Source organism: Pelophylax lessonae (genome assembly GCF_965119305.1).
Source record: "Pelophylax lessonae genome assembly, chromosome: 7".
Lineage (NCBI taxonomy): Eukaryota > Metazoa > Chordata > Amphibia > Anura > Ranidae > Pelophylax > Pelophylax lessonae.
The window spans coordinates 72,336,467-72,478,205 of NC_138774.1; the positions used below are offsets into that span (position 1 = coordinate 72,336,467).

At 44.3% G+C, this 141,739-nt stretch overlaps 1 protein-coding gene across 1 annotated transcript; it reads left to right on the top strand.

Annotated features, from left to right (window-relative positions):
* The first annotated feature begins 58,074 nt into the window (after positions 1-58,074).
* Positions 58,075-97,880, top strand: LOC309559629 (olfactomedin-4-like). Its single transcript, XM_082262966.1, has 5 exons — positions 58,075-58,170; positions 72,753-72,917; positions 79,933-80,145; positions 85,158-85,317; positions 96,986-97,880. Exons 1-5 carry the CDS (start codon positions 58,114-58,116, stop codon positions 97,864-97,866), a joined length of 1,476 nt encoding a protein of 491 aa, XP_082119092.1. The 5' UTR covers positions 58,075-58,113; the 3' UTR covers positions 97,867-97,880.
* The last annotated feature ends 43,859 nt before the right edge of the window (positions 97,881-141,739 follow it).

Genomic DNA, 141,739 nt, shown 5'->3' on the forward strand with positions numbered 1-141,739 from the left:
CTGTGGACTCTGATATGTGTGTGGGGGCTGAGGACTCTGATATGTGTGTGGGGGCTGAGGACTCTGATATGTGTGTGGGGGCTCAGGACTCTGATATGTGTGTGGGGCTGAGGACTCTGATATGTGTGTGGGGCTGAGGACTCTGATATGTGTGTGGGGGCTGAGGACTCTGATATGTGTGTGGGGGCTGAGGACTCTGATATATGTGTGTGGGGGCTGAGGACTCTGATATATGTGTGTGGGGGCTGAGGACTCTGATATGTGTGTGGGGGCTCAGGACTCTGATATGTGTGTGGGGCTGAGGACTCTGATATGTGTGTGGGGGCTCAGGACTCTGATATGTGTGTGGGGCTGAGGACTCTGATATGTGTGTGGGGGCTGAGGACTCTGATATATGTGTGTGGGGCTGAGGACTCTGATATGTGTGTGGGGGCTGAGGACTCTGATATATGTGTGTGGGGGCTGTGGACTCTGATATATGTGTGTGGGGCTGAGGACTCTGATATGTGTGTGGGGGCTGAGGACTCTGATATGTGTGTGGGGGCTGAGGACTCTGATATATGTGTGTGGGGGCTGTGGACTCTGATATATGTGTGTGGGGCTGAGGACTCTGATATTTGTGTGTGGGGGCTGAGGACTCTGATATATGTGTGTGGGGCTGAGGACTCTGATATATGTGTGTGGGGCTGAGGACTCTGATATATGTGTGTGGGGCTGAGGACTCTGATATGTGTGTGGGGGCTGAGGACTCTGATATGTGTGTGGGGCTGAGGACTCTGATATGTGTGTGGGGCTGAGGACTCTGATATGTGTGTGGGGGCTCAGGACTCTGATATGTGTGTGGGGCTGAGGACTCTGATATGTGTGTGGGGCTGAGGACTCTGATATGTGTGTGGGGCTGAGGACTCTGATATATGTGTGTGGGGGCTGAAGACTCTGATATTTGTGTGTGGGGGCTGTGGACTCTGATATTTGTGTGTGGGGGCTGAGGACTCTGATATGTGTGTGTGGGGCTGAGGACTTTGATATATGTGTGTGGGGGGCTGAGGAATCTGATATTTGTGTGTGGGGGCTGAGGACTCTGATATTTGTGTGTGGGGGCTGAGGACTCTGATATGTGTGTGGGGGCTGAGGACTCTGATATGTGTGTGGGGGCTGAGGACTCTGATATGTGTGTGGGGGCTGAGGACTCTGATATGTGTGTGGGGGCTGAGGACTCTGATATGTGTGTGGGGGCTGAGGACTCTGATATGTGTGTGGGGCTGAGGACTCTGATATGTGTGTGGGGGCTGAGGACTCTGATATGTGTGTGGGGCTGAGGACTCTGATATGTGTGGGGGGCTGAGGACTCTGATATGTGTGTGTGGGGGCTCAGGACTCTGATATGTGTGTGGGGCTGAGGACTCTGATATGTGTGGGGGGCTCAGGACTCTGATATGTGTGGGGGGCTCAGGACTCTGATATGTGTGGGGGGCTGAGGAGTCTATGTGTGGGGGCTGAGGAGTCTATGTGTGGGGGCTGAGGAGTCTATGTGTGGGGGCTGAGGACTCTATGTGTGGGGGCTGAGGACTCTATGTGTGGGGGCTGAGGACTCTATGTGTGGGGGCTGAGGACTCTGATGTGGGGGGAATGGGGGTTAAGGCTGAGTACTCTAATGTCGGGGGGGGGGTGAATACTGTAATGGGGAACTGAGGACAATGTGGGGGAGCTGAGTACTGTGATGAGGGGCTGAGGATAGTAATGTAGGGGAGTGGGGTTCTGTAATGAGGGGATAAGAAGGGTGTTGATGTTAAGGCGGTATGATAACACAAAGGGGGGAGGGAACTGTGATGTGCAGTGGACAATGTGGAATAGATGTAAGGATGGGATTGTGATATGGGGCTCAGTGTCACAGGTAGGTCAGCCCATTCATTTTAATGGGCTGCACTACCCATGAGAAATGCAGGAAAACAAGTCCCTGACCCTTTTTTTAAATTGCACAGTACCAAGCTGTGCTGAAGTGTGGCGTGTTCCTCTGCGGGCCGGGAACATGTGCAGTTTCACCTGCATTCCCCAGCTGCAGAGATGGGACCGCCTAGGAGAGGGTGCTGTAATGTAAAGGATCTGAATCAAATCACAAACATGATTCGGACCTCCGCTAGAAGAAGATTTTACTAAGCGGACCTCCATGAATTTTAATTCAGTACCCCTGTTCTAGACCATGAGCATATTTTCTTATGTTTGGAATTGTATCTATTTTGTTTTAACATTTGGGTGGGACTATCCCTCACTATTTTACCCATTTGTAATTTTGAATAAAAATTGTTGAATTTTTATAAACTGTCTAATACTTTTACTTTACCTACTTCTTTGGCTGGCCTATGCCCTAAAAATCCCTGTGGGACTTTTTGTGCTTCTTGTCCCCTGTGGTTACCTTAAAGTGAATAACTCAATACCAAGTTCACTATATAGACCACTTATGCAGGGATTTTTTTCAGCTGGATCTTGGTGGAACTCACTATTATCACTTGTAAACATAGAAGTCAGACAACTGTGTTTACAAGTGACAGCTTGTTTCCAAACGGCTCCCACAGATCTGATCTCCTGGGCAGCTCCGACTTAGTATAGGATGGTTAAAAGGGAGATGCGGGTGCTCAGCGTGCAGTGCGGATGCCAAAACCCTCACTGGTTGATTTCCGTATAAGCAAGAGAGGAGGAGCCACCTACAGTGTGGGGGAAGATACTAAGAGCCGGTTGGGTGCTTCAGATTAATACAACAACAAAAGTAAAATGTGCAAGATGGCAGAGATTTTAAGAAGTGGGGAGAGAGGATAGGAGCAGGAAAGGGGGGTACATGCAAAGCTCGGAGCTGAATAGGAGTGAAAAAGACATGTGGATGGTAATAGGTAAGCAGCTCTGGAAGAAGGCTGAACTCTATATAAAACGCACCCCTGAACTCTGCACTATATTTACATAGTTAAATAGTTACATAGTAGGTGAGGTTGAATAAAGACAATAGTCCATCCAGTTCAACCTGTGTAGGTGTGTGTGGCTGTAATCATCTCACATACCCCTGAATGTTCTGTTCCTTGAGATGTACATCTAATAGTCTTTTGAAAGCCACCATACTACCCGCAGAAACCACTTCTTGTGGTAGAGAATTCCACAATCTTGTAGCCCTAACAGTAAAGAATCCCCCACGTTGCCTGAGGTTAAAACGCTTCTCCTCTAATCGCATTGTGTGCCCCCGAGTCCTCATGCAATCCCTTCGACTGAACAGCTTTTTTTCTAAGCTGAGATCCCCATTGAGATATTTAAAAATTGCTATCATGTCCCCCCTCAGGCGTCTCTTCTCCAGGGAGAATAAATCAAGCGATTGGAGACGCTCTTCATAATCAAGGTCCTCCAGTCCCCTAATTAGTTTAGTTGCCCTTCTCTGTACTCTCTCCAGCTCCAACACATCCCTTCTGAGGACTGGCGACCAGAACTGGACAGAATACTCCAGATGCGGTCGGACCAGAGTTTTATAAAGATTATAGTCTTATCTCTGGAAAACATCCCTTTCTTTATGCATGCTAATATTCTGCTAGCCTTGGTAGCCGCCGCTTGACATTGCAAGCTGTTGCCTAGTCTATCATCAACCAAGACTCCCAGATCCTCCATTTTTGATTCCCCCAAGGGTTCCCCTCTTAACGTGTATTGTTCTTTAAGGTTTCTAGTCCCCAAGTGCAAAACCTTACACTTCTCCACGTTAAACCTCATTTGCCAAGTCGTTGCCCATCCCGTTATTTTGTCCAGGTCCTTCTGTAGGATATCTGCTTCATGCTGTGCTGTTATTGCCCTGCCTAATTTTGTGTCATCAGCAAAAACTGATATCGAACTACTGATCCCGTCCTCAATGCTGTTTATGAATAAATTGAACAAGGTTGGTCCTAGGACTGAGCCTTGGGGGACCCCGCTTACTACCTCAGACCAGTCTGAGTATGCGCTGTTTATTACCACCCTTTGGATACGCCCTTTTAGCCAGTTCCGTATCCAAGAGCAAACCCTGCTGTCGATACCTGCAGACCTTATTTTATAAATTAAGCGCTTGTGGGGAACTGTATCAAACGCCTTAGCGAAATCTAGGTACACCACATCCGCTGGTCTGCCCCTATCTAGCTCACAGCTCACCTCCTCGTAGAATGTTAAGAGATTGGTTTGACAAGAACGCCCATTTGTAAACCCGTGCTGGTTACTACTGATGATGCTGTTGTCCTTAGCAAACTCCACGATATAGTCCCTTATCATCCCCCCCCAGAAGTTTACATACTACTGATGTCAGACTGACCGGCCTATAATTTCCCGGTATATGTCTCTGACCCTTTTTGAATATCGGAATCACGTTTGCTTTCCTCCACTCCCCTGGTACATCTCCTGTCCTAATACTGTCCGCAAAGATCAGGAACAGTGGTCTGGTGATTTGTTTGTGTTAAGTTTGTCCAGCCTTTCCCTGATTTCCCCCTCTGTTAGCCATAGTGGCAAGTCCTGTGTATTACTACTTACCATACCGTCATGGTCAGTGTACCCCTCTGTTTCCTGTGTAAATACTGACAAGAAAAAAGCATTCAGCACGGTTGCTTTTTCAGTGTCCTCTGTAACCATCCTCCCATCATCGTTAATTATGTGTGCAAAATGCTCTGCCCCAGTTTTTTGGCTGTTGATATACTTAAAGAATTTCTTTGGGTTTTTTTTTTACTATCCTCCGCTATTTGTCTCTCAAAGTCTATTTTAGCCATCTTGATTTCGTGTTTACACTTCTTATTTGCCTCCTTGTATTGGTCGAAAGCCGATACTGTGCCCTCTGATTTATATTTCCTGAAGGCCAATTTTTTTCCCCTAATAAGTTTTTTAACGCTACGGTTTAGCCAGCCAGGTTTGGCTTTGTCTCTTCTAAATTTATTTCCCATAGGAATGCACTGCAAGATGCCTTTGCTTAATATGTTCCTAAAGCATTCCCATTTTTCCTCTGTGGTCAGGGATCCCAGGGTCTGGTCCCAGTTTACCCTTTCCATCAATGAGTACAATTTTGGAAAGTTTGCCCTTCTGAAGTTAAGGGTTCTTATGTTCCCCACTTGCCTTGCTATATTGTTATTTACGCTAAATGTGATCATCCTGTGATCGCTAGAGCCCAGGTTGTCCTGGACTCCTACCTCCGAGATTAGGTCTGGGTCATTAGTGATCAATAGATCCAGGACTGCATTTTCTCTAGTAGGAGAATCCACCAACTGAGACATGTAGTTATCCTGTAAGGTTTCCATGAATAGACGGGCCTTCTGTGTGTGTGTGTAGTCCCCTCTTCCCAGTCAATGTCGGGATAATTGAAGTCCCCCAATATGATGACTGATCCTGGCTTTGCCACTTTACCCAAAAGTGCTAAAAATTCCAGCTCTACCTCCTCCCCTTGTTTAGGTGGCCTATAGCAAACCCCCACAATTACTTTTCCCTTTTCTCCTTCCCTATGGAGTTCTACCCATACGGATTCTAACTCCATACTCATCCCTTCCGTAATGTCACTCCTCTCAATCACCTTTACATTGTTCTTGACGTAGAGACATACCCCTCCCCCTCTTTTTCCTACCCTGTCCTTCCGGTACACCGAATACCCTTGGATATTGGCCAGCCAGTCATGTGAGGGGTCGAACCAAGTCTCCGCTATTCCCACAAGGTCTATGTCCTCCTCATGTACTAACATTTCCAACTCATCCATTTTATTAGCTAGGCTCCTGGCATTAGCATATACCCCTCTTAGTTTTACGGAAGTTAAACGTGATTGGTGGTTATGTTTATTCCTGTTTGGTCTGCGGTTCTCCCTCACAGACCTGCCAATTGACGTTGTGGACCTACTGTCGCTGCTGACCCTACAGCTGCCTTCAGTCCTTTGCTCCCTCCTGACTGATTCTACTTCTGAGCCCTCCCCCCCGTCTCCTAGTTTAAAAGCCCCTCCAACTTGGTGGCCATCTTTCTCCCCATTACCGTCCCCATTAAGGTGCAGCCCATCCTTACTAAAGAGCCGGTAGCCGACTGAGAAGTCAGCCCAGTTCTCCAGGAACCCAAACCCCTCCTTCCTACACCAGTTCCTCAGCCACTTGTTAAAGCGGAGTTCCGGGCACAGATGTCCTTTTTTAATGAACATACCCCCGGGACAGTCAGGGCTAGCACATTCCACAATGGCTAGCCTCTGATCTGTCCCGGTTCGCACTTACCTTTTAGAAGAAATACTTACTTAGAAAATTTCTTCCACAGCGTTTCCATCTCTCTTGTGGGCAGCTGAAGCCGGCGCGGTCCTCTTCTGCGTCTTCTTCCGCGTCTTCTTCTCCCAGAATGCGCCGCACCGGCCCCTCTCGCTGCGATGATTCCTGGGAGCTAAACGTCATCGCTCCCAGGAATCAATGTGCCGGCACCGGCCCCGCTCGTCACTTCCGGTGCGGCGCCGCATTCCTAAACAGCTTCTGGGCATGCCCAGAAGCTGTTTAGCAGGGGAATGCGGCGTCGCCCGGAAGTGACGAGCGGGGCCGGTGCCGGCACATTGATTCCTGGGAGCGATGACGTTTAGCTCCCAGGAATCATCGCAGCGCAGGAAGTGACGGGGTGAGCCGCGGCTCCGAGGGAGGAAGTACCCTGAGGTGAGTATTTACAATCGTTAATTACAAGGTGAGTTTAAAAAAAAAAAAAATCTAACTATCCTATTCCTTTTCAGGTTAGGCTGAACTAGCGGACGGGCACAAAAAAATATATAGTTTTTGTGCCCGGAACTCCGCTTTAAGTTCCCTAATCTCCTTCTACCTCTCCTGTGTGGCTCGAGGTACAGGCAGTATTTCAGAGAAAACCACCTTGGAGGTCCTATTCCTCAATCTATTACCAAAGTCCCTGAAATCGTTCTTTAGGATCCTCCACCTACCTTTTACTTTGTCATTAGTGCCCACATGCACCATGATCGCTGGGTCATCCCCAGCCCCGCACAATAATCTGTCTGCCAGATCTGCGATGTGCCGAACGTGGGCGCCCGGTAAACAACATACTGTTCGGTTCACGAGATCTTTTTTACAGATTGCCTTCTCTGTTCTCTTGATAATTGAATCCCCAACTACCACAACCTTTCTAACCTTTCCTGAGTTACGGCCCCCCTTCTGGCAGCTGGGGGAGGGCGCATGCTCCAGCACTGCCACCCCTGAGTTGATATCCCCCTCAACCTGCAACTCGGCAAATATGTTAGGGTGTACCAACTCAGGACTGGCCTCCCTGACTCTCCTCCCACTAACATTCCTAACAGTCACCCAGCTGCGTACCTCTGCTGCTTGCGTCTCCTCTATTCCTCCCTCCTCTATGCTGGCCCCTGCCAGCGCCTGATGAGTAATGTCCAAGCTCCTTTCCAGGTTGTAGATGCCACGCAGTCTTACCACTGTGTTCTCTAGATCCACGATGTGGGCTTCCAGAGCAACAAGACGCTCAAATCTTGCACAGCAGTATTCGTCCTCGATTGGTTCATCAAGAAACTCATACATGGCGCAAGAAGTGCACTGAGTGGCATCCCCAATCCTGTCGGACATTATTACCCACTACTCTATGGGGATAATGTTAACGACCTGCTCTTCCTTACCTACACTACCACTTACTCCCCTGGTACAAAACCTGGGGTACTCACCAGTCGCTAATATACTAACCAGTCACTAAGATACTTACCAGTCGCAAAGATACAACAGACGCAAAGATACTCACCAATCGCAAGATACTCCCAGTCGCAAGATACTCCCAGTCGCAAGATACTCCCAGTCGCAAGATACTCACCAGTCGCAAGATACTCACCAGTCGCAAGATACTCACCAGTCGCAGAGATACTCACCAGTCGCAGAGATACTCTCCAGTCGCAGATACTCTCCAGTCGCAGATACTCTCCAGTCGCAGATACTCACCAGTCGCAGATACTCACCAGATACTCACCAGTCGCAACATACTCACCAGTCGCAAGATGCTCACCAGTCGTAAAGATCCTCACCAGTCGCAAGGATACTCACCCGTCCAAAGATCTTCACCAGTCTGTCGGTCACAGAACACTGTCAGTCAGTCGCAGAGCACAGTCAGACAATCGCAGAGCAGTCAGTCACAGCGTAGTCAGTTGTCAGTTAGTCGCAGAGTGGTCAGTCGGTCGCAGAGCGTCAGTCGGTCGCAGAGCGGTCAGTCGGTCGCAGAGCGATCAGTCGGTCGCAGAGCGGTCAGTCGGTCGCAGAGCGGTCAGTCGGTCGCAGAGCAGTCAATCGGTCGCAGAGCAGTCAGTCGGTCGCAGAGCAGTCGCAGAATAGTTTTAAGCAGATAGCAGCCCCTTAGCAACCTGTATTGCTAGTAGTGTTGTGCTTTTAGTCCCCCCACCAGCCCCACCCCCCTACCAGCTGATCAGTTGTTCAGTTGTTACCTTACGTCCCCAGTCAGGTCCTGTCAGGTCCTTGTCCTTGCCGTCGCCGCTGCTATTGGTTCCCGAGCCCAGTCACAAAGCTCTCTCTTCCCTGCCTTGCTTGCAGCTGCTGCTGCTGCCTCACACACTGGGGACGGTCCCCTCCTCCTCTTCTCCTCCTCCCGGGAACACTCTCCTCAGTATCGTGCGGTGTCCGTCCGCCGCCGCCGCTACCACCGCTCTCTGCCCTCTCTGTCCCGGTCTCTGGGGTCCTCTGCACCCACGCCCGGCTTCCGGTATCCTACTCACGTCCCTGCTGCTGTCGCTCCCTCCTTCTGGCTGTCCGCCGCCGCTGCTCAGTCACAAGATACCGGTCCCCCGCTCCCGCTCTGGTCTCCCGCAGCTCCTCTTCCTCCTCGCACACCCACAGCACAGCACCCGGCTCAGCACAGCGCACGGCTCCCTCGCCGCACGCCGCTCGTCCGCACACCCACACACAGCACAGCTTCTGGCACAGCTTCCGGCTTCTCTCTCTGCACAGCTTCCGGTGGGACAAGGGAAATGCACAGCTTCCGGACATGCACAGCTTCCAGCTATGCATGTAACGCATCCCTGAACTCTGCACTCTGTGTGTAACCCCCCCAATTTCTGTTCTCTGTACATGATGCACTCCTGGTATTTAATGCTCTTTTAAGACCATCCTACTGTTTGTGAAATTTGACCACTATTTGATGTGGTTTGGAGGGTGTTTGTGTGTGGGGGGGAGAAGGGTTTTGGGGGTCGTGGTTGAGTTCCAGCACCAATTAACTGAGAAAAAAGGCCCTGCGCTAATGTATTTATACATGTTGATCATATCCCCACTTAATCTCTTCTTTTTCAAGTGAGAATACATTTTGTTCCTCTAATCTTTCCTCATAGCTTAGCTCCTCCATGCCTCTGTTCAATTTGGTTGCCCTTTCTTCAGTTCCTCGATATCCTTTTTGAGAACCGGTGCCCAAAACTGAACTGTGTAGTCCAGATGAGATCTTACCAATGATTTGTATCATCAGATTGTTTGTTGAGGGCACAATGATATCTCTCTCTCGCTCTCCTCTCTTCTCTCTCTATCTCTCTCTCATTCTCTCTCTCTCGCTTTCTCTCCATCATTCTCTCTCTCTCTGCATAACTTTACATTTTTCAGCAATAAACCTCATTTGCCAAATAGTTTCCCAATTAAACAGCGCATTGAGGTTGGCTTGTAAGTGGGAGACATCCTGTAAGCCTGGTGTCATCTGCAAACCCTGAAAGAGTACTTTTAATCCCAGACCCATAGCTAAATTTTTTCTAAAGTGTAAAAAAGCTTGATGGGCTCATTCAGACAGCAGATTTTTATTTTTTTTTTAAATCTGTTGTGCATACAAGATTTTAACATTCACCAACAGCCAATCAAATGAAAATTTGCAATGATACACAGACTACATATATTGCAGTACATTAGTACATGTCTAAATAACTTGGTACATCCAGGGGCAATTTTGAAAACAAAAAAAAACAATATTTTTCACATTCTGCTATATAACATTCCCCGAAAAAAAAATTTGTTTTCTGCTACATATGTTTGGTTAAAAAAAAAAAACACAATAAGCGTATTTTGATTGGTTTGCGAAAAAGTTATTGCGTTTACTAACTAGGGGAAAGATTTCTGTCATTTTTTTTACTAGTAATGGTGGCGATCTGCGATTTTTTTTGTGGGACTGCGACATTGCAGCAGACAGATTGGACCCTTGACTGACATTTTTGACACTTTTGGGGGGACCAGTGACATTACTGCAGTAATCAGTGCTATTCATATGCACTGTTACTGTAAAATTACACTGGCAGGGAAGGGGTTAACACTGTTGGTGATCAAGGGGTTAAATGTGACCCTAGGGGTGTGTTTCTAACTGTATGGGGGTTGAACTTGTGAAATGATCATAGAGACCTGTGATCCTATATAGAAGGATCACATGAGCTCTATGATCATTCCAGGGAGAAGAACGGTCGGCTGTGTTTACAACATCCGACCGTTCTTCTCTCTCAGTGGGGAACGATCGATGGTGTCAGGCAGCAATCGGAGCCGCCTGAAACCCCCATCGGCTTCCCCAATGACGATCGGGAGCGGGACCGCGCCACCTATCGGCATTCAGGCGAGCGACATATACTTACGTATACGTACGTAAATATACTGTAGGCACTTGGCAAGTGGTTAAGTATACAGCATGTATACAGGAGCAACGAAGGGCCAACAACTGAAGTGGGTTTCATTAAAATAGCACGGTGTACTGTGACAAGCCATGTTGCAGATATAAAAAACAGGAGGACTGCCTTACCAGAAATACTGCCATTTAGGAGGTATGTAGTATGCAGAGTCAAGTGTATATTTTCTGGGGGGTTAGTGAACAGAGGTATTCAAGCTGTATAAGTAGTTTTATTTTATGTACTGATATTATATGGTGCCCAGAATCAAGTGAGGCTGGAAGAATCCATTAGGCAGATGATCAGATCTCCACACACAGCACCCCCCCCCCTCCCCCCGATGGTAGTGCCCAGACAGACTGGTGTGTCCTCTCTCTCTCAGATCCCCTCGGTCAGTCGGGACCTGGGCTAGTGGGCTGGCCAGGAGGAAGAAGACACCCAGGGCAGTGATTTTTATCAGGGACAGTCACAGACAGGAAGAAGACTCTTGCAGACAGTTGCGGCCAGAGGAGGACATAATAATTACACTTAATTTATCACAGATTGACAGAGGACACTTACCTGCAGGCTGCAGCGAGGAGGAGATGGGTGGAGCAAGGTCACGTTCTTGGCGCGGAGGAGGAGGAATTTAAACCCTCCTCCGCTGTGAATGCTGGGCATTCCCTGTGTGCCTGACGTCACTGGTTGCTAGACGCCAAGCGGCAGTCAGAAAGCAACCAGTGGAGGAAGCAGGCAGCGTGCGTTTCATTCTGGGACACTGTTTTGTCCCGGAATGAAACTGCCTTCTCATCTGTCATGCTATAAGCAGCAGCGGCCGGCCCGGCACCAGTTTGTCTCTGACACCCCCCATTTGCCTGACCCAGACAGTGACACCCCCCCAGTGAATGGCACCCGGGGCGGACCGCACCCCCGCCCCCCCTATTGGTACGCCACTGGGTACATCCGATCATGAGGTAACATTACAGGCAAAACAGTGCAGAAGCCTCATTATAACAAATTCCATAGAGCTCAAACCCAGAGTATCAAACCAGGGGGGCCCATAGCCTTTCAAATTTACTAGGGCAACCTCTATGTTGAAACAGATATCTATCAGGGAATTTCTAAAACATTAAAAGTGTTTTGTGGGCCTGAAAAAGGACACCACTCTAGTCAGCTCCTCAGGCACACAATCACTTAGAATGCCAAGATGGCAGTTTTTTGGGTCAAGAGGAACTGTGGTTCGAAAGACTCCGTTAAGGGTGTTTAACCACTTGAAGACGACTTACGTTGCTGCTACTGAAGCACTGCGGCTCTCCTATGTCCAGCGACATAGGCCCTGCAAGCCCGATCCTGGTGTGATTTGGCTCAGAACCGATCAGTCACCAGATGTAGACCAATGATTTTTGGTCTGGATCTGGTGATCGATTCAGGCCAATAACATCATGTCAAAAACGTGTAATAATCAGCGCAAACCACATAAAATAAATTTTCCAATAAAAAAAAAAAAAAATATATATATATATATATATATATATATATATATATATATATATATATATATAGTGCCTTGCGAAAGTATTCGGCCCCCTTGAACTTTTTGACCTTTTGCCACATTTCAGGCTTCAAACATAAAGATATAAAACTGTAATTTTTTGTGAAGAATAAACAACAATTGGGACACAATCATGAATGATCCAATGTTGACCTAAATGACTAATAATGATAAATAGAATCCACCTGTGTGTAATCAAGTCTCCGTATAAATGCACCTGCACTGTGATAGTCTCAGAGGTCCGTTTAAAGCGCAGAGAGCATCATGAAGAACAAGGAACACACCAGGCAGGTCCGAGATACTGTCGTGGAGAAATTTAATGCAGAATTTGGATACAAAAAGATTTCCCAAGCTTTAAACATCCCAAGGAACACTGTGCAAGCGATAATATTGAAATGGAAGGAGTATGAGACCACTGCAAATCTACGAAGACCTGGCCGTCCCTCTAAACTTTCAGCTCATACAAGGAGAAGACTGATCAGGGATGCAGGCAAGAAGCCCATGATCTCTCTGGATGAACTGCAGAGATCTACAGCTGAGGTGGGAGACTCTGTCCATAGGACAACAATCAGTCGTATACTGCACAAATCTGGTCTTTATGGAAGGGTGGAAAGAAGAAAGCCATTTCTTAAAGATATCCATAAAAAGCGTCATTTAAAGTTTGCCACAAGCCACCTGGGAGACACACCAAACATGTGGAAGAAGGTGCTCTGGTCAGATGAAACCAAAATCAAACTTTTTGGCAACAATGCGAAAGGTTATGTTTGGCATAAAAGCAACACAGCTCATCACCCTGAACACACCATCCCCACTGTCAAACATGGTGGTGGCAGCATGGTTAAAATTGATGGGAAGATGGATGGAGCCAAATACAGGACCATTATGGAAGAAAACCTGATGGAGTCTGCAAAAGACCTGAGACTGGGACAGAGATTTGTCTTCCAACAAGACAATGATCCAAAACATAAAGCAAAATCTACAATGGAATGGTTCACAAATAAACATATCCAGGTGTTAGATTGGCCAAGTCAAAGTCCAGACCTGAATCCAATCGAGAATCTGTGGAAAGAACTGAAAACTGCTGTTCACAAACGCTCTCCATCCAACCTCACTGAGCTCAAGCTGTTTTGCAAGGAGGAATGGGCAAAAATTTCAGTCTCTCGATGTGCAAAACTGATAGAGACATACCCCAAGCGACTTACAGCTGTAATCGCAGCAAAAGGTGGCGCTACAAAGTATTAACTTAAGGGGGCTGAATAATTTTCCACACCCAATTTTTCAGTTTTTTCTTTGTTAAAAAGTTTGAAAGATCCAATAAATTTCGTTCCACTTCATGATTGTGTCCCACTTGTTGTTGATTCTTCACAAAAAATTACAGTTTTATATCTTTATGTTTGAAACCTGAAATGTGGCAAAAGGTCGAAAAGTTCAAGGGGGCCTAATACTTTCGCAAGGCACTGTGTGTATATATATATATATATATATATATATATATATATATATATATATATATATATATATATATATATATATATATATATATATATATACACACAAGGCAGCAAACAATCAGTGCTAACACAAGTCACCAGTGAATATAAATAAATCAATATTGCTGCGCTAAGTGATCAAAAAATCAATTAGGGTGAGTGACTAAATACATATGAAAAAACTGTGTATAAGCTAAATCTAAATATACTGAAAAAAACCTCCAATATAAATGTCAAGGTGCAAATACAGTGCAAATTCAAAAGTCCAAGTGCTTGTGATAAGGTGATCAGAAAGAAAGAGTCCCAAACTCAATCTTAAATAAATGAAAATAATCCAAATATCTTCATCCGTGATCCAATTATGCCCCATACACACGTGCAGATTATCTGCAGACTTTTGTCTTCAGATTTACCTTTTCTATGCAGTGCAAGGGCCTGCCGGATTGCACACAAATTGAAAGTGTTTAGGTTTGACCTCATATTATATGGTTTTGGTAAGTCTGCAGACAAAAGTCTGCAGATAATCTGCATGTGTGTATGGGGCATTAAGGCCCGTACACACGTACCGATCGTCGGCATACAAACGTCGGTGGACGAAGGATCTGCCGATTGTACGCGTGTTAGTATGGTGCCTCCGACAGATGTCTGCGCACAATCCGCGGACAAAAGTCTTTCTTGCAAACATGAAAATTTTTGTATGCCGACACCAGAACGGACGATTGTTCGCCTGTCAGTACACAATTCGGCCGACACACAGCTACAAATCCCAACACGCATGATCAAACCAAATGAGTTCCCGGAAGAATTTTCTCTAGTAAACTCATCATTTTATTCAGAAAGAACTTTCGGCTCGCGGAAGTCCAAGAAATAGGTGAAATGCGGAGCACATGCTCATCTTGATAAATGTGAGAAGAAGGAAGATGCTGCTCATAATGCCATACTTTTCTAATAAAAAGGCATGTGTTCTGTTATGATGAAGATAATGTTTGTCTATTCTATCTGTTCTATCAAATTTTAGAATTAAATAATTTGAACTCTTCACCATTATTTTTGTATTTTCACACCAAAGATCTAACTATTGATATGACCCTTTATTCTTGTATGAATTAATGTCTAAAACATATTTTTCAGGTTATGCACAATATTAAACATGTTAACAAATTCAGATAGGCCATTTTTTATTTTCATTTTCTTTATTTTTTGGATCTCAGCAAAAAAAAAACAAAGCAAACATCAATACTTTCCGTATAATAAACTAAACATAAAAAAGGTCCATTTGGACAAAATTAAACTAGAAACTGGCAAACAGGGGTAAAATAAATAATAGGGGGTTACAAAAATTAAAGTTGCTGGTAACTGTAATCAGGTTGCCATGAGGGCAGGTTTGGATCCTGCTGGCCATATTGCCACTGGCCATGTGGCATTTGGCGAGGTGGTGGGTGTTGTGGAGGTGGAGGGCACGGGTGCTCCTGGCATGCATGGCTGTGCTCAGTAAGTATGCCGTTTTCAGCCTTTTGCAGCACATCAAGAATAATTTTTCTGGCATACTGACACTGCCTGAGGTCCACCTTATCCAAAATTTTTGCCGTCATGTTGCCGAAGGACTCATTGGCCTCCGGTTTCCGACGTAGGGCTATGGTGGCCTCCTGGATAAACTCGTCGGTGATGTCATCCACGTGCTTCCTCTTTTGCCTCCGTTTGGCAGGAGTAGGTGGTGGTGGAAAGAGTTCCACAGGCTCCTCAGGCTCCGCAGGCTCCCCAGGCTCCTGGCTGCAACCTGGCTCCTCCTCAGTGACACTTCCCTGTTGATGAAATGAACAATTGATTAGAATGTTATAGTGTATATAAAAATGCATGTTTGTTATATTATTGTGAACAAATAGCAGACTTTACATACAGTGGCGTATCTAGGGTCTCCAGTGCCCTTGTTGAGGAGCTGTATTTGGCAACAACCCCCCCCCCCCCCCAAGATCAATGTAAAACTGTAACCCACCCCCCCAAAAAAAAATTTAAGGGCATTAAAAGTTTCTAATTTGCCCCTTGTTTGCCCAGTGTAGAGCTCTCTAGTGGGCAATCATTGTCTCAGGTGTGAAAAAGAAAGAGAGGGTTGAGAGATAGAGAGAGGGAGAGAAAGAGGGGGTGTGAGAGAGAGAGGAGGGGGTTGCAGAGAGAGAGGGGCCTGAACTTGCAGAGGGCTTGATGTAGGGCATTGAGGGTGAAGCAGTGCAGGGAAACAGGAATAAGGAAGCCACCTGCCTTGCTGACCCAGAGTGAGAGACCAGAGACATGGAAGCAAGGATGGATGGATCATTTGCAGGAGCTGTTAGTTTTGTATTAAAAAAGGTTGAGCCAGAGGAATGCTGAGGCTACAGCAGTGTTTGTTAGGACCAGAGGTGTGCTGGGGATGCAGCAGTGTTTGTAAGACCGGAGGGGTGCTGGGGATGCAGTGAGAGGCAGTCTCAGTCTCCTGGTCTTTTGGCTCAGCTGCTCTCAATGTTTTACACCTGCATGAAGCAGCTCTCAATGTTTTACACCTGCATTAATCCGCCTGCAAACTGGGGGTTCTGGGGTGTGCAGGCTGAGTGGATTGTTAAAATAAACAATAAAACAATGCCAATGTTTTTGTGACCCACCCCCCTTGGCCTGCGCCCCTGGCGGTTGCCTGTCATGCCAACCCCTTGCTATGCCCGTTTACATAAAGGGTCAATTATGGTTTAGCTTATAATTTTGTTACATGATTACATTTTAGCAGACAATATATTGTGAAATGCCATACCTGAGTAAAACTCTCCTCCAGGAAATCCTCATCCTGGCTTGGATCAACCGACACTGAGCCCTCTGCCAAAGTAGAAGGCAGTGTTGAAATTGACGGCCTGGATTCCATGGTGTCTGCCAGGAATCGCATGTTATCATAGTACCACAGCCGTGGTACATATACATTCCGTGCACCTGCTCCAGACTGGGTGGACTCCTCTATTTTTTTTAACTCCCGCCTGTAGGCAGTGCGAATACTGTTTATTTTTTTGCGGATATAAGTAAAATTTGCCCCAGGACAGACGGGCTTGTAGAAGGCCACCAAATGTTCCATGGCCTGTTTTCTGAGTTTTCTATTTTTATAATCTGCGGACTTGACTTGCCACAAACACGGCAGTTGCCTGAATTCATCAATGAAACTGATGAGAAAGTTGTGGGTGGTGAAATTGTCCACCATATTGCAGGACAGTATATGCCTGCAAGACACAAAACAACACAAAACATATTAAAATAGCATGTATTTTGGCACATAATAAAGATATTCCTAATAAAAGCTGTATAGGGCCCAAAACACACACTTTCTATTAAAAGAGTCGTACCTTTGTTTGTGGGGAAAAGTCGTGATTCGCCGCTCGATCGTGCTCCAACTCTCGATATGTCCGCTAGCGAATCGTCGGCCGAACGATCTGGCGTCCTTTAAATACAGCGCAGGCGTCAACTCCTCCTCCAGTGGCGGGCTTGTGCAGGGGTGTGTACGTGCCGAAGATCAGGCCTACATGCGGCACTCACACCTGAGGCAGTGGAATAATCATTGTTTAATTACGAACCATGTCTCAACAATCTGGGAGCTCAATTAGTGGGGGCCGAAGTGATTGGGCCACCCGAAAATCAAGGGCTACACCCATGTCAAAGCCAGAAATGGTGGAGATGGTCTCCATTTTAGAAAAAATGGATTACGATGGAAAGTTGGCAAATTACGATCGGCCCAATGCCAGGAAAGATGGCATCATGGACAAGGTGGTGGCCTGTTTGGTCAAAAAATTCGGTGTCGAGCGATCGAAAGATCAGATTCGGAAACGGTGGTCCGACCTCAAACACCGTGAGCAGGATCAGCTTTCCCAAATCCATCGGATTTTGAAAAAAAGTAAGTTTTATTTTTTCTTTATTTTTTTAATCATGCAATATGTTTTTTATAATTTGGTGTATGTTGTATTAACATGTCTAGATTATAATGTCTATGTAAAAAGTTAGATTACTCATTTTAGTTGTCATGTCGTGATTTGATCGATCTATTGTTGATGTTTTAGTATATGACATTAAAAGTCAGGAAGCCATAGTTAAAAATATATGTATTGTGTTGCAACGAACGTTCTTTCCTGCACGAATCTTCTCAGCAAACATTCCTATTAATCACAGATTATTATTCAAACCTTTAAATAGGAGAAAAACGTAAACTCCGTGCCAAACTATGGGAAAGGAGGAGGAGAGGTTTGGCAGCTCCATCGGCAGTTGTGGAAGAAGAGGAGGACATGGGCCCAGATGGTGGCACAGATTCCACTAAAGGTAATTGGTTCCTATGCACTGTCAAACATTAATGTACCATATTTTTCGTAGATAACCATGTACATGTCTTCATATTTGTTACTAAAAGAGCTATCAAGCAGGGCACCATGTCCTAACAAATGTACCTCTTGTGACTTTTATGATATGGCCAATGTTTTGTATTATGTAGATGAAGACATTATGCCTGAGGTGATTCTGGTAGAGCCAACAAGTGACCAGACACCAGAGCAACAAGAAGGTTGGTAGTCACAGATTTTTGTGTAGTGGGATCATAGAAATATGTGTATTTGCAATGATTGTTTAACCTTATATTCTTGTATTCCCTTACAAATTTACATTGCAGATGTTGCATCATGCCAGGATGTGGCATCCCCAGCCATGTCAGAACCCCGATCTCCTGGCAACTTGCCAAGCAGCATGGAAGCCACTTCCGAAACTGTGGAGGAACCAGGACCAAGTGTCCAAGAGCCAATTGTGTGCCCACGTAGGTTTTTTCAGAATGATTTTTATCAGTGTTATTTTTAGCCTCCAATTTACAACACTAGTTCCCTATGGGAGCCTCTTTATTTGAATGGAAGTCGCACCGTAAGTCGGATCAGGATGCTCTGACTTGCGGGGCCACTTGCGTTGTGAAGATTTTTGAGGGGGAACTACACCAAAAAATTGAAGAACCCACCGTGGGTGTCCCCCCAAGTTCACAACCAGGCCTTTTGTGTGTGGTATTGAGTTTGAGGGTATGCCCACAACAAAAAGACAGCGTGGGTTACCCCCAAAACCCCTACCAGACCCTTATACAAGCATGCAGCTTGTCAGGCCAGGAAAGAGAACGAGCAAGCGGACCAAACACCCCCTGGACCACAGCAGGACACATGCCCTCAACATGGGGGGGTTTTGTTGCTTTGGGCCAGGGGGCCTCTGCACCGCACACCCAAAAGCACCTTACTCCCATGTAGAGGAGGACAAGAGCCTCATCCCCACAACCCTGTCTGGTGGTTTTGGGGGGTCATGCGGCCAGGGGGTTCCTAGGACTTTGGAAGCAACCTTTAACAAAGGGTGGCCCCCAGATCCCAGACCCCAATCACTATGTGAATGGGTATGGGGTACATAGTACCCCTACACATTAACCACATAAATGGAAGTGTATGTGAATAACGACAGGAGACGTTTATGAAATGTTCTTAAAGATCTTCATCCGGTCTTCTCCACTCTGCTCTTTGGATCTTCTCCTCTCCAGTCTTCTGCTGTCCAATCTTCTGCTCTTATGTTGTCTGCTCTTTTGCCCTAGGCTCTTCTTCTTCCTCCTGTCCTCCTCCAATGCTGTTGCCGTGCATTCTGCCCGTCTCTGGTCTCTGCATCTTAATATATATACATTACAACCATGCCCTCACAATGACGTCATCATGCGTTCACACCCCTAATGAATATATAGTAAGCTCAGGAGACCGGCAGAATCATCAGCAACAGCATTGGAGGAGGTCAGGAGGAAGATGAAGAGCCTAGGGCAAAAGAGCATAAGAACAGGGTAGGTATTAACTCGAGAGGAATTTAAAGATTACCTGCACACCAAATGTTTCTATATTATGACCTCATGTAGGTGATTCACATTGACTCCGTTGTATTTTATTTTCCAGATCATGTATTACATACTTGCACATTGGCCAAATTGACCCGTGAGGCTCTTCAATGCTGCTCAGACCTCGAGCAAATAAAAGAGACTGCAACGGCATTGCAAGGAAAGATGCGTGATTTTGTGGACATGCTTGCCAAATTTTAAAAAAAATTATTTTAAAATTTTTTACTGTTTGTATTGGGATGTTCCCATTTTTATATAATATTTTATGCCAGTTTTATGACACTCAGATGTTAAAGAGTGTACCCAAGTTTGGGAAAAGCACTTTCCAACACCCTAACCCTAACCCTAACCCTAACCCTAACCCTAACCCTGTGAATGTTTGATACTAAAACATTTTTACATTCAACAATGTGTGTTCAATTCTTTATTAGACTTTCGTTGGGGGGTCGAGGTCTAAAGCTGTGTAAAGAAGCACTAAATGTATGATGGCTGTCCTATTCACATATTTACATGTTAATGAAAGCATTTTGGACACTGCCATATGCAAGTTGCTGGAGGTGTCAATGAAATGTTAAAGATACCCCCAGTTTTAACGCATATCACAGTGCGATCTGACATTTCACACAGGATCGGATCACACAAGTTTGAACGACTGTGCGATCCTATCCTGATGCGGCTGAATAAATGCATCATGTGCGACTTTTGTGCGAGTGCAGTGCGAATTGAGCCATACAAACTGTATAGCTGATTTTCGCATGAACATCTGATCGCATGTAATAAAGGAGCAGTGCGCTACGATATTACATGCCATCAGATGTGCAGTGTGAATTGAGACATACACTTTGTATGGCTACATTCGCACTGAACACGCATACAAGTCGCACATGACCCTTTATTTCTGATGTATCTGGATTGGATCGCACAGTGCTTAACACTTGTGGAATACAATCCTGTGGAAAAAGTAAGTGGCGGGTCACCCTTATGCAATGCTGGAAGGCTGCAAAGTCGCAGACTTCCCGCATCGCATAAGTGTGACTCAACACTCAAGGTACTAGCAGTCCTAGGATTCAATATGGCATTGATATTGCCAGTAGCAATCAGTGTAGGGAGATCAGTGTAATCTATAGTGTATTGCTTGTTCGTTGCTCTAGTTCACTTTCCATTACCTATATATATATAACACTTTGAGATGAACAATGATCAAGTTTCACATAACACTGACATATCCTAACATTGGTGGGCAGTGAGAAGGATGTCATAAATGAACACAACATAACAGGTGTAGGTACTTTGTTAATACCCTAATGTATTATCTGAAATATATAGTATGGGCAACTTCTGGACAATGAACACCAATATAAGGTGACATTAGATGAACCTTGGGTGTGACCTAGTTCTCAATGTGACAGGGTTTGTGTACATTTTGTGAGGTGCAGAAGGCCCTTGTATTTACACCACTGGCTAAAAAATAACACATGGCCATCATCACTTTGGATCAGCTGGTGAGAGACTACAGTCAAGAAACACACTGATGAATGTATTAACCCTTCCAAAGTCACACATATATAACACATGATTAACCCAAATAATTGTGTTTGGCATATGTGCCCAAATGATTATAATCCACAATACAGAATCATTGCAATTTTTGTTTAATGTGTTGAAAAATAATATATCTCTGACATTTATCTTGTGTGTCCAATCTTTAACAAGATTAATGTGTTTGTGACAGTGATTGCTGCCAGGACACAGCTCCTCTCCCCACGAAATATTCCAGATATTCCTGGCGGATCTGACGGGCCCTGTGTGATGCCAATGCTGACCGTCCAACTTCCATTGACGGCATGGACTCCACTTGGTTAGAAGGTTGGGCCTCTCCACTTGTACCTGGCATAGCAGGGTCAGTATTAAGTTGCTGCAATACATAATTTTGTGCATTCCTGCGTAGGAAGTTGTGCAAAATGCAGCAACACAAGACCACATTATCCACTTTGTACAGTGCCAGGTTTATGGACGTCAGGAATATCCGGAACCGGTTGGCCATTATCCCGAAGGCATTCTCCACAACTCTGCGAGCTCTGGACAACCGGTAGTTGTAAATCCTTTGGTCTGGGGTGAGGTTCCTCTGAGGGTAGGGCTTCATGAGATGCTCCCCAAGCGCAAAAGCCTCATCTGCGATAAACACAAAGCTCATACCCTCAACAGTTTGCTCCCTGGATGGCAGGTTCAGAGTGCCGTTCTTTAGACGACGAGCGAACTCCGTCTGATCAATAACTCCCCCATCCGAATTGCGGCCATTTTTGCCAATATCCAAAAAAATAAACTCATAGTTTGCATTAACTATGGCTAGCATGACTATACTAAAAAAACCTTTATAATTATAATAAAATGTGCCGGAATTCGGAGGGGGGACAATGCGGACGTGCTTCCCATCAATAGCACCCCCACAATTGGGAAAATTCCACTTCTCCAGAAATTGATCAGAAATCTCCAGCCATTGCTCTGCGTTTGAAGGAAACTGTGGGGAAAAAATAAAAAAAATAAAATTAGTGCTTGAGCACATCACATTATTAATTACACACACAGTTGTCTGTTAAATGCTTATGCAACTTGCTAAAAAAATATACAACAGGAAGGCAAAGGTTTGGATATGGGGATGTAACATCTACATACATTTATTTTCAACCTCCTATTGTTCTTATATTGTAAAGGGCCATACACACTAGAAGATTCTCTGAAGACTTTTTCGTGCAGATTTACCTTTTCTATGTAGTGCAAGGGCCTACCAGATTGCATAGGATTTGAAAGTGTTTGTTGGACCTCATATTATTTGGTTTTGGTAAATCGGAAGGATAAATTGTTCTGACAATCTTCTAGTGTGTATGGCCCATTATACTCACCAGCTAGAGCTGAGATTTACAAACTACGGCCCTCCAGCTGTTGCAGAACTACACATCCCATGAGGCCTTGTAATTCTCTGACATTCACAGACATGACTAGGCATGATGGAAATTGAAGTTCGTGAACAACTGGTGGGCCATAGTTTGAAGACCTCTGAACTTGAGCTTTGGTATATGCTGACTTTGAGATTTAGCATGTGGGTGGGGGATGGGTAAGTAAAACTGGGCATTTATACATCAATAAGGGCTTGTGGTCAGTGAAGGTTTTAACATCATTACATAAACATACAGAATCATAGGTGGGAATGGATGGACTGATGTATTTTAGATAAATCATTAACTAGGTACTAAAACATTGGCCAAGGAATAATTGTTTGAGGGAAAGCAATAAAATGACCCAAATTCAAAATACTGTTAACAGGCAATGCGTTTAGGGACACATAGGAGAGAATGGTGGGGTGGTTAGTGGGTAATTTTACAAATGGTTAAAGATAATCTACATCTTTACTACTATGTGCATGCGGACAGAGGGTAGTTTACAAATAATGGCCTGTGTCAATTGCTGTACATCCAAAAACATCATAATTCGGGTGAAACTAGTAATACATGTAATGTAATGTAAAAAATCAAACATACCTTGATATAGTCCTTCTGCAAGACCTTGATGATGGCAGAGCAGGTCTCAGGGATGATGATACCAAGTGCTTGGGGGGAGATGCCTGTGGTGAACTTCAGATCCTGCAGGCTTCTCCCTGTTGCAAGATACCTCAACGTCGCAATTAACCTTTGCTCAGGAGTAATTGCAAGCCGCATACAAGTATCCTGCTTCAGAATATAGGGGGACACCAGGGCAAGAAGACGGTAAAAGATGGGATCCGTCATCCTCAAATAATTCCTGAAGTCATCAGGATTATTTTCCTGGAGCTCCCTCAGCAAGGACATATGAGAAAATTGATCACGGTTAAGCAACCAATTTTTCGTCCAGGAGGTCCGCTTCTTCTTCCTATTGCTCGTACGTCGTCTCAGAGCCAAAACTCCAACACTAACGACAGCAACGGACGAATTCACGGTCGCCATAATAAATTCTCGAACGATGTCTCGGAAAATAGCGAAATGTCGTCAACCAAACAAATGCTACCGAAATCAGCGCGAGATGCCCAGAAGGGTCACGGCCAAACACTCACTTCCTCTTTTGTAGCGGCGAACGTGCGTGGAACGTAGTGACGTCATTTTCTGTCGGAAGACAAATGTCCTGGGCAAGTTTAGAGCACTTTTCAACAGACAAACAACAAACACACCAGCCGCGAACATTTGTAGGACGTTCTGTCGGCCGACGATCGGTACGTGTGTACGGGGCTTTAGAGTGCAAGCGTGCTCCACACTTCAATCAAGTGCTCCCAGTGATTAGTGCAAGATTAGCAGCTCACCTCAAGGTTAGACTCCAAGGAGTCTTAAGCCCCGTACACACACGCAGATCGTCGTCATACAAATGTTCGTCTTTTCTCCCTGGGATGTCGGTGTCTGTTGAAAAGTGCAAAGACAGCACAAGGACAGCACAAGAATTTTGTCCGCAGACTTCAGCTGACTGCAGAAGTGATGTCATGTAATGGTTAACTTTCCCTGTGTTTTTTATTTTCTGAGCATGCCCAGTCTTGCAAATCTGCGGTCTGTCGGCTGATTTCTGTACTGACAGGCGAACAATCGTCCGTTCTGGTGTCTGCAGACAAAAATTTTCATGTTTGCAAGAAAGACTCTTGTCCGCGGATTGTGTGCAGACATCTGTCGGAGGCACCATACTAACACGCATACAATCGGCAGATCTTTCGTCCGCCGACGTTTGTATGACGATGATCTGCGTGTGTGTACGGGGCTTTACAAGCATTAGGATAATAACAGTGGACAAGTAGCCTGTTCAATCCCCTCCTTCCACTTCTCCTTTTACTGATACTTCGAGTGCGATAGGAACTCAGCAAAAAATAAAGGGAAAAGGATCTAGTGCTCTCAGTCTGGATGCTTTATTCAAAGCAAAGAAAGAAATACACTTACATTTGCCGGCATTTGAGACAGTGCAGGCTACGAACAGCTGATATGCGCTCCGTGGCAGAACCTCCCTGGGTCTGATGTTCACCGAGTAGGCTCCTCCCCCGTACGCCTTACGTTAGATGACTTTGTCATTCCCCAGTTTAGCCATACAAAATGTATGGCTGAATTTGCATTGCACAGACATCCCATGTGATCTGCATAGCAATGTGGTGCAAATCACATGCAATGTTTGTGTTTGCAATAGTCTGAAACAAGGCTCATACCCCTGTCAGCTTTTTTTACAATCTGTGTCCCATTGAGAAGATTTCTCTTCACTTCCTGTCCCATAGCCAAACAGGAAGTAAGGGAATCCCTGGTTGTCACCAGAAGTAGTGTCACCATTGGATGATTTCCCCTCTATTCCTGCTCTGGGGACACCCAAAATGTAGGGTTTTCATTTACTTCCACATTTGATGATAACAGTAATCAGGACAGAGACAAACAGAGAGGGTAAATCTCCCGAACAGGGACACAGGCAGTGATGGAAACCTGACAGAGGATCTAATCCCTCTCCACTCTATCAACAAACTAGAAAAAAAAATGCATTTAGTTATACTTTAACTTCCTCCCATCCACGCTACAGCCTATATACGGCTGCAGCGCGGACTCGAATTTTCGGGAGGCCGTTTTAACACAGCCGATCGCAGATCGTGGTGAATGGCCAATCACAGCGGCCATTCACCACGTGATCAGGCCGTCCAATGAGCGATGATCTCATATGTAAACATATGAGATCATCTCTCATCGCCGGCGCTCCTTCCTCACACGGAGCCTGCAGTGTGAGGAAGGAGGGGGAGCCGTCAGCCGCCGGGGACACAGGAGAATGTAATCAGGGCACCGATCACCAGTGCCCTGATTACTGAAGGTAAAAACACACACACAGTGCCCCCCCCCATCAGTGCCCACAGTGCCCGCCATCAGTGCCCCCATCAATGCCCACAATCAGTGCCCATAGTGCTGCTAGTCAGTGCCCATCAGTGCCTGCTCATCTAGGCACTGATGAGCACTGACTGGCAGCACTATGGGCACTGAGTGTGGGCACTGATGGTGCTGCCCATCAGTGCCGCTCATCAGTGCCACCCATCAGTGTCCAGTGCCATCCGCCAGTGCCCATCAGTGCCGCCTATCAGTGCCCATCAGTGCCGCCCGTCAGTGCCGCCTCTCAGTGCCCAGCAGTGCCACCTCTCAGTGCCCAGCAGTGCCACCTCTCAGTGCCCAGCAGTGCCGCCTATCAGTGCTCATCAGTGCCGCCTATCAGTGCTCATCAGTGCGGCATATTAGTACCTTCTCATCAGTGCCCATAAGTGCCACCTCCTTAGTGCCCATCAGTGCAGCCTATCAGTGCCCATCAGTGCCGCCTCATCAGCGCCCATCAGTGAAGGAGAAAAATTTATTTTCAAAATTTACTCGCAGAAAATAAGAAAAACTTTTTTTTTTTTTCAAAATTTTCTGTCTTTATTCTTTTTTTTTGTAAAAAATAAAAAACCCAGAGGTGATTACATACCACCAAAAGAAAGCTCTATTTGTGTGAAAAAAATGATAAAAATTTCATATGGGTACAGTGTAGCATGACCGCGCAATTGTCAGTCAAAGTGTGACAGCACTGAAAGCTGAAAATTGGCCTGGATGGGAAGGGTGTTTAAGTGCACAGTAGGCAAGTGGTTAACAATGTCTTAAAATGTTCTGTAAAGTGCTCAGCTTAAGTGTAGAAATTCACTTTGCTCCTTATTTCAATTCTTTTTTTAGGTTTTGCATGTATAGAAAATAAGATGAGAGCACATTGAATACCTAAAGAGAGCAACAGAAATAAGGTGGAGTTCAAAGTGAACCATACTATTACCTGCAGGAATTGGCATTTGGGGGGTAAAAATATACAGTGAAGAGATATGATATCACCTCCTCACTGCCTGTCACTTTTCATTTTAGTGACAGTGCCTGCTGCAAGCGTGTACAAGCCTTTGGGTTCACACTAGTGTGCTGCAGTTTGGCCACATTGTTTGTGTATCCGCAGTTTTAGCTGCAATCCTATTGATTTCTATTAGGTTGCAAGTTTTTGCTGCATTTTCTGAAAGTGTGAAAGTGTACCAAAGATGCAGCATGCAGGAATTTTGTTGTGCTTTCAGAAAATATAGAAAAAACATGCAACCTAATAGAAATCAATAGGACTGCAGCTAAAATGCAGGAAAACTGTGGATACACACGCAATGGGACAAACCATAGCAAACAAGTGTGAACCAACTTAAAAGCACAAAGGACTAAGTACTACCATAGACTGATGACACAATCCTGAACACTTTGGCTGCAGTTTTAACAGCTAAAGCTGGAGGAAAAAGTTAAAAAAGAGGGGGAGGGAGAGAAGAAAGGAGCAGAAGGAAGAGTCCAGTCACTGAGATTACATATGGATGGTTCCTGGAGGCTTATCACTCACACATATCCTGTTCATGTTGTATCTGTAGGCTGCTCTGTGTATAAATTCCCACCCACAAGGCTCCTTCACTTCACTGTATGAACTTCAGAGTGTGGGCAGGCACAGAGGGAGAGGGGCGGAAGAAGGCAGAGCAAATCCAGCCTCTCTCCTCTTCCATTTGTGCAGGGGGAACTGTGCTCCGTGACCCTGTAATATTCACACTGGGCCAACGCAGGTGCCGCCAGCCACCCCTACATTTACAAACAGCTTCTCCTGTCCCATAGACGTTTATGGACAGGAGAAATCAGGCTCATGCTGCTGGCTGGGTGGGCCTATCTTCAGGTAGGGGGTCTGGTGCTGCAGCTCCAATAGCCCCTATGTTAATCCGCCCCTGAGCCCACCCCACCCAGGCAAGTGATGTAATTCACAGATTACTGTCACTTACAAAACAGCTGCGTTAGCAGAGTCAGGCCTGATCTCTGCTAGCACCAGCAGTTTTTTTTTTTTTGTAGCGACCAAATAGTCCTCGAAAACCAGGTGCTTTTTTACTTGTGAGTCACACTACTGTACCTGTAAATTTAATTGCTAAAATGTCCAAACGGTGGTACAGTAGTGAAGAGGCCTACAGTATACTGGCCTTGTCAGATGAGAGCGATGGGGGAGTCTCACTGGCAGAATCAGGGTCAGTATATGAACCTGAAGAGAGCAGTGGCTCCCTGACAGATAGCTCTGACGACGGAGGGGTCCCTGCTAAGGTCAGGCATACCCGACCCCATTCTGGAGTTGCTGAGATGCAAGAACCGGAATTTTCACGTATGCAGCAGAGTGTCAGTCCTAGTGCCGCTCACACTTCTGGTGAACTGGCAAGCACCATTGGCCTTGTACACCCTGGACCTAGACATACCAGCACTGCAGTAAGACTTGGTGACGTAGCGAGTCCCATAAGTGCAGTTCAAGCTGGTACGGTGGCTAGCACAAGTAGTAGCCCGCAGCCAACGCAAATTAGAAGACAGGCCCGTAGAGCCCATAGTGTCCTCCCTGAAGCGCTGGCATATCCTAATTGGCAGCCCACAGATTCTACAGCACCCATACTTCCCCCATTCCCTGCCCAACCTGGAATTCCAGTGGAAACAGCTGATTTTAATCCCCTTAATTTTTTTGAGCTGTTTTTCACTGAAGATCTTCACAGATCTACTGGATTCTCCTACTAGAGAAAATGCAGTGCTGGATCTATTGATCACTCACTAATGACCCAGACCTAATCTCGGAGGTTGGAGTCCAGGACAACCTGGGCTCTAGTGATCACAGGATGATCACATTTAGCGTAAATAACAATATCACTAGACAAGAGGGGAACATAAGAACCCTATACTTCAGAAGGGCAAACTTTCTCAAATTTTGCTCAATGATGGAAAGGGTAAACTGGGACCAAACCCTAGAAACACTGACCACGGAGGAAAATGGGAATGCTTTAGAAACATATTAAACAAATGCATCTCGCAGTTCATTCCTATAGGAAATACATTTAGAAGAGACAAAGCCAAACCTGGCTGGCTAAACCATAATGTTAAAAAATTTATTAGGGGTAAAAAAAATGGCCTTCAAGAAATATAAATCAAAGGGCACAGTATCCGCTTTCGAGCAATACAAGGGGGCAAATAAGAAAAGTAAATACAAAATCAAAATGGCTAAAATCAACTTTGAGAGACAAATAGCAGAGGATAGTAAAAAGAACCCAAAAAAATTATTTAAATATATCAACAGCAAACAAACTAGGGCAGAGCATATTGCACACATAAATAACGATGATGGGAGGATGGTTACAGAGGACACTGAAAAAGCAACCGTGCTGAACGCTTTTTTCTCCTCCTTGTTCCTGATCTTTGCTGACAGTATTATGACAGGAAATGTATCGGGGGATTGGAGGAAAGCTAACGTGATACAGATATTCAAAAAAGGCCAGAGGCATGTTCCGGGAAATTATAGGCCTGTCAGTCTGACATCAATATTAGGTAAACTTCTGGAGGGGATGATAAGGGACTATATCGTAGAGTTTGCTAAAGACAACAACATCATCAGCAGTAATCAGCTCGGGTTTACAAATGGGCGTTCTTGTCAAACCATTCTCTTAACATTCTACGAGGAGGTGAGCTGTGAGCTAAATAGGGGGAGACCAGTGGATGTGGTGTACCTGGATTTCGCTAAGGCGTTTGATACAGTTCCCCACAATCGCTTAATTTATAAAATAAGGTCTACAGGCATCTACCACAAGGTTTGCTCTTGGATACTGGCTAAAAGGGCGTGTCCAAAGGGTGGTAATAAATAGCACATACTCAGACTGGTCTGGGGTAGTAAGCGGGGTCCCCCAAGGCTCAGTCCTGGGACCAACTTTGTTCAATCTATTCATAAACAGCATTGAGGACGGGATCAGTAGTTCTATATCAGTTTTTGCAGATGACACAAAATTGGGCAGGGCAATATCTGCACAGCATGAAGCAGATATCCTACAGAATGACATGAACAAAATAACAGAGCGGGCAACGACATGGCATATGAGGTTTAAGGTGGAGAAGTGTAAGGTTTTGCACTTGGGGACTAAAAACATAAAAGCACAATACACTTTAAGGGGGGAACCTTTGGGGGAATCAAAAATGGAGAAAGATCTGGGAGTCTTGGTAGAGGATAGACTAGGCAATAGCATGCAATGTCAAGCGGCAGCTTCCAAAGCAGGCAGAATATTGGCACGCATAAAGAAAGGGATGTATTCCAGAGATATAATCCTACCACTTTATAAAACTCTGGTCTGACCGCATCTGGAGCAGTGTTAATTTCGTCGACTAAAACCGACTAAAACGTTTTCGTCGACTAACACAATTCAGATGACTAAAATACGACTAAAACTAAAATGGCATTTTAGTCTTAAGACTAAAATACGACTAAAACTAAAATGGTATTTAAGTCAAAAGACTATAACTAAAACTAAATCGAAATTTGCTGCCAAAAATTAACACTGGTGCATGCTCAAAGCATAAATAATAACATATTATATTTTTTAACTCCAGGACCAGCAGTAGTATATAATGAGTTTGGAAATTGTAGAGAAATGCTTAAATAATGCATTGCAAATTACAATTGAACTACACCCATTTGATTATAGATGACTAAAATGAGTTTTAGTCGACTAAAATGTAGGGCGTTTTAGTCTACTAAAATATACTGGAGTTTTAGTCGACTAAATACGACTAAAACTAAAACACTTGCAGAAGACTAAAATGGGACTAAAACTAAAATGCCATTTTAGTCCTAAGACTAAGACTAAAACTAAATTGAAATTTGCTGCCAAAATTAACACAGATCTGGAGTATTCTATCCAGTTCTGGTCGCCAGTCCTCAGGAGGGATGTGTTGGAGCTGGAGAGAGTCCAGGGAAGGGAAACTAAACTAATTAGAGGATTGGAGGACCTTTAATTATGACGTCTGCAATCGCTTGATTTATTCTCCCTGGAGAAGAGACGCCTGAGAGGGGACAAGATAGCAATTTATAAATACCTCAATGGTGATCTCAGCATAGAAAAAAAGCTATTTAGTCAGAAGGATTGCATGAGGACTCGAGGGGATACAATGCGATTAGAGTAGAAGCGTTTTAACCTCAGCCAACGCAGGGGGTTCTTTATTGTTAGGGCTACACGATTGTGGAATTCTCTGCCACAAGAGGTGGTTTCTGTGGGAAGTATGGCTACTTTCAAAAGACTCTTGGATGTACATCTCAAGGATCAGAACATTCAGGGGTATGAGAGATGGTTATGGCCACACACACCTACACAGGTTGAACTGGATGGACTATTGTCTTTATTCAACCTCAACAACTATGTAACTATGTAACATTGAAGAAAAAAAAAGTGTAACAAAAAGAAATTACAAAAAAAACATAAAATAAAAAAGCCAAAAAGAGTTGTCGTCTGAGTTATTTTTCTGTTCTTACTCTGCTCTTCTACTTATACTCTTCCTACTTTTACTGTTTTTCATTGGTACTTTTCAGGTACCAATGTAATGTTTTATGTTTATTGTTCACTTTGCCTTGCAGGTACACTCATCAGCTGCTGATTTATATATATTCTGACACAAACAGCGTTTGCGCTCAGCATATATGGAAATCTCTGATGGCAGCACTGTAGGAGGTGATTTCACAACCACAGTTAAAAAAATATTAGGTATACATGGCGTTTGGTCACGTATACCCATTAGGGATAGCCTTGCGGTTCGCCCGGCGGTCGGTTCGCAGCGAATTTTGCTCGTTCGCAGTCCGCCGATATTGCAAACATATAGCGATGTTCGCGGCGGCCATATTAGTTTACATTGGGGAGAACTTTGACCCATGACACATCCATCAGGTGGAAAGGGACAGCCAATTGAGACATTTCAGCACATGGACATACCCCCTACCTTAAAAATAAACCTGACCTGGCGGCCATTTTACATTCTGCTTTTTGTCAGTGTAGGGAGAGATTTTCTGTATGCAGCAGGGAGAGATTGTCAGTGACACAGATCGCTCTGTTATGTCCACAAAAGTCCTTTTAAGGACTGTTATTTGGTATAGGTGTACTGTCTCTTTTGTCAGTGGAGGGAGAGGTTTGCTGTGTGCAGCAGGGACAGATTGTCAGTGAAACAAATCGCTCTGTTAAAGGTCCACAAAAGTCCTTTTAAGGACTGGCATTTGGTATAGGTGTACTGTCTATATTGTCTCTTTTGTCAGTGTAGGGAGAGGTTTGCTGTGGGGAGCAGGGACAGATTGTCAGTGACACAGATCGCTCTGTTCTAGGACCACAAAAGTCCTTTCAAGGACTGGTATTTGGTATAGGTGTACTATTCTTTGGTGTACAGTGCACTATATAGGGGTGAAATACACTTATAACATACTTTCTAATATAGAAAGCATATTATAGTGGATTTGTATTGTGCACTGTGCAGCATTGTGACTGGTGTGGTGAGCGTTTCTGCAGCGATACAAAGAGTGACAAAAGCACTTTTAAAAAAGTATTATAACTGGTGTGATAAACCATTGGCCCCCCAATACCACAGATTGAAGCAGGGTGTTATCTAACAGTATACTGTTATAACAGCGTATTTGTGTCCTGCAAAAATATTGCCTCTTTTGCTGCGTTAACTCTGCTACACACAGCGCCAAACTCACTGGCCAATTTTTTGTATAACTGGTGTGATAAACCAGTGCCCCCCCCAATACCACATATTGAAGTGGGGTGTTATCTAAGAGTATACTTTCATAAGTGTATTTGTGTCCTGCAAAAATATTGCCTCTTTTGCTTTGTTAACTCTGTTACACACAGTGCCAAACTTACTGGCCAATTTTTTTTATAAGTGGTGTGATAGACCAGTGGCCCCCCAATACCACAGATTGAAGTGGGGTGTTATCTAGGAGTATACTTTTATAAGTGTATTTGTGTCCTGCAAAAATATTGCCTTATTTGCTGTGTTAACTCTGTTACACACAGTGCCAAACTTACTGGCCAATTTTTCGTATAACTGGTGTGATAGACCAGTGGCGGTCGGGGCCAACCCCTCTCATTCCACCTCGTTGTATTGGGGTGTGGTCAGGCAATGGTGCCGTAGAGTCTCATTTCCACATGGCTCAGTGATCCGAGAGGTGCTACAGCCCTGTGCAGCTAGTGATTTCCCTCCCTCCTCTATGCCTGGTGCTGCGAGAGTACAGGGGACTAAGGCAAACAGCAGCAGAGCCGATATTTCGGCATACTTTTTGAGACATAACCCTCTGACTGGTCAGTCAGCAGATGGCGCCGACCCGCCCGCCCGCAGTGGGACATGCGGCGGGTAAACGGTTTGAGAAGGGAACCGCCCCTCTGATGGAGACACAGGACGTCCATGCAAAGAGTCCACACCATTCAGCCTCCCCAATGGCACCCCATCTGAAAGGTGCGGCGGTGTCTCCGAATCAGTCCGCCCTGACATGGCGGTCTCAGACTATGGAATGGCAGGAAATCCTCGCTACCATACCCACTAAACAAGACATCACAGAGATGGCGGCATCCATCGTAAGTACTCTTACTCAAGAAATTAACTCACTTAAACAACAAATAGATTACACAGAAAACAGAGTGGAAGTGGTAGAATCAGGAAACACCATATTAGCTTCCAAAGTAACTGCTTTAGAAACTTTAAATACAGTAATACAAAGGCAGATACAAATCCTGCAATTGCAACAAGATGATGCAGAAAATCGCAGCAGTCGAAATAATGTTTGGCTACGTGGAATCCCAGAGCTAATCCAGGGCCCAGAATTGAGGTAAAAAATAACCGTAATTTTTAATGAGCTCTTGGAGCGACCCCCCCACAGAGGCAATATAACTTGACTGGGTCCACAGAGCACGTGCCCCCCGAAGTCTAGGCAAAGACCACCCACGGGATGTGCTAGTAGGAGTACATTTTTTTTCTATTAAGGAAGAGATCATGAGGAAAGCCTGGGCAAAGGGTCCTATGGAAAACGAGGGGTTTACCATACGCTTACTCCCAGACCTTTCCCGGAGCACATTAAAGAGGAGGGCCCTCCTGAAGCCTCTATTGGAGGTAATACGCTCAGTGGGAGCTACTTATCATTGGGGGCACCCCTTCCACCTGGTTGTTCAGAAGGGGGGATCCTCTTATATCTTACGTTGGTTGGACCAAGCACCGGGACTCTTCACTTTTTTGGACACCCCACCAATTCTTATCCCTGACTGGCTAGAGGAACCCCGTAACCAACCTTCTTTAACCCCCTTTTCAATAGATCTCAATATTTAAGGGACCAGCAACAACATGGAACTGATATCTCTAGAAACATACAAGAAGATCCCGGGCCTACTGTGTGAAAAGATCAAATCAATAATATTATGTGCATAATACTCTTAGAAGCCTTTTGATATCTTTGGGCCCCTTAGGGGCCAGGGGAACTTGGTAATAGAGGAGGGGGGATATGTGATATATAATAGGTGGGGGGTGGGATACAGGGGAGTAATGGACCCATAAGATGAAGCCACAGGAAGGGAGTAGATAATGTGATGTAGCTATTATTGTGCTGTGATCAAGACCACAATATCCCTCCATATTGCTTTAACTTGTTCTCCCCTGTTCCTATCTCCCCATATGTTTCAATAAGATATAGGGCAGTCGCCTGTGGGCTGGGGCTATGTGCACTCATATTTTGTATTTTTTCTTTCTTTCTCTGGTTTTTTTGTACACTCTACGGAGCTATTAGGCCTTCTACCTCCCCCATATTAGGCCGCGCTAAATTGCGCAAGGTTAAATATCAACCCTTATTTCGATTTATTACGTGTGGACCGATAGGAAGGGGGAAGAAGAATAAAAGTATAAAAAAAATCTGTTTTTCCTTTTTCTCCCCCTTTTTTTTTTACCTCCCTTTTTTTTTTTATTTTTACCTTCCTTTTTTTTTTTTCCAACCTATCTTTCTTTCTTTTTTCTTTTCTCTTTTTTCCCCCACCCATTCGGCAGAGACAGGGACACAGAGGTGAGACATGGCGGCTCCAGCAGGTGAGACGATGTCAAATCTTAAATTGACCACTTTAAACGTCCGAGGGCTGTCCACCCCGGAAAAACGCTCACAACTGTTATCTGATATGCGACAAAGCCATACTCATATAGCGTTTTTCCAGGAAACCTACTTTAAGAAAGATCTGATCCCCAGACTGTATAATAGGGATTTTCCTTGGGCATACCACGCCCCCTCGCCCATCCCTAAAGCAAAAGGCGTAAGTATAGTCATATCAAAAAATATCCCATGGGCATTTAGGGCCCTACAGGCCGACCCCCAGGGCAGGTATTTGATGATTAAAGGGACGCTGAGACAAAGAGTAATTACTCTTGTGAATGTATATTTCCCCAATGCCAATCAAATACCCTTCATGCAGTCTTTAACATCGACTATATTGGAATTCCTTGAGGGGCATCTGATAATGGGGGGAGACTTCAATTTTTCACCAGAGCCCCTCATAGACACTTCACGAGGAATATCCCTGCTATCGTACTCTCGATTAAACAGATTGAAGAGGGAAATATACCTTTTAGATCTGGTTGATCCATGGCGAATAATGCACCCTGGGGAGAGGGACTATACCTACTATTCAGCTACACACAATACCTTCTCCAGAATAGATAGATTTATGGTATCCCAGAACGACCTCCCTCTGATTGCTGCTACTCATATAGATTCATTTTCCTTTTCAGATCATGTACCTGTTCATCTGCTGTTTGAGTGGGACTCTGGACCACCGAGATTAGTGACTTGGAGATTAAATTAATCCCTCTTGCAGATTCCCACTGCCAGGGCTGAAATTGATGTAGCCCTGGCAGAGTATTTTGCGAATAACACTGACCCGTTACAAGCACCCGGGATAACATGGGAAGCACATAAGTGTGTTATTCGGGGAGTAATAATGAGGATAGGCTCCAGACACAAGCGAGATCGAGAGAGGGCGGTAACCGCGCTTTTAGAACGTATTACAACATTAAGCTCTTCCCATAAACAGTCTCTGGCGAGAGAACACCTAATCCCCTTATGAAAGCAAGGGAAGAGCTGAATAAACTCTTATTTCAGAGAACAGTTCGGAACCTTATGATAACCAGAAGAAAATATTATGAGTTTTCAGACAAACCGGGGACAATGTTGGCGAGAGCCTTGCGCGGGCCACAAAAACGCACAGTAATTTCACAAATACAAAACACAAACGGTCGGAAAATTCACTCTTCAGTTGAGATCGCAGAAGAATTTAAGGCGTATTATAAAGCTCTAGATAATTTGCCACCTATAGATGCAACTAAGAACACACAGGAGAAAATCAATGTGGCGACGGCATATATACAAGCATCCTCTGTCGCTAGAACAGACGACAGTTATGGAGGGTAAAATTACAGAAAAAGAGTTGACCCTGGACTTGTCTCAGTCTAAGCGACATAAGGCTCCAGGCCCTGATGGATATACCCTACCCTTCCGATCAACGCAAATCCCCATGATGTTACTTTCTACAGACGCCAAAAAGGCCTTTGACAGGGTGGCCTGGGAATTTCTCCAGGCCACCCTGTCATATATTGGCCTAGGACCGTGGATGTTGGGCTGCATAATGGCCCTATATACATCACCCACGGCGGCAGTACGGGTTAATGGGTGGAGATCGGATTTCTTTGAGATCAACAATTGTACGCGACAAGGCTGTCCATTATCCCCTTTGATTTTCATCCTAACCTTAGAATCATTCTTGTGTACAATACGCAGGGATGAAAATATCACAGATGTCCGGGTGGTGGGTGAACACCACAAGGTAGCGGCGTTTGCTGATGATCTGATTTTTTTGTGATGAATCCTATTAAATCTTTGCCGCATATACTGGATGCACTTCAGGTATATGGCAACATATCCCACTATAAGATAAATCTCTCTAAATCTGCGGCCTTGAATGTTTCTGTGCCCCTGGACACCTGGAGATCTATATGTACAGCCTTCCCTTTCCATTGGTCCACCAGCTCTATAAAATATCTTGGGGTGAATATTACGGTGGATCCTGGGAACCTTTATTCAGCAAATTTTTTGCCCCTTTTGGGGATTATTCGTTCGAATATCCAGAGTTGGCAAACACTCGCACTGACTTGGTTTGGCCGATGCAGTGCACTCAAAATTAACATATTGCCACGTATTCTATATGTTATGCAAACTCTTCCATTATCAGTCCCTGGGTTGTTTTTCTCTCAAATACAAGCACTGTTTCGATCTTTTGTGTGGGCCACCAAATCCCCTCGGATTGGGATGTGGATCCTCACACTCCCTAAAGATAGGGGGGGATTGGTCTACCAGACATTCTCCAATACTATAGGGCCTTACACCTTATGCGAGTATTGGATTGGCATTGCAATTCCACTACAAAACAATGGGTATCTCTAGAGAATGGGATGGCTGGCCGGCCTGTTCCTTTGGCCCCCTGGACACCAATCATGGCGAATGATATACTTTATTTGCACCCGACAATTGGGCCTACAATACGTGAATCCCGTAGAGTACAAAGTCACCCGAAGATAGCGCCATTGATATCTCCTATGACACCAATCTTAGGCAACCCTGAATTTTTACCAGGCTGCATGAACAACAGGGTGACTGCTTTGGCTCAGGTGGGGAGGGTGCGTCTCATGGATGTTTGGAAAGAGAAAGACCCGCCATCTTATTTGGAGATTAGGGCCTGGCCAGGGTTGAATCTAGATCCTTTAAGTATTCTACAAATCCAACATTTTCTTCTACATCTTCAAAGGCAGGGCTATTCCTTGCAAGCATTGTCCCCATTCGAGACATTATGCAAGGGGGGATCATCTATCCCACATGCATCTTTTTTTTTAAGCGATGTTGGGAGAAACAGTGAAGGAACAACCTCTGCTGTATATACGTCAATGGGAATATGATCTCAAAGTCTCCTTCACCCCCATACAAATCAAAAAAATCTTATGAATAGTACATAGGTCTTCCCTGGCCAGCAGATATCAGAAAACTAGTTACAAAATTCTCACTCGCTGGTACAGAGTCCCTGCACTCCTGCATAAAATGGATGGGTCGATTCCAGATTGTTGTCTGAGATGTGGTGCTGAGGGAGGCACAATGATGCCTATTTTTTGGACATGTCCCTCTCTGAGGGATTATTGGAGGGAGGTCGCTCTGGTAATTAAGGAACCTACCTCGGTGGAGGTGGGGAGGATCCAGCACTGTGCCTACTTCATCTTACGAGGGGATCAATTAGGAAATATAGGAAGTCTTTGATAGCCCACTTACTCAATGCTGCGAAAGCCTGCATTCCAACAATGTGGAGACAGACATGTCCCCCTACGCGACAAATGTGGACTGCAAGAGTAAATGAAATACATTGCATGGAACTCCTAACTGCAGCATTAAACAATTCTGAGGAGCAAGCCCGAATACGCTGGTCACCATGGTTACAATTCACAAGCTCCGATGAGTATATACAGCTAAATCTGTAATTCTAGGGATATCTCCCTTATGTGTATAAGGAGTGAGCCTCTAGATAACCCCTGACTCTGCCGGAGTCAACGGGGGTTTTTCCCTATCTTTTTCCCCCTTTTTTTTGTCTTTTTCTTTTCCCTTCTCTCTCTCTTCCTTTTCCTTTTTTCATCCCTCTTTCGATCGGTCTGTAGGTGGAGCCCCCCAGGGGGGGACAAATGGAAAATGTACGGAGAGGTAGAAGGAATGACACAAAAAATCTGTTATATATTTTTTTTTCATTTTTTATTCCTCTATGAAGTTCAATGAAACGTGTGATTGTCCTGACAACAACTTGGTTCAGATGTTTTTCTTTTTTTTTTTTTTTTTTGGAAAAAACAGGAAAAATGTTCTCCTTGGGGTTTTTTTTTTTTTTTTACTTTCTCACTTCACAAATATAATGGACCTAAAGATATACACTAAATGATTTCACAATATTAGCCACATATGACACATATCACTAAAAATATTTACACTTTTTTTTTTTATTAAAGTATATTGGGGAATCATCCCCTCTTTCCCTTTTTTTTTCCCCTTTTCCACTTCCCACTATAAGTTTGGAGTTTGTGAGATCACTTTTCAGGGATTGTTTTACACTTTACACTGTTTAATTTTATTTTTCACGTTTGGAATTGGATTATATTGAATTGCATTGAATGTGGTATTTTCCTGTTTTAAGAAACATCTGAAAAATGAAATGTACTGTATCCTTAAAGAAAAAATTATAAAAAAAGAAAAAAGAAAAAAAATTGTCGCTCTTTTTTTGTTTATAGCACAAAATCTAAAAACCGCACAGGTGATCAAATACCACCAAAAGAAAGCTCTATTTATGGGGAAAAAAGGGCATCAATTGTATTTGGGTACAGCGTTGCATGACCACACAATTTTCTGGCCTGGTCATTAAGGGGGCAATTCGCCTTCGAATCCAAATTTGACCAGGACCACATCCAGGTACGACCACTGCACACTATCAAATGCCTTGTGGATGTCTAGTCCCAACACCAGCACCTTACGGTCAAGTAGATCTGCATCCTGGATAATATTAGTGACCAAACGAATATTATCAGTAATTTGCCTGGAAGGGATAAAACCTGTTTGCTCAGGGGCTACCAAGGAGGAGATAATTGGGGTTAGGCGTGCAGCTAATAAGCAACCTAATATTTTCAAGTCATTATTTAGTACCGAAATTTGCCTATAATTCTGTGGTAGGGAATGGGCTTTATTTGGTTTGGGTATTAATGTCATAATTGGCATGGAGCACATCATCTGGAAGCTTGTTACCCTGTAGAACAAAGTTAAATAACTGGGACAGTTTAGGGGAGAGAATATCTGAAAATTTTTTGTAATAAGTAGATGTAAAGCCATCCGGGCCGGGAGCCTTCGATGATTTAAAGGATTTAATTATGGTAGCCACTTTCTGTTCAGGGCACGGTGCATTCAGGCTGCCAAGCTGCTCCTCCGTCAGTGTTGGTGTAACTATATCATGCAACCATGAATAGGACTCTTGCGTAACAAGACCGGTAGGGGGGGACAGCAGGTTCTGGTAGAATGCTGCGAAGACCTGTAACACATCCTTAGGATGAGACACCATCTGACCCCTATCATCCCGGACTTTGTACACATGCGCTGGCTGGAGGGACTGATGTAGCTTACGGGTGAACATGGCTGCTGAGTTGCTATGTAACAGGAACCTGGCCTTTGCCCATCTGAGCAACTTTTCAGTATGTCAGATAGTACAGTGTGCAGTGCAATTCTTTTTTGATTAATTTGTTGCAAGATCTCAGGAGAATGGGATTGGCTATGCAGATTGTATAATTTGTTCAGTTCAAGAGTTAGGGGGCAGATTTCTGCAGTTTTTTACGTTTTTTAATAGTGGCCAACTCAATCAACTTGCCCTTCAGCACGGCCTTATGGGCTGCCTATACCATAGGAGGCGACGCGTCCCCTGTGTCATTCAGCATTTAGTATTCCCTTAAATGACCTTGCACTGTGGTGTGTGTCTCCAAGTCTATGAAGATGGAGTCATTCATTCTCCAGGTGGCCATGGAAAAGGGGAGTCCTATGTTGGCGGTGTCAAAGGAGACTGCTTGGTGACTCGACCATGCTCATACATGGATCTTCACCACAGATGAGTTGGCCAGCAGAATCGGCGAACTAAAGATATAATCTAATCTGGCATAACTATCATGTGGGTGCGAGTAGTGGGTATACTCCCTCTCCCCCACATTCATAGCTCTCCAAGTGTCAATCAGTTGATAGTTAGTCAGGGACTTGTTTAAAGATCTAGGAAAAGCGTTAGCCATGCTCACCACTCTGCTCCTATCCAGGTTAGAATGTGCCACGAGGTTGAAGTCTCCCCCAAGCAACATATGCGTTGAAGTATACCTATCCAAGATACGGAAGAAATCCTGGAAAAAATAACTCTTTGAGACATTTGGTGCATAAACATTTGCAATTGTGATCGTCTTTCCCTGTATAGTGCCTTGTAATATTAAAAATCTACTTGCCGGGTCTTTATGCATATGTTGGATATCAAAGAGAAGAGAATTCCTCACAAAAATTGCTACTCCCCTACTCCTAGACTCCTAGGTCGTGTAATAAAATTGTTTATACAATTTATCGAAATATCTTGGGTGATTTGTGGTAGCAAAATGGGTCTCCTGAAGTAATACAATATCAGCCCCCAGACTTCTATAATATCTAAATTCTTTCCTCCTTTTCTGAGGGGAATTAAAACCCCTCACATTTTGAGAAACTATCCAAATACCCATAAGCAAACATTTGAAGAATTTCAAATGCCCTCCATAGCTGGATCAGAGAGGTGGTATGAATGAAAAAGAGGACCGGAGGGACACACAGGTTTGAAGCTCAGAAACCTACTCAGCACTCGGTGGTCTAAAAAAAAAAAGTGAAAGAACCAAAAAAGTTGAATCCAAAATAACTTTGAAATTAAGCAAAAAAATGTATCAAGGGGGCTGGGGGATAGAGACCCCCAGACCAAAGAAGTAAAAAACTGTGGACTTTTTCGTCCAATACTCTTCGCAGTCTACGGGAAAGATTTGTTTGACATCTGAAAGACAGTTCAGCACTCCCCGCTTCAAATACTATGCGAGGAGATAGTAGTGTCTAAAGAAGAGTCATAGAGTAGGGGGAAAAAACCAACGGACGCGGCGAGACTTCCCGCCAGTCTGCAGGAGATTACAATATCGTTGTAGGTGTATAGAATTATCTCCTTCGGTAGACCTGGCTGTAGGTGTCTGAGTAATTGGTAATTTAAAGCCTGTTATCTCTGGGGGGACCAGTCTATCAAGATGATCGGTCTCTGGAGCGTGGTCTGTTTCTGCGATCCCTTCTAGGTGACGGTGACGCCCAGATTGCTGATGGGCGAGGGGTGGATGGAGGCCTGTGTACGCTTTGGGGATCCAATAGGTCCAATTTCAAAAGGAGATCTTTGCATTCCGAGACATTAGTCGCCGTATAGGTCGAGCCGTTGTGCGGTACTGTAAGTTTAAAAGAAAATCCCCATCTGTATCTAATCCTGGCAGACTGTATTACTGTGGGACCTCTTTCATTTTCCTCCTTTAATCCAGAGTGGTTGGGGAAATATCCGGGTATATCTGGATGGTCACCCCCTCCAACTGTACATGAGGGGAGTTGCGGGCTGCTCTGAGGATATCCTCCTTCACTAGGTAGTCTTTCAAGCACATGACTATGTCCCTTGGTGATTTATCTGGTTTTGGTCTGAGGGCTCTATGAAGCCTGTCCCAGGCGAAAGAGGTCCACAGGTGGTCAGGGAGTAAGGAGCGGAACAATTTTCTAATGGCTGCCAGCAAGTCTGTGGTAGACTCTGGCATCCCTCTGACCCTCCGATTGTTCTGCCTGTTTCTATTGTCCAAGTCCTCCAGATGGGCCTGGAGTTGAAGGACCATGTCTGAGAAAGCTTCATGCTCCATACTAAGGTCAGAGTGGGCCAGCAACAGTTCATTGTGCTTGGTCTCCAGCATATCCGTCCTGCCTCCAAGGGCTGCTATCTCCATAGTAAGTGTGTTGGTTGATTTATGGAGTTCAGCCTGAAACTTTCGAGCTATTTTGTCATACATCATGGAAAGGCTGTCTTCCAGGTCCGCTTTAGTCAGCTGTGGCGGGTACTCTCTGTGCTCCGATGAGGCAGTCGGGGAAGCAGCTCTCTCCATGCTGTTGGATGAGGCCTGTGTCTGCCAGGCACCCTCTTGGGACATCATGGTCTGCTCCCTTACCCATAGCAAATAGTGTGTTAAAGACCGTTGAACGGGCTTCTTCTTGCAGGTTTTGGGGGTAGGCATACACGGTGTGGTTCCACAGGGGTGCTTGGCCTGTTATAAGTGAAAATTAAGAGGATTGATGCCCTGGGGAGTGTGAGCAAATCTCAGCTGCACTCGGAGCTCCTGTTACTGGCGTCCGTCCAGCTTCACGTCGCGTATGCTCCCCCTTTTTTTAGTCATTTTTTTAAACACCCGTGACAAAAAAGCTAAATATTCAATGGGCTCAACATGCCTCTCAGGTAGTTCCTTGGGATATCTACTTTCCAAAAAGGGGTAATTTGGGGGGGGGGGGGGGTTGTACTGCCCTGCCATTTTAGCACTTCAAGAAATGAGATCGGCAGTCAGAAAGTAAAAGCTGCGTAAATTCCAGTATTTACACAGTTTGTAGATGCTATAACATTTGCGCAAACCAATAAAAATATGCTTATTTAGATTTTTTTTATCAAAGACCTGTAGCTAAATACATTTTGGCCTAAATGTATGACAAAAGTTGAGTTGATTGGATATTTTTTATAAGAAAAAGTAAAACATTTTTTCTCAAAATTTTCACTCTTTTTTTGTATATATCACAAAAAATAAAAAGCGCAGAGGTGATCAAATACCACCAAAAGAAAGCTCTTTTTGTAGGGAAAAAAGAACGTAAATTTTGTTTGGGTACAGCTTTGCATGACCGTGCAATTGTCAGTTAACCTCACGCAGTGCCAAATTGCAAAAAATGGGCTAGTCATTGAGGGGGCAAATCCTTCCAGTCCAGAAGTGGTTAAATGCTAAACATTTTTACAATTATTTTATTTTACAATTTTTTTTAATTTTTATGGGACAGAGAACCTAGCAGTTCTGAGGTGGTTTCGGGGGGGGGAGTTCACAATGAAAGGGGGCCCATGGGAGGGGGGGGTTCAGAAGCAGGCAGAACATGGAGGGGATCTGTGTCGGAGAAGCAATTACAGGAAAAGATGCCCTGTGTCTGTGTCTCTCCCTGCAGCAGGTGAAAGTTGGCAGGAGGGGGAGAAACTGTCTTTCAGCTGCTGCAGAGAGCCCACAGGGCTTCCTTCTGTAATTGCCCCTCTGCACAACCGCACAATTCCCTGTGCTGTTGGGGCCCCCCCTTGTGCCCGGGCCCCCTACGGGAGGACTGATGGTCCCCTCCTATCAGAAAAAAACGCCATTCATTAGCCCTGTAAAGTTGGTTTTTAGCCCTGAAGAGAGCGGAGCTTCCAGCAACAGCGGCCACTCTGATTCATGCTAATTTTTTCCCACTCAAACCAAAGATGGGATTAGTTTCCCCACACTGACACCAAGGATGGGGCTAATTGTATACCTGTGCTGCCAATGGTGGTGCTTATTTTATACCACTTACACCAACAATGGGGCTAATTGTATCCTTCTGACACTAACTAGGATTTATTTTACTTCAACTGTCATGAAGATCTTCTTACAAATTTTCTAGCCCACATCAGGACAATTTGTGCAGTTGTACATAGAAAAGATGGAGGGAGAGACCTGGAGGCAAGGGGATACAATAATGTTCACGCAGTCAACTTTCCACTGAGCAGGTTTGCTTAGGGACCATCAGCCATTCTCTGATCCAATTGTAAAAGGCTGAAATGTAACACACTTGCTAATGTCTGGAGTAGTGATTACCTGAGCACCCCCCGGTTCGGTTTGCACCAGAACACTGCGAACAGAGGAAAAGTTTGTTCGAATAAACAAACCCCATTGAAGTCTATGGGATTCGAACCTCGAAAATCAAACAGCCTCATTTTGAAGGCATAAATGCAAGTTATTGCCCCAAAAAAGTGTATGGGGATCCGGCTACAGACCTGGGGAACAAGTAGCAACGAAAAAAAAGTTTTTAAAAACTATCGTTTTTAAAGGAGCAGTGATTTACTGATTTTAATGAGGCTTAAAGTAAAACTATAAAAATGAAAAATTCCTTCAAATATCATGCCTGGGGGGTCCCCTGAATGTGCCTGTAAAGTAGTGCATCTCTAAGATGTATGTAGCCTGCTGCAGCAATACTGACATTTCTAAAGCAAAAAATGTCATATACAAATATACATACAAATTTCAAATCAAATGTACTTGTCATACAGGTGCAAACAAATTGGGCCTTGGTTGTTGGTGGTGCCTGAACTCCGCAACCCATCGCAGTTACTCTTGCTGGGCACAGGAATGGGACCTGTAAGAATTCCTAACAAATTTGAAATCGCATGTACTTGTCACTTGCCATAGAAGTGCAGAAACATTGTGCCTTGGGTGTTGGTGGAGACTGAACACCGCAACTCCTCGCAGTTACTCTTGCTGGGTGCAGGAACGGGCCTTGCTGGTAAAAATTCCATACTAATTTGAAATTGGCAAAGATCAAGTGTTGTATGGAAAGTTAGTATCGGCAGGATAACTGAAACTGAAATTGGGCCTTGGTTGTTGGTGGTGCTTGAACACTGTAACCCCTCGCATTTACTCTTGCTGGGCGCAGGAATGGGACCTGCTGGTAAGAATTCCATAAATATTTGAAATCGCATGTACTTGCAGGTGCCAAAAATTGGGCCTTTGCTGTTGGTGGTGCCTGAACACCGTAACCAAGCCCTCACAGATACTTTTGCTGGGTGCAGGAACAGGACCTGCTGGTAATAATTCCATACAAATTTGAAATTGCATGTGCTGTCTATACAGGTGCCAAAAATTGGGCTTTTGCTGTAGGTGGTGCCTGAACACCATAACCAAGCCCTCGCAGTTACTCTTGCTGGGTACAGGAACAGGACCTGCTGGTAAGAATTCCATACAGATTTTAAATTAAATGTACTTGTCATACAGGTGCAAAGATATTGGGCCGGAACACCGTAAACCCTCACAGTTAGCAGGGCACAGGGACAGGGCCTGCTGTTAAATTTCCTCGTGCTGAATTTCCTTGAAGAAGCACATTTGTTCGTCATTCGACAAATAATCGATGTTCAAGTCGAACTTAGCTTCGACTAGAACTCGAAGCTCATCCCTAGTCTGGAGGTAGGATTTCAAGTTCTGGTTGAATCCATATGACAGTCGCCTTTAATATGGTACATAAAGGCATGCCCATCATGAAATCATAAAGATCTTAAAGATCATAAAAATCATAAAGATCTTCACACCTAATCACCTATTAATTAACTTTTTTTTTTTTTTTTTTAATTAACCCGAGTCAGCTTTTTTTGGTGTCTCAGACACAGTGGGGTTGATTTTTTAAACTGGAGAGTGCAAAATCTGGAGCAGCTCTGGATAAAAACCAATCAACTTCCATTTTTTTATTGCCAAAGCCTAACTGAACAAGCTGAAGTTAAAAACTGATCGACTACCATAAACAGCTGCACCTAGTGCCGGGAAAAGTCATCCGATGCCCAGGGCAAAGATGGACAACTGCTCCCCCCTCCCAGTGTAAAGAAAGATTTTAGGTTTAATTCAATAATTTAATATGCAATAATAACCCACAGCATTTGCGTCAGTTTCTTAATCTCCAGCAATTATTCTAGCTTATGTAATAACCCCCAGCATTGATGGCAGTGTCTGTGATCCCCATATGAACTGGCTAGAGTGGTTAACTCTATGGGAAGCGGGGGAGGTTAAATAAGCACTTTAGCTCTGAAAGATTTTACCCCCTTCATGACCAATCCATTTTTTTGGTGTATAGAAATGCACTAATTTAACTGGTAATTGTGCAGTCATGCAACACTCTAGCCAAAAGGAATTGATATCAGTTTTTTCACACAAATAAAACTTTCTTTAGGTGGTATTTCCACACCACTGTTTTTTTTTTTTTTTTTTTTTTTTCTCCCGTTTTTTATCATATGACTGGAAATTTTGAAATAAAAAAAAACATTTTTACTCTGCTATAAATAAATCATTTAATATTAATAATAAAAAAAATCTTCATATAATTAGGCAAAAATGTATTTTGCTACATGTCTTCGGGAAAAAAAAAAAGTGTATATGAATTGGTTTGTGTGAAAGATACAGTGCCTATAAATGATGGGATATATACTGGAATTTTTTTATACTAGTATTGGCAGCGAACAGCGACTTAGGCTCTGTTTACACTGGGGCGACTTGTCAGACGACTTACTGATCAATTTTATTTATTTTCCCATCTTTGCATGGAAAAGAAATAAAAGCTATCATTCCCTCTATACAGAGCCCTGTGTTGATTGTCAACACAGGGCTCTGGGCTGTGATTTGACACAGCCAATCAGCAGGTCCCAGCCGTAGATCTTTGGCTGAAAACTGCTGACAGACACCCGCTGTGTACAGTCACAGGGGTGTAGGCGAACCGGGTCATACGCCCAAAAACCCTGAAACAAGCAGTGACGTACGGGTACGTCCTGGTACCTGTGGCTGCCACCTGCAGTGGCTTGGCAAATGGTTAATTACCAAAAGTATTTGTAATATGCAGCACAAAGGGGTTAATGTACTGCCACTGGTTAATGATGCATTAGTAATCAGTGGTAGTTATTTAACTCCTTTGTGCTGCATTAGTGGAACCAGTGTCAGTGTTAATTAACCCACTGGTGCCACTAATTCAGCACAAGGGGGTTAATTACCTGCCACTGGTCACTAATGCATCAGTGACAGTACATTAAATCCCTGCATGCTGCATATTACAAATACCATTGGTAATTAATCAACCTCCCCTCAGCCGCCACCCCATTCAAAGAGTTAATTATGTCATCTGCATATGCTTACTTGTGTGATGCACTGCTTAGTTCCTCCTCGATCACACTCGCATGTCGTAGCTCCGGCAGGTGGCAGCACTCTATGCTCCTTTCCCATCCCGGCGTGAAATCAGTGAGAGGCCGGTGTTCCGTGAGAATTACCTACCCGTGAGAAAAACCTACCCTCGTCACTTCCGGTGCACCCTCAGTGTCTGTAACGCGGCGGTGACATTAAAACAGCTGCCCGACAATATGAATCATCTCCGCTCCTTCCCCTGACACTTCACTGATGTCGGCTAGTAAATATAAAAGCGCCGCCGGGTGTATGAGAAGATACATAACGGACCCGCCAGCCGCTTTTATATTTACTCGCCGACATCTGTGAAGTGACAGGGGAAGGAGCGGAGATGATTCATATTGTCGGGCAGCTGTTTTAATGTCACCGCCGCGTGGGTAGCTTTTTTTCACGGACACCCTAATACTGTCATACTACTGCGCATGCCCAGTAGTCAGCTCCTTATCTTTTTCATTCGGTTTCCGGGGCTCTGAGCATGCGCAGTGCTGCGCTGCTCAGCTGTTCCTGCCCGGAAGTGACGAAGGTTGGTTTTTCTCACGGGGTAGGTAAATCTCACGTTACACCGGCCAGGACAAGGAAGTGCCTGTTGGGCAGAGATTACTCCACCTGACAGGGGAGTGAAAGGCGGGGCTGGTCTTAGGCGTGTGCCGGTGTACTGCCGATAATTTCAACTTGCCGAAAATTTCAACCAGGCACGTCACTTCCGCCGCAAGTACGAGCTGTCCATTCAGACTTCCAATGCAATGCCCTGGCCGCGCCGTGCACAGTGGGGAAAACTGTGCACGAGAGTTTGATTTCTCGGCAAGAGCTGTCAACGCAACTGCGCATGCGCCCGAAATTCATTTGGAGCACATAGTTGGATTTTTCGGCAAGATGTTGCGGAGCTTATATATATATATATGTATATATAAAGGAATTACAAAAATAAATCTGCAGCATGGTTAACACTACTATCTATATATATATGTATATATGTGTATATATACATATATATATATATATATATATATATATATATATATGTATGTGTATATATATATATATATATATATATGTGTATATATATATATATATATATACACGTTTTTTTTTTTTTTTTTTTTAATCCTCCCGTTTATTTATTTTTATATCTATCTATATATGTACATATAAAGGATTTACAAAAATAAATCTGCAGCATGGTTAACACTACTATCTATATATATATATATATATATATATATATATATATATAGATTTGATCAGAAGAACAGCCCTCTTTTGATATAGCTGGCTGAGAGGAGTGGCAGCTCTTTCATGATGTGCTGGCATGATGGGGGACACAGGCGGCAGAGCGATGGGGGACACAGGCTGCAGGACAACGGGGGACAAAGGCTACGAGATGACGGGGGACAAAGGCTGCGAGATGGGTACACAGTCTGCATGATGGCGGGGGACACAGGTGGAGTCAGGGGTGTACCAATGGAGGGGTGGGGCACAGTGGCAGCTGGTGCTTAAAATTTTTTGGGGGGCACAAACAGAAAAATGTAATAGGCTTTGCTTTGCGGCAAAAAACGCTGTAAAAAATTGCGTGACTTTGAGGTTGCAAAAGTGTGAACCGGGCCTTCAGTAATTAAGGTACAGTGTGCCCCCTTTCAATGCAGAGTGACCAGAGTGCCCCCTTTCAATGCAGAGTGACCAGCGTGCCCCCTTTCAATGCACAGTGACCAGCGTGCCCCCTTTCAATGCAGTGACCAGTGTACATGCCCCCTTCAATGCAGAGATCAGCGTACATGCCCCCAATGCAGAGACCAGCATACATGCCCCCTTCAATGCAGTGACCAGCATACCATTCCCCCAATGCAGAGATCAGCGTACATGCCCCCAAATGCAGTGACCGGCATACATGCCCCCAAATGCAGTGACCAGCATACATGCCCCCAATGCAGAGATCAGCGTGCGTGCCCACTTCAATGCAATGAACATTGTGCCGTGCCCCCATCAATACAGAGTTTAGCGTGCGTGGCAACCCCTCCCCCCCCCCCCGAGAGCAGTGCACTTACCTGGAGCCCTGGAGCACGGCGGCGTGTCTTCTCTGGTCCTCCCGCTCCCGCCTCCTCCTCGGCCAATGGCATGCCATGCGGCCAATCAGGAAGCCAGTATTAGACCGGCTTCCTGATTGGCCAGGAGGAGGATCGGTGTGACATTAGCAAATTTTCAATCGCTATTGTCACACAATGGGCAGGCTCTGGGCGCACTGCTCTGCGCCCCGGGACCACCCTTTGCATCACCCTATTAGAGCCTCTGGCTCTAATCAGGTGATTTAAAAAAAAAAAAACATTAAGCTCCATGCGTCCGGCGCCCTGCATGAAGATTAGGGGTCCAGACGCATGGATGGGGGGGGGCGGTGCACCTGCGCCCTGTATACACCAGCCGCCACTGGTGGGGCAGGGTGGGTGCTTGACGAGATCTCCAACCCACGTCACCTCTGGTCGGAGATCTCGGCAAGTTGCCTGTACTGTGCATGTGCGCCAACAAATGCCCGTGCACAGAGAAGTCCTAAGCAGTGCACAAAAGAGTTGGAGTTCTCGGCAGGACAATGTATGCTACTGCGGAAGTGTCCGCGGTTGGACTTTTCAGCAGGACAATCTATGCTACTCTGCAGGCGCCCGCGGCTCCTGAAGCAAAAATGAAACACAACAGTTTGGAGAGCGGGATGTGAGCATCTACAGTCCCTATTTTATGTTATTGTCTAATAAAAACCCGTGCACAGTACTATCCCCCAGAGTACTATTACAAATGTGAGCATCCACAGTCCACATTTTATTTTATTGGCAAATAAAAACCTTTACACAGTGCCATCCCCCACATTACGTGTACAAATGTGAGTGTACCTATGTGCTGTTTGAATGGGCAGAGTCGCAGGCAGGAGTTAGCTGAGCTAAGCCTGAAAGGGAATGCTGGGATTTATAGTTCCTCTCCATACAAAAAATGCCACAGGACTTAGCATAGCTGAGCTTGAAAGTACATGCTGGGATTTATAGTTCCTCTCCATACAAAAAATATAAAGCTGGTTCCAGATGCAGTGCGACCTCTCAGAGATATGCAGCGTTGTGTGCTTTGGATCTGTACTCACACTGATGCCATTGTTATGTTTGAACTCTTTATTGGGTTTTTGTGCAAAAACCAAAGCAATGCGTGTAAATGTAAAGTAAAGCACAACAATAAATAGCATACCAGTCTGATTCCGGACAGACACACATTTTAGAAAGAACAATTCAATTCTCATTACTAAACACACTGATGCGATGTTATGCACAATAATGTATGAGAGAAGATCACTATCATATATAAAAATATTGTAAGATTTATTTTCTAGGGGCCCAATCACACCTGTGCGATTTTAACCCTTTCGCAGCTTATATATGTAGCACCCTACAGGTAGGTGCTAGGTAAATGTATAGTAGGCCTTGTCTGCCTAACAGCAGGGCCATGATTTTTTTTAGTCAGGGTGTCAAAGATTCCAGATGTGCCTGCTGAAGGGGAAGTCTCCCCACTGGCTCCTATGAGAGGCTTCTCAGAGGGCAGTGGAGGAAGCCAAATCAGGGGACACATCCCAGCTTGTAACTACCCCAGAAGGCATATTGTGCCGCAAAGGATTCTGGGAGTGGTTATAAGTTTGGGGGAAGTGCGTGACCCGGTGTCTTTGGCAGGAGCAGAGTCCCAGGAAGGAGAGTGCAGCTGTCTCTCCTCCTGTCTGAGGGAAGAGGATGTCTCTGGGTGTAGCCTGAGAATCCAGAGAGTGCTGAGTTGAGCTGAGGGGGATCTGGTGTGCCCAGAACCAGCGGAGAGTGAGAGAGAGGGGTCAAGTCCCAGGAAAGCCTACACAGGTCGTGAGTACTGAGGATTGCCCCTGGGGTCTGCCTGAAGTCAGAGGGGACCACTCCAGAAGAGGTTCTGGTATCCGGTGCAGCTAGCTGTAAAGGGGGTACCTAGGTTGAGGACCCTGAAGTTACAGAGGGGGGTACATAGTCAGTGAGCCCCGAAGAGTTCAAGGTTAAAGGGGGCGCCTGCAATTGGGCCCTGAATTGTGCAGAGTGTCAGTTGAGAGTTGCAGCCATACTGGATTTCACAACAGTCTACCTCAAGCCTGTGCAAGGCCGGAGGGAGTAGTCAGTGCAAGGCCAGAGGGAGTAGTCAGTGCAAGGCCGGAGGGAGTAGTCAGTGACTCTGCAGTGAAGACAGCATCAGAAGCTCTTTATTCTACAGTCCTGGATCTACTGGACTCAAAGTCAGGGATCTAGCACTTATTCCAAGTTACAGTGTGTTAAAAAGCATAAGTGAGCGTCGGCTGGCGTCAAGGCAGCCTTAACAGACATTTTCTGGATAAAGTCCCAAGTTGTACTTAGTTGAGCCTAAAGGAGTATCCCCACTCATTCCCTTCTCCCATCCCCTTAAATGAAATAAAAACCACAAAACAAAGATGCCGGAGTTATCAATGTCTCAGTTCTCACACTCAGGGTCTCAGCTCACATGAGCTGGAGAGGTAACCGGTAACGATGGCAGGCCCACATCAGGCCACAGCAGAGGAGGACTGGGCCAGGGGGCAGGGGGGCAATTGCCTCCTGGGCTGCTCTGATGCCCTGTAAAAAGGCTGCACCACTTCTGCCACAGACATGCTGAAAGGATTCTCAGTGAAGAGAAGTAAAAAATGTCCACACCACTGACCTACTGAGTGTAGGATGAAGACGAGGACAGAGCGCAGACTCCCCCCATCATGGATGGTGTAAACTGTCTGAGTAGAGGCCGGTTCCATCCCTCACTGGAGACTCTCTTCCCCCCGGCCAGCCCCGAGTTCGGCCGGTGAGCAGAGTACCTGGAATGGAGCTTCAGCCAGGAATGGGGGTCAGGAGGAGGCCGGGAAGAGGGAGAGTAGGCGGGTGCGGAGTCACTGCACAATGGGCCTCAGGTTTGTACTTGCCCCCTGGGCCGCAAGTTGCCAGTCAGCCCCTGGGCCACAGGCCTGGAAAACTTGCTACATTCGCTCTCCACAGGTTCTCGGCACACCGTATCCCCCTCAGCTCAACATCGCATCAGTGTGTTTAGTAATGAGAATTGAATTGTTCTTTCTAAAATGTGTGTCTGTCCGGAATTAGACTGGTATGCTATTTATTGTTGTGCTAAAGAGTTCAAACATAAAAATGGCCTCAGTGTGCGCTGATATTATTACACAACGCTGCATATCTCTGAGAGGTCGCACTGCATCTGGAACCAGCTTTGTATTTTTTGTATGGAGAGGAACTATAAATCCCAGCATGTACTTTCAAGCTCAGCTATGCTAAGTCCTGTGGCATTTTTTGTATGGAGAGGAACTATAAATCTCAGCATTCCCTTTCAGGCTTAGCTCAGCTAACTCCTGCCTGCGACTCTGCCCATTCAAACAGCACATAGGTACGCTCACATTTGTACACGTAATGTGGGGGATGGCACTGTGTAAAGGTTTTTATTTGCCAATAAAATAAAATGTGGACTGTGGATGCTCACATTTGTAATAGTACTCTGGGGGATAGTACTGTGCACGGGTTTTTATTAGACAATAACATAAAATAGGGACTGTGGATGCTCAAATCCCGCTCTCCAAACTGTTGTGTTTCATTTTTGCTTCAGGAGCCGCGGGCGCCTGCAGAGTAGCATAGATTGTCCTGCTGAAAAGTCCAACCGCGGACACTTCCGCAGTAGCATACATTGTCCTGCCGAGAACTCCAACTCTTTTGTGCACTGCTTAGGACTTCTCTGTGCACAGGCATTTGTTGGCGCACATGCACAGTACAGGCAACTTGCCGAGATCTCCGACCAGAGGTGACGTGGGTTGGAGATCTCGTCAAGCACCCACCCTGCCCCACCAGTGGCGGCTGGTGTATACAGGGCGCAGGTGCGCCGCCCCCCCCCATCCATGCGTCTGGACCCCTAATCTGCATGCAGGGCGCCGGACGCATGGAGCTTAATGTTTTTTTTTTTTTAAATCACCTGATTAGAGTCAGAGGCTCTAATAGGGTGATGCAAAGGGTGGTCCCGGGGCGCAGAGCAGTGCGCCCAGAGCCTGCCCATTGTGTGACAATAGCGATTGAAAATTTGCTAATGTCACACCGATCCTCCTCCTGGCCAATCAGGAAGCCAGTCTAATACTGGCTTCCTGATTGGCCGCATGGCAAACCCCATGCCATTGGCCGAGGAGGAGGCGGGAGCGGGAGGACCAGAGAAGACGCCGCCGTGCTCCAGGGCTCCAGGTAAGTGCACTGCTCTCGGGGGGGGGGGGGAGGGGGCCACGCACACTAAACTCTGTATTGATGGGGGCACGGCACAATGTTCATTGCATTGAAGTGGGCACGCACGCTGATCTCTGCATTGGGGGCATGTATGCTGGTCACTGCATTTGGAGGCATGTATGCCGGTCACTGCATTTGGGGGCATGTACGCTGATCTCTGCATTGGGGGAATGGTATGCTGGTCACTGCATTGAAGGGGGCATGTATGCTGGTCTCTGCATTGGGGGCATGTACGCTGATCTCTGCATTGAAGGGGGCATGTACACTGGTCACTGCATTGAAAGGGGGCACGCTGGTCACTGTGCATTGAAAGGGGGCACGCTGGTCACTCTGCATTGAAAGGGGGCACTCTGGTCACTCTGCATTGAAAGGGGGCACACTATACCTTAATTACTGAAGGCCCCTTTCACACTTTTGCAACCTCAAAGTCACGCAATTTTTTACAGCGTTTTTTGCCGCAAAGCAAAGCCTATTACATTTTTCTGTTTGTGCCCCCCAAAAAATTTTAAGCACCAGCTGCCACTGTGCCCCACCCCTCCATTGGTACACCCCTGACTCCACCTGTGTCCCCCGCCATCATGCAGACTGTGTCCCCATCTCGCAGCCTTTGTCCCCCGTCATCTCGTAGCCTTTGTCCCCCGTTGTCCTGCAGCCTGTGTCCCCCGTCGCTCTGCCGCCTGTGTCCCCCATCATGCCAGCACATCATGAAAGAGCTGCCACTCCTCTCAGCCAGCTATATCAAAAGAGGGCTGTTCTTCTGATCAAATCTATATATATATATATATATATATATATATATATATAAAGTGTCAGGCACTGGTATTTATTTATTTCGTTTTTTTCTTTTATCTGCCCATTTTTATAGATAGATATAAAAATAAATAAACGGGAGGATTAAAAAAAAATATATATATATATATATGTGTATACACACACATATATATATATATATATATATATATATATATATATATATATATATATATATATATATATAGATATATAGTAGTGTTAACCATGCTGCAGATTTATTTTTGTAAATCCTTTATATGTACATATATAGATATAAAAATAAATAAACGAGAGGATTAAAAAAACAAAACAAAAAAAAAACGTGTATATATATATATATATATATATATATATATATATATATATATATATACATATACATACATATACACATATATATATTCATATATACATATATATAGATAGTAGTGTTAACCATGCTGCAGATTTATTTTTGTAATTCCTTTATATATACATATATATATATATAAGCTCCGCAACATCTTGCCGAAAAATCCAACTATGTGCTCCAAATGAATTTCGGGCGCATGCGCAGTTGCGTTGACAGCTCTTGCCGAGAAATCAAACTCTCGTGCACAGTTTTCCCCACTGTGCACGGCGCGGCCAGGGCATTGCATTGGAAGTCTGAATGGAAAGCTCGTACTTGCGGCGGAAGTGACGTGCCTGGTTGAAATTTTCGGCAAGTTGAAACTATCGGCAGTACACCGGTACAGGATCGCACTCGGCACATGTTGCAGCTATTACCTATAGCTTGTCCAGTGTGTACAGTTAGTGTACTTGTCCAGCCACAATTAAGCATAAGCAGCACATTGACAGCGCTTCTCCTGCGCCCCCTTCCTCAAGTAGTTGGTGCCACCCAGGGCATCTTTCCCTTCTGCCCCCACTTGTACCAGCTCTGGCTACACCAGATTCTGAGTGATAAAATTGTATTAAACTTCCTCTGCCCCCAGGGTGTCTGTCTATTCTTCTATTTAACTATTTGTTATTTATTTGCATTAAATAAGTGTTTGTATTTGAGCAGTAGTTGAACAACTACAAAAAATGATCTTACACAGGGGCCCTTTGGTTATCTGTCCCATTGCCTGCATTGTCGAATGAGCTCAAATTAATATTTTGTTGAAATATCTTTCAGCATTCCGCACACTTAAAGGAATTGTAAAGGCAAAAGTTTTTTTTTTATCTTAATGCATTCTATGTGTTAAGATAAAAAAAAAATCTTCTGTGTAAAGCAGCCCCCTTCAGCCCCCCCCCCCCCAATACTTACCTGAGCCCATCTTTATCCAGCGATGTTACAGGAGTGTCTAAGCTGCCTGGGACTCCCATCCTCATTGGCATAGACAGCAGGGTGGCGTGATTAGCTCCCACTGCTGTCAATCAAAATCATTCAGCCAATCATGAGAGAGATCGGGCGGGGTTGGGTCACAGCTCCGTGTTTGAATGGACACAGTAAGCTGTGACTCGGCTCAAATTCCCCCATAGCAAGCTGCTTGCTGTGGTGGCACTCAACAGGAGGGGGGCCGGAAGCACAGAAGGGGGGACTCGAGAAGAAGAGGATCAGGGCTGCCCTTTGCAAAATCAACTGCATAAAGCAGGTAGTTATGATGTTTGTTATTTAAAAAAACAAAAACAAACAAACAAGACTTTACAATCACTTTCAGACCCCATTCACACTAGTACGACTTGTCAGGCGACTTGTGTGCCCTCAAGTTGCCCCAAGTCGCTTGTCATAGCAAATGCAATGTAAATGAATGAGAGCCGTCTTAATATGCACTACTGAAGTCGCTCCAATGGGAGTCGCCTCCAAGTCAGATCCTTATCTTTTGTCAAGCGACTTGTTATCAGACTTTCCAGGAAGAAGGAAAATAACCCAGACATTCCATAGTGCAGCCAAGCCTCCACCTCCCCCATACATCGTTATCTCTGCATTGTCTGTAATATTGGCCCTGCTTAGATTTGTCATGCTCCAGTTTTATTTCACTTTCTCCTGCTATAATGTCCTCCAGACGACGCAGAGATGTGGTTAGGAGGCACTGGTTGTCACTGGCACTGATGGACACTGATAAGTGGCACTGGTAGTCACTGGCAATGATAAGTGGCAGTGGCACTGGTGGACACTGATAGGTGGCACTGGTAGTCACTGGCACTGGTGGACACTGATAAGTGGCAGTGGCACTGCTGGACACTGATAGGTGGCACTGGTGGACACTGTTATGTGGCACTGGTGTACACTGTTACGTGCCCGTGGCACCAGTGGACACTGATACGTTGGCACTGGTGGACACAGTTACGTGCCCGTGGCACTAGTGGACACTGATACGTGGCAGTGGCACTGGTGGACACTGATAGGTGGCACTGGTAGTCACTGGCACTGGTGGACACTGATAAGTGGCACTGGTAGTCACTGGCACTGGTGGACACTGATAACTGGCAATGGCACTGCTGGACACTGATAGGTGGCACTGGTGGACACTGATACGTGGCACTGGTGGACAGACACACACACAGAGATGACACACACACAGAGAACACAGGACACATGGGAAACAGGAAAAAAGTAAAAAAAAAAAACAGGAAAGGGAAATTAGGTCACAACACATTATATTCTGATTGGCCAAATGCAAAGTTGTCTATCATATAAGTCGCTTAAAATAATTCACAAGTCGCGCTGAAGTCACGCTGAAGTCGCGCTAAAGTCGCGCTAACAAGTTGCCCCTTATGGGGCGACTTTCTGGTCGCGGTAGTGTGAACCGGCACTCAAGTAGTTGTAAAGGCAGAAGGTTTTTATCTTAATGCATTCTACAGTATGCATTAAGATAAAAAGCCTTCTGTGTGCAGCAGCCCCCCGCCCCCCCTTCAGCCCTCCTAACACTTACCTGAGGTCCCTCTCTGTCCAGCGATGTCCATGAGTGTCTCAGCTGTCCAAGATTCTCCCTCCTGATTGGCTGAGACACAGCAGCGGTGCCATTGGCTGCCGATACTGTCAATCAAAGTCAGCTAGCCAATCAGGGGAGAGAGAGGGTGGGCCAGGTCTGGGCTCCATGTCCGAATGGACAGAGGGAGCTGTGATTTGGCTCGGGTGGCCCCATAACAAGCTGCCTGCTGTGGGGGCACTGAACAGGAGGGAGGGGCAAAGATCAGAGACGAAGGACCCAAGAAGAGGAGGATCCAGGCTGATCTGTGCAAAACCACTGCAACAGAGCAGGCAAGCTTCACATGTTTGTTATTTTTATGGGGAAAAAAACAAGACTTTGCAATCACTTTAAGGTGTATTAGATGCATGGTCCCCTGCTATGTGGTTTGGTTCCTTCTCCCGGCTCATGTTTCCTGTAGTAACTTACTGGCTGGCAGAGGAAACCCCATAGCACAGCAGGGGACAGCAACATTCCACACTGCCAACAGTGTCAAATACAGAAAATCATAGAGCAAGCTTCACCCGAGCCAAGGTCGTGGTATAGGCAGCAGGGCAAGTAAGTAATACTGCTTAGAATGGAGACCTTTATTTCATGTTTTAAGATAGCCAAAGAGTTACTTAAATTGCCTGTAGGTATTAGGTGGTCATTGGAATGCCCTCAGACCTGTAACTTAATATGCTTGGGGGGAATAGACTGTCGGAGCTGGATTCAGTAATTGCTATTCCACCCAAATAAGAATAGTGCAAGAAGATTCTGCTGGAGGTAAATTTGCAAATCTAAAAAAAAGACATTTATGTTCCTTTATCTCTGAAAGTTTAACAGTCTTTTACACAGTTATCAGAATGTCAAAAAAAGATAACAAGAATCATGCTATTTGTCCAATTTCTCATTGAAATCAATACATTTTATAACCTAGTTGCCATTTACAGTTTTTCACATCCTTCTTTCATTAATGAATAACAGTGGGAAAACGGGGGTGGACATGATCCTATAGGTATAAATAGTGGGACAGCAAAAGCTCATCAGTACTGAAGACCAGAGAGGCACCATGTACACCTTCTTCATTCTTCTGCTCACTGTCTGGCAGGCCCAAGCTGTCACTTTGGTAAGTCTTAACAGAGACTAAACATTATTAACCACTGCTAACATTTTAGGGAAAGATTTCCTGCAAAAGCATTGTATTATTTTCTTTATTTTTTTTAGGAAGCACAAACCGCAGTTCATATCCAGATGGAACAATTTGTCACTGATTTTCATCTGTTTTTTTCTCAGTACAAATATTTAAAGCTGGCCTATAGCCTTGCATTAAAACTATGTGCTACAACACTTAAAGCTGACCTCCCAGCAAACAGCTAAATGGGAAAATTGAATAGTTATAAGGAAACAGTTTTACCTGTCAAATGATTTGTATTTCTGTCCACTCAGTCTTAGGATTTTTACAGCTCTGAAACACAGCACTGCTCTATCTGGCAGGGCAAAAGACCTGCTTTTTCTCTCCTAAAGTTTAGTAGCACTTACAAGTCTTGACCGCCCCCAGCCTAGGAATGGAAACCGGTAGGTTGATGAGCTCATCTTTCTGTCACTTTGCTCCATTCTCCTATCAGCATTCCCCCCTTTATTAGCACATGGACACTTCAGCAACTGACTGCCTTCTTGTGGTGCTTATCCCTTTCCACATCTAAGCTCTGCTGTACAGGGACTGAAAGAAGCTGATACTAGCTGATTTTAAAATGTATTGTTACATTCAGAGCTCAACTGATTTGTCTGCCCGGACTCCATCTTTTTTTTTTTAACTTTATATCTTTATTATTTTCCTTCAATAGGAACAAAATTCACATACTAAAATAGCATCAAACACACAATAATCTCTTTTCATCCGGGGCAGGATGCATCCGGTCTTCCCCCAAACAAAAACAGCTTTTAAAATGCTCTATGAAGTATATAAAACTGTGTGAGCTTCTGGGTCGCTGAGAGGGATAATGTATCTATTGAAGTTACTATACTATCACATTGAACATCTGTCAATTTCCCCAAATCCTCCACCCATTTTATTCTACTAGATAGCTGAGAGTCTTTATCCATTATCTTTACTTGTATATTTCTATATAGTTCTGAAATCAACCCTTTTAAAGATGTAGCCTCTATCAAATTTTTCAAAAGGGGTATTCTACTCCATTCTATTCCTCCTTCCTTAAATTGTGTTGCCAACGCATGCCGCAGTTGCAGATACATATAAAAATCTCTATTCAAGAGCCTGAATTCTTCTTTTAGTTCCTGGAAAGTCTTCAATATCCCTGCTTTGTATATTTGTGATAATTTTATCACTCTCTTCTGTTTCCAGGTACTAAAATCTTCTAGTCTCTTAGGTTCGGTTAAATTTTCGTTATTCCAAACATTTTTCTGTAAATCCTGAGTATACAAATCAGATACGTAGAAAAGGGGTGAGGGGGGGTTAGGGAGGTTGAACCCCCCCCCCGAGCATCAGTGTACAATATACATTGAAAATTTAAAAAAAATAAAACTTTTTTTTTTTTTGCTCCGCACTCAGCACTAATGCATTGTTATTTTAATGCTGCTGCCTGCTGTTACTCCACCTGACCCCCTGGAGTGCTGCCCCGGCTGTAGGCTTGGCTTGGCTTGGGATGAGGGAGGCTCTAGCTGACAGTGCTCTTGTCTGCCTGCTCCGCCTCCACACCTTCTCTCTAGTCCAGACTGAGACTCCAGAGACATGTCTTGACTTGTCCAGCCAGTTACAGAAGCTTCCAGGAGGACAGCAGCACTGAGAGCACAGCGGGAGGGAGCGGGCAGCACCTATCCCACCCACTGACACCTATGACACCTCCTCTCTTCGAGCTGCCACTTCCTGTCTTTGGCTATCGCTTGGGGAAAGAGCTGCCTGAGCCTGAGTCTGAGTGCTGTTAGCTCAGCTGAGCCTGCCTGCCTGCTTGCCAGTACCACGTGGAAGGATCATCTCAGTTTTCTCTGAAGTGCTGCTGTGCTGTGCTATGCTGTGCTGGAGTCTGGACCTTAACCTTAACTCCAGGACAGGTCACCAACAACCACCAGGTGTTTTTCTCTCTGTGTGCTGTGTTCTAGATCTGAACTTCAACCATGGATCAAGTTCAGGGCTGCTAAAACAGTTGGAGTTCAGTTTTTTTCCTCTGTTCTTTTATAAACCCTTTCATAATATCTATTTATTATCCTCCTCTTATTTCATGCTTGCAATGCATACCTCAGTCTCCACATTAGAATGTAAAATAGGTGTAAGGTTGATGATCTCTTACAAAAGCCAATCTTGCCATTCTGAATATAAGCACAGTGGGCAGGATGGATTTTTTTTTTTTTTTTTGCTCTTGTGTTATCTATTTTATGACAAAGATTTGCTCTGAAAAAAAGGAAGGAGACCTACAAATAAACAGGCTCTCTCTCCCCATGTGTGTGCTATCTGCGCATTCTTAGCTGTATGGAGTGCTGTGCTGTGCAATATAGAGTGCTGTGCTGTGCAATATTTGAATGCTGCCCTGAAGGTTATTAATCCCTATTTAAATGTATGCTGCTAGCCTGCTATATTGTAGTCCTGCTGAGGAAGTTGTGGACCCTTTCCACGCAATGCTAGGCCTACTGGTCTTTGCTTAAAGTGGGTAGTAAACCATAAAAAAATCTTCTCCCTGAAAGTTAATGGCAAAATGTGCTAGCATGCATCGCATACAATATTATTAATGTTATTATTGTTATCACATTATTTTTATTATCACTTTATTTTTGTGCGGCTCTTTTGTTACATATTTGAATGTATTCTGTGTTAATTATCTCACAGCCTAGCAGAGTCGCTGCTTATATCACCAATTAGTTGTGGTTTTAATAATGATGTTTTCCAAGCGGAGTTTGAAATTAAATTTTGGATTATATATATATATATATATATATATATATATATATATATATATATCTACATATATATATATATATGTGTGTGTGTGCCACTTTCCCTTGTGTGCTCCTCAGGCTAAAACTGCAGTGCAGAATTTCTTCCTGTCATTGAGTCATACTATAACCAGGTATCTGTGATTGTGGGAACTGCTGACAAAGTTTGCCGATTGAGGTGCTTGGTGCTGAGTCTTCTATAATTGCTGTTGTGTTAGCCTGTTAGGCCCTGGCTGTTCATGTGTAGCAATTTGGGATTGCGGGCAGAATATCCCTGTGATTTTGCCCGCCGCCACACCCAGATTCCAATCCAAATCACATGGCAATGCTGGCAAAATGGAGCACATGTGTTTGTGATCTATTAATTTTTAGTGACCCCAAAATGTGGTGTGGTTTTGCTGAGATTGTTGAGCGATTTATCTCACAAGGATCCAAAACCACACCATGTTTTGGTGCCACTAAAAATGAATGTAACACAAACACACGTGCTGCATTTTGCCAGCATTGCAGTATGATTTGGAATTGCAGGCAGAATCACGGGGATACTGCCAGCCCGTGATCCCAAATCACTACATGTGAACAGGACCTTAATGACATTGACTAAGGCTGGGCTGAGTCTTCCATTGCTGTTGTGATACTGTTGTGTTTCCTGGGTGCACCACATTCTAAGCATCTTCTCTTTTTCTGTATGTTTGCACTCTGCAGTGTCCGCAAAGTACCACTTCTCTTGTCCTGTATGCCTGTTTAACAAAAAAACAGTGTGTGCTTTGCTGCTTCCTTCCACAAGATGGTGCCCTTTGCATCTGCCCAGTAAAGATCCCAAATTCCTACATGTGAAAAGTCCGGGCCTAACAGGCTAACACAACAGCAATTATGGAGGCCCCAGCCTCAATGTATTTTATAGGTACAAGGAAGCCCAGGTTTTGTTTAAACATGTCTCTTAGACCCTCCCACTCTAATGTTTTACCACTCCCACTTATTTGCTAGCGCGCCGCAAGTCACTTCCTCCCTGTCATGTCCCTCATTCTCGGAAGTTTGGAAGTTGTGAGGTATGTTCTGTATGTATGAACAATGCACAGTGCCACTTCTCTTGCCTGGTATGCCAGGTTAACAAAAAAAATTGTGAGTTCTTCCTTCCACAAGATGGTGCCCTTTGCACCTGCCCAGTAAGATTGGTTATTACAGTGCACCACCCTGTGGGCAGTCCAATGACTGAGGGCACTGTCCACTGTGTTCTGGGGAGGGTGGGGGGGAAACACAATAGCACAGCTGGGGAGATCGCTGTACTAACACAGCGAGTTTTAGTACAGTGACCTGTCAGTTTTTTTCTTTCAGCCAGTACAAGGCTTTAGGCTTCTCAACTGTTCCCTTTAATAGCTAAATTTCTTGTTTCATGGGCTTTATTGCATCTTTCACTTCGCTGACTCTACTTTCCAACTCCGTGGTGCATTTCCACACCTTTTGTAAATCATGCCTGAAAAATGACATTTCCTCCTTTATCCTTTTAATTGGTCCATCATTTCTGATAGGGCAGATTTACTTCCCTTTACTGCCGTTAATACTTCTCTCAAAGACAGCTCCTCTGCCACTGAGATCTCTGAAACAGAGAGATCAGGTGATCTCCCTGCAGCTGGGGTGGAGGGTTCTGAAGCAATTTTAGAGGGCTTACCACTTGCTTAACCCCTTAAGAGTTGCAGAAGGTGACAAGGATATCTTAGGTTGTTACTCTTTCACATTATTTTTTTTTTTTTCATAATAATTTTTATTTGCATTTCAAATACAAACAGACACAGAAACAGGGAATGTAAGGAGGGAAGGGAGGGGGAATTGGAAATGGGGAGGCATGGCATGGCAATGCTCTAGTTGAAATCAGTACAACATGTACTATACAATTAGATACATTCAAACATTCTCAGTAACCAAAGAAAAAAATAACGTCAGCAATACAATACAACCGCGAAAAAGCATGGTAGCTCAGGGAGGTGACCAAAATTCCCAATGGTGTCGAAATTTTGACATGGAGAGGGAATTAAGTGCTAATGCCTTCTCAAATTGGTAATTTGCACGTAGTAGGGATGTCACATCTGTCAGATTGGGAGATTCCGTAGATCTCCAATTCCGTAGGATAATGGACCTGGCGGCTAGGAGCACGTGTGCTGACCATGGCCTATATTGGTGCGGAATGACTTCAATGCCTAGGTTTAGTACGGCCAGGGCCGGGGTCGGGTTGATCAAACAACCAGTGTGAGTCGCCATATATTTGAATACCTGACTCCAATAACTGGTAAGGGACGGGCATGCCCAGAGAATGTGGAGAAGTGTGCCCACCTGACCACAGCCCCTCCAGCAGAGTTGTGAATAGGACGTTGAGAAACCTGCAAGGCGGTAGGGGGTATAGTACCACCTGTTGACTATTTTTAGCATCATCTCCCAATGATTGACACAGTGTGTGTGATCCGTGGCAGATGAGATTGCCAACTTCCATTGGGACACCGTAAAACTCTTCCTAAGATCCCTGTCCCATTTGAACATCTGAATTGACTTGTAAAACTTCTCGTCATCTAACAGGATGTGGTAGTATTGAGACAGTCTGGGGGGCGGTATGCGCTGGGTAACCAAGAGATCCCAGAGCCCACCATCCACCAGTAGACTCTGTAAGGGATGTTTCTTTAGGAAATGGTGGATGCGGTATACATGAAAAAGAAGGGACCGTGGTAGGGCATATCTATCCGTCAATTCTGTAGGAGAAAGTAGATGGGACCCTTGGTAGAGGTGTTCTATTAGGGTTATGTTTCTGGAGTGGAAGATATGAAGCGGTAAGTCAGAGATATGTGTAGCCAGCAACGCCAGCGGGAGTGGCTGTGAGGAGAGGACATCCCGATCCGACGCCGAGGACACCGATTTGCGCCACGCCCGAACCGAGGCTTGCATTGTGCGGGGCAGACCCGACACATCCCAGGGGATCCATTTGTCACTGAGAAGCAGAACCCGCAAGTCAGGGAAGGGAGCTATGTCAGCCTCCAACAGTACCCAAAGTGGTTCATCCGTTGGCTTGACCCATTGTTTTGTTTGTGCCAGGATAGTAGACCAGTAATAGGTTGGGATATCCGGCATTGCTGCCCCTCCAAGGCGTCTCCTTCTGGGCAAGACAGAGGATGCGCAACGCACCCGTTTGTTGTCCCAAACGAAACGTCGCATATGGGTTGTCAGTTTAGCCAATTGGGTGGAAGGGATCGGAATGGGTAGTGTCCGAAATAAGTACAACAGTTGGGGAAGAATGTACATTTTATATGTCGCTAGTCGCCCGCTCCAGGAAAGATATTTTGTGTTCAACCGAGAAGTGTCCTCCGTAATTTTAGTTAACAACCTGTTCATGTTAAGCGGAAGTAGTTTCGAGGTGATCGGGGGGATATCAATGCCTAAATAGTGGATACTGTCCGACGACCATGGAATGGGTATGTTGGTTTGTAGAGTTGTTTGCGTATCAGGGTCCACGCCAAGGTTTAAAATAGTAGATTTGGACACGTTCAATTTATAGTACGACACATTGCTAAAGGAGCGCAGTACCTCATAAGCTGCCGGAAGCGACGTAAGGGGGTTCGTAAGCATTAAAATAACGTCGTCGGCAAAAAGCGTTATTTTATGATGCGAGCTGGGGAGGGAGAAACCAGTGATCAATGGGTGAGACCTTATCGTTTCGGCCAGGGGTTCAATTAATAAATTGAATATGGATGGGGACAATGGGCACCCCTGCCTAGTGCCGTTCGAAATCAAGAAGCGTTTGGAAAGGGAACCCGACGTGAAGACCTGCGCCGACGGAGAAGAGTATAGGGCTAAGATGGCGGACAGGATAGGGCCAGAGAAACCAAATTTGCGAAGTGTAGCCGACATGTACCCCCAGTGTACCCTATCAAAAGCCTTTTCGGCATCTAGTGTCAGTAATAGAGCTGGGGATTTGGAAGTCTGAGCGACGTGCACTACATCTATCAACCGCCTGGTGGCATCTGAGGTCTGTCTTCCTGGGGTAAAACCTAGCTGGTCCTTACCAATCAGTGACGGTAGAAACTTTTGGATTCTCTTTGATAGTATCCTAGCATATATTTTGGCATCCGAGTTCAACAAAGAAATCGGACGGAAGTTGGCCGGGGACACAGGGTCTTTACCAGGTTTGGGAAGCGTTACAATGTGTGCGCCCAAAATATCGGGGGGAAGGGTGGATTCCACCATGGCTTTATTAAACACTTCAGTAAGGGTCGGTCCTACAAGTGGGAAGAATAGGTTATAAAATTCGTTAGGAAGACCATCCGGTCCGGGTGATTTGCCTTTGGGAAGGGAAGCAATATTGGTACGAATCTCGTCTATAGTAAAGGGTGAATTAAGTTCTTCTAGCTGGGTTGGCGACAAAGAGGGCAGGTTAATCGACTTCAGGAAGTCCGCTATACACTCCATCGAGGGCTGGGGGTCAGACTGACTGTCCTTCAGATTATAAAGGGCGCTATAGAATTTGGCGAACTCGTCAGCAATGTCCTGTGGGTGTGTTATTTTGTGTTTAGTCTCGGGATGCAATAGAAAGGGGATCCTGGCCTTGGCCTGTCTACGCTTGACTTGCTGTGCTAGGTGTTTACCCGCCTTATTAGCCTGAGAATAATGTTTGAGCCTCAAGAACCCCAGATGTTTGTCTGACTGCTCCAAGAGCACAAGACGGAGGTCCTGACGGAGGCGAGTTAGTTCAGAGGAGGTGGTCACCGAGGGGTTTTTCTTGTTGTCCGCCTCCAGCACACGTATCCTATCCAGTACTGTGTTCAACTTTGCAGCCCTCCGTCTCCCGAGCCGCGCCCGCTGCTGAATGCACTGCCCTCGAACAAAGGCCTTATGTGCACCCCACAGCACCCACGGGTCGGAGACAGAGGGGGCATTGATAGCAAAAAATTCACGTAAACTAGCAGAAATGTGAGAGAAACAACCTGGGTCCTGAAGCATGCGGGTGTCACATCTCCACACACCCGGAGGAGCCACTCTCACGGCTTCCTCAATGGAAAGTGTCACCCCCGCATGGTCGGACCAAGAAATAGTCCCAATCTCAGAGGAGGATGCTTTGCACAAAAGATACCTATCTAGCAAAAACATATCTAATCTAGAGTAAGAAGTATGTCTTGACGAAAAGAATGAATAGTCCCTCTCTGTGGCATGTTGACACCGCCAAACATCAAACAATTGTTCAGTATGCAAGAAATCTCCCAGTCCACGTTGGCGGCCCCGGGGGGACGCCGAAGAGTCCAACCCGGGGTCGGCAACAAGGTTAAAGTCCCCACACAACAGAAGATGACCCCGCTGAACCTTGTATACTTGCTTGAGTAGTCTGCGCAGGAATCGGATTTGGTGAGTGTTCGGAGCATAAACGTTGACGATGGTCAACGGTAGGCCATTAATGTCACATACAGCGATGATGAAGCGACCATTGGGGTCCAAGACTGATGCGTGTAGTGTAAATGCAAGGGAGTTCCGGAAGGCCAGCATGACTCCTCGCTGTTTCACAGAGTCAGATGCAATGAGTATTTGTGAAAAATCCTTATGGGAGCAAGATGGGTGGGATCCAGCACGGAAATGGGTCTCCTGCACCGCCACTATATCCGCTCTAGAGGTTGAAGCCTCCAGCCATAGTGTACGCCGCTTCGCAGGATGGTTGAGACCATTAACATTAATCGACAATAGCTTGATGGTCATTGCTAGGCGGGAGAAAACGGGATGCAGATCCATCTTGTCTGTGGGACATCAAAAGAGAGCTAGCCAAGTGCGTGCCATAACGAGTCGTGTCAAAACGAGGGTGTAGCGTTGCCAATGCCAAACATGGGGAGGTAGGGGAAACAGAAACTAAGAAGAGAACCGTCTCTGCGGTTCGTGGTCGGGATGAGCCGACTACGAGCATACGGAGGGCCAAGAGGGAGCAACATTTCCCATGGCCGTGGACACTTGTACAGGAAAGTTGAGTCAAGCACTAGAGCCCCTATGATCAGATGTCAGCCGTGATTGCCTCTTCCGGGACACCACATTCCATTCGTCTTCCAGTGTGTGCAATGGAGAAGAGGCAGAAGGAGAGGGCTGTTGTGGCGGTAAGATCTGCCAGGTCTGCAGAGCCAGGATACCTTCTTCCATGGTACGGATGGTAACCGTGGAGCCTCCATGGGTAACCAGAAGCGTGGCGGGATACCTCCATTTATGAGGTATGGCGTGGTTGCGCAAAGCTTTAGTCACCGTCGCCAGGTTACGTCTAGCTTGGAGGGTGTGTCTGGAGAGGTCTGGGAGGAGCTGAAGGCCCCCGTAGCCCTCCGGAAGGTTGTTATTTGCCTGACGGGATGCCACCATGATCTGTTCCTTCATGCGATAAAAATGCACCCGTAGCAGAACGTCTCTAGGTACATCATTGGGCAGGAAGGACGGCTTTGGCAACCTGTGAATCCTATCAATAGCCAGGTCTGCTGCGGAGGCCCCAGGCACCAGGGCAGTGAATAAAGTAGTGACATACTCCAGGAGTTGAGGGGTCTGAACTGTCTCAGGGATGCCTCTGATCTTGATGTTATTTCTCCTGGAGCGATCCTCCAGGTCTGCCACTTTATTTTTTAGCCATTGGATATCCTCATCATGCGTGTTCACTCTATCCACCACAGCATTGATGCAGGAGGCTTGTTTCCCCATAGCACGTTCACTGGCATCCACTCTGGACCCCAGGGACACCATTTCAGATTTAAACTGGTGCATGCAGGCCTGCATGTCCGCCTGCATGGTGGAGCGGAGGGTGTACATCATGTCCCTCATCACCCCCTCTGATATAGGATTGCTGCTGGAAGGGAGTGCTGCGAAGGGATCAGGGTGGCTGGGTGGCTGCAGAGACATAGCAGAGGGGGGAACACTGATGTCCATACCTGCTCCCTGGTGGTGCCGTGGAGGCGACTCTCTCCTCTGCTTATTCTTTGCAGGGCTCCTGGAAGAAGGTGAAGGAGGCGACGGGGAGCCAGAGGATTGCCCACTGTCCGGGTTTGCTATCTGGCGAACCGCAGGAGCAGCGGATGGGCGCGGATTTAGGTTCTTCAGCTGCTGGGGCTGCTGCTGCGGTCCGCGGGCGCCGCCATTTTGCTGGAGACCGGCGCTCTGGGAGATCCAGAAACCGGACAGCTTGGTCAGCTGTTCCGGCCCCTTCTTGCGGCGTGCCATCCCCGCGAGTAACTGCTGTCTCCTCCGGTGCTGCGGGCTGTTGATACCGGGCGGCGGGGGCTCTACGGATGCGGCGTGTCCAGGGTGGCCTTGCGGAGCCGGACTAGAATGCGTCCATCTTCTCCGCCGGAAGCCACGCCCTCTCTCTTTCACATTATTTTGACATGGATTATGTGTGAACCCTTCCAATTTCGCTGCTGCTTCCTTATATTTTTCCTTTGCTGTCTGATGGGGCTGTGAGCTAGAGGGCTCCTGCAGCCCTGGTGTATCTCAATTTTTCCTTGTCATTGCCTGTAGCCGGCTTACTGCAAGTACTATACTCCAAGTATAATGCTAACAAGCTACCTTATTGCTAGGTCTATGCTCCCCACTCTGAGCTGCTTTAAACCATGGCATAGAAAATGAAATTTAGGCAATAAAAAAAAAAAAAAGAAGAGAGACAACAAAAAAAGGAAGAAGTCAGTTTTTCACTTTTCTGTTTGATATATCAATCTAAGGTTTCAGATGGTCCAAAGCTTTCCACCATAAGTTAGGTTAATAGAGGGTTAATAGTGGTTCAAGTGCATTCCTTGGAGGGAGGAAGCCAGGCCGAGCCAAGACAAGCCGTCAAAATGTTACCACGAGACAGAGGCTGACAAGGGGTGAAGAGGACAAATGGCTCCAGAGGCCGCACTCGCTCTCCTCCATACACTGCAAGGCTTAAAGCCGTTCTTCAGTCGTTTTTTATCTTTCCATTTATTAAATCTTCTGCCCTTGTTATTTTACCTTTTGGATAGTAAAAAAAATTTTTCTGCCACTAAATATGTTATACAGTCCACTTTCTCTTTCTTGTCTGGTAATAAGCCTAGGCTAATGACGTCATGCACAGCTCTCTCTCACCCTTGTGAGAGTTTTCCAGTAAGGGAGGGAGGGGGAGGGGGGCAGGAGAAGGGAGGAGGGATGAGTCATAGGAAAGCCACGGAGAGCTGCAGAGCTGGAGGGAGCTGGATGAGATAACAGGAGACTGCAGAGATCCATGTGTATTTATCCAGAGAGCAGAAATGTGCAGGCAAGCAGTGGTGTGTGTGTCTGTCTGTATATATATATATATATATATATATATATATATATATATATATACACATATATGTTTGTATGTTTGTATACAGTGAGGGAAAAAAAGTATTTGATCCCCTGCTGATTTTGTATGTTTGCCCACTGATAAAAAAAAAAGTATCTGTCTATAATTTTAATGGTAGGTTTATTTTAACAGTAAGAAACAGAATAACAACAAAAATATCCAGAAAAACACATTACAAAAAAGTTATAAATTGATTTGTATTCTAATGAGTGAAATATATATTTGACCCCTTCCCAAAACATGACTTATTACTTGGTGGCAAAACCCTTTTTGGCAATTACAGAGGTCAGACGTTTCTTGTAGTTGGCAACTGGGTTTGCACACATCTCAGGAGGAATTTCGTCCCACTCCTCTTTGCAGATCCTCTCCAAGTCATTAAGGTTTTGAGGCTGATGTTTGGTAACTCAAACCTTCAGCTCCCTCCACATATTTTCTATGGGAATAAGGTCTGAAGACTGGCTAGGCCCTCCAGGACCATTATGTGCTTTATAATTGAGTCACTCCTTTGTTGCCTTGGCCGTGTGTTTTGGGTCATTGTTATGCTAGAATACCCATCCACGACCCATTTTCAACACCATGGCTGAGGGAAAGAGGTTCTCATCCAAGATTTGGCCCTGTCCATTGTCCCTTTGATGCGGTGAAGTTGTCCTGACCACAACCTTTTCACCCAGTCCTCCTCTGAATCATCCAGATGTTTATTAGCAGACTTCAGACGGACCTGTACATGTGCTTTCTTGAGCATGGGGACCTTTCGGGTGCTGCAACATTTCAGTCCCTCAAGGCGTAGTGTGTTACCAATTGTTTTCTTGGTGACTATGGTCTCAGCTGCCTTGAGATCATTGACAAGATTCTCCTGTGTAGTTCTGGGCTGATTCCTCACTGTTCTCATGATCACTGAAACTCCATCTTGCATAGAGCTCCAGACCGAGGGAGATTGACAGCTATTTTGTGTTTCTTCCATTTGTGAATAATCGCACAACTGTTGTCATCCTAAGATCAAGCTGCTTGGCGATGGTCTTGTAGCCCATTCCAGGCTTGTGTAGGTCAACAATCTTGTCCCTGACATCCTTGGACAGCTCTGTGATCTTGGCCATGGTGGAGAGATTGGAATCTGATTGATTAATTGCTTCAGCGGACAGGTGTCTTTTATACAGGTAACAAACTGAGATTAGGAGCACTCCCTTTAAGTGCTCCTAATCTCAGCTTGTTACCTGTATAGAGGGCCCCTGGGATCCAGAAATCTTGCTGATTGATAGGGATCAAATACTTATTTCACTCATTAAAATGGTAATCAATTTATAACTTTTTTAAAATTCTTTTTTCTGGATTTCTTTTTGTTGTTATTCTGTCTCTCACTGTTAAAATAAACCTAGCATTAAAATTATAGACTGATCATTTCTTTTTCAGTGGGCAAACGTACAAAATCAGCAGGGGATCAAATACTTTTTTCCCTCACTGTATGTGTGTCTATATATACAGTATGTGTATGTGTGTGTGTTCCTCTGTGTGTCTGCATCTGTGTAAATCCAGGAAGTGAATAGGCAGCAGCTTTAGCTGCCCATAGTTAAAATGGCTGCAGCCAGACTTAGTGAAGGGAGATTTCTGCGGCATATTTGGCAACTACAGAATAACAGTATATATAAAATGATATGCAAAGTAGGTGGAAGAAATTTTAAAAATATGAACTCGTCATATAGCCAAAATAAGATAATATTCCTATAATGCCTTCATCTAGTAGATGAATGCCAACATAGCGAAACCAAGCATATAAATAATTCCCCCATATAGATGCAGGATAAAGAAGCTATAGAGTTGGCAAAGGATAGGCAGAGGGTATAGTACAGAGACAAAAATACATTTATTGATAAATGATAAGTACAATGACTGGTGGGGGTGCAGCAGCTGGCTCCTCCAAATGATGGATATCCTAAAACATACATAAGACGGGACAAACAAACAATACAAAAAATGACAAATAAAAACAAAAGGCCGATACCAGGTACCGCTTGCAAAGAGACAGGCATCCGTAGCTTGCGCCGTATAAGACCTACCAATGGGTGTTGTATGGGGTCTCTCTCTGTGTGAGCCCCAGGAATCTCGGGGAAAAGGGGGGGGAAAGGGGGGATCCCTATGGAATGGGGCTCAATATCAAAAATTGGGCTGTGCCAACGGTAAGCTGACTGACAAGTAAAGGTACAAGAGTCCTTATAGATGTGATGATAGTCACTCGGATTGGAGGATAATAAGAACGATCCACTGGAAGGGGATAAAAGATATCCTATCCAAGAAGCCAGTCAATGGTGTGATATCTTCTGTTATTTTTACATTTACATCCACACAAGTGGATGTGAACATGAGAACTGATGGCTGAGGGGAAGACAAGGAGGGTGGGGACTTCACTGAGCTGTTGATGGATGGAATACTGTGTTGTATTACCTATGCCGTGGATGTAGGGCAGTGCCGGTGTGAGCGGGTCGGATCTAAATAGATCTGTAATACATGTCCCTTCTGGCACTAATGTAAAAAGTTCACTTGCGTCCCACCAGCTTCTCCTCCAACAATATTTACTTACTTCTCCTCAAAAGGTAAAAAATCCTCTCCTGTTGTGCGGATCGTAAATCCTGTGGCAAATGCCCCGATATGGTTCCAGATAGGTAGACTCCTCATTCCAATTGTCCGCGGCTCGCCTCCCTCCGGGGATAATAGAAGCGGCTGGTCGGCCGGTAGTGACATCAAAGTAGTTGGAGGGAAGCTTCAGAATGGCAAAGATGTTTTTATTACAAATTATTTAAGCATGCTGTAGCTCCTCTTTAAGTGCTCTTTTTTTTGCTGGGATAACAGTGAAAAGCATTTTTACTTAGCTTATTGATCTCTCAGCAGTCGCCACTCACCTCCTTGCTATGGCTTGTGGAATAGTGCCCTGATGTCTTCACTTACAATGTCCTGCATTGTATGTGATGATTTCTCAGCTGGGACCACCAGCCAGAGTGCTGAAGAGCAGAGGCAGTGGGGGACCAGCTGCATTGAGGAAGAAGCCTTTGGGAGTGTGGGATAAGGTAAGTAAATGTGGTTTTTACTGGTGCTCTAAGCACAAATTATTATTTGACCATAGCTGAATGAGGAAAGGCCCACTGGAAGAGTCATTTTTGTAATTTCCCTGGCCTTCACCTTTACCTTTAGTTGGAACAGGTTCTAGTGCAAGCCATTTATTCTCTCATCTCTATGCATTTTGCCTGGACTGGAAATACATAACAAAGCATCTGATGCGAACTTAAAGGCAATACCAGTGTATTTAACATAATGTTGTAGTTATTTTCATAATGAGAACCCATTCCAATGATTCTAATTATATTTTATTACTTTTTGAATGTATCTGATTTGTATCTGTTACAGCAATGTATGGGTTAGTAATGTGTATGTTTGTCTTTTACAAGACGCAGAGTTTGATCTCTGAATCTGGATCTGGATTCCTGGATGAGAATGGAGTTTGTTACTGCACCATCAACCTCCCAGATACCACCTTCCCAGCTGACCGCTTTGAGAAGCTGGAGATAGCAAACCGCAACCTGACAATCACCGTGGAGAAGGAAATCACTAAGGTATTAATACTGTATCTCCTATATATAAGTAGGGACTACACATTAACATACCTCGCAACTTTCTGAGATGCAAAAGAGGGATACATTTTTAGTATAGGGTATGTAGGCAAAGGACACACTCCTGCGATACACAATGGTATGTGGCCATGAAGAATTAATAGTGTATGTAAAAATAATTGATTAAACCTACAAGTGATTTTTGTTACCACTACTTTTCATTTATACCAGCAATTTAAATGAGCAAATTGAATAAAATATGGTTTTGATATAAGGTTTACTGTACTGCAATATAAACACTTCTTTATAAAGATCTATACATTAGAACTAAAATAGACACAGGTAAGGAGGAAAAAGAGACAGAGGGATTTGGTTCCAAAAACGTTCCTCCAAATCAGGAACAGTTGGAAACTATGGATTAACAAATCTAGAAAGTCCACAGGAATTCCTAAAGATGGATATTTTCAGCCTAATTCTTATTTTGCACCAAATAAAAACTCTCAAAAGGCACATAATATTGTTTGTCTGAATATAACTTTGTTGAAAATTGAACTTGTTTTTTTTAAGTATATCATATACAGGCTCATAGAGTCTCCATGTAGTGGTTTCCTGCTAAATAACTGCTGGATGAAAAGTGAATTGGAGGATAAGCTTAGACAAAAAAGAACATTCCTCAAAGACTTTAGTGTTTATTCAAGAAGCTGCATGAGTCATTTTAACAATATTCTCACAATACTTTTCTCAAGAACGAAAAACATTTAATTCACATACCAAAATAATGCATAGCATGTTTTACATTAAATAGATATTTAATTTGTGAGTATCTGTATTTTTTCATGAAGCATTGTTATAGCTCCCTCTAAAATGGCTTTTATCTATGCCAGTGATTGCAAACCTTAGCATCCCAGATGTTTTGGAACTATATTCCCCATGATGCTCATGCACTCTGCAGTGTAGATGAGCATCATGGGAAATGTAGTTCCAAAAGATCTGGGGTGCCAAGGTTCGCCATCACTGGTCTATGCTATTCTCAGTAGATGCCAGTAGAGTCTCCCTCTTTATACAGCACTACCAATCAGGTTCAAAGTTTTGAAGCAGGTTTAAATGTAATTGTTGGTTCTGAAGCTTTCTGCATTTAAAAGATGGCAAGAAATCTGTAGTGGTTGTGCGGCACTAATTGAGCAGGGAAAATCAAACAGGGCAGTTTTACAGAAGCTGGTAAGTAGATCAACTTCTCTACATCCACAGTTTCCCTACATGGATTGAAATTCGTCTGGTCCCTGCTGAATAGACTACATTTCAATCCAGGCATGGCCAGCTTTTAATAATGGAGCCTTTTTTGTCCTAATTTTATAGTGAAAATCTAGTTGCCTGGATGTTATACATAATTAGATTCTTCACTGACCCTCATCAATATGTATGTAAGATGTGCTTACAAATTTCTTGCCCCTTTGATTGGGGAAACTCTTCCTACAATCCAGTTAAGGGTGCCAGTTGCTGGGTGAAAGCAGTGTTCTGAAATACTTATTTCTAAGGTGTGGAGAGACTTTGAGGCCACCTTGTGAGCATGAACCCTTCTTACTTGGGAGAACCTAGCTGTTAGACTGAGTTCCTCAAGAACTCTTGACATCCTAAGAGAGAGATCTTCAAAGATTTTATTACCCTCCCAAGCGGTTTTCCCGAGTGTGGCTCGGGGTTTATATAGAGTACCAAAAGTGGTAACCCCGGGCCACACTCGGGATTACCCCACAATAAAACTACCCTTCCCCTGCGATCCCCCACCATCCTCTCCCTGTCCACCAGGCATCCTCACACTGTCCTCCCGCTGTGTGCTCGGCCAATGCCGGCACCTGTCTTCTGGTTCCCTTCCCTGCGAGCGCTGCAACGCGGGGGGGGGGTGGAACCGGCGGCAATTTAAAAAATGTAAATAAAACAAAATGACATGATACAAAGTTGTGATCCTAATGGATTACACTGTATCAAGCCATTTAACCACAGGATTTCACCTGTGGCTTTTCCAGTGCCCTGCCTATGATTTTCCAGTTCTTTGTGCCTGTAAATTTGAGAAAAACCATGGCGTCCAAAAAGCATTCTTTTTGCGCAAAAGCGCTTTTAGACGAACTGGAAAACAGCGACAGTGAAACTGAGTTACTTGAAGAACTGAGCGATGGCGATTCGTGGGAAAATTCATCATCGGGTACAGAAAGTGACGACAGCGATGATTCTGCGACTGAGCTCAGCGATGTGCAGACTTGGTGCTCTATTGACTGCAGTAGAACCCCCAAGATTCCCATTTACAGGAGCACCTGGTATTAATGTAGACGTTGACCATGACAACCTCTTGGCATACCTACAATTATTTTTGACCAATGAGGTTATTGAAAAAATAGTTACCAAGACCAACCGGTACAAAGAGCAACAATGCGCTATACATTGGAGGTTTGCAGGATGCAGAAAGTGGGAACCAGTGACCAAAGATGACATTTGGAAATTTCTGGGCCTATTAATTCTGTGTGTGAGGAAACCCCTGCAGAAGTGGTATTGGACAACCAATACATTATTTGCCGCTCCATTCTTTGGCACGGTCATGTCAAAATACAGATTTTCCTTCATAATGAAATATCTCCACTTTGAAAATAATGACTTTTGAATTGATGAAACTACTCATCCTGCACCAAAACTAAAAAAAATTTGGGAAGTATATCAAATGATTCCTCGGAATTTCGAACGGAGCTATGTGCCAGAAAGAGACATCAGCATAGATGAAAGTCTAATGGCCTACAAGGGAAGGATAAGTTGGGTGCAATACATTGCATCAAAGAGGGCACAATTTGGCGCAAAATCTTACATGCTATGCGAATCGTCAACTGGCTACATTAGGAATTCAGTGATATACACTGGAAAAGGAACATTTGATGAAAAATACAGTAATTATGGAATGGCAACATCTTCTGTTCTTTCACTAATTGAGCCATTGCTATATCAGGGCTATTGTGTAACAACGGACAACTTTTATACATCTCCTGAACTTTATGAGGTTCTACTGCACAACAAAACTGATGCCTATGGAACCGTAAGGGCTAACCGGCACGACATGTCACCAATGTTTGGCAAAAAGAAGCTCAAGACAGGAGAAATGGTTGCCTGGCAGAAAGGCAAAATGATGGGACAAGAAAGATGTGTGCCTACTGAGTACAGTGCATAACACCTCCACTGTTAGGGTACGCATTAGTGATATCGCGAACATAAAATTTAATGTTCGTGAACGGCGAACGCGAACTTCCGCGAATGTTCGCGAACCGGGCGAACCGCCATAGACTTCAATAGGCAGGCGAATTTTAAAACCCACAGGGACTCTTTCTGGCCACAATAGTGATGGAAAAGTTGTTTCAAGGGGACTAACGCCTGGACTGTGGCATGCCGGAGGGGGATCCATGGCAAAACTCCCATGGAAAATTAGGTAGTTGGCGCAGAGTCGGGTTTTAATCCATAAAGGGCATAAATCACCTAACATTCTTAAATTGTTTGGAATAACGTGCTTTAAAACATCCTGTGTGTGTATACGATCAGGTATGATGTTGTATCAATCAGGTAGTGTAAGGGTTACGCCCGCTTCACAGTGACAGACCAAACTCTGACAGACCAAACTCCCCGTTTAGCGCACCGCAAACAACCGCAAACAGACCAGAACCAACCAAAATGGGACAGGAACTGGGCTTTAAGGGTTAGGGTTAGGTTTAGTGTTAGGGAATAGGGTTAGGGTTATGGTGAGATACTTAGGGTTAGAGTTAGTAACCCTACCCCTACGCCTCTAACCCTAACCCTCTAACCCTAAGCACTAAAAATAACCCTAACCCTAGCCCTAACCCTAGTGGATTTAGTGTCTGGGGGATCTAAAAAGTGTACCTGTGAAGTTTCAGCTCTGTAGCATGTCCGGAACCAGAAAAAAAATATGAATTAGGGTTAGGGCTAGGGTTAGGGTTAGGGCTAGGGTTAGGGGGTTAAGTTTAAGGTTAGAGGGCTAGGGTTAGGTTTAGGGTTAGGGCTAGGGTTAGGTTTAGGGTTAGGGTTATTTTTATGGCTAGGCTTAGAGGGTTAGGGTTAAGGTTAGAGGGTTAGGGTTATGGTTAGAGGGTTAGGGTTAGGTTTAGTGTTAGGGGATAGGGTCAGGGTTACGGTGAGATACTTAGGGTTAGAGTTAGTAACCCTACCCCTACCCCTCTAACCCTAACCCTCTAACCCTAAGCATTAAAAATAACCCTAACCTTAGCCCTGACCCCTAACCCTAGCCCTAACCCTAACCCAAGCCCTAACCCTAACCCTAATTTTTTTTTTCTGGTTCTGGACATGCTACAGAGCTGAAACTTCACAGGTACACTTTTTAGACCCCCCAGACACTAAATCCAAAGAATTTTTTTTTTTAAGTTTTTTTTTTTTTTTTTTTTTTTCAATAATTGGCTCTCTATCAAAAATGACAATTTTTAAGAACTTTTTTTGTGTGTGTTCTAGTGTCTGGGGGGTTTAAAAAGTGTACCTGTGAAGTTTCAGCTCTGTAGCATGTCCAGAACCAGAAAAAAAGATCATTTTTCAGTAGAGCAGGGATGGTGTGAACCCTCCTTTTACACCTATATGATCTTTCTCTTCTGGTTCTGGACATGCTACAGAGCTGAAACTTCACAGGTACACTTTTTAGACCCCCCCCCCCCAACACTATTCCAAAAAAAATCATGCCTGCCTCCAAAAATGCCTGATAAATATATATTTAAAAAAAATAAATAAAAGCAGACTGATATACCAGCCCTAAAAAGGGCTTTTTGGGGTGCTGTCAGGATGCTGTCCTTACAGCAGGAGTGGAAACAAACACTGGCCTAGCTAATGATTTCCCTATCAATTCAGCAGCAACAGCAGCCCTCTCCCTGCTCTAACAAACTCTGCAGCTTCAGAATGAATCTAAGATGGATGCTGCCCTTGCTTTTTTATAGGAGGTGGGAGGGTCTGGGAGGGAGGGTATGCTGATTGGCTGGAATGTGTCTGCTGACTGTGAGGTACAGGGTCAAAGTTTGCTCAATGATGATGTATAGGAGGCGGACCGAACATCGCATATGTTCGCCCGCCGAGGCGAACGCGAACATGCGAAGTTCGCCGGGAACTGTTCGCCGGCGAACAGTTCGGGACATCTCTAGTACGCATGAAAGGTGGGAAAGAAGTCATGAAGCCAGAAGTAGTGATAGACTACAACGACACCATGGTAGGTGTTGACAGAGCCGACTAAGCAATGGCATTCTACCCAGCTATGAGGAAGCAGCAAAAAAATACTATAAGAAGATCTTCAGACATCTTCTTGAGCAATGCTTGTGACATGCATACATTCTGCCAAAAAAAAAGAGTGACAAGCCTTTGAGTCACCAAACACCATTAATGGCTGTGAACAGATCTGGACGTTGTGCTGTTGGTGTTGTCAACCGGGAATGCCTGACAGGTCGTCACTTCATGGACTACATCCCACCAACTGAGAAAAAGTCAGCACATATAAGGATGTGTGTGGTTTGTTGCTCGAAGAGAGATGACAGTGGAAGGAAAATAAGAAAAGAAACCAGATTCTGTCATCCCGATTGTGACTTTGGACTTTCTGCAGTCCCATGTTTCAAAATATTTCATACCTGAAATGTTTACTAAACCTTTATTACAGTGACTAGTAATATTGCACCCCTTATTTGTACACATTTCAGGGTTTTTGGTTTGATTATATTATTGAATAAAATCTATTATTATTATTATATTATAATTTATGATTTTGTGTTTCAAACTTTATCATACCTGGGATGTCTACTAGACTCTTGTTTGGACAGATTTAAGTGAGTTATTCCTAAGAATTACAGGCCTACAATATAAAACAACATATTTCCATGCAAAACAATGTACCGCTTTTAGCACAAAAATTCTGACATAATCAGACCGCCAGGGGAGGTTAAGAATCAATAGTAGATTGCAAGAGTGACTAGAAACCAGCAAAGCTTGTGCCTGATCCAGTAAGATAGGTTGTCTCTGGTGCTTGAGAAATTAGTCATGAATGAGGAATAAAAGACAAGAGACCACCAATGTAATGCTGAGGCCAATGGGAAAAGGAAGATGATGGGCAGACACGTGCTTATTGTGAGTGTGAAGCTTCTAGTTTGGTTTCTGAAGTGATCAGACAAAGGTGTGGATAAACTGAAGCTAAAATGTGTGTGATGATTCCCCTCAATGCATCTAAGGCTTTGAGCCTTACCTTGAAAGGTCAGCCTATGCCTGCCAATTCTTACATGATAAAGAGGTCTTTACAATTGACTTTCCTGATCTGTGTGCTTTTTCTGCCTCAGTGACTTAACATATTGAAGAGGCAGCCAGACAACTAGCATTTTCAGAAGAGCAAACACTACATGGTGTTTGGTATGACATTTACTCATCAATATCCCCTTTTTTCCGATCCTGTCTGTCAAATCCGGAAACCCTATTTTCCATCCGTCTGGCAGATCGGATCAGATGAGAAACGGACAGGCGGTCCATTCTCATCTGATTCCCCCAAAGAGGGGAGCAGGGATCTGACACCTCTGTCTCCGCACACAGAGCGGAGACTGAGCTGTCATCCGCCTGCTCAGCGGGGGATTGGCGGATTGATCCCCGCTGAGAAAAATGGAGTCCGTCGGTGGAACAGACATGTGTGAAAGGGGCCTAACTCGCAGACCACATACTAATTCCAGGGATGATGTGTAAAGTGCATCTGCCAAAACCGAGGAAAGGGGTTATAAAAAACAACCTGACAGGTCCTTCTCCACTCTATCCAAATCTTAAAAAAAATTGGCTTCAAGTATACTTTGGTTGAAATCTCCCTAATGGGACAATACTCCTGATAGGAGTATTAATTATTTCCTAAGTTATCCAAAATGAAAAAAAAACTAAAACTTTTGTTTTCAGATATATTTTTCAGCAGACTGTAAGATATACTGACAATAATAACAAATGTGAATTCTTTGTACAGATCTACATCTATCAGAGCACACTGACCGTGTACATACAGCAGCTGAAGAATCTGACCAAACGTGTGGAGATCATGGAGAACGGAGGTCTCTCCTACACTGAACTGGACTTTGAGCTCATCAAGTTGGAGATCAAAGAGATGGAGATCCTCATAGTGCAGCTGAAAGAGTCATTTAATGGCTCCAACATCATAATAGAGACTCTCTACCAGGAGGTAAGACAAAACTATGTACTCTCACAGTAGTGTAAAAGCCTTGCTAGTTTTGTTAAATTGTACAATTCACTAAGAGCAATGCTACCTTAAAGCGGAGTTCCACCTAAAACCAAAAAAAATACATAAAAATACCCCCAGGACAGTCAGGGCTAGTGCATTCCACAATTGATAGCCTCTGAACTGTCCCGGGTTGCACTTACCTGCAAGAAGAAATACTTACCTTGAAAATGTCTTGCCCAGCGCTGCCATCTCAGGTGTAGGCAGCTGAAGCCAGCGCGATCCTCTTCTGCGTCCTCCTCCGTCTTCTTCGGTCCCACTATGCACTGCACCGGCCCCGCCGTCACTTCCCGGGCTGCAGCGTCATCCCTGCACAGCTTCTGGGCATGCCCAGAAGCTGTTTAGCAAGGTATGACGGTGCCTGCACCGGAACTGACGTCGGGGCCGGTGCAGGCGCATTGATTCCTGGGAGCGATGACGTTCAGCTCCCAGGAATCATTGCAAGCCAGGAAGTAACGAATCGCCGTGGCCGCCGAGGGGAGGAAGAGATAGTAAGGTAAGTATATTATCTTCTAAACAAGGTAAGTAAAAAAAAAAAATTGCATGAAGATGGACGGAACTTGCATTTTAGGGTGGAACTCCACTTTAATGCTTAAACAAAACCTGTCCTCAGATCTTTCATTTCAACAAAAATCTTCCCACATTTGTGCATTTAATGTATTTTATGCATGTGTTATTTAAAAGCTTCTCTTGTGCAGACATCCAAAAGCCCAAGACTACTGCTGGCAGTGTTGCCAACCTACCAGATTGAAATTTACTGACACGACTGGTACAGCCAAGTTTTTACTAGCATTTCCAAAGTTACAAAATTGCAGTTTTTCGGTGCAAATTTTAGTATTTAGTCTACAAACAAGTACAATATTCACATAGCAATGTGAATTAAGGTAGATATTAAGGCAAAAAACATTTTTCTTTTTGATACAGTAAGTAGCTCAGGGACAGGACTCAGGAGGGCAAGATATTGGAATGGGCGGCACGCACACATGAAATAGACTCACGATGACACTGACTGCAGTGTGCAGCAGCAGAGATGATGATGACATCGTCCCCTCCAACTGCCACAATGACAGTCTCTCTCCAGGCCAGGTGGACCCTTCAATCCACTCCAGTCCAAACAGCACCGACAGTCCCGCTCCCGGCTTGCCTTGCTCCTGTCCCGCAGACCCAAACACTTGGCTCCACTCAGCTCCCTTGCACTATGACATCACAAGACACGCTGAGGCACCGCCTCTGCCAGACCCACCAGCGCCGCCAAAACTCGGATGGTCTCAGGCAGCTCCGGACCAGAACTGCTCATGCGCAGTTCCGAGCCGAGCGTCGCAGCCATATTTTTTACTGGTAAACTTTACTTGTCACTGGCATTTACTGGCAGGAGAAAAGTGCCTATTTTTTACTGCCTGCCAGTAAAAATACTGACCGTTGGCAACACTGACTGCTGTCCTATTGGATGTGATTTCAGCTCAGTTTACACTCTATAGTATTCCCGATTGCTCTTTCCCATCATGATGAAAGGTTAGGTTGGGAGGTAACCAGAGAGACAAAGAAGCTGGGCCAGCACAGAGAATAATCAGTCATTCGCAGAGGAGGAGAATGTTATAATATACAAAGAGGGAGGAGACTGTGCTAGGAATTGACTAGAATTTTTTTGCTAGTAACTTCAGAGGCACATTGCAAGTGAATTAAAAAAAAAAAGAAAAATTATGGAAAGGAAAAATATTGCGTTTAACCACTTCAATACCGGGCACTTTCCTCCCTTCCTGCCCAGGCCAATTTTCCCCTTTTAGCGCTGTTGCATTTTGAATGACAATTGCGCGGTCATGCAACACTGTACCTACACCAAATTTATGTCATTTTCCCCCCACAAATAGAGCTTTATTTTGGTGGTATTTGATCACCTCTGGGTTTTTCCTTCTTTGCTAAACAAATAAAAAAAGACCCAAAAGTTTGAAAAAAAAAAAAAAAAGTTTTTTTGTTTATGTTATACAATTTTGTAAATAAATAATTTTTTTCCTGCACTGATGAGCACTGATGGGACTACACTGACAGGCACTGATGAGGAGGCACTGATGGGGTGGCACTGATGGGGTGGCACTGATAGGCGGCACTGATAGGCGGCACTGATAGGTGGCACAGATATGCAGCATTGGTGGGCACTGATAGGCGGCACTGCTAGGCACTGATAGGCGGCATTGATGGGCACTGATAGGTGGCACTGACGGGCACTGATAGGTGGCACTGATGGGCACTGATAGGCGGCACTGGTGGGCACTGATGGGCAGCACTGACGGGCGGCACTGATGGGCACTGATAGGCGGCACTGGTGGGCAATAATGGGCACTGGTGGGCGACACTGAAAGATGGCAATGATGGGCACTGGTGGGCAGCACTGATAGGGAGGGCACTGGCAGGCAGCACTGATGGGGAGGGCAATGGGGGGCTCCCTGAGCCCTGATTGCCATCCCTGGTGGTCATAGTGGGCATCCCTGGGGTCATAGGTGGGCATCCCTGGGGTCATGGGTGGGCATACCTGGTGGTTCTAGTGGCATCCCCCCCCCCCTGAGGGTCTGCACTGGTAATCAATGATCTGATTACCAGTGCCGAACCCCCCCCCCCCCCCTGTCAGGGGAGCCACCGATCGGCGCTCCTTTACTCGTGCCTGTCAGGCACGAACTAAGGAAAGCCGATCAACGGCTGTTGCTGTTTACTATGTGACCAGCCGTGATTGGACACGGCTGGTCACATGGTAAAGAGCTACGTCAGTAGACTCTTTACCGAGGTCGTAGATGCAGGGTGTCAGGCTGACACCTTGCATCACCGATTGCCGCTCTGTGCGCCCCCGGGGTCATATGACGTCCGGTCAGGATAATACAACCACATTCCCGCCGTCAATCTGTTATAGGGCGGGCGGGAAGTGGTTAATGTACTTAAAACTTTTACATGCCGTTTTTAACCACTTCTGTGATATGGCACTGCGTTATTTTAACTAACAATTGTGCGGTCGTAAGACGCTGTACCCAAATAAAATTGATGTCATTTTTTCCCCACAAATAGAGCTTTCTTTTGGTGTGATTTTTATCCTTTGCCCTATAAACAAAAAAAATTCTGAAAAAAAAATATATATATTTTTTACTTTCTGCTATACAACATTCCCAATAAAAAAAATTTAAAATCAAATTTTTTCATCATTTTAGGCCAAGATGTATTCTGCTACATACAGTATTTTTGATAAAAAAAAATCCCAATAATTGTATAATTGTTTTTTGTGCAAAAGTTATCACGTCTGCAAACTAGGGGTTAGATTTATGTCAATTTTATTTATTTATTTATTTTTGTACTAGTAATGGCAGCGATCTGCGATTTTTTAGCGGGACTGCGAGATTTCGGTGGACAGAACGGACCCGAAACTGACATTTTTTGACACTTTTGGGAGGACTAGTGACATTACTACAGTAATCAGTGCTAAAAATATGCACTTTTACTGTACTAATGACACTGGCAGGGAAGAGGTTAACACCAGGGGTGATCAATGGGTTAAATGTGTCCCTAGGGGATGCTTTCCAACTGTGTGGGGAATGGACTTTCTGAATGAACACAGGGACCTGTGTTCCTAAATAAGAGGAACACAGAATCCCTGTGTTCATTACTGACAGAACAGCGGTCGGCCATGTTTACAACGGCAGACCTTCGACCTGTCTCCACAGCGAGCGATCGTGGATTGCCAGTGGCAATCGTGGCCAACGGACCTGCTGATTGGCTCCTCCTGTGGCCAATTGGCACGTGTGCCCCCCACTAGCGGCCCAGTGTAACGACCTACAGGTACGTTGTTTCGCAGGACAGAGCTGACCTGCCACAGTATAAGTATGGTGGCTGGTCGGCAAGTGGTTAAAGAGCTATAATAGCATACTATAAAATTAGGAGTAGGATCAATAAATTCTCAAAGAAGCCCACTCACCCAGCGCTCAAAAGAAAATGGAAAATATGGTCCTAATACCCATATAAAATATATTATATAAAATGGACCACAAGCTGCTGCTATTAGAAACAATAAATGACAAAAGTAGGTGTATTTCAAAGGTGATTAAACATGCACATCTCAACCTCAAATAATACACTAGCAGCACTATCATAAGATGTACAAATCCAAAATGAAATAGAGTCTCTGTTGTTGGTAATAACAGTGTGAAAAAGATTCATGCATAAAGTCCCAAATAGTAGGGTGAGAATCTAATTATGCAGATCATCCACAATAGTGCATTCAAATCCCAGAAAGCCTCCACCTCACCTCTGTGCACGCCTTATGGTAATAAACTTACCAGAGGCCACTGAGTACAGGCCAATATATGCCGCAAAAGGGGGATGTCAGATCCTCAAGAGCCTTGAAACCCTGGATGGGACACTCTCCTCACACTGATACACAAGAGTCGCTCCGCATAATCATGGTGCATGTAAGCAAATTAATAACACCACATAGCGTAATACTGTATAACTCCAATTTTATTCATCCAAACAAACAGACCCTTTAAACATTGCACTCACATAGAAACATAGGTGAAAGCGTGTATAGATAAGGGTAAACCTATGTCCAGCCGTTCCCCGCTAGTGTCCAGCTCGCTGCTCGGTACCTAGACGGCCAACTTCCGGGTGTGACGTAGGAAGTAGGTAACCCTGGTGACCGCGTGACCACGCCTTGACGCGTTTCGTCAGCAAAGGACTTCAACTGAGGGCGTCGTTTATAATAGCATACTGCAATCCAGCACTCTCCAGCTACACCCCTCCAAAGTGATATCATCAGGAGCTGCTTCTGTTTGATTATGACACCAGCCATTTGATGGTTTGACAGTTTGGTTGATGACACAAGCAATTGTGACAGTTAGCAATCCCGGCATTACGGCAGTCGCAAGTAAAATGTTCAGTTTTAGAATTGTTCTACCAGTTTGTTTCTATTTTCTTTGTAGATCCGTAACATTTCCATCATAGTGAACCAGTTGGAAATCTATGATAAGAACAACGTGCTGGTGATCAGAAGGGAGATTGAGGCTCTGAAGAAACGCCTGGAGGATTGTGAGAAGAACAATACAAAACCAGGATATCCTTCCCTTCCTTCACCAGATATTGGTAGGTTAGAAGAAAGACTGAATTTCAGTGGACAATTGTTATTTTTTTTTAAAATGTATAACAATATACATTATAATATAAATGATAAAGTCATAATGTCCTTATTTGTTTACTATAGCACTGATGTTTTTCCCCTATTATAATATTTATTGTATGTGGTGACATTACATAAATTGGCTGCTATTTTTCTTTATGCACATTTATGTCCGCCCCCACCCATGAATTTATTTGTTGGTTCATTGCTCTCATAATAATAAGAGCATACCATAGGCCCTTGTCTACGTGTTTTCTTTGCATTTTTGGCCCTCTCCCTCTAAAACCTCTGGCTTTAATATATTGAACCACTGTCTTGCAACAAGTATAAAGATGAGTTCTGCCTCAAATACTTAAAAATGAATAATGTTGATGAGCATAATAGCCAGACAACGAGTATTTCAAAAAATAGTTAGCCCCATATTTTTTTGTGACAGGTACCTCAGTCCAATCACTTTAACACATGCATAACTGTTATAAACATAGGATGCCTTTTCGGATAGATCTGATTAGATCAGGGGGAAATACAAAACTAAACTTTAATGCTTATAGCAGCTCTCAGGGAAAACACAGTTGTGTAAGTCAGAAAACATGCCATGAATGCAGTTTTTCTCTGAAGTCATTTTTCCTGTCTGCAGTGCTGGAAGGTTTTTGCACACATTGAGCTTGATGCCATTAGCAAGCAGAAACCAACACCCTTTCTGCTCTATGGTGGCTCATTCTCCTGGCTTTGTACTGCAGGCTGTGTGGTCATATATATTCCACTTTTCCACAGTGAATTACACAGCCCCCCAAAACTCCATGCTGTGGGGGATGTGAGCTGTGATTGGCATTCTTTCAATTCTCCAATTTGGCCTTCTCTGACTGTGCACTTTCAGTGCCCATAGCTGTAGGGACTTTGGAGAGGTAAACTGCATATTAGCAGATTAAGTCCATTTCTCAAGAAGGAAATTTAAGCTACTTCACATCATGTATCAGGTTGTTCAGCATGTGCCCTCCTAATTAGGGATCGACCAATTATCGACAATGCCTATATATCGGAATCGGCCCGGAGGTTACTGATATTGCCGATATTTACGATATTTCAGGAAAGCGCTTGTACCGGAGTGATGCCTGAAGCTAGAGGCATCACCTCGGTACCGGCGAACATAGCCAACGGTCGGCTGTCTTGTAATGGCAACCGATACAGCTGAGAAGCCGCTTGGCTGTCATTACAAGGAACGGGAGGGGACGCCCCCCCTCTCACCTCCTTCCATGGCTCGCCCGGGTCTCCCATCCCATCGGGAGACACGGGCATCCTACTTGCACGGCCGCCGAAGAGAAGACCCCGCATTTGGCTTTGATCAGGTCTCCATGTAAAAAACCCAGGAGTGATGTCATGATGACATCACTTCCGGGTACTCGGCGGCAAATTTAAAAAATGCGGGCATTCAAAACAGCCAAACTTGGCGTTTTGAATGCTTTTAAGTGTAGAGGAGGGGTTTGGGGTCTTTTAGACCCCTACATCCCTCCACCAGAGTACCTGTGAAAAAAAAAAAAAAATCGAGCGAAACCGATATCCCATGACCAAAATATTGGTATTGGTATCGGCACTAAAAAAAACGATATCAGTCGATTACTACTCCTAATACAGACAGACAAAAGACAGGAATTGGAAGGACTCCGCTAACTGCCTACATAACAATCTTGAAAACAGCTTACAAACATTTAGTACTGGTACTACATGAGAGCCATGAGTTGATAGTTGATTGATTCAGCCATTTTTTGGCTCGATTAAGTGACAATCTAATGTTTACAGTGTCCAGAAGATATCCACTGGCTGACAGCTTTAAAAGGTAGAAAACCTGTCCCAATTTCTATAGTTTTGCCTGTATGCTGCTGTTACCACTTACCTATTATGTGTATGGGACTCTACATGAACTGTCCTTACTGCTCATCCAAGGGAAGAGTAACCCTTTGCACATGACCCAAATGTCATTTGTTTCCTCTTACCATTCATTCAGACCTGAATGTTTATCGGCAATGTGCTGCTTTATCCCATTGCGCTATACCACAGGCCAATGTATTGCTGTTTTATCTTTTACATAACCATTTCTCTTCTTTGTGTGATCCTGTTCTTTGCTTCCATCAAAGCCCACTCTACTCTATCTACTGTATATTATGTTTCACTTCCATCCATAAGCCACTCTTCTCCCTCTTCATTTTTTTCCATATCCACCCATGTCTGCTTTCCATTTTGGTCATTCTGATCCACCTCTCTATGCCCCCTCTCCTCTCTGGTCATTCTCCTCCACTTCCATTCCTTGTCCAGTCTCCTCAACCTTTATCTATGGCTACTCTCTTCTCCTGACTTTCTTAGTGTTTTTCCACTACCATCTATATATGTAATGGTTACGGAACCTCAATCAGGTTCAAAATAGATTTCTTGCTGCTGGATCTGATTAAATAGGTAATTAGAGTGCATGCACGTGGATATCATAGACTGACACACATTGTTCAGGTAAATGATACTACTACTTTTATTTCTAATGGACAGTATATTATATAGTTAGTAGGCGGTGTCATATGTTAGTACGTCATAAGCATAATATTAGCATAATACTGATTATTTGCAGCTTTCTGATTAGTCAGGTCCGTTATAAGGTGGTCCCTTTCGAGTTCATGAATGTTATCTTCTTTTGAAGGCACTGTGCCAAGGCTCCATCTTTCTTTTCACGTTCCATCTCGGTGGTGGGGGGTGGGAGGTATCTAGTAACGGCCATTTTGAGTAAGGACGACAGAGGAAAAATATATATATATGTAGAGAAGAATACACATAGAAAGATAGACATTTTGCTTAATTTACAAGTGTTCATCACATTCCTTCACAAGCCCCCCTAAAATGGCTATTTTTCTTCTGTCCCTCATACTAAAGTGCCTACTCACCTGGCCCAAACTCCTCCGGAACTTTTTTAGGGCTGTACATAGAGAAGAGCAGTAACTAGTTCACTACCCCCCTCGATACAGCCTGGAGAGGGCAGTCAGGTGCTATCTATCCCTATAACCCTATAGAACTGTGAAATTATGAACAGGGAGTGACTGTAGAGGGGTGAAGGGTTTGTCCTCTTCCATCATAAGGCGGTCGTCTTCTTCTTGGTGGAGGAATGTAGGTGTACTATTGTCTACAGCTTTGCTCATTAGCTTCTTTACAAATGTTAGAATACAGCATACAATCAGGGCTAAAAGAACTAGGATTATCAGTACTGTTACTCCTATCTGGGCGAGCGCCTTCTGCCACCCACTCATCCAGCTAAAATATTGATCCCAAGGGTCTGTAATACCGGAGTTCTTCTTCAACTCAAATGGCAGATCTTCCAATTTCTTGATAGCTAGAGTAACCTTACCATTTGGAGCAGTGTTGTCAGGAAGGTTATTATGGGGAGCAAAGACTCAAAACCAGCTTTTACCTGATCCCTAGCTTGGAATTCATCTGGGACCCCCCTTGGGACCCCTATGGCATCTATGTACACATGAGGATCAAAGCTTCCAGAGGGAGCTGCTCGCTTCCTCCTGTGGTTGGGTGCTGAGTCAGTGTATTTATCAGGGGTATTATACTACAAAGATAAAAAAATAAATAAATAAATAAACGTAACCACTTATGTGCTGGATGAATTCTACCAAAATGTAGCGACACCATTTGTCTTAGCGATGGCCGCCCGTTTAAGTACCTGTTTTGGTGATAATCACCTGCTGAGCTTTTATCAAACTTGTAAGAAAAAAAGGATATACAGCACAATCATTGTGCTGCCAGCAGGATCTTGTCTTCAGGAGATTGGGCTTTCTTGCAGTGAAAGGCGTGTATCCAGGTGCTTCGTATCGGGGATCAAGTGAATTTTTCCTTGTGTATTTCTTCACTAACACCCAATCTCCTGGCTGAAGACTGTGGGTTCCCAAGTCTGTTTCTGGATCTGGAATGGAGGAAAATACTCGAGAATGGATATTAGTTAAGGCTTTAGACAAATATGTAACATAACAAGTTAACATATCAGATTGTAACTGCGACTGCTGTGGGGAGTAACAGCCAAGTCTGGGGCTGAACCAAACAAAATGGGTGTGTCTGACACTGAACAGGGCAATAGGCAAACTGTCTGGTCAACTCATTTTAGTCTCTTGGGCCATCTTTAACATCCTGTTCTTTAGAATCCCATTCATCCTTTCTACCTTCCCACTACTTTGAGGGTGGTATGGGGTGCGTAAAGCCAACTGAACTCCCAGTGCTGCCCAAATCTCTTTTTATTAGGGTTGCTGTGAAAGCTGGGCCCTGATCGCTCTCTATCACCTCTTGGACCCCAAATCTACGTACTATCTCACTAAGTCGTTTTTTTCTTTTTTTTTTTTTTTTTTTTTTTTTTTTTTAGCCGTGGTTCTAGCTGTCATGTTTGTGACTGCGTAGGCTCCTGGCCAGCCCGAGAACATGTCCACCACCACTAGGGCGTATTCTTATCAGCCGCTTTTTGGCATCTGTATGTGATCAATGTGTATCCTCTTGGATGGATATAAGGGTTTTTTCAAATGTTTCTGCGGTGTCTTTTCTGTCCTCACCGTCTTTCGTATTCTTCTCCTTTGTCGATCCATTCCAGCTTTTCACCTGTGTAGGCTGCCTTTGCATAGAGGCTAGGTATAGTCTGCCAGATGGCACATGCACTGCCAAAGGCATCTGCACTGAGGATTCACTCTGCTCTTCAGCCGCTTCGGCCGTTTTTCGTTGGTTTGGCCGCTTTATCCGCCAAGTGGTTTCCCCTGGCTTCTTGAGAATTCGGCTTGCCATGTGTTTTAACCTTCAAGACAGCCACTTGTTCCAGTAGGAGTAATGCATCCATTAAATCCTTGATGGCAGGACCATGTTTCACCGATGTTCCGGCTGCTGTCAGGAACCTTCTAGCTCTCCGGATGATACCAAAATCATCTGCTTGTAGGCTTTCAAATTCAGAAGTCACAGCATAACCTGTGTGGTACTTGCCTCCTTCATCTGCATATCTAGAGCCATCCACAAAAAGTGTGTAGTCAGGGTTTTCCAGAGGAATTTCACTCACTGTAGGGAGATATGGTCAGGGTTTTCCAAGCGCAGCATTTCAAAGCAGTCATGTGGAGTGTCATAGGGATCTCCTTCTTCACCTTCTCCTTCTCCCCCCTCGAAAAACGGCAGAAGGGTGGCCGGGTTGAGAGTGAGACACCTTTGGAGGGTTACGTTGTCCGAAGTAGGAGGGAGATTTGCAGCCGTAGATGTCTGGCCGTGGACAGGTGTCGGAGTTGCACCTGATTTAAGATGGCAGCAATGTCGTGCGGTGCCATAAGAAGCAGGGGGTGTGCTAAGACAAGGTCTGAAGTTTTGTCTAAGAGTGCTTGGGCAGCAAAGACAGCCCTTAGACAGGAAGGACCACCTCTAGCCACGGGGTCAAGACGGCAAGAGTAGTAACCAATGGGTCTAGTCCGCCCTCCATGTTCCTGAGCCAGGACCCCTTTGGCGTGGCCATTCTTCTCCGACACAAACAGTTTGAAGAGTTTCTCATAATCTGGAAGGCCCAAAGCAGGAGCTGTGGATATTGCGTGCTTCAGCAGAATAAAATTGTCCAGGGCCTCGTTTGACAGGGTAAATGGCACGGACTTGAGAGCATCATAGAGTGGTTGCATGAGGAGGGATGCATCAGGGATCCATGCCCTGCAGTAAAATATGAGTCCAAGAAAGGCATGCAGTTGTTTAGCTACTTTTGGTTGAAGAATATTCTGGATTGCGGCTACTCGTCTTATGCGATATGTCTTGTGCCTTTAGAAATGCAGTGTCCTAAAAAGGTGACAGTCTTGGAACACCACTGTATTTTCTCTTTGGAGGCCTTACAGCCTTGTTCTGCAAGGTAGCATAGTAGACTTTCTGAATTTTCTTCAGCAGCGGGGTAGTCATCTGCACAGAGGAGAAGAATCACTGTAGGGTGTTCCTGTTGCCAGGTATCAAGGACAGAGGTTATGGCTTTGGCATATTGGCTTGGAAATCTTGGACCATTCTGTATTTCTCTGGTTCACCTTTTGGGATCCATTTCTTCACTGAGAACAAAGGTGTGTTGCATTCAGAAGTACAGGGTATCAAAGCACCATTAGACACAAGGGTCTCGAGTCTCGACCTGTTTTGAGATGGCTTCGGATTGAGCTAGCTTCGACGGGTCCAGTCTCTCTGGAGGCGTGGTTTTCTAGGTAGGAGTGCCCCAGGTTTTAGTTGCACCATGACTGGCGGTACTTGAAAGTGATCGATGTCTTCCGGTTCAGTGGACCATAGGCATGCAGGGATCCTGCCAAGTACTTCAGTGGTACTGAACTTGGAGTTGTCGCTTCACGGAGTGTCTTTATGAGAGGCAGAGAACACAAGGCAGATGAGTCTTCTAAGGATAGAGGAGTATGTAGCTTCACTCCTCCTTCGGGCGTAAAAAATAATTGAGGCCTGTAGTCCGGACAGCGAATCAGCTGCTAGCAGATGCAAGGGGCATGTAGAAGACACCACAAATCTGGCAAGCAAATCAGGAAATGTCCCCACTCGGAGTGGCTCAGTAAGAGGACATTTCTTCTAGCTGTACTATCCTGTGGTATAGGGGCATTGGCTGTGTTTCTGGGTCAGACAGACTTGTCATTAAGGTCGCTGTTTGTGATGGGGTTAAATCATCGGGTGCGCTTGTCATCTGCGGTTGGTCGTCCCAGTCGGATGTGTCTTCATCACTAGTATATTGGACCTGTAATCCAGGGAGGATGGGAGTGTTAGAACAGAGAGAATTGGATATAGACCTTTGTTAGGCCTTCCGGGTATACCAAGATGGCCGTCTGCAGGAACTGTACTGGGCGGGGCAGGAAGTAAAGACATGACTGCACCAAGATGGCCGTTTGCAGGAACTGTACTGGGCGGGGCAGGAAGTGAAGACTTGACTGCACCAAGATGGCTGTTTGCAGGAACTGTACTGGGCAGGGGCAGGAAGTGAAGACTTGGCTGCACCAAGATGGCTGTTTGCAGGAACTGTACTGGGCGTAGCAGGAAGTGAAGACTTGGCTGCACCAAGATGGCCGTCCGCAGGAACTGTCCCTGTGGGTTGCGTTTGAGTAGGAGTGGTGTGAAGATAATGGGCGGCAGGCGGAGAGTAAGGACCCTCCCCTTTATTTCTCCAGACGCCATTATAGGGCGGGGGCTTATTGTCTTTACGATCAACTTGATAATACTCATACATGATGCAATTTACAACCTTGATCGTCATCTTTCTTAGCTTCTACGATCCATCATTCGTTATGCAAGTTCTTAGCTGTTCTCACACAACATTCCTTTCTCTTCTGTTATCAGCGTATGCTGCTACTCCCATGGTTGCTCTGCAGCCTGTCAGCACTTTTGTTTGTTTGAACTCACAAACTTTCCCTTCTCTGGTTTGTGAATATGCTGATCCATATTCCTCTCCCCTCCTCTCTGGGCCACCCAGCTCAAATGCAAGGTCCCTTACTCTTTTCTGTTCTTCTGCCGCTGTCTCAGCTGACGGCCAGAGGGGCAGTACTGGCAACTAAACGCTTAACTTGATTTAATAGTTTTGGCTGCGTGCCAATTTTCAAAACTCAGACCAGGGGTGATCAGAGCTGACCAGAGGTTCCCCTCCTGGAATAAAGGATGCCCCCTAAATATCTCTCAAATATTATAAGCAGATATAGAGTTAATCTAATTTGAAACTTTTGGCTCAGTGCCAATAGGGTTCAATGGTTACACTAATTGCGGTAACCCTTTCTGTCCAAAAATAAATTCTATAACTATTTCAGGAACAAAAAAAAAATATTCACAGTTGAACCCCCCCCCCCCCCCTTGGTAAGTAGCCAATTTTCAAAACTTTTGTCCCAGAGTTTCCTTTTACATAGGGACCCATTTGCAAAATGTAAGTTCTCATTATCTCTAATTCTATAAAAAAAAAAAAAAAAATAGCCTCAAAACATCCAGCCAACTACGGCAAACTGTGTTTCCTGATAAAAACTTTTTTTTTTTTTTTTTAAATCACGATTAGCACTCTTGCCAAAGGTGTCTACACTTTATACACAAATGTTTAAATGGCAAAACTCCAAAAATTCCATAAAAAAAAGTAATAATTGCATATAGTTGGGAATGCTGAGACTTATTGTCCTCCACTCCGCTCAAGGAGTGACCCCCTCCCTCTTTCTCACGAGGAGAAAAAGGTATGCCAGCTGCGTGCGGGGGAGTTTACCAGCTAACAGTGCTAGTCTCAGAGAGAGAGGAAAAAAAAAAAAACTGTCAGGGGCACACAGAAGAGAAGGAGGGGGGTTGAACTGAAAAAAAAAAAAAAAAGACAAACTCAAAACGTAACCCCTTCCTCTCTCTGTCTCTTTCTCTCTGTTGCCCGTAGCAACCTCAAACCTGACTGGATTTATCTGTGTAACAATGTACGTTTCATTTCACAACACACACAGAACAAAACATAACTCCTGTCGTCTCTCTCTTGTCATGTGACCTCAACAACTGACACAAATGCAACCTTTCAGTCTGTAGAGACACACTTCAAACAAAACGACAGACACTGAGACATTACTCCTGCCTCCCTTGTTGTTGGGTATCCACTTGCAGCTGAGCTTACCCCTCAAGAGGTCACCTTAACCAGCAACCCCCTGAGTAACCCGTCTCGAGGACGTTCATCCACCCTAGTGTCGGGCAACCTCCTGCAACTGAGTTTACCCCTCAGGCGGTTAACCAGCAACCCCCTGAGTAACCCGTCCCGAGGACGTACATCCACCCTAGTGTCGGGCAACCTCCTTTTGAGTCCCAATCACTCAGGGTGGTCCGTCTTTCAGTCTGCAGAGTCCCAATCACTCAGGATGGTCTGTCTTTCAGTCTGCAGAGTCCCAATCAGCCAGGGTGGCAGACACTGAACAAACAATATACAGCCAGCAGAAATCTTACGGCGGGTTAATAAAAACAGCCCCAGGTGAGGATTACCCACCTTTTGAAATGTCTTTCGAAAAGCACCTGAGATCTGCGATTAAGATAAGACAGAAACAAGTCATACAGTGGTAAGGTAAAAGTACCTACTGTACTCTCAGGGGTGCGCAAGTCCCTCTTGGTCTGTCTCATCCAGTCGCCAAACCTCCTACGCGGCTTTTCGGCAGACGAACACCTGAAGCTCCACGTTGGGACGACATTTGTAATGGTTACGGAACCTCAATCAGGTTCAAAATAGATTTCTTGCTGCTGGATCTGATTAAATAGGTAATTAGAGTGCATGCACGTGGATATCATAGACTGACACACATTGTTCAGGTAAATGATACTACTACTTTTATTTCTAATGGACAGTATATTATATAGTTAGTAGGCGGTGTCATATGTTAGTACGTCATAAGCATAATATTAGCATAATACTGATTATTTGCAGCTTTCTGATTAGTCAGGTCCGTTATAAGGTGGTCCCTTTCGAGTTCATAAATGTTATCTTCTTTTGAAGGCACTGTGCCAAGGCTCCATCTTTCTTTTCACGTTCCATCTCGGTGGTGGGGGGGTGGGAGGTATCTAGTAACGGCCATTTTGAGTAACGACGACAGAGGAAAAATATATATATATGTAGAGAAGAATACACATAGAAAGATAGACATTTTGCTTAATTCACAAGTGTTCATCACATTCCTTCACATATACATTCTGCTTCTTCCTTGATTATTCTCCTCCACTACCATCTTAGATAGACAAATTAATAAATAAGTGCACAAAACAAACAACTTCTGCCTGGTGGTCAGATAGTGCTTGTACTGTATGTCTGACAATCTATGTGCTTAGTCCATGCATGGCAAAGCAACAGGTTTATGTAAACCTTCCTGTCCCAACAGAACTTACTTTCATGTTGCTCTCCCACAGCTTCATTGAGACATTGGGAACTAGGAAAGACAACTTTGTATGTGCTCTAAGCAGATCTCCAGGCAGAGTTTACCCAAGGATGATTGTCTCCCCTTCCCCATGTCACAACACTAGGTCAATCATCAGGCATCATCATTGTAACATGAGAGGAAGAGGAGCAAGTCCCCACACTCCTGTGTACCCAAAAATAAAAGGTGTGATGCATAATCTCTGCCTCACCCTGCAAAAATATTTTACAATTTGCAGGACAACAATCTAAGTACCAGTAGATTAAGAGTGACCAATGACCATCACTAGAACAGGTCAACTTAAAAATGAGCCCTTTACACATACACACAATAGCTGTCAACACATTTTAATAGAAACATGCACTGTTCACTCTCACCTTTCAAAAATGTATGTATCGCTCGCTGCCATGTCCAGACAGGAATGTAACAGAGCCTACACTACGATAGCTTCCTCAGAGATGTATGTTTCTTAAATTTCTAGTTAAAGCATTCAGACACTCAGCTTACATTTTTTAAAATATAATTAAATAAAAAGAAAGAAAAAATAGTGTAAGGGCTCTTTCACACGGGCGTTCCGTATGTCCGTTTTTCATCCCATCCGTTTGCGGATGAAAAACGGACATAATGTATCTCTATGTAAATACGGATGTCAGAGGATGATCATCCTCTGACATCCGTTTTTTGTCAGTTCAGTTCAGTTCAGTTCAGTTTTTTTGAACGGAGGAGAACCCTATTTTTTCTTCCTTTCAAAAAACGGAACTGAAGCAAAAACGGATGTCAGTGGTGTCATCCGCAGACATCCGTTTTTACATAGAGATACATTATGTCCGTTTTTCATCCGCAAACGGATGGGATGAAAAACAGACATACGGACCGGATGACACAAGTGTCGTCCGTGTCCGTTACAAAAAAAAAAAAAGGACCTGATCGGGCAAAAAAAAAGGAACGCCCGTGTGAAAGAGCCCTAAGAAGTAAGATTTTTATTTTGAAAACATATTGTCTGTGGAGATGTTGACTGGGACATCAATTGTTTTATTAGCCACAGTTGAGTCCCAGTCATACATAATATATTTTCTTTTATTCATTTTAAATAAAAAATATTTTTACTTATGTTTGTGAACAGCCGTAATAAAGATTCTGTGTTTGTGTGAAACAGATATACTGTACTGTGTATTTATACTGTATTTTTTGCTGTTCCAGTGCAGTCTCCTTTGTGGCCACAAGATGGCGATTTTGGGCAGTACTTTATATGTCTGAAATAATTTTATTATTTTGGGAATTATTTGGACACAAAACATATTGGTAGGTTTTGCAAGGGTCCACTTAAGTTTGAGGCTGAGATCTTCCATTTGGGAAGCTTTTTCAAAGCAACTTGAAAAGTCTTTCCTTTTCCCCCAAAATAACGTGTAACCATACAAAAATGATAGATGACTCATAATAGCATTCATAATAGCACTCTCTCTTTTCACCCTACTGCCGTCACAGACTCACAGTTCATAGCCAACCAAGAAAATCAATAAATAGAATATGTTTGTTTTGTATCAGAATGATTTACCTACAGATATTGTTAGCCATGGAAACCCCACTTTATCAAATGTACCTGGTAATGCCTGATATACCAGTGTCCCTGGCTGACCCAGATGTTGTAATTTGCTGCATTTACATTTTGTTTTTGCTTTTTTGTATTATAAAATTTTATTAATCTATTACTTTCTTCCAGGTACTTGTGAACATGGCCAAATCATTAACATCAGCAAACCATTTGTAGTCCAACTAAACTGGGCAGGACCCAATAATTTGTATGGAGGATGGGGGAGAGATTCACTACTTGGAGCTGATCAGAATATCCAGTGGGTAGCTCCTCTTCAAACTGAGGGAAGGATTTCGCAAGCATTACGCTACTATCCTTCTTATAATGATCTAACAATCTACAATGGTGCCACAGAGAAGTACCTTTCTAAGCGTGACATTTATGGCAACATTATTTATACTGATTGTGGTCAAGGTAGTGGGATGATCTTGTACAACAACATGTTATACTATAACTGCTACAACACCTTGAACATCTGTAAATATGACTGGAAAAACGATGTGTTCACCCGAGCGGCTCTCCCTGGTGCCACATTCAATAACCGGTTCTCCTACTCACACACTGCTTGGCAGGACATTGACTTAGCTGCTGATGAAGAGGGTCTTTGGGTCATTTATTCCACTGAGGAGAATGGTGGAAATATTGTTATCAGCAAACTTAATGATACCAGTCTTGCAGTACTACAGACCTGGAACACCAACCAGTTCAAACATGGAGTCAGCAATGCATTCATGGTGTGCGGGGTATTGTACGCTACGCGAGCCATCAGCACAAAGCAAGAGGAGATCTTCTACATGTATGATACCAAAACTAATGAGGAAGGGAAGCTGAGTGTCATTTTTGATAAGATGAAAGAGAAAGTGCAAAGTCTGTCCTACAATCCTAATGATCACAGGCTTTACATGTATAACGATGCCTACCTGATCCATTATGACCTTTCTTTCACTTCACAATCCAAACCCAAATCCAAAATTATACATTCCAAAATCAACCCCATCCAAATAAAATAGATAAATCAATATAAAATGAATACAAGCTTTTTCATGTTATATGTGTCAAATGATGATACACACTTTCATTAACTATGACCACTCCAGACCAACCATAACAAAAAAGGTATCAATGTGTGAAGATTTCCAGATTCTGACAGTCCTGAGAAAACCATAATACATGGGAATGCTTGTTAATTAACACTGACAATTGTACAGTGGAATATTTAATTGTTGTAACATTTGTTCTGAATCAAAGGCATGAAGTGAAATTTGAATTATATGTAAATTATTATTAAATCACAGCAAATAAATAAACACTTGAGCATGGCCTATGGTGTGAGTGAATTATTGTTTTGCTTTCTTTCTGATTAAATATGAAGCCTCAAACTAAGCTGTTCATTAAACGGACCTGAAACTGGGCATCAATGTGGACTTTCAGTTTAAAGCTTTTTCTTGTACTGTATAAAAAGCAGAGAAGCATTAGAACCTCTGTCAGGTTATTATTGCTGTCTCTGTTCTCATTAGGTAGAGTTCTCCTTATTTCCTGTCTCCAGAAATTCCACATTTTCTATTAGATAGCTTAACCACTTAAGCCCCGGAAGATTTTACCCCCTTCATGACCAGGGGGTTTTTTGCGATTTTTTACTGCGTGACTTTAACAGACAATTGCGCGGTCGTGCGACGCTGTACCTAAACGAATTTCACGTCCTTTTTTTCCCAGAAACAGAGCTTTCTTTTGGTGGTATTTGATCACCTGTGCGATTTTTTGATCATGCGCTATAAACAAAAAAAGAGCGTCAATTTTGCAAAAATAACAATATTTTTAACATTTTTTTATATGAAATTTCCCCAAAAAAATTTAAAAATCAAAATTTTTTAACATTTTCAGCCAATTTGTTTTATGCTACATATGTTTGGTAAAAAAAATTGCAAAAAGCGTATTTTGATTTGTTTGCGCAAAAGTTATCGCGTTTACGTACAAAGGGAAAGATTTTTGTCATTTTTGGTGTTTTTTTTTTTAACGAGTAATGGCGGGGATCTGCGATTTTTATTGCGGTACTGCGACATTGCAGCGGACAGATCGGACCCTTGACTGACATTTTTGACACTTTTGGGGGTACCAGTGACATTACTGCAGTAATCAGTGCTATATATATGCACTGTTACTGCAAAAATGACACTGGTAGGGAAGGGGTTAACTGTATTGGAGAGGGAGGGGTTAAGTGTGTCCTAGGGGCGTGTTTCTAACTGTAGTGGGACAGGTCTCCTAGTGTAAAAACACAGATCAACGGTTCTACATAGTAGAACCGTCTGATCTGCATTTTTACAAAGGGGAGAATGACAGGCGGCTTGTTTACATAAGCCGTCGCCTTTCTCCCGCTCTACCGACGACCATAGTGTGACCGGCGGACATCGCTCGCTCGCCCGCTATTGGCTCAAAACCCGGTGACAGGCTAGCGACGTAGATCTACGTCACTCTGCCTGGCCGGGGCTGACTGCCGCAGTAAATATAGTCGCCTCTTTCTACTTAGATTCTGGGGACAGTTTTTAGATTTACCTTCACTTCCTGTCCTAGTGACAAAGATTACAGGACAGAAAGTGGGACTTAATCTCAATGGGTTAACATATGTCAATAAAATGCAAGATTATAACCCTTCTCTGGCACAAACAAACATCTCCAACCCATAACTGGCCTTAACAGCAAGGAGCACATGGAAGGGCGACACGCAAAAAAAAAAAACAATGAAAAATTCCCAGCTCAAGTTACTAGCCAACCTGCAACAAACCAAATGTCCTGTCTGACAGTTCACGTTAAAAACAGGGGTTTAGTTTGCACACAATTGCAAATACATGAGTAAGTTGCAGAGGCTGCGACAAGGCACACCGGTATTATCTGCAGTCCTAACTGTAAACATTTTGCCAGTCTCCATAGTAGAAGCACTGATACAGTAACAGTATATATACTAATGGATGGATTGAGGGCAAGTTGGCTTAGAGGGAGCCCACTCCTCCTTAAAGTGTTACTAAACCCAGGACCCTGCATTAACTATATCTGGTCTCTCATAGTACACAGAACTTGGAAATGCAATAGTTTTAGTAAATATAAACTGCTAAATACCTTTTCTCACCAGCAGTATATAGCAGTCTTGTGACTTCTGTTAGTGCCTGGTTAAAGCTTGTAGGAGGAGTTTTCATACTGCACTGAGCTGTCCTATCGGGATCAAGGACCCCTGGCCCTCTGTCTGGACAGTGCTGATTGGCCCTGTGCTAATCACACACACTCTCCCAAGAAAATAAACAACTACCTAGCAGTACACACCAAACTGAGCATGTGCAGCCTGACTCCAGTAACTCTGTCTTATCCAGACATGTTCTGGAGTCAGTGGAAGAAGGGGAGGATCTGTGCATACAGGATCAAACAGCCTTTATACACAATGCAGAGGATTAAACCCTTAAGTTCCACAATGAGTATCACCAGCATGCTTTACTGCATAAACAGACTGATTTTACTGCTGTGCGTTTAGTAACTCTTTAACCACTTACCCACTGGCACATAAACCCCCTTCCTAAACAGACCAATTTTCAGCTTTTAGTATCTCACATTTTGAATGACAATTACTCAGTCATGCAACACTGTACCCATATGAAAGTTTTTTTCACACAAATAGAGCTTTCTTTTGGTGGTATTTAATCATCACTGGGTTTTTTGTGCTATAACTGAAAGACCAAACATTTTGTAAAAAAAAAAGCATTTTTCTTTCTTTTGGTTTTAAAATTTTGCAAATTTAGTAATTTTTCTTCATAAATTTTGGCCAAAGGTTATACTGCTACATATCTTTGGTAAAAATAACCCAAATAAGTATATATTATTTGGTCTTTGTGAAGGTAATACTGTAGAGTCTACAAGCTATGGTGCCAGTCATTGAAAATTGATCACATCTGATGTACTGACGGCCTAGCCTAATTTTTGAGACACTGACAAGCCAGAAAGTACAAATGCCCCCCAAATGACGCCTTTTTGGAAAGTAGACATTCCAAGGTATTTAGTAAGAGGCATGGTGAGTTTTTTTGAAGTTGCAATTGAAGTTTTTTTGAAGTCGGCAATATCGGCCAGTTCCGGAGCCGATACCAATATATCGGGGAAAGTGCATATTGGCCACCGATATATATCGGCCTTGCCGATAATCGGGCTTGCCCTACTATGAATACTTTCTGGATGCACTGTATGTTGGAAGATTTGTTTAATGTCTGTGTGTCACCTGAGGACATTCACTTCACTGGGTATTTGTAAGGGTTTACAACCACTTTAATTGTAAGGTTTCAGTGAAGTTAAGTGTATTAGGCTCTGATGCCCATCCCATTACCAAATCTTATACTTACATGTCCCTGGGTAGTCTGTTCGGAACCGTACAACCTCTCCTTCAAAATCTTAATTTTTAGGTCCAGTAACTCCTATAAATGTGTGCAGCAATTTCCCTACAACCCTATGCAGAGTATGTACTTCATTGGACAAGCTAAAGGCAGTGTTACAGCAGTGTGACCACTGGCCACAAAGAATTCAGTCCTTAAAAGGACTTTTGTGGACCTATTACCTAGCAATTTGTGTCACTAAAAGTCTGTCCCTGCTCCTCTCAGCAACCTCTCTCTACACTGACAAAATACAGAGTGTAAAATGGCCGCCAGCTCAGGTCTATTTATAGGGTAGGGGGGTATGTCCATGTGCTGAAATGTCTCAATTGGCTGTCCTGTACCACCTGATAGATGTGTCATGGGTCAAAGTTCTCCAGAATGTAAACTAATATGGCGGCCGTACGCCATACGTTCAGAAGATCAGCGAACGAGCAAAGTTTGCCGCGAACCGACCGCCGGGCGAACCGCAAAGCCATCTCTAGTGACCAGTGCCCCCATCAATGCAAAGTGACCAGTGCCCCTAATAATGCAGTGATCAATGCCCCCATCAATGCAGAGTGACCAGTGCCCCCAACAATGCAGAGTGACCTGTGCCCCCAACAATGCAGAGTGACCTGTGCCCCCCAACAATGCAGAGTGACCTGTGCCCCCCAACAATGCAGAGTGACCTGTGCCCCCAACAATGCAGAGTGACCAGTGCCCCCAACAATGCAGAGTGACCAGTGCCCCCAACAATGCAGAGTGACCAGTATCCCCAACAATGCAGAGTGACCAGTACCCCCAACAATGCAAAGTGACCAGTGCCCCCAACAATGCAGAGTGACCAGTGCCCCCAAAAATGCAGAGTGACCAGTGCCCCCAACAATGCAGAGTGACCAGTGCCCGCATCAATGCAGAGTGACCAGTGCCCCCATCAATGCAGAGTGACCAGTGCATGGGGATTAGAGAGCCGCCTGATTAGACAGAGCAGGGTTCTTCTGTTTACCGGGCGCAGGCGCTATCATACAAAGTCCCGCCTCCTGGAATGGCTCCTATGATAGACGTCACCAGTGTGCTGTCTATCATAGGTAGGAGTCGGTCCAGGAGGCGGGACTTCGTATGACAGCGCCCGTGCCGGATAAGCAGAAGAACTCTGCTTTTTGTGTTATCAGGTGGCGCTCTAATCCCCATCCCCCCCTTCCCTTCCGGAGGCAGAAATATCAGTCATATCAGCCAAGTTTGTGGCCGATACTGGTACTCGGAAAAATGTGAATATCGGTCGCAGATTATCGGCCAAACTGATAATCGGTCGATCCCTATCTCTTACTATACGAAACAAACTACATGTTCTAGACCATGAGCATATTTTCTTATGTTTGGAATTGTATCTCTTTTGTTTTAACATTTGGGTGGGACTATCCCTCACTATTTTACCCATTTGTAATTTTGAATAAAAATTGTTGAATTTTTATATACTGTCTAATACTTTTACTTTACCTACTTCTTTGGCTGGCCTATGCCCTAGACTTTTTGTGCTTCTTGTCCCCTGTGGTTACCTTAAAGTGAATAACTCAATACCAAGTTCAAGATTCTAATATCGGAAATTTCCATCAATATTCTCCTCTATCCATATACCTGTGGAGGATAGCAATATAAAACTGCTGTTAAATATCGATTTCTTTTACAACTTTGTGTATAGTAAAAATTACTATTTATTCACTGTCAATAATGTATAAGTGTCATATACTTATGTCAGGAATATTCCATGAGAATTGTTCAGGTATACGCCGTACCTCTGCTTTGTTTTGCACCCAATGCCCAGCAATCACACCCGGCACGGTAAGCCCCTGCATTGCAGGGGCTAATCAGGACCAATCCGTCCTCCCACGGGAGACGATGGCCCCTCCCTTACGTGTCGGCGGCCGCTGAGTGTTTACAGACGGGCTCGCGCCTGCGCGCGCATCCACTTGGCGCAGGCGCAGTCACTGATGCCACGTCACGCTCAACGGAAGTCCAAGTACGTGCAGCGCACAGTGTGCATGAGCGAAGGGCTTCTTAAGGCCGAGGAATCAGCATCTACCCTCACTTCTCTCGCAGAGAGAGGAGAGGACGGACAGGAAAGCGCCAGCCCGGAAGAGAACCTCCACACACCACTGGAAACCCAATTCCTTTGCAGACAAATGTAAGTGAAAGTGGATGTTTTTCAGCATTCACTTTGTTTTAAACAGAAACAATTTTACTACAACCACTTATGTAAAAGTCACCATAATCACTGTTTTTGGACACACAAATAAAAACGTCACAAACTTACATATACTGCGGATTAATAACCTGGCCGAGGAAAAAAAAAAATCCCCAGGACCCTGGAGAAAGCCCACTCCACCAGCCAACATATTTGTTGTAAGTGAAGGAATTTTTTTCTTAACACAAAATTAACAATTCGAAAATAAAAAATACCAACTATCCTTTTGTATATATAACTTCAGGCTATACGCACCACATGATTCCTGCTGTGACTGCTAAAGGACACAGGAGTGTACTCGCAGAGATAAAGGCTATACCCATGTATGTATTTCCAATATCATTATAGATATATTTCTACTCAATTTTTTGAGACTATTTCCAATAACCTATATGTTATTGTTATAGATCACAGACTGTGTGACTAAACTCTTTGAAAAAGGCTTATGACAGAGCCGAAACGCGTCAAAAACCTTGGATTCATCTCTGGAAACAATTTTCCTAGGAACACCTACAGGAAATACAGAGAAAAAATCCATGTTTTATGTCACCAGATTCACATCTGTCACAGATTCATCTGAATCTTCTTTATTTTCCTTCACACTTGGGTTCTTCACCCAAGCACCTACATCACCTATTGTTCTTTTGTAACCATTATTATTATTATGTAATAAATCTCTTTTTATATATTCATGTATACACTTACTTGCCCATAAAGTCCCACCCCCCCTTTTTTGGCTTGAGGCACCAACAACGCCCACAAGAGAGCCGCCTGATTAGACAGAGCAGGGTTCTTCTGTTTACCGGGCGCAGGCGCTGTCATACAAAGTCCCGCCTCCTAGAATGGCTCCTATGATAGACGTCACCAGTGTGCTGTCTATCATAGGTAGGAGCCGGTCCAGGAGGCGCCCGTGCCGGATAAGCAGAAGAACTCTGCTTTTTGTGTTATCAGGTGGCGCTCTAATCCCCATCCCCCCCTTCCCTTCCGGAGGCAGAAATATCGGTCATATCAGCCAAGTTTGTGGCCGATACCGGTACTTGGAAAAATGTGAATATCTGTCGCCGATTATCGGCTAAACTGATAATCGGTCGATCCCTATCTCTTACTATACGAGACAAACTATATGTTCTAGACCATGAGCATATTTTCTTATGTTTGGAATTGTATCTATTTTGTTTTAACATTTGGGTGGGGCTATCCCTCACTATTTTACCCATTTGTAATTTTGAATAAAAATTGTTAAATTTTATATACTGTCTAATACTTTTACTTTACCTACTTCTTTGGCTGGCCTATGCCCTAAAAACCCCTGTGGGACTTTTTGTGCTTCTTGTCCCCTGTGGTTACCTTAAAGTGAATAACTCAATACCAAGTTCACTATATAGACCACTTATGCAGGGATTTTTTTCAGCTGGATCTTGGTGGAACTCACTATTATCACTTGTAAACATAGAAGTCAGACAACTGTGTTTACAAGTGACAGCTTGTTTCCAAATGGCTCCCACAGATCTGATCTCCTGGGCAGCTCCGACTTAGTATAGGATGGTTAAAAGGGAGATGCAGGTGCTCAGCGTGCAGTGCGGATGCCAAAACCCTCACTGGTAGATTTCCGTATAAGCAAGAGAGGAGGAGCCACCTACAGTGTGTGGGAAGATACTAGAGCCGGTTGGGTGCTTCAGATTAATACAACAACAAAAGTAAAATGTGCAAGATGGCAGAGATTTTAAGAAGTGGGGAGAGAGAGGATAGGAGCAGGAAAGGGGGGTACATGCAAAGCTTGGAGCTGAATAGGAGTGAAAAAGAGATGGGGATGGTAATAGGTAAGCAGCTCTGGAAGAAGGCTGAACTCTATATAAAACGCACCCCTGAACTCTGCACTATGCATGTAACGCAGCCCTGAACTCTGCACTCTGTGTGTAACCCCCCCAAATTCTGTTCTCTGTACATGATGCACTCCTGGCATTTAATGCTCTTTTAAGACCATCCTACTCTTAGTGAAATTTGACCACTATTTGATGCGGTTTGGAGGGTGTTTGTGTGGGGGGGGGGAGAAGGGTTTTGGGGGTCGTGGTTGAGTTCCAGCACCAATTTCCTGAAAAAAAAAGGCCCTGCACTAATGTATTTATACATGTTGATCATATCACCACTTAATCTCTTCTTTTTCAAGTGAGAATACATTTTTTTCCTCTAATGTTTCCTCATAGCTTAGCTCCTCCATGCCTCTGTTCAATTTGGTTGCCCTTCCTTCAGTTCCTCGATATCCTTTTTGAGAACCGGTGCCCAAAACTGAACTGTGTAGTCCAGATGAGATCTTACCAATGATTTGTATCATCAGATTGTTTGTTGAGGGCACAATGATATCTCTCTCTCTCGCTCTCCTCTCTTCTCTTTCTCTCTCTCTCTCGATCTCTCTCTCGTTCTCTCGTTCTCTCTCTCTCCCTCGCTCTCTCTCTCTGCATAACTTTACATTTTTCAGCAATAAACCTAATTTGCCACATAGTTTCCCAATTAAACAGCGCATTGAGGTTGGCTTGTAAGTTGGAGACATCCTGTAAGCTTGGTGTCATCTGCAAACCCTGAAAGAGTACTTTTAATTCCAGACCCATAGCTTAGTTTTTTTCTACAGTGTAAAAAAGCTTGAAGGGCTCATTCAGACAGCAGATTTTTTTTTTTTTTTTAAATCTGTTGTGCATACAAGATTTTAACATTCACCAACAGCCAATCAAATGAAAATTTACAATGATACACAGACTACATATATTGCAGTACATTAGTACATGTCTAAATAACTTGGTAAATCCGATCATGAAGTAACATTACAGGCAAAACAGTGCAGAAGCCTCATTATAACAAATTCCATAGAGCTCAAACCCAGAGTATCAAACCAGGGGGGCCCATAGCCTTTCAAATTTACTAGGGCAACCTCTATGTTGAAACAGATATCTATCAGGGAATTTCTAAAACATTAAAAGTGTTTTGTGGGCCTGAAAAAGGACACCACTCTAGTCAGCTCCTCAGGCACACAATCACTTAGAATGCCAACATGGCAGTTCTTTGGGTCAAGAGGAACTGTGGCTCGAAAGACTCCGTTAAGGGTGGTTAACCACTTGAAGGCGACTTACGTTGCTGCTACTGCAGCACTGCGGCTCTCCTATGTCCAGCGACATAGGCCCTGCAAGCCCGATCCTGGTGTGATTGGGCTCAGAACCGATCAGTCACCAGATGTAGACCAATGATTTTTGGTCTGGATCTGGTGATCGATTCTGGCCAATGGCATCATGTCAAAAACATGTAATAATCAGTGCAAACCACATAAAATAAATTTTCCAATAAAAAAAAAAAAAAAAAATATATATATATATATATATATATATATATATATATATATATACAGTGCCTTGCGAAAGTATTCGGCCCCCTTGAACTTTTTGACCTTTTGCCACATTTCAGGCTTCAAACATAAAGATATAAAACTGTAATTTTTTGTGAAGAATAAAAAACAATTGGGACACAATCATGAAGTGGAACGAAATTTATTGGATATTTCAAACTTTGTTAACAAATAAAAAAGTGAAAAATTGGACTTGCAAAATTATTCAGCCCCTTTACTTTCAGTGCACCAAACTCTCTCTAGAAGTTCAGTGAGGTACTCTGAATGATTCAATGTTGACCTAAATGACTAATGATGATAAATAGAACCCACCTGTGTGTAATCAAGTCTCCGTATAAATGCACCTGCACTGTGATAGTCTCAGAGGTCCGTTTAAAGCGCAGAGAGCATCATGAAGATCAAGGAACACACCAGGCAGGTCCGAGATACTGTTGTGGAGAAATTTAATGCAGAATTTGGATACAAAAAGATTTCCCAAGCTTTAAACATCCCAAGGAACACTGTGCAAGCGATAATATTGAAATGGAAGGAGTATGAAACCACTGCAAATCTACGAAGACCTGGCCGTCCCTCTAAACTTTCAGCTCATACAAGGAGAAGACTGATCAGGGATGCAGGCAAGAAGCCCATGATCTCTCTGGATGAACTGCAGAGATCTACAGCTGAGGTGGGAGACTCTGTCCATAGGACAACAATCAGTTGTATACTGCACAAATCTGGTCTTTATGGAAGGGTGGAAAGAAGAAAGCCATTTCTTAAAGATATCCATAAAAAGCGTCATTTAAAGTTTGCCACAAGCCACCTGGGAGACACACCAAACATGTGGAAGAAGGTGCTCTGGTCAGATGAAACCAAAATCGAACTTTTTGGCAACAATGCAAAAGGTTATGTTTGGTGTAAAAGCAACACAGCTCATCACCCTGAACACACCATCCCCACTGTCAAACATGGTGGTGGCAGCATGGTTAAAATTGATGGGAAGATGGATGGAGCCAAATACAGGACCATTATGGAAGAAAACCTGATGGAGTCTGCAAAAGACCTGAGACTGGGACAGAGATTTGTCTTCCAACAAGACAATGATCCAAAACATAAAGCAAAATCTACAATGGAATGGTTCACAAATAAACATATCCAGGTGTTAGATTGGCCAAGTCAAAGTCCAGACCTGAATCCAATTGAGAATCTGTGGAAAGAACTGAAAACTGCTGTTCACAAACGCTCTCCATCCAACCTCACTGAGCTCAAGCTGTTTTGCAAGGAGGAATGGGCAAAAATTTCAGTCTCTCGATGTGCAAAACTGATAGAGACATACCCCAAGCGACTTACAGCTGTAATCTCAGCAAAAGGTGGCGCTACAAAGTATTAACTTAAGGGGGCTGAATAATTTTCCACACCCAATTTTTCATTTTTTTCTTTGTTAAAAAGTTTGAAAGATCCAATAAATTTCGTTCCACTTCATGATTGTGTCCCACTTGTTGTTGATTCTTCACAAAAAATTACAGTTTTATATCTTTATGTTTGAAACCTGAAATGTGGCAAAAGGTCGAAAAGCTCAAGGGGGCCTAATACTTTAGCAAGGCACTGTGTGTATATATATATATATATATATATATATATATATATATATATATATACACAGTATATATATATATATATATATATATATATATATATATACACAAGGCAGCAAACAATCAGTGCTAACACAAGTCACCAGTGAATATAAATAAATCAATATTGCTGCGCTAAGTGATCAAAAAATCAATTAGGGTGAGTGACTAAATACATATGAAAAAACTGTGTATAAGCTAAATCTAAATATACTGAAAAAAAACCTCCAATATAAATGTCAAGGTGCAAATACAGTGCAAATTCAAAAGTCCAAGTGCTTGTGATAAGGTGATCAGAAAGAAAGAGTCCCAAACTCAATCTTAAATAAATGAAAATAATCCAAATATCTTCATCCGTGATCCAATTAGAGTGCAAGCCTGCTCCACACTTCAATCAAGTGCTCCCAGTGATTAGTGCAAGATTAGCAGCTCACCTCAAGGTTAGACTCCAAGGAGTCTTACAAGCATTAGGATAATAACAGTGGACAAGTAGCCTGTTCAATCCCCTCCTTCCACTTCTCCTTTTACTGATACTTCGAGTGCGATAGGAACTCAGCAAAAAATAAAGGGAAAAGGATCTAGTGCTCTCAGTCTGGATACTTTATTCAAAGCAAAGAAAGAAATACACTTACATTTGCCGGCATTTGAGACAGTGCAGGCTACGAACAGCTGATATGCGCTCCGTGGCAGAACCTCCCTGGGTCTGATGTTCACCGAGTAGGCTCCTCCCCCGTACGCCTTACGTCAGATGACTTTGTCATTCCCCAGTTTAGCCATACAAAATGTATGGCTGAATTTGCATTGCACAGACATCCCATGTGATCTGCATAGCAATGTGGTGCAAATCACATGCAATGTTTGTGTTTGCAATAGTCTGAAACAAGGCTCATACCCCTGTCAGCTTTTTTTACAATCTGTGTCCCATTGAGAAGATTTCTCTTCACTTCCTGTCCCATAGCCAAACAGGAAGTAAGGGAATCCCGGGTTGTCACCAGAAGTAGTGTCACCATTGGATGATTCCCCCTCTATTCCTGCTCTGGGGACACCCAAAATGTAGGGTTTTCATTTACTTCCACATTTGATGATAACAGTAATCAGGACAAATAGAGACAAACAGAGAGGGTAAATCTCCCTAACAGGGACACAGGCAGTGATGGAAACCTGACAGAGGATCTAATCCCTCTCCACTCTATTAACAAACTAGAAAAAAAAATGCATTTAGTTATACTTTAACAATGTCTTAAAATGTTCTGTAAAGTGCTCAGCTTAAGTGTAGAAATTCACTTTGCTCCTTATTTCAACTCTTTTTTTAGGTTTTGCATGTATAGAAAATAAGATGAGAGCACATTGAATACCTAAAGAGAGCGACAGAAATAAGGTGGAGTTCAAAGTGAACCATACTATTACCTGCAGGAATTGGCATTTGGGGGGTAAAAATATACAGTGAAGAGATATGATATCACCTCCTCACTGCCTGTCACTTTTCATTTTAGTGACAGTGCCTGCTGCAAGCGTGTACAAGCCTTTGGGTTCACACTAGTGCGCTGCAGTTTGGCCACATTGTTTGTGTATCCGCAGTTTTAGCTGCAATCCTATTGATTTCTATTAGGTTGCAAGTTTTTGCTGCATTTTCTGAAAGTGTACCAAAGATGCAGCATGCAGGAATTTTGTTGTGCTTTCAGAAAATATAGAAAAAACATGCAACCTAATAGAAATCAATAGGACTGCAGCTAAAATGCAGGAAAACTGTGTATACACACGCAATGGGACAAACCATAGCAAACCAGTGTGAACCAACTTAAAAGCACAAAGGACTAAGTACTACCATAGACTGATGACACAATCCTGAACACTTTGGCTGCAGTTTTAACAGCTAAAGCTGGAGGAAAAAGTTAAAAAAGAGGGGGAGGGAGAGAAGAAAGGAGCAGGAGGAAGAGTCCAGTCACTGAGATTACATATGGATGGTTCCTGGAGGCTTATCACTCACACATATCCTGTTCATGTTGTATCTGTCGGCTGCTCTGTGTATAAATTCCCGCCCACAACGCTCCTTCACTTCACTGTATGAACTTCAGAGTGTGGGCAGGCACAGAGGGAGAGGGGCGGAAGAAGGCAGAGCAAATCCAGCCTCTCTCCTCTTCCATTTGTGCAGGGGGAACTGTGCTCCGTGACCCTGTAATATTCACACTGGGCCAACACAGGTGTCGCCAGCCACCCCTACATTTACAAACAGCTTCTCCTGTCCCATAGACTGGGTGGGCCTATCTTCAGGTAGGGGGTCTGGTGCTGCAGCTCCAATAGCCCCTATGTTAATCCGCCCCTGAGCCCACCCCACCCAGGCAAGTGATGTAATTCACAGATTACTGTCACTTACAAAACAGCTGCGTTAGCAGAGTCAGGCCTGATCTCTGCTAGCACCAGCAGTTTTTTTTTTTTGTAGCGACCAAATAGTCCTCGAAAACCAGGTGCTTTTTTACTTGTGAGTCACACAACTGTACCTGTAAATTTAGTTGCTAAAATGTCCAAACGGTGGTACAGTAGTGAAGAGGCCTACAGTATACTGGCCTTGTCAGATGAGAGCGATGGGGGAGTCTCACTGGCAGAATCAGGGTCAGTATATGAACCTGAAGAGAGCAGTGGCTCCCTGACAGACAGCTCTGACGACGGAGGGGTCCCTGCTAAGGTCAGGCATACCCGACCCCATTCTGGAGTTGCTGAGATGCAAGAACCGGAATTTTCAAATATGCAGCAGAGTGTCAGTACTAGTGCCGCTCACACTTCTGGTGAACTGGCAAGCACCAGTGGCCTTGTACACCCTGGACCTAGACATACCAGCACTGCAGTAAGACTTGGTGACGTAGCGAGTCCCATAAGTGCAGTTCAAGCTGGTACGGTGGCTAGCACAAGTAGTAGCCCGCAGCCAACGCAAATTAGAAGACAGGCCCGTAGAGCCCATAGTGTCCTCCCTGAAGCGCTGGCATATCCTAATTGGTACCCCACAGATTCTACAGCACCCATACTTCCCCCATTCCCTGCCCAACCTGGAATTCCAGTGGAAACAGCTGATTTTAATCCCCTTAATTTTTTTGAGCTGTTTTTCACTGAAGATCTTCACAGATCTATTGGGGATCAAAGTAATTTGTATGCTAATCAATTTATCACCGCCAAACCAAATTCGTCCCTTGCCAGAGAATTCGCGCTGGAAACCTATAAAGGTTTCTGAATTTAAGACCTTTCTGGGCCTATCCTTCAACATGGGCATTATTAAAAAGAGTGAGTTGAGGTCATATTGGTCCACTGACCCAATTCACCAAATGCGCGTTGTAACGAGACCTTTGCTCGCTCGCTTCCGCTCTCCCGACACTCCTCTGCTACTATTGAGTCAGCTTGCAGATCGCAAAATTTGATGATTCGCTCATCCAAGGAATCCATTAGAACAAACACCAGGCAGGCTGTATGTAAGTTCAAACAGGAAGGCCTTTATTGGAAGTACACAATACACTTTTATACAGAATTTGAAACATCCCGCCCCCAACAACTGCTTTCCTATTGGTCAATTGTAAAGTACATGGTGTCCTCCTTCAGGTCCTCTTAGCCATGCAAATGAGGACTTGAAAACGAGTCAGCAGGGATTGGTCCGATAGCTTGATTAGAAGGACTGCCATGTGTAATGAGACAGGAGCCCCAGGGGGCAATCAATGTACACAATAGCCAGACACAGAACAATGGAGCCGTCTGGAGCCTAAGACAGAGCAGAAGACCCCCCCCCCCCTCCACTGTGTAACAGATTTCAAGGAGGAAAACCTCCGCATTCCAAGGTCCATGACACGCGTGTTCTCTGCTGCTATGTCCAGGGCTCGATACAAACAAATATTTCAGTTCATGCATTTCGAGGACAATGAACTCTGTCGTCCTCGGGAGACCCTGGATATGACACAAAATTTGGCCCCCTCATAAACCACTTCAATCAGCAGTTTGCAGCCTTGTTTATCCCCCAACAAGATGTCTGCATTGACGAGTCCCTGTTTAAGTTTACTGGCCGCCTTGCTATCAAGCAGTATCTCCCCAGCAAGCGTGCCAGATACGGGGTCAAGCTGTATAAGCTGTGTGACAGGGCCACAGGCTATACAGTTAGCTTCTGCTTTAGCAAAAAGATAGCACTGTGGAGCCCCACAACTGCCCAGACTACATAGGGAGCAGCGGCAAGATAGTTTGGGACTTGGTGTCACTCTTATTCAGACAGGGGTACCACTTGTACGTGGACAATTTTTATTTGAGCGTGCCACTTTTTAGGCACCTCTTTCAATTACAAATTGGCACATGTGGCACCGTGCGATCTAATCGCCGGGGCTTCCCCCAACGCCTGGTAAATGCCCCACTTAGTCAGGGGGAGAGAGCCTGCTTGAGGTGCGATGAATTGCTCACAGTGAAGTGGAGGGACAAACAGAATGTTTTCGTTCTGTCCTCCATTCACCCAGACACGGCAGTCGAAATTACTATGGTCAATGGTGTTGTTAAGAAGCTCCTCTGTGTCCACGACTATAACCGTAAAATGGGAGGGTTGGACTTCAACAAACAGATGATGGGACCATACTTAATTGACTGTACAGCCAGACGCTGGTGCAAAAAAGTGTCTGTATACTTATTTCAATTGGCTTTTTACAATGCTTATGTCTTATACAAAGCGTCTGCTGGAACATTATCCTTCCTACACTACCAAGAAGAGATAATCAGAGCCCTTCTGTATCCAGCAGGTGCTCCTGCCCAACTTCCCTAACCAGATGCAGTGAGCCGGACGCATGAGAGGCATTTTCTGGAATTCCTGCCGAGTACCCCTACCCAAAGATACCCCCAAAAAAGATGCCGTGTCTGCAGCAAGCGCATATTTAGGCATGACACCCGTAATTATTGTCCTGACTGTCCTGACCGACCTGGTCTTTGCCACAGTGACTGTTTCCGTCGCTACCACACACTAGTGGATTATTAGCGTAGGGTACAGCACTGCACAGTTTCGGGCACACTCACACAGGGCCTCGAAAGATGTTCGATGGCTATCGTCATTTTGAGAGACCCTAACCTGGAACTTTAACGTGGGGGTTTGCTATAAGCCACCCAACCAAAGTGGTAAAGTGGCAAAGCTGGGATCAGTCATCATATTAGGGGACTTCAATTATCCCGACATTGACTGGGAAGAGGGGACTACACACTCACAGAAGGACCGTCTCTTCATGGAAACCTTACAGGACAACTACATGTCTCAGTTGGTGGATTCTCCTACTAGAGAAAATGCAGTGCTGGATCTATTGATCACTAATGACCCAGACCTAATCTCGGAGGTTGGAGTCCAGGACAACCTGGGCTCTAGTGATCACAGGATGATCACATTTAGCGTAAATAACAATATCACTAGGCAAGAGGGGAACATAAGAACCCTATACTTCAGAAGGGCAAACTTTCCCAAATTTTGCTCAATGATGGAAAGGGTAAACTGGGACCAAACCCTAGAAACACTGACCACGGAGGAAAAATGGGAATGCTTTAGAAACATGTTAAACAAATGCATCTCGCAGTTCATTCCTATAGGAAATACATTTAGAAGAGACAAAGCCAAACCTGGCTGGCTAAACCATAATGTTAAAAAATTTATTAGGGGTAAAAAAAATGGCCTTCAAGAAATATAAATCAAAGGGCACAGTATCGGCTTTCAAGCAATACAAGGAGGCAAATAAGAAAAGTAAATACAAAATCAAAATGGCTAAAATCAACTTTGAGAGACAAATAGCAGAGGATAGTAAAAAGAACCCAAAAAAATTATTTAAATATATCAACAGCAAAAAAACTAGGGCAGAGCATATTGCACACATAAATAACGATGATGGGAGGATGGTTACAGAGGACACTGAAAAAGCAACCGTGCTGAATGCTTTTTTCTCCTCCTTGTTCCTGATCTTTGCTGACAGTATTATGACAGGAAATGTATCGGGGGATTGGAGGAAAGCTAACGTGATACAGATATTCAAAAAAGGCCAGAGGCATGTTCCGGGAAATTATAGGCCTGTCAGTCTGACATCGATAGTAGGTAAACTTCTGGAGGGGATGATAAGGGACTATATCGTAGAGTTTGCTAAAGACAACAACATCATCAGCAGTAATCAGCTCGGGTTTACAAATGGGCGTTCTTGTCAAACCATTCTCTTAACATTCTACGAGGAGGTGAGCTGTGAGCTAAATAGGGGGAGACCAGTGGATGTGGTGTACCTGGATTTCGCTAAGGCGTTTGATACAGGTCCCCACAATCGCTTAATTTATAAAATAAGGTCTGCAGGCATCTACCACAAGGTTTGCTCTTGGATACTGGCTAAAAGGGCGTGTCCAAAGGGTGGTAATAAATAGCACATACTCAGACTGGTCTGGGGTGGTAAGCGGGGTCCCCCAAGGCTCAGTCCTGGGACCAACTTTGTTCAATCTATTCATAAACAGCATTGAGGACGGGATCAGTAGTTCTATATCAGTTTTTGCAGATGACACAAAATTGGGCAGGGCAATATCTGCACAGCATGAAGCAGATATCCTACAGAATGACATGAACAAAATAACAGAGCGGGCAACGACATGGCATATGAGGTTTAATGTGGAGAAGTGTAAGGTTTTGCACTTGGGGACTAAAAACATAAAAGCACAATACACTTTAAGGGGGGAACCTTTGGGGGAATCAAAAATGGAGAAAGATCTGGGAGTCTTGGTAGAGGATAGACTAGGCAATAGCATGCAATGTCAAGCGGCAGCTTCCAAAGCAGGCAGAATATTGGCACGCATAAAGAAAGGGATGTATTCCAGAGATATAATCCTACCACTTTATAAAACTCTGGTCTGACCGCATCTGGAGTATTCTGTCCAGTTCTGGTCGCCAGTCCTCAGGAGGGATGTGTTGGAGCTGGAGAGAGTCCAGGGAAGGGAAACTAAACTAATTAGAGGATTGGAGGACCTTAATTATGACGTCTGCAATCGCTTGATTTATTGTCCCTGGAGAAGAGACGCCTGAGAGGGGACAAGATAGCAATTTATAAATACCTCAATGGTGATCTCAGCATAGAAAAAAAGCTATTTAGTCAGAAGGATTGCATGAGGACTCGAGGGGATACAATGCGATTAGAGTAGAAGCGTTTTAACCTCAGCCAACGCAGGGGTTTTTTTATTGTTAGGGCTACACGATTGTGGAATTCTCTGCCACAAGAGGTGGTTTCTGTGGGAAGTATGGCTACTTTCAAAAGACTGTTGGACGTACATCTCAAGGATCAGAACATTCAGGGGTATGAGAGATGGTTATGGCCACACACACCTACACAGGTTGAACTGGATGGACTATTGTCTTTATTCAACCTCAACAACTATGTAACTATGTAACATTGAAGAAAAAAAAAGTGTAACAAAAAGAAATTACAAAAAAACATAAAATAAAAAAGCCAAAAATAGTTGTCGTCTGAGTTATTTTTCTGTTCTTACTCTGCTCTTCTACTTATACTCTTCCTATAAATACCTCAATGGTGATCTCAGCATAGAAAAAAAGCTATTTAGTCGGAAGGATTGCATGAGGACTCGAGGGGATACAATGCGATTAGAGTAGAAGCGTTTTAACCTCAGCCAACGCAGGGGGTTCTTTATTGTTAGGGCTACACGATTGTGGAATTCTCTGCCACAAGAGGATGTTTCTGTGGGAAGTATGGCTACTTTCAAAAGACTCTTGGATATACATCTCAAGGATCAGAACATTCAGGGGTATGAGAGATGGTTATGGCCACACACACCTACACAGGTTGAACTGGATGGACTATTGTCTTTATTCAACCTTAACAACTATGTAACTATGTAACATTGAAGAAAAAAAAAAGTGTAACAATAAGAAATTACAAAAAAAACATAAAATAAAAAAGCCAAAAATAGTTGTCGTCTGAGTTATTTTTCTGTTCTTACTCTGCTCTTCTACTTATACTGTTCCTACTTTTACTGTTTTTCATTGGTACTTTTCAGGTACCAATGTAATGTTTTATGTTTATTGTTCACTTTGCCTTGCAGGTACACTCATCAGCTGCTGATTTATATATATTCTGACACAAACAGCGTTTGCGCTCAGCATATATGGAAATCTCTGATGGCAGCACTGTAGGAGGTGATTTCACAACCACAGTTAAAAAAATATTAGGTATACATGGCGTTTGGTCACGTATACCCATTAGGGATAGCCTTGCGGTTCGCCCGGCGGTCGGTTCGCAGCGGATTTTGCTCGTTCGCAGTCCGCCGATATTGCAAACATATAGCGATGTTCGCGGCTGCCATATTAGATTGGGGAGAACTTTGACCCATGACACATCCATCAGGTGGAAAGGGACAGCCAATTGAGACATTTCAGCACATGGACATACCCTCTACCTTAAAAATAAACCTGACCTGGCGGCCATTTTACATTCTGCTTTTTGTCAGTGTAGGGAGAGATTTTCTGTATGCAGCAGGGAGAGATTGTCAGTGACACAGATCGCTCTGTTATGTCCACAAAAGTCCTTTTAAGGACTGTTATTTGGTATAGGTGTACTGACTCTTTTGTCAGTGGAGGGAGAGGTTTGCTGTGTGCAGCAGGGACAGATTGTCAGTGAAACAAATCGCTCTGTTAAAGGTCCACAAAAGTCCTTTTAAGGACTGGCATTTGGTATAGGTGTACTGTCTATATTGTCTCTTTTGTCAGTGTAGGGAGAGGTTTGCTGTGGGGAGCAGGGACAGATTGTCAGTGACACAGATCGCTCTGTTCTAGGACCACAAAAGTCCTTTCAAGGACTGGTATTTGGTATAGGTGTACTATTCTTTGGTGTACAGTGCACTATATAGGGATGAAATACACTTATAACATACTTTCTAATATAGAAAGCATATTATAGTGGATTTGTATTGTGCACTGTGCAGCATTGTGACTGGTGTGGTGAGCGTTTCTGCAGCGATACAAAGAGTGACAAAAGCACTTTTAAAAAAGTATTATAACTGGTGTGATAAACCATTGGCCCCCCAATACCACAGATTGAAGCAGGGTGTTATCTAACAGTATACTGTTATAACAGCGTATTTGTGTCCTGCAAAAATATTGCCTCTTTTGCTGCGTTAACTCTGCTACACACAGTGCCAAACTCACTGGCCAATTTTTTGTATAACTGGTGTGATAAACCAGTGCCCCCCCCCCTCCCCAATACCACATATTGAAGTGGGGTGTTATCTAAGAGTATACTTTCATAAGTGTATTTGTGTCCTGCAAAAATATTGCCTCTTTTGCTTTGTTAACTCTGTTACACACAGTGCCAAACTTACTGGCCAATTTTTTTTATAACTGGTGTGATAGACCAGTGGCCCCCCAATACCACAGATTGAAGTGGGGTGTTATCTAGGAGTATACTTTTATAAGTGTATTTGTGTCCTGCAAAAATATTGCCTTATTTGCTGTGTTAACTCTGTTACACATAGTGCCAAACTTACTGGCCAATTTTTTGTATAACTGGTGTGATAGACCAGTGGCGGTCGGGGCCAACCCCTCTCATTCCACCTCGTTGTATTGGGGTGTGGTCAGGCAATGGTGCCGTAGAGTCTCATTTCCACATGGCTCCGTGATCCGAGAGGTGCTACAGCTAGTGAATTCCCTCCCTCCTCTATGCCTGGTGCTGCGAGAGTACAGGGGACTAAGGCAAACAGCAGCAGAGCCGATATTTCGGCATACTTTTTGAGACATACCCCTCTGACTGGTCAGTCAGCAGATGGCACCGACCCGCCCGCCCGCAGTGGGACATGCGGCGGGTAAACGGTTTGAGAAGGGAACCGCCCCTCTGATGGAGACACAGGACGTCCGTGCAAAGAGTCCACACCATTCAGCCTCCCCAATGGCACCCCATCTGAAAGGTGCGGCGGTGTCTCCGAATCAGTCCGCCCTGACATGGCGGTCTCAGACTATGGAATGGCAGGAAATCCTCGCTACCATACCCACTAAACAAGACATCACAGAGATGGCGGCATCCAACGTAAGTACTCTTACTTTAAGAAATTAACTCACTTAAACAACAAATAGATTACACAGAAAACAGAGTGGAAGTGGTAGAATCAGGAAACACCATATTAGCTTCCTGTAATGTTCTGGTACCTCTGGTACCCTTATTCCACTTTCTAACTCAGTGTATGCGTCTCACCATTCTCTTTTGGTAAGTGCGCATACACCTTTAAGACCAATGCTGTCATCACTGAGCGCCGCAGAGCGGCTATTTCAACCGCCGGCGTTCTCACTCGCATGTTCGTTCAATGTGCCTTGATGCTTACCTGCCTTGAAGCTCATATGCTTGCAAGCGTACCTCGCTGTCGGAACCTCGCTGCTGATCCCTGTATCCCGCTACCGGATCACTCGCTCATACCGAACCTCTCTACTACTGCTTGCTATTAGTGATAAGTACCCCCCAGGGGAATCCTCCATAAACCTTTCTACTAAAGCTTACACTATCTAGCTCTGCATACTAAGGACTATAACTATCATCTGCACTGTTGTTTAGATTGCTAGCTCTTGAGCCTACTAACATCTATACTTGCACTGGGTTAGACTCTCCTGTATGTCATCTGCTGTCCTACCACCTACTACCATACACGATTGCTAGCCTATCTGCATCCTACTTGTTACCATCTATACTCTCATGAACATTTCTCTCAAGTGCTGTTCACCTACTGTCACTGTTCATACCTGTCTCTACAGCTCATCACCACTATAATGCTATATACATCAATCACTCCAAGGAACATCTTATTGAGTGTGTATATTTGTATGCTGAATCAGACAGACCACAGTGATGAGTCTTGGGAGTTGGGATTGGTATTTCAACATATCCCTACATGACTGCTGAGTGGAGTTTTTCTGCAGCTGCAAATCCATCTAGTTTCAGAAAACGCAGGAGCGTTACAGATTGAACGAACCTAAAATGGATTCAGCAGATTTACCCACTCAAGTGACACAATTAAAACAACAGGTGACTGCGTTAATACACGCTCTCACTGAAATAAAAGAAGACAATCAGGCTCTGAAGCAGCAGATAACCCGTCTATCACAACTTGCTGCTGCTCAGCCCCCTGAACCCAAAATAAATCCTCCTCTAGTGTTCACAGGTGATCGCAAAAAATTTCGTGAATTCAAAAACGCCTGTCAGTTACTTTTCTTGCTAAAACCTCGTACCTACTTTACTGATCATATCAAAGTCTGTACTATTATTTCATACCTAACAGGTGATCCACGGGCCTGGGCAGACTCTCTCTTTGAGAAAAATGATCCGCTTCTCAACGCCTATGCCTTATTTTTAGCGGAACTCGCTAGACTATATGATGACCCCAATAGGCAGAGTACTGCCGATATTCAATTAAGGTCCTTGAAACAAGGTAGGAGACCTGTAGAAGACTTTGTAGCAGAGTTCAAGAGATGGACCCTTGATTCAGGGTGGAATGATACATCTCTGAGAACTCAATTTAGACTCGGCCTATGAGAAGCCGTTAAAGACGAGCTCGCCCGAGCGGATTTACCGGACAACCTAGATGCATTGATACAACTCAGTATCAACATAGACAGAAGGCTGCGAGAAAGAAAGGCTGAAAAGATGGGAATGCCATGGTCCAGTCCTTCTCGGATTTCGGCCGTTGATCCTACTCCTATGGAGGTAGGAACCATACGCCCACCTTTATCAACTACTGAAAGAGCCAGGAGACGATCCAGCAATCTTTGCTTGTACTGCGCATCCCCGGATCACATGATAAGCGTCTGTCCCCTTGTCCGCAAAAAAGAGGGTGAGTGTTCACATGTCCTCCTAGGGGGATTGACAACTTCATTTACTAACCCTTATCTTTTTGTTCGTTTGACATTACAGTGGGACCAGACTAGGATTACCACTAAGGCCATGATCGACACAGGATCTTGCGGAAATTATATCGATATACGTTTTGCTACTTTAAAAAAAGTACCTATTATTTCAAAACCTAAGCCTGTCTCTGTGAGTCTTATTAACGGTATTCCGTTATCTTCTGGCCCAATCACTAAACAGACACAAGCACTCCTAGTCACCATTAACGAGTCTCATACGGAGACCACTACCTTCGACCTATTGTCTTCGCCCCACTTTCCCATTGTTTTGGGACTTCCCTGGTTACACACACATCAACCAACCATAGATTGGAAGAAACGGACCCTAACCTTCCTCTCTTACTATTGCGAGAATACGTGTAACCTCCCGTCGTATGGAAAGATCCTGTCTGTGGTGTCAGATGAGATTGCACCACTATGTTATCAGGATCTGTCCGAAGTTTTTCTTGAGAAAAATGCTCAAGTACTGCCTCCCCATAGGGATTATGATTGCACTATTGATCTACTCCCAAATTCTAAATTACCTTTTGGTCATGTTTATCCTCTTTCACAGGATGAACTTTCCCATCTCAAGGAATACTTGGATGAGAATTTGACAAAAGGTTTTATTAGACCTTCCACTTCTTCCACAGCTGCAGGACTTTTCTTTGTCCGCAATAAAGACTCAAGTCTCAGGCCTATTATCGACTATAGGCAATTGAACGCCATTACAGTAAAAGATCGTTATCCTTTGCCGCTTATCCCTGAACTCATTGAACAGGTGCGTGGAGCTACCTACTTTTCAAAATTAGACCTGAAAGGGGCATACAATCTAATCCAAATCCGTGATGGAGATGAGTGGAAGACGGCATTCAGAACCAGATACGGATTGTTCGAGTATCTTGTAATGCCATTTGGGCTATGTAACGCTCCCGCAGCCTTCCAACGATTCATAAACGATATCTTTAGAGACTTACTTGATGTCTGTGTTGTGGTATATCTGGACAATATACTTATTTATTCACGATCCTTATCTGAACATATAAAGCATGTAAGACTTGTGTTATCCAGATTACTCACACACAATCTATACGTGAAACTAAAAAAATGCTTATTTCATAAAGAAGAAGTATTATTCCTAGGATACATCATATCCAAAACAGGAATCAAGATGGATATGAGTAAGATATCCTGTATTCAGGATTGGCCTATACCAACCACCCGCAAAGCACTACAGCGATTCCTTGGATTTTCAAACTTCTATAGGAAGTTCATTAAGAACTTCTCTGCCATTGTGAGACCTCTCACACAACTCACAAGTATTAAGAAACCATTTAAATGGTCAGTTGAAGCAAATGAAGCTTTTCGCTTGTTAAAAACAAACTTTACCTCTGCTCCCATACTACGCCATCCAGACCCATCCCTCCAATACATTCTGGAAGTAGATGCGTCAAATATGGCAGTAGGAGCAGTACTCTCCCAACGACCAACGAATACTTCACCACTCCATCCAGTCGCCTTCTTCTCTAAATCTCTAAGCAGCCCAGAGGTGAATTACCCAGTGGGTGAAAAGGAACTGCTTGCTATAAAACTGGCTCTGGAGAATTGGCGACATCTACTTGAAGGCACCCGATTACCAACACTCATATATACAGATCATAAAAATCTTCAATATCTTCAGACTAACAAAACCCTCTCCCACCGGCAGGTACGATGGTCACTATTCTTCCTAAGATTTAACTTCCTAGTGACCTACACACCTGCAGACAAGAATAAAAAAGCGGATGCGCTATCACGATTAACTGAAGATAATTGCTCTGAAATCCCTTCCGTTCCTATAATACCCTACTAGCGTATTATTGGGGTTGTCCGTTCCTTGAAGGAAGAGATTCTGCACAGTATAGGTTTGGATTCACCTCCACCACAACTAAGTGCTGATGCAGAGGGCTTCCTCTACTACAACGACAAACTCTACATACCCCCTACTATGCGCACCAAGATCTTAGAATTGTCACATGATGTGCCTATGGCAGGACACATGGGTATGACAAAGACTCTTAATTTACTTACCAGGCAGTTTTGGTGGCCTGATATGAAGACATCTATACAAAAATTTGTCTCCTCATGCAACGTCTGTGCCAGGTCCAAAATTGACACTACAAAACCATCCGGTCTACTATGCAGTCTACCAATACCCCAGACTCCATGGGAAGTTGTGTCCTTGGACTTTATAGTAGAACTACCACCTTCCAAAGGATTTAATACCATTTTAGTGTCAGTGGACCATCTGACAAAGATGGCACATTTCGTTACTATTCGCAGACTACCTTCGTCCAAACAAACAGCGGAACTACTGATGAAACATGTCTTTAAGTTACATGGTATTCCAAAAACTCTTTTGTCTGACCGTGGATCACAATTCATCTCCAAGTTTTGGCAAGAACTATGCCACATACTACGAATTGAGCGAAAGCTCACTTCTCCCTACCATCCTCAAACCAACGGACAGACTGAAAGAGTCAACCAGTGCATCAAGCAATATTTACGTTGCTATACATCTTACCTACAGGATGATTGGGTGGATCTCCTCCCTCTGGCAGAATTTGCCTACAACAACGCAACCCACAGTACGACCAAACAGAGTCCGTTCTACTTGAACTATGGGTTTCATCCCACTATTCTTCCACCACGCATCCTTCCATCAAGTAACCCAGTAGCCTCAGACTATCTTACCCAAATAAAAGACTCTCTGGGTTTACTTAATACTACCATCTCACACGCTCATAGTCAACAAAAAAAATACTATGACCTTCGTAGAAGACCTTCTCCTCAGTATGCTATTGGGGACCTCGTTTGGCTATCAACAAAGAACTTAAGATTAAAGATCCCTAGCAAAAAGCTTGGGCCTCTATTCTTGGGACCCTTCCCAATCAGGAAACTTATTGGAAAAGCTGCAGTACAGCTCACATTACCAACAGACCTCAAGATACATCCCATCTTCCATGTGTCGCTACTGAAGCCCCATGTTCCTGACCAAGGAATAAGGCCTACCATCCCACCTCCACCTCCTGTACAAGTTGAAGGTCGGAGAAGAATATGAGATAAAGGAGATTCTGGATTCCCGTATCCACAGAAGAAGACTCCAATATCTAGTACGATGGAAGAACTATGGGCCCCAAGATGACACCTGGCTGGATACCTCTGATATACATGCCCCTAGACTGATTCGCAACTTTCATGCGAAATACCCGGAAAAAACAGTTCTAGAGGCCTTCCGGAGCCGGCCTTAAGGGGGGGGTACTGTAATGTTCTGGTACCTCTGGTACCCTTATTCCACTTTCTAACTCAGTGTATGCGTCTCACCATTCTCTTTTGGTAAGTGCGCATACACCTTTAAGACCAATGCTGTCATCACTGAGCGCCGCAGAGCGGCTATTTCAACCGCCGGCGTTCTCACTCACATGTTCGTTCAATGTGCCTTGATGCTTACCTGCCTTGAAGCTCATATGCTTGCAAGCGTACCTCGCTGTCAGAACCTCGCTGCTGATCCCTGTATCCCGCTACCGGATCACTCGCTCATACCGAACCTCTCTACTACTGCTTGCTATTAGTGATAAGTACCCCGCAGGGGAATCCTCCATAAACCTTTCTACTAAAGCTTACACTATCTAGCTCTGCATACTAAGGACTATAACTATCATCTGCACTGTTGTTTAGATTGCTAGCTCTTGAGCCTACTAACATCTATACTTGCACTGGGTTAGACTCTCCTGTATGTCATCTGCTGTCCTACCACCTACTACCATACAAGATTGCTAACCTATCTGCATCCTACTTGTTACCATCTATACTCTCATGAACATTTCTCTCAAGTGCTGTTCACCTACTGTCACTGTTCATACCTGTCTCTTCAGCTCATCACCACTATACTGCTATATACATCTATCACTCCAAGGAACATCTTATTGAGTGTGTATATTTGTATGCTGAATCAGACAGACCACAGTGATGAGTCTTGGGAGTTGGGATTGGTATTTCAACATATCCCTACATGACTGCTGAGTGGAGTTTTTCTGCAGCTGCAAATCCATCTTGTTTCAGAAAACGCAGGAGCGTTACACTTCCAAAGTAACTGCTTTAGAAACTTCAAATACAGTAATACAAAGGCAGATACAAATCCTGCAATTGTAACAAGATGATGCAGAAAATCGCAGCAGACGAAATAATGTTTGGCTACGTGGAATCCCAGAGCTAATCCAGGGCCCAGAATTGTGGTAAAAAATAACCGTAATTTTTAATGAGCTCTTGGAGCGACCCCCCACAGAGGCAATATAACTTGACTGGGTCCACAGAGCACGTGCCCCCCGAAGTCTAGGCAAAGACCACCCATGGGATGTGCTAGTAAGAGTACATTTTTTTTCTATTAAGGAAGAGATCATGAGTAAAGCCTGAGCAAAGGGTCCTATGGAAAACGAGGGGTTTACCATACGCTTACTCCCAGACCTTTCCCGGAGCACATTAAAGAGGAGGGCCCTCCTGAAGCCTCTATTGGAGGTAATACGCTCAGTGGGAGCTACTTATCATTGGGGGCACCCCTTCCACCTGGTTGTTCAGAAGGGGAGATCCTCTTATATCTTACGTTGGTTGGACCAAGCACCGGGACTCTTCACCTTTTTGGACACCCCACCAATTCTTATCCCTGACTGGCTAGAGGAACCCCGTAACCAACCTTCTTTAACCCCCTTTTCAATAGATCTCAATATTTAAGGGACCAGCAACAACATGGAACTGATATCTCTAGAAACATACAAGAAGATCCCGGGCCTACTGTGTGAAGAGATCAAATCAATAATATTATGTGCATAATACTCTTAGAAGCCTTTTTGATATCTTTGGGCCCCTTAGGGGCCAGGGGAACTTGGTAATAGAGGAGGGGAGATATGTGATATATAATAGGTGGGGGGTGGGATACAGGGGAGTAATGGACCCATAAGATGAAGCCACAGGAAGGGAGTAGATAATGTGATGTAGCTATTATTGTGCTGTGATCAAGACCACAATATCCCTCCATATTGCTTTAACTTGTTCTCCCCTGTTCCTATCTCCCCATATGTTTCAATAAGATATAGGGCAGTCGCCTGTGGGCTGGGGCTATGTGCACTCATATTTTGTATTTTTTCTTTCTTTCTCTGGTTTTTTTGTACACTCTACGGAGCTATTAGGCCTTCTACCTCCCCCATATTAGGCCGCGCTAAATTGCGCAAGGTTAAATATCAACCCTTATTTCGATTTATTACGTGTGAACCGATAGGAAGGGGGAAGAAGAATAAAAGTATAAAAAAAAAATCTGTTTTTCCTTTTTCTCCCCCTTTTTTTTTACCTCCCTTTATTTTTTATTTTTACCTTCCCTTTTTTTTTTTTTTTTCCAACCTATCTTTCTTTCTTTTTTCTTTTCTCTTTTTTCCCCCACCCATCCGGCAGAGACAGGGACACAGAGGTGGGACATGGCGGCTCCAGCAGGTGAGACGATATCAAATCTTAAATTGACCACTTTAAACGTCCGAGGGCTGTCCACCCCGGAAAAACGCTCACAACTGTTATCTGATATGCGACGTAGCCATACTCATATAGCGTTTTTCCAGGAAACCTACTTTAAGAAAGATCTGATCCCCAGACTGTATAATAGGGATTTTCCTTGGGCATACCACGCCCCCTCGCCCATCCCTAAAGCAAAAGGCGTGAGTATAGTCATATCAAAAAATATCCCATGGGCATTTAGGGCCCTACAGGCCGACCCCCAGGGCAGGTATTTGATGATTAAAGGGACGCTGAGACAAAGAGTAATCACTCATGTGAATGTATATTTCCCCAATGCCAATCAAATACCCTTCATGCAGTCTTTAACATCGACTATATTGGAATTCCTTGAGGGGCATCTGATAATGGGGGGAGACTTCAATTTTTCACCAGAGCCCCTCATAGACACTTCACGAGGAATATCCCTGCTATCGTACTCTTGATTAAACAGATTGAAGAGGGAAATATTCCTTTTAGATCTGGTTGATCCATGGCGAATAATGCACCCTGGGGAGAGGGACTATACCTACTATTCAGCTACACACAATACCTTCTCCAGAATAGATAGATTTATGGTATCCCAGAACGACCTCCCTCTGATTGCTGCTACTCATATAGATTCATTTTCCTTTTCAGATCATGTACCTGTTCATCTGCTGTTTGAGTGGGACTCTGGACCACCGAGATTAGTGACTTGGAGATTAAATGAATCCCTCTTGCAGATTCCCACTGCCAGGGCTGAAATTGATGTAGCCCTGGCAGAGTATTTTGCGAATAACACTGACCCATTACAAGCACCCGGGATAACATGGGAAGCACATAAGTGTGTTATTCGGGGAGTAATAATGAGGATAGGCTCCAGACACAAGCGAGATCGAGAGAGGGCGGTAACCGCGCTTTTAGAACGTATTACAACATTAAGCTCTTCCCATATACAGTCTCTGGCGAGAGAACACCTAATCCCCTTATGAAAGCAAGGGAAGAGCTGAATAAACTCTTATTTCAGAGAACAGTTCGGAACCTTATGATAACCAGAAGAAAATATTATGAGTTTTCAGACAAACCGGGGACAATGTTGGCGAGAGCCTTGCGCGGGCCACAAAAACGCACAGTAATTTCACAAATACTAAACACAAACGGTCGGAAAATTCACTCTTCAGTTGAGATCGCAGAATTTAAGGCGTATTATAAAGCTCTAGATAATTTGCCACCTATAGATGCAACTAAGAACACACAGGAGAAAATCAATGTGGCGACGGCATATATACAAGCATCTGGTATGCCTCCTCTGTCGCTAGAACAGACGACAGTTATGGAGGGTAAAATTACAGAAAAAGAGTTGACCCTGGCCTTGTCTCAGTCTAAGCGACATAAGGCTCCAGGCCCTGATGGATATACCCTTCCATATTATCAACAATTTTTTGCAACATTTGAAGACCCCTTTATTATTATGTTTCAATTTGATTGGAGAAGGTGGAAGTAAGCCTTTAGATTCTCTGAGGGCCTATATAACTTTGATACATAAGGAGGGAAAGGATCCATCACTGTGTGGGAGCTATCGCCCAATCTCCCTGCTCAATACCGACCTTAAATTGTTCGCCAAGGTGTTGGCGAACTGATTAATACCTTATATCCCACAATTGGTACACTGGGATCAGGTCGGTTTTGTTCCAACCAGGGAGGCGAGGGATAACTCGACCCGAGTGGTGGATCTGATACATACTGCTCGATCAACGCAAATCCCCATGATGTTACTTTCTACAGACGCCGAAAAGGCCTTTGACAGGGTGGCCTGGGAATTTATCCAGGCCACCCTGTCATATATTGGCCTAGGACCGTGGATGTTGGGCTGCATAATGGCCCTATATACATCACCCACGGCGGCAGTACGGGTTAATGGGTGGAGATCGGATTTCTTTGAGATCAACAATTGTACGCGACAAGGCTGTCCATTATCCCCTTTGATTTTCATCCTAACCTTAGAATCATTCTTGTGTACAATACGCAGGGATGGAAATATCACAGATGTCCGGGTGGTGGGTGAACACCACAAGGTAGCGGCGTTTGCTGATGATCTGATTTTTTTGTGATGAATCCTATTAAATGTTTGCCGCATATACTGGATGCACTTCAGGTATATGGCAACATATCCCACTATAAGATAAATCTCTCTAAATCTGCGGCCTTGAATGTTTCTGTGCCCCTGGACACCTGGAGATCTATATGTACAGCCTTCCTTTTCCATTGGTCCACCAGCTCTATAAAATATCTTGGGGTGAATATTACGGTGGATCCTGGGAACCTTTATTCAGCAAATTTTTTGCCCCTTTTGGGGATTATTCGTTCGAATATCCAGAGTTGGCAAACACTCGCACTGACTTGGTTTGGCCGATGCAGTGCACTCAAAATGAACATATTGCCACGTATTCTATATGTTATGCAAACTCTTCCATTATCAGTCCCTGGGTTGTTTTTCTCTCAAATACAAGCACTGTTTCGATCTTTTGTGTGGGCCACCAAATCCCCTCGGATTGGGATGTGGATCCTCACTCTCCCTAAAGATAGGGGGGGGGGGGGGATTGGTCTACCAGACATTCTCCAATACTATAGGGCCTTACACCTTATGCGAGTATTGGATTGGCATTGCAATTCCACTACAAAACAATGGGTATCTCTAGAGAATGAGATGGCTGGCCGGCCTGTTCGTTTGGCCCCCTGGACACCAATCATGGCGAATGATATACTTTATTTGCACCTGACAATTGGGCCTACAATACGTGAATCCCGTAGAGTACAAAGTCACCCAAAGATAGCGCCATTGATATCTCCTATGACACCAATCTTAGGCAACCCTGAATTTTTACCAGGCTGCATGAACAACAGGGTGACTGCTTTGGCTCAGGTGGGGAGGGTGCGTCTCATAAATGTTTGGAAAGAGAAAGACCCGCCATCTTATTTGGAGATTAGGGCCTGGCCAGGGTTGAATCTAGATCCTTTAAGTATTCTACAAATCCAACATTTTCTTCTACATCTTCAAAGGCAGGGCTATTCCTTGCGAGCATTGTCCCCATTCGAGACATTATGCAAGGGGGGATCATCTATCCCACATGCACTATCTTTTTTTTTAAGCGATGTTGGGAGAAACAGTGAAGGAACAACCTCTGCTGTATATACGTCAATGGGAATATGATCTCAAAGTCTCCTTCACCCCCATACAAATCAAAAAAATCTTATGAATAGTACATAGGTCTTCCCTGGCCAGCAGATATCAGGAAACTAGTTACAAAATTCTCACTCGCTGGTACAGAGTCCCTGCACTCCTGCATAAAATGGATGGGTCGATTCCAGATTGTTGTCTGAGATGTGGTGCTGAGGGAGGCACAATGATGCATATTTTTTGGACATGTCCCTCTCTGAGGGATTATTGGAGGGAGGTCGCTCTGGTAATTAAGGAACTTACCTCGGTGGAGGTGGGGAGGATCCAGCACTGTGCCTACTTCATCTTACGAGGGGATCAATTAGGAAATATAGGAAGTCTTTGATAGCCCATTTACTCAATGCTGCAAAAGCCTGCATTCCAACAATGTGGAGACAGACATGTCCCACTACGCGACAAATGTGGACTGCAAGAGTAAATGAAATACAAACTCCTAATAATAAATAAATATCCTAATAAAAATCCTAACTGCAGCATTAAACAATTCTGAGGAGCAAGCCCGAATACGCTGGTCACCATGGTTACAATTCACAAGCTCCGATGAGTATATACAGCTAAATCTGTAATTCTAGGGATATCTCCCTTATGTGTATAAGGAGTGAGCCTCTAGATAACCCCTGACTCTGCCGGAGTCAACGGGGGTTTTTCCCTATCTTTTTCCCTTTTTTTTTTTCTTTTTCTTTTCCCTTCTCTCTCGCTTCCTTTTCCTTTTTTCTTCCCTCTTTCGATCGGTCTGTAGGTGGAGCCCCCCAGGGGGGGACAAATGGAAAATGTACGGAGAGGTAGAAGGAATGACACATAAAATCTGTTATATATTTTTTTCATTTTTTATTCCTCTATAAAGTTCAATGAAACGTGTGATTGTCCTGACAACAACTTGGTTCAGATGTTTTTTGTTTTGTTTTTTTTGGAAAAAACAGGAAAAATGTTCTCCTTGGGGTTTTGTTTTTTTTTTTTTTTTACTTTCTCACTTCACAAATATAATGGACCTAAAGATATACACTAAATGATTTCACAATATTAGCCACATATGACACATATCACTAAAAATATTTACACTTTTTTTTTTTATTAAAGTATATTGGGGAATTATCCCCTCTTTCCCTTTTTTTTTCCCCTTTTCCACTTCCCACTATAAGTTTGGAGTTTGTGAGATCACTTTTCAGGGATTGTTTTACACTTTACACTGTTTAATTTTATTTTTCACGTTTGGAATTGGATTATATTGAATTGCATTGAATGTGGTATTTTCCTGTTTTAAGAAACATCTGAAAAATGAAATGTACTGTATCCTTAAAGAAAAAATTATAAAAAAAGAAAAAAGAAAAAAAATTGTCGCTCTTTTTTTGTTTATAGCACAAAATCTAAAAACCGCACAGGTGATCAAATACCACCAAAAGAAAGCTCTATTTATGGGGAAAAAAGGACATCAATTGTATTTGGGTACAGCGTTGCATGACCACACAATTTTCTGGCCTGGTCATTAAGGGGGCAATTCGCCTTTGAATCCAAATTTGACCAGGACCACATCCAGGTACGACCACTGCACACTATCAAATGCCTTGTAGATGTCTAGTCCCAACACCAGCACCTTACGGTCAAGTAGATCTGCATCCTGGATAATATTAGTGGCCAAACGAATATTATCAGTAATTTGCCTGGAAGGGATAAAACCTGTTTGCTCAGGGGCTACCAAGGAGGAGATAATTGGGGTTAGGCGTGCAGTTAATAAGCAACCTAATATTTTCAAGTCATTATTTAGTACCGAAATTTGCCTATAACTCTGTGGTAGGGAATGGGCTTTATTTGGTTTGGGTATTAATGTCATATTGGCATGGAGCACATCATCTGGAAGCTTGTTACCCTGTAGAACAAAGTTAAATAACTGGGACAGTTTAGGGGAGAGAATATCTGAAAATGTTTTGTAATAAGTAGATGTAAAGCCATCCGGGCCGGGAGCCTTCGATGATTTAAAGGATTTAATTATGGTAGCCACTTTCTGTTCAGGGCACGGTGCATTCAGGCTGCCGAGCTGCTCCTCCGTCAGTGTTGGTGTAACTATATCATGCAACCATGAATAGGACTCTTGCGTAACAAGACCGGTAGGGGGGGACAGCAGGTTCTGGTAGAATGCTGCGAAGACCTGTAACACATCCTTAGGATGAGACACCATATGACCCCTATCATGCCGGACTTTGTACACATGCGCTGGCTGGAGGGACTGATGTAGCTTACGGGTGAACATGGCTGCTGAGTTGCTATGTAACAGGAACCTGGCCTTTGCCCATCTGAGCAACTTTTCAGTATGTCAGATAGTACAGTGTGCAGTGCAATTCTTTTTTGATTAATTTGTTGCAAGATCTCAGGAGAATGGGATTGGCTATGCAGATTGTATAATTTGTTCAGTTCAAGAGTTAGGGGGCAGATTTCTGCAGTTTTTTACGTTTTTTAATAGTGGCCAACTCAATCAATTTGCCCTTCAGCACGGCCTTATGGGCTGCCCATACCATAGGAGGCGACGCGTCCCCTGTGTCATTCAGCATTTAGTATTCCCTTAAATGACCTTGCACTGTGGTGTGTGTCTCCAAGTCTATGAAGATGGAGTCATTCATTCTCCAGGTGGCCATGGAAAAGGGGAATCCTATGTTGGCGGTGTCAAAGGAGACTGCTTGGTGACTCGACCATGCTCATACATGGATCTTCACCACAGATGAGTTGGCCAGCAGAATCGGCGAACTAAAGATATAATCTAATCTGGCATAACTATCATGTGGGTGCGAGTAGTGGGTATACTCCCTCTCCCCCACATTCATAGCTCTCCAAGTGTCAATCAGTTGATAGTTAGTCAGGGACTTGTTTAAACATCTAGGAAAAGCGTTAGCCATGCTCACCACTCTGCTCCTATCCAGGTTAGAATGTGCCACGAGGTTGAAGTCTCCCCCAAGCAACATATGCGTTGAAGTATACCTATCCAAGATACGGAAGAAATCCTGGAAAAAATAACTCCGTGAGACATTTGGTGCATAAACATTTGCAATTGTGATCGTCTTTCCCTGTATAGTGCCTTGTAATATTAAAAATCTACTTGCCGGGTCTTTATGCATATGTTGGATATCAAAGAGAAGAGAATTCCTCACAAAAATTGCTACTCCCCTACTCCTAGACTCCTAGGTCGTGTAATAAAATTGTTTATACAATTTATCGAAATATCTTGGGTGATTTGTGGTAGCAAAATGGGTCTCCTGAAGTCATAGGCGGCTCTCTAATTAGGCAAATTAGGCGGTCGCCTAAGGCCTCGCACCTACAGGGGCCTCGCGGCCAGTGACGGAGCATCAACATTTAGAAGGGCGCAGTCAGGGAAACCTCCCAAGTAAAAGATTGCTTTAAATCCTCAGATATAAAAGTTGCAGCAGTGTGAGAAGGAGATGGCCCCTGGGTGGCTGGGGGAAAAGGAGATGGCCCCTGGGTGACTGGAGGAGTAGAAGGATAGAGTCCCTGAGTGGCTGGGGGAGAGGGCCCCTGGGTGGATGGAGAGAGGGCTCCTGGGTGGTTGGGGGAGAAAGTGAGGGCCACTGGGTGGCTGGTGGAGAAGGAGAGGGCCCCTGGGTGGCTGAGGGAGAATGAAAGGGCCCCTGGGTGGCTGAGGGAGAAGGAAAAGGCCCCTGGGTGGCTGAGGGAGAAGGAAAGGGCCCCTGGGTGGCTGAGGGAGATGGGGAGGTCCCCTAGGTGGCTGAGGGAGACAGAGAGGGCCCCTGGGTGGCTGGGGGAGAAGGTGAGGGCCACTGGGTGGCAGAGGGAGAAGGAGAGGGCCCCTGGGTGGCTGAGGGAGAAGGAGAGGTCCCCTGGCTGCCTGAGGGAGACGGAGAGGGCCCTTGGGTGGCTGGGGGAGAAGGAGAGGGCCCTTGGGTAGCTGGGGGAGAAGGAGAGGGCCCATGGGTGGCTGGGGGAGAAGCAGAGGGCCCCTGGGTGGCTGGAGGAGGAGAAGGAGAGGGACCCTGGGTGGCTGGAGGAGAAGAAGGAGAGGGCCCCTGGGTGTCTGGGGAAGAAGGAGAGGGACCCTGGGTGGCTGTGGGAGAAGGAGAGAGTCCCTGGGTGGCTGGAGGAGGAGGAGAGGGCCTCCGTGACGCCAGAGTCAGTTGCCAGGGAAGAAAGTGGAGCTGAGCCAGTCCTGCATATCTGACATCAAAGCTAAACATGGTGGAGCTGGAGCCCTTTGCCCTACACAATGACAGCACCCGAGGTGGAAGGTGAGGGGTAGTGGGGCTGTGACATTATATAGCATATTTTATTTTTGTTTGGAGTTGTCTTTCAGATGTTTAACTCTGTGTTTTGTTTTCCCCCCCAGCTGTGAGGGACTGAGGAACGACAGCCCACTATGCTGGGACTTATACTGCCCTAGAATGTGGAGGACTGAGGAATCCTCAGTTTCACACAGAGGGCACTACAAGTTCCAGAATAGCAGGCTGCCATGCCTTAGTCCCCACAGAGGGCACTACAAGTCTTAGCATAGCAGGCAGTAGTTCCTCAGTCCCCTACAGAGAGCAGCACAAGTCAAAGCATAGCAGGCCTCCATTCCGCAGGGAGGAATGGCAGTGCACTATACTGGAATTTACAGTGCCCTCTGTGGGGACTCGGGTATGGCAGCCTTCTGCATTGGGACTTGTCGTGCCCTAGACTGTGGCGGACTGAGGAAGGGAAATGTAAGGGGGACTCTGGAAACTCTGATGCAAGGGGGAGCTTTGGTGACCACAGAGTTCCCTTTTACACCAAAGTCCCCAGCTTTCCCCCTCAAATCAGGGTTCCCAGAACTCTCCTTACATCAGAGTCTCCAGCATTCCCCCTTAAATCAGGGTTCTCAGAACTCCCCTTACTTCAGAGTCCCCAAAATTCCCCCTAAATCAGGGTTCAGAGAACTCCTCTTAGATCAGAGTCTTCAGCGTTCCCTCTTACAGTGTAAGGGGGAAACTCTGGAGACTCTGATGTAAAAGGGGCTCTGTGAAATTTGATTTAAGAGGAGGACTCTAATGTAAATAGGAATTCTGTGGACTCTGATGTAAGGAGGAGATGCTGGGGGGGGATCTGATTTAAAGGAGAACTCTTATGTAAGGGGGGGACACTGAACTCTGATGTAAGGAGGGACTCAGGGAATCATGACCTATAGGGAAATGCTGGGGACTGTGATGTAAGAGCAGACATATACAGTATATATATATATATATATATATATATATATATATACATACATACCCAATGTGTAATGATCTTTGATTAAAGAAGAATTGGTTAGAGAAAATTCTAGAAACTGTGAATTCATAGTACAAAGGTTAAGGCTCTTAATATATGCAATTTATATAGTTAGTTTTTATCGCTTTAATTATTTTTCCCTTTATGGGCGTGAGTGGGGCCTCATGTCGAAGTTTTGCCTTAGGCCTCACAAAGCCTAGAGCCGCCTCTGCCTGAAGTAATACAATATCAGCCCCCAGACTTCTATAATATCTAAATTCTTTCCTCCTTTTCTGAGGGGAATTAAAACCCCTCACATTTTGAGAAACTATCCAAATACCCATAAGCAAACATTTGAAGAATTTCAAATGCCCTCCATAGCTGGATCAGAGAGGTGGTATGAATGAAAAAGAGGACCGGAGGGACACACAGGTTTGAAGCTCAGAAACCTACTCAGCACTCGGTGGTCTAAAAAAAAAGTGAAAGAACCAAAAAAGTTGAATCCAAAATAACTTTGAAATTAAGCAAAAAAATGTATCAAGGGGGCTGGGGGATAGAGACCCCCAGACCAAAGAAGTAAAAAAGTGTGGACTTTTTCGTCCAATACTCTTCGCAGTCTACGGGAAAGATTTGTTTGACATCTGAAAGACAGTTCAGCACTCCCCGCTTCAAATACTATGCGAGGAGATAGTAGTGTCTAAAGAAGAGTCGTAGAGTAGGGGGAAAAAACCAACGGACGCGGCGAGACTTCCCGCCAGTCTGCAGGAGATTACAATATCGTTGTAGGTGTATAAAATTATCTCCTTCGGTAGACCTGGCTGTAGGTGTCTGAGTAATTGGTAATTTAGAGCCTGTTATCTCTGGGGGGGACCAGTCTATCAAGATGATCGGTCTCTGGAGCGTGGTCTGTTCCTGCGATCCCTTCTAGGTGACGGTGACGCCCAGATTGCTGATGGGCGAGGGGTGGATGGAGGCCTGTGTACACTTTGGGGATTCAATAGGTCCAATTTCAAAAGGAGAACTTTGCCTTCCGAGACATTAGTCGCCGTATAGGTCGAGCCGTTGTGCGGTACTGTAAATTTAAAAGAAAATCCCCATCTGTATCTAATCCTGGCAGACTGTAGTACTGTGGGACCTCTTTCATTTTCCTCCTTTAATCCAGAGTGGTTGGGGAAATATCCGGGTATATCTGGATGGTCACCCCCTCCAACTGTACATGAGGGGAGTTGCGGGCTGCTCTGAGGATATCCTCCTTCACTAGGTAGTCTTTCAAGCACATGACTATGTCCCTTGGTGGTTTATCTGGTTTTGGTTTTGGTCTGAGGGCTCTATGAAGCCTGTCCCAGGCGAAAGAGGTCCACAGGTGGTCAGGGAGTAAGGAGCGGAACAATTTTCTAATGGCTGCCAGCAAGTCTGTGGTAGTCTCTGGCATCCCTCTGACCCTCCGATTGGTTTGCCTGTTTCTATTGTCCAAGTCCTCCAGATGGGCCTGGAGTTGAAGGACCATGTCTGAGAAAGCTTCATGCTCCATACTAAGGTCAGAGTGGGCCAGCAACAGTTCATTGTGCTTGGTCTCCAGCATATCCGTCCTGCCTCCAAGGGACGAATATCTCCATAGTAAGTGTGTTGGTTGATTTATGGAGTTCAGCCTGAAACTTTCTAGCTATTTTGTCATACATCATGGAAAGGCTGTCTTCCAGGTCCGCTTTAGTCAGCTGTGGCGGGTACTCTCTGTGCTCCGATGAGGCAGTCGGGGAAGCAGCTCTCTCCATGCTGTTGGATGAGGCCTGTGTCTGCCAGGCACCCTCTTGGGACATCATGGTCTGCTCCCTTACCCATAGCAAATAGCGTGTTAAAGACCGTTGAACGGGCTTCTTCTTGCAGGTTTTGGGGGTAGGCATACACGGTGTGGTCCCACAGGGGTGCTTGGCCTGTTTTAAGTGAAAATTAAGAGGATTGATGCCCTGGGGAGTGTGAGGAAAATCTCAGCTGCACTCGGAGCTCCTGTTACTGGCGTCCGTCCAGCTTCACGTCGCGTATGCTCCCCCTTTTTTTTTGTAATTTTTTTAAACACCCGTGACAAAAAAGCTAAATATTCAATGGGCTCAACATGCCTCTCAGGTAGTTCCTTGGGATATCTACTTTCCAAAAAGGGGTAATTTGAGGGGGGGGGGTTGTACTACCCTGCAATTTTAGCACTTCAAGAAATGAGATAGGCTGTCAGAAAGTAAAAGCTGTGTAAATTCCAGTATTTACACCATAGTTTGTAGATGCTATAACATTTGCGCAAACCAATAAAAATATGCTTATTTAGATTTTTTTTATCAAAGACCTGTAGCTAAATACATTTTGGCCTAAATGTATGACAAAAGTTGAGTTGATTGGATATTTTTTATAAGAAAAAGTAAAACATTTTTTCTCAAAATTTTCACTCTTTTTTTGTTTATATCACAAAAAATAAAAAGCGCAGAGGTGATCAAATACCACCAAAAGAAAGCTCTTTTTGTAGGGAAAAAAGAACGTAAATTTTGTTTGGGTACAGCTTTGCATGACCGTGCAATTGTCAGTTAACGTCATGCAGTGCCAAATTGCAAAAAATGGGCTAGTCATTGAGGGGGCAAATCCTTCCAGTCCAGAAGTGGTTAAATGCTAAACATTTTTACAATTATTTTATTTTACAATTTTTTTTAATTTTTATGGGACAGAGAAGCTAGCAGCTCTGAGGTGGTGGGGGGGGGGGGCACAATGAAAGGGGGCCCATGGGAGGGGGGGGGTTCAGAAGCAGGCAGAACATGGAGGGGATCTGTGTCGGAGAAGCAATTACAGGAAAAGATGCCCTGTGTCTCTACCTGCAGCAGGTGAAAGTTGGCAGGAGGGGGAGAAACTGTCTTTCAGCTGCTGCAGAGAGCCAACAGGGCTTCCTTCTGTAATTGCCCCTTTGCACAACCGCACAATTCCCGGTGCTGTTGGGGCCCCCCCTTGTGCCCGGGCCCCCTACGGGAGGACTGGTGGTCCCCTCCTATCAGAAAAAACCGCCATTCATTAGCCCTGTAAAGTTGGTTTTTAGCCCTGAAGAGAGCGGAGCTTCCAGCAACAGCGGCCACTCTGATTCATGCTAATTTTTTCCCACTCAAACCAAAGATGGGATTAGTTTCCCCACACTGACACCAAGGATGGGGCTAATTGTATACCTGTGCTGCCAATGGTGGTGCTTATTTTATACCACTTACACCAACAATGGGGCCAATTGTATCCTTCTGACACTAACTAGGATTTATTTTACTTCAACTGTCATGAAGATCTTCTTACAAATTTTCTAGCCCACATCAGGACAATTTGTGCAGTTGTGCATAGAAAAGATGGAGGGAGAGACCTGGAGGCAAGGGGATACAATAATGTTCACGCAGTCAACTTTCCACTGAGCAGGTTTGCTTAGGGACCATCAGTCATTCTCTGATCCAATTGTAAAAGGCTGAAATGTAACACACTTGCTAATGTCTGGAGTAGTGATTACCTGAGCACCCCCCGGTTCGGTTTGCACCAGAACACTGCGAACAGAGGAAAAGTTTGTTCGAATAAACAAACCCCATTGAAGTCTATGGGATTCGAACCTCGAAAATCAAACAGCCTCATTTTGAAGGCATAAATGCAAGTTATTGCCCCAAAAAAGTGTATGGGGATCCGGCTACAGACCTGGGGAGCAAGTAGCAACGAAAAAAAAGTTTTTAAAAACTATCGTTTTTAAAGGAGCAGTGATTTACTGATTTTAATGAGGCTTAAAGTAAAACTATATAAAAGGAAAAATTCCTTCAAATATCATGCCTGGGGGGTCCCCTGAATGTGCCTGTAAAGTAGTGCATCTCTAAGATGTATGTAGCCTGCTGCAGCAATACTGACATTTCTAAAGCAAAAAATGTCATATACAAATATACATACAAATTTCAAATCAAATGTACTTGTCATACAGGTGCAAACAAATTGGGCCTTGGTTGTTGGTGGTGCCTGAACTCCGCAACCCATCGCAGTTACTCTTGCTGGGCACAGGAACGGGCCTTGCTGGTAAAAATTCCATACTAATTTGAAATTGGCAAAGATCAAGTGTTGTATGGAAAGTTAGTATCGGCAGGATAACTGAAACTGAAATTGGGCCTTGGTTGTTGGTGGTGCTTGAACACTGTAACCCCTCGCATTTACTCTTGCTGGGCGCAGGAATGGGACCTGCTGGTAAGAATTCCATAAATATTTGAAATCGCATGTACTTGCAGGTGCCAAAAATTGGGCCTTTGCTGTTGGTGGTGCCTGAACACCGTAACCAAGCCCTCACAGATACTTTTGCTGGGTGCAGGAACAGGACCTGCCGGTAATAATTCCATACAAATTTGAAATTGCATGTGCTGTCTATACAGGTGCCAAAAATTGGGCTTTTGCTGTAGGTGGTGCCTGAACACCATAACCAAGCCCTCGCAGATACTCTTGCTGGGTACAGGAACGGGACCCGCTGGTAAGAATTCCATACAGATTTTAAATTAAATGTACTTGTCATACAGGTGCAAAGATATTGGGCCTGAACACCGTAAACCCTCACAGTTAGCAGGGCACAGGGACAGGGCCTGCTGTTAAATTTCCTCGTGCTGAATTTCCTTGAAGAAGCACATTTGTTCGTCATTCAACAAATAATCGATGTTCAAGTCGAACTTAGCTTCGACTAGAACTCGAAGCTCATCCCTAGTCTGGAGGTAGGATTTCAAGTTCTGGTTGAATCCATATGACAGTCGCCTTTAATATGGTACATAAAGGCATGCCCATCATGAAATCATAAAGATCTTAAAGATCATAAAAATCATAAAGATCTTCACACCTAATCACCTATTAATTAACTTTTTTTTTTTTTTTTTTTAATTAACCCGAGTCAGCTTTTTTGGTGTCTCAGACACAGTGGGGTTGATTTTTTAAACTGGAGAGTGCAAAATCTGGAGCAGCTCTGGATAAAAACCAATCAACTTCCATTTTTTTATTGCCAAAGCCTAACTGAATAAGCTGAAGTTAAAAACTGATCGACTACCATAAACAGCTGCACCCAGTGCCGGGAAAAAGTCATCCGATGCCCAGGGCAAAGATGGACAATAGACTTCAATGGGAGTCGCCTCCAAGTTGGATCCTTATCTTTTGTCAATGTAATATCGGCCCTGCTTAGATTTGTCGTGCTCCAGTTTTATTTCACTTTCTCCTGCTATAATGTCCTCCAGACGACGCAGAGATGTGGTTAGGAGGCACTGGTTGTCACTGGCACTGATGGACACTGATAAGTGGCACTGGTAGTCACTGGCAATGATAAGTGGCAGTGGCACTGGTGAACACTGATAGGTGGCACTGGTAGTCACTGGCACTGGTGGACACTGATAAGTGGCACTGGTAGTCACTGGCACTGGTGGACACTGATAAGTGGCAGTGGCACTGCTGGACACTGATAGGTGGCACTGGTGGACACTGATACGTGGCACTAGTGGACACTGATACGTGGTACTAGTGGACAGTGTTACGTGGCCGTGGCACTAGTGGACACTGATACGTGGCACTGGTGGACACAGTTACGTGGCTGTGGCACTAGTGGACCCTGATACGTGGCACTGGTGGACACAGTTACGTGGCCGTGGCACTGGTGGACACTGATACATGGCACTGGTGGACACTGTTATGTGCCCGTGGCACTAGTGGACACTGATACATGGCACTAGTGGACAGTGTTACGTGCCCTTGGCACTAGTGGACACTGATACGTGGCACTGGTGGACACTGTTATGTGGCACTGGTGTACACTGTTACGTGCCCGTGGCACCAGTGGACACTGATACGTGGCACTGGTGGACACAGTTACGTGCCGTGGCACTGGTGGACATTGTTAAATGGCACTGGTGTAAACTGTTACGTGCCCGTGGCACTAGTGGACACTGATACGTGGCAGTGGCACTGGTGGACACTGATAGGTGGCACTGGTAGTCACTGGCACTGGTGGACACTGATAAGTGGCACTGGTAGTCACTGGCACTGGTGGACACTGATAACTGGCAATGGCACTGCTGGACACTGATAGGTGGCACTGGTGGACACTGATACGTGGCACTGGTGGACAGACACACACACAGAGATGACACACACACAGAGAACACAGGACACATGGGAAACAGGAAAAAAGTAAAAAAAAAAAACAGGAAAGGGAAATTAGGTCACAACACATTATATTCTGATTGGCCAAATGCAAAGTTGTCTATCATATAAGTCGCTTAAAATAATTCACAAGTCGCGCTGAAGTCACGCTGAAGTCGCGCTAAAGTCGCGCTAAAGTCGCGCTAACAAGTCGCCCCTTATGGGGCGACTATCTGGTCGCGGTAGTGTGAACCGGCACTCAAGTAGTTGTAAAGGCAGAAGGTTTTTATCTTAATGCATTCTACAGTATGCATTAAGATAAAAAGCCTTCTGTGTGCAGCAGCCCCCCCCCCCTCTTCAGCCCTCCTAACACTTACCTGAGGTCCCTCTCTGTCCAGCGATGTCCATGAGTGTCTCAGCCATCCAAGATTCTCCCTCCTGATTGGCTGAGACACAGCAGCGGTGCCATTGGCTGCCGATACTGTCAATCAAAGTCAGCTAGCCAATCAGGGGAGAGAGAGGGTGGGCCAGGTCTGGGCTCCATGTCCAAATGGACAGAGGGAGCTGTGATTTGGCTCGGGTGGCCCCATAACAAGCTGCCTGCTGTGGGGGCACTGAACAGGAGGGAGGGGCAAAGATCAGAGACGAAGGACCCAAGAAGAGGAGGATCCAGGCTGATCTGTGCAAAACCACTGCAACAGAGCAGGCAAGCTTCACATGTTTGTTATTTTTATGGGGAAAAAAACAAGACTTTGCAATCACTTTAAGGTGTATCAGATGCATGGTCCCCTGCTATGTGGTTTGGTTCCTTCTCCCGACTCATGTTTCCTGTAGTAACTTACTGGCTGGCAGAGGAAACCCCATAGCACAGCAGGGGACAGCAACATTCCACACTGCCAACAGTGTCAAATACAGAAAATCATAGAGCAAGCTTCACCCTAGCCAAGGTCGTGGTATAGGCAGCAGGGCAAGTAAGTAATACTGCTTAGAATGGAGACCTTTATTTCATGTTTTAAGATAGCCAAAGAGTTACTAAAATTGCCTGTAGGCATTAGGTGGTCATTGGAATGCCCTCAGACCTGTAACTTAATATGCTTGGGGGGAATAGACTGTCGGAGCTGGATTCAGTAATTGCTATTCCACCCAAATAAGAATAGTGCAAGAAGATTCTGCTGGAGGTAAATTTGCAAATCTAAAAAAG

Excerpts from the sequence above, each read along its gene's own strand:
- LOC309559629 (XM_082262966.1), top strand. The coding sequence starts at position 58,114 with ATGTACACCTTCTTCATTCTTCTGCTCACTGTCTGGCAGGCCCAAGCT. Across the intron at positions 72,918-79,932 it reads TGGAGAAGGAAATCACTAAG|ATCTACATCTATCAGAGCAC; the intron begins GTATTAATACTG and ends TTCTTTGTACAG. Across the intron at positions 80,146-85,157 it reads TAGAGACTCTCTACCAGGAG|ATCCGTAACATTTCCATCAT; the intron begins GTAAGACAAAAC and ends TTTTCTTTGTAG.